Source organism: Mytilus californianus, unplaced genomic scaffold (assembly GCF_021869535.1).
Source record: "Mytilus californianus isolate M0D057914Y unplaced genomic scaffold, xbMytCali1.0.p SCAF_5, whole genome shotgun sequence".
NCBI classification, from domain to species: Eukaryota; Metazoa; Mollusca; class Bivalvia; order Mytilida; family Mytilidae; genus Mytilus; species Mytilus californianus.
This window is the reverse complement of record NW_026262701.1, coordinates 103,792,117-103,936,295: the sequence shown is the minus strand read 5'-3', so window position 1 is coordinate 103,936,295 and position 144,179 is coordinate 103,792,117. Positions and strand designations below refer to the sequence as shown.

Here is a 144,179-nt window from a genome sequence, read left to right as displayed (position 1 = left end):
AATTGGACCCAATCGGTAAAATAAAATATTGGACGTCTATTCTGGTATCTGAAGATCGAATTCTGCGAAAGCGTGTCGCGGGTGGGTTGAGACACAAACGTATTGTCAACCCATCAGTGATGGTGACGGTAAAGCTTATATAAGTTCAAGGTGACCACGAACGACCGTAACCAATCAATTGAGATATATAAACGCCAAGTGATGAGGCAGAAGTTATGCTACTGATTGAAATGAGAAGTTAAAATCAGCACGATGCATAGAATCTAATCTTATGTCGTCCATGTCTATCGATATCGAGAGAGAAAAAGATATGGAGAAGACCTCCCAGTTTTGGTAGTAACCTTTATTCCAAATTCACTGGGATATATAAGATGATAAGTGGGTTATTGTTATATCAAAATTGGTATGATACTATTTAAAGTGGTTTTAAAATGGAAAATGATAAATTTTTTAAACAGTTACAAAATATTTAAATATATATATATATATATATATATATATATATATATATTAGACAGTAAGTTCCATTGTAATAGTTTGTTTTTAATTATATCACTTACAATTTCCAACAATAATGCGATTATAGGTTTGGTACTCTCATAAGATGTATCTTAACTACGTGTAGTTCGCTTTCTCAGCAAAAACAGACTGGGATATACAAGTGGTCTTCAGTAATAGACAAGTGTATTGAGTACGAGATGGATAGTTAACATTTATTTACATAGTTCCTGGTGTTAATTTTATTAATAATTAGTTAAGCTTTTAGCTTTGACATCTTACGTATCCGTGCAGTTTATAAATTTGAATGCATATCGAGTAATCTTGACCCATATCTGGAGAAGAAATTATTTGTTCTGTTAAATTTATTATTGATTTAATTTTGTCTTCCCTTTCAAACTGAAAAATGTTGTGCCATATTTTAAAACACAAGAAAATGAACTTAAGTCTGAAACGATCATTTTGATCCTGACAGGATCTGACAAGTCTGAATGTCGTTGATGTGTACAGGTGAATAACAACTACTGAACAGTCTTGATATAGACTGAACAGATCTTATTTGGATGGAAGCGAAATGTCTGGACATAACTGAATTTACAGTGGACAAGTCTGAAAATTGACCAAATAATCTATTATTCAGTCTTTTAAGAGCTGTTCAAATCAAAATTACCGTTTCAGATCAAATCGGTTAACTAGTCTAAAAATTAAAATAAATTTGATGGGTTTTTTTCACGTATGATTTTAGGGCATTGCAAGTATATACTTCCGCCCATTTTGGGCAAGGTAATGGATCGATTTTATTAAGCTACCCACAATGTAGTGGAAATGAAGATATTATTGACGACTGTGGATCGAATGGGTGGTACAATACTGGTTCCTGTACACATTACTATGATGCAGGCGTTGTTTGTCAAAGTATGTCTATTTCATATAAAAAGATGTTATACTATTTCTTTGTCATCAAAACTATTATTATAAATATATTGAAGGAGCAAAAAGACAATAAAAATGTCAAGGGAAACAAAAATACATCACCAAAGTAAGTAAAGAGATGAACAGATACCAAAAAGAGTACAATGCAAAGGTCAAGCAATGGCCATGGCGTTTTCAGTTTATTTTCGACATGTGAGTTTGAATGTCCCTTTGGTATCTTTCGCCTCTTTTTTGTGTTGAATGAAGACTATATCTGCCAACATCTTGTCGTGCAGTTCATTATTGCCAGACCAACTTTCTCAATATCCATAATAGTTGTATTAAGACAATACGCAAAAATGAAAAGGAGTACAAATTGTGATTTAGATGCAACAACCTTGATAAGAAGTCAATTGACAATTTCATTCAAAATGAATCGTGTGTAGATCTTGTGTACTGACCATTAGTTTTATTTGTTATTCATCGTTATGGTTAATTTGATATAGGTTTTCAAAATATTCGGCAAAAAACGCAAAAAAGGAAAACAAATTATCATTTAAGGGCATAACCTATATATAACGAGTCGACTGGCGATTTATAGACCTTTTTTCTGATCATTGTGCTATTTACAATTTACCTCTTAATTTTCGATATAAAACAAAAACTGGGTAAAAATTGGCGTTGACAAACTACTATAAGGAGTTTACTGATGATTTTTGTCTTTGCATATTTTGTCTTACTGATTATTTTTGCTGTATTCTTCAGCTAATATAGATCTTAAGGTTGAATTCTTCGTGAATCGTATTTAGCTCATAACTTTTGCTACTTATAATTCCTTTCTTTCTACTATGGTTTCCGCAATGAACGCAATGCGTATATACATAGATACCGTCAATCAAGAGCAATAATTCCTTGTAGGAGTAGACTAAGGATTTCGGTCATGTTGACTTGTTATTAATCTTTTGTGCTTATATTTTTTGCTATTTACAGTTTTGCTCAATTTAATATACTTTCAAAAGAAAGCCTAAAACGTACAGTGTGTTTAATAAAACAAGGAGATATAAAATGATTGCCAATGAGACAACTATTGACCAGAGATCAAATCCTGCAAATGGTTGCAACTATGGGTCATTGTACAGCCTTTAACCATGAGTATAACCCATACCGCATAAAAAGCTAAAAAAAGACCGAGACTTAAAAAATGTAAAATATTTCAACTGAGAAAACCAAGGCCTGATTCATATTCTGCCGTGAAACATATTTACCGTCGCTAAACCCTTCTCTTAACCTCGGAAACTTGTGGTCAGCACAGCATTAGAACAAACTATAAAATCAGTCGAAAAGAGCTTGACTATTCAGAAAATAGAAAAAACAAAACAAACAACTAAGAAATACACTCAGTTATTTTCCCATAACCTTGTTGGAGCAGATATGTGTAGGGAGAACAACACTGTTAACCACGAGCGTAAGGTATTAACTGATATATATATAGACCCTTATTACATTGTAAGAAGAAGAATTATGGTAACTTCAATTGATCTTAATTCTCACTTATAGCTTGATTGTAAACTGAAACATTGTATTATCTGTCATTCTATGCTATGTCTCTGCTTATCAGAGATAATATTAGAAATTTGTATTTCTCTAATTGGCTTCCAGCAACACTGTAGAAAAATGCGCATATACGGTGCATCATCGATTAGATTTAGCGAAGTTTTCGAATATAAATAACATTGTTATATAAAGTTTATATCGTGAACAAAATAATAAAACGGTTAAAAATTATCAAAAGTAGTAAATTCCAAATAAGCACAACTGGTTAATGTTTATGTTTCTGTTGTAGGAAATCGTAGCAAATTCACAACCGAAGGTAAATATATTAAGGTATTTTCTCAGCTAAACAAAACACACTAACAGAAAAGTTTGAATGGATCATTTTCAAATTGATTAAAATTTGAAAACAAAATCGGATTTGATTTGTACTTTTATTTTTAAAAGACAATTTTCGTGAAAGTTAATTGTTAGTTCAGAAATATTTCAGTATATCACTGTAATGAAATCTTTTTCATCTACCGTACATCTTTTTTACATCTATTTGTTTTAATCGAAAATTATATGTAATTAATAGATATATAACGTTTAGCTGTTTAGTGATACTGGATTAAAAAATACTTTTTTGTTTCGGTAGAATGAAACAATTGACCTTATCCTTTTAATTATGTTTTTGTTTAATGTCGAATAGTTTATCGGCTTTTACTATGCCACTTATTCATCCGATTATTTATACATTTTGCTCAAAACAGGATATAAACGGCTTTCAATTTTTTGGAAATATATTTTTACGTTAAAAGCTATTATTATATGACTCTGAAATTTCTCTTTTCTCATTGGCTTAAAGCATACGGAATCTTCTTTGATAATATACAATTACTGTCTTTTGATGAGGTAATTATGTGATTTTATTGATGTGCCGTTGGCCTCAATGAATATCAGTTTTTCAAAAGTCAATTAAACCACATATTTACCAAAACAAAAGACAGTAATTGTTTTATTCCATATTCCGAGAGAGTACAGAGAGAAATGTATGTAATGACAATTATTTACAAAAACCAATTTTACATCAAACGATTTTAACATAATTATACACGTAAAAGCATGCGACGTTTTGCGCGGTGAATATACTTTTCCGCAGGTGAATATGCTTATTTATTCGAAATCCCATTCATATAAAATAGCCTACTAAATTTCTATCAATATGGAATAAAACATTATATTCACCGCGGTAAAAATCATGAGAGGTTAATATAATATTTGGAACAGCTAACGTGTACATAAATATAGTTATTCGTTTTTCGTCTTCTTCTTCTTCTTCCTCATCTTGTTATCGGTGTATTTTTGTTGCGTAAATTACATTGACTATTTCAACTTTAAAAAGTGAGCACCTGCAAAAGCATATGCTGTATTTAGTATAAAAACAAGGATCAGTTTTTAAACATCTTGAGCAAATACTAGAAAATTGTAGTCTAAAAAAGTCATATAATAAATCAGTTGTTAACTTTTGGCCTCGGTGAATGTCATATCTCTGGGTTTGATAAATCATTGTATCAACTTCATCAAAAGTCAGTAATTGTATAATGAAAACCTTATACAATGATTATGCCGGATGTACGGATGTACATGAGGCTACAGTTCTTTAGGTACACATGGAAACAAAAAAATTGAGAGTTATAAGTTGAACCTCTATAATTTTCGTTGATAAAATAAAAAAAAGACAACACATTTAAAATTTGAGGTCATTTGCAAAAACAAAATATAACTAATCAAAATAATTGAAAACGTTTCTTATTTTTCGTCGCTGCTTGTAATTTTGTTGAGGAAAAAAGGATGTCTGTACAGTTACCATGTTAAACTTATTTGGAGAAAAGAGTGTTAAGCCGTGTTGGTAAACCTAGATCAGGAAGTATGATCATAAGTCCTGTTGATAATTATATTTTGTCATTGCACAAGGTCATGCTTTATCAGAACGGTAATTATGTCTTTACAATAAATCAGTTGGATATGTTCTTATTGATATTTAATTTTAGGGTTAAGATGTATGATTTATTGATTGGAATATGCTTTGAACTAGCTTTCAGTAAGTTCAGGTCATGGCTTTATAAATTGCTAGATCCCTTTAATCTTTCCCCTTGGAATATTTTATCATTAAGTTATATAGAAAAATATGGTGGGGATAAAATATTGCACCTGATAAGAGAGGGTTTGTAAACTATTACAAAAAAGTTAAATCCTTTTTGAAGAGACATTTTTCTTAATCTGTCCAAATTGAAGCCAGAAAAGATGAAAAATGAAAACAATGTCATAAACATTCGGATTCAAACAATTTGGCTGAATATTGATATTAAAAGATGTGGAAAGTCATTTATCTATGAAAGTTATTGTAATGAGGGTATATTTGTTATAAACGATCTAAATTCAGATGGAAACAAACATACTCTTTGTCATTTGGTCTCTGGTGGAGAGTTGTCTCATTGGCAATTATACCACATCTTCTTATTTTTATATGACATTTGAACAGTTTCAAAATTAGTATACAGTTAATACCAATTTTGTGGAATATTATGGTTTTGCTAGTGCAATCCCAGGTATCTGGAAAAAAAAACAATTTCAGAGCACGGTAGATTAGATTTTATTGAAAATGATATTGTATAAAAACTCAAAAATAATAAACAAAACATGTAAATATTTTTATCGATTGTTTCTGGAAAATATTAAAGAAAATCCTTCAAGATCACAATACAAATGGTCAGAGGATTTATGTGTTAAAATTGTAAATGGGGTAAATCTACTCCACTGCATTTCAAGCAACAAAAACTACTAAACTTTAAAGTTTTCAGTTCAAGTTTTTTCATAGAATTATAGGTACAAACTCTTTTTTTTTATAAATGTGGTTTAACAGAAACAGAAATGTGTACTTTTTGCACTAAAACAAAAAAAAACTTATTGCATATCTTTTGGGAATGTGCATATAGTAGAAATATTTCGATTGTTCTTCAAAACTTATTATTAAAATGTGGATTTAAACAGATAGATGCAAGGGATGTTATTTTTGGTATTGGGCAAATTTTTGGCCCATATGATACAGTTCAACATATTATGTTGGTTTTAAAATATTACATTTATAGCTGTAAAAATTCAGGAGAAAACCCTTCTGTGAAAAGTACTAGTAATACTGAATATTTGAAATATTGTATAAGAATAGAACAACATAACACGGTTAGTTACTTATCCCCCACACAAAAGAATATAAATATAAATAATGGTTGCCATTACAAAAGAGGGACGAAAGATACCAGAGGGACAGTCAAACTCATAGATCGAAAACAAACTGACAACGCCATGGTCAAAAATAAAAAGACAAACAGACAAATAATAGTACAGATGACACAACATAGAAAACCAAAGACTAAGCAACACGAACCCCACCAAAAACTGGGGGTGGTAATGTGATTTAAATATTGCATAACTGGTACAAAAACTATATGCTATTTAGAGTTAATGTAAAAGAATAGACTTTAAAGGAAATATCATAAAGACCATACTTGAAACTGTACATGTGTAATCAAACTTGATTTATTCTGTCCGTATGTCAAAAATAAACAAATTACAAAAAAACAAACTGCAGGTACTGTTACATTGATACCTTGTACCCGAGGGTATCACCAGCCCAGCAGTCACAACTTCTGTGTTGACATGAATTATCATTGATATGGTCATAATTATAGATTAACTATTTTCAAAATTTGAAATTTTTCGAAATACTTAGGATTTTCTACACCAGGAATATTTTACGATAGCTATATTTGACAAACCTTTCAGAATTTTGTGTCCATAATGCTTTTTTTATTTTGGCCTTTTTGAACTTTTTTTGTCGAGAGTATCAAATGAGTCGTTTGTAGCCGAAACAGGTAAGGGATGATTGAAGTGCTCACACACATGTTGGTTGCAATGAATTTTAAGGAGTTGGGGATTTTAGATTGTTTTGCCTGCTATTCTTCTGAGACTTGACCCCATTTGAATTTTGAAGAATTCCAAAGATCAATTAAAAATATATACTACACTTTACAATTATTGATAAGTTATCAGAGGGGAAATGCAAAATAGATACGAAAGTCGCAACGTTAGAACACTATTAAGGAAAATAAAATAAACAAATGATCAGCTCTTTTTCTTCGTAGGGCATACCAATTTGATACCTAGTTCTCTGAACATCTACTCCAAGAATGGGACCAGCGAGCACAATTTTTGCTTGTTTGAAAATAGGTTTATACTCGCGAGTGCACTGCTAAAAAAACAGGCGATACATTTTTTTTAAATCGTGTGATTTTGTATGAAAGTGGTAGGTTATATATAACTGGGTTACGAACTAGAAAAAAAAACAAGGTAATAATAAAATATTGTGGTAAGGGTTCCCATACCCAAACTATGTCGCTATGCATCAAAATACTAACGCTAGGCTTGTATTAGCTATAATTGTGGTAGTAAATCGTGACAAAATTCGAGTTATTCCAATAAACGCAAAGTAAAAAAAAAATCAAAATACAAAAGAAATTTCTACATACTTACACTATTCTTAAAGCCCTAAACACACATGTTTTTGTGGCCTAAGAATAGTAGAGATAATTGATATTCTGGTGCATACAGTGTATTTGTTGATGCATGTTCCGAATTAGACTTCTTTGTCTCGTTTTGGTTTAGTTTTCTTTTTGTTATCTTCTTCAAGCAAGCGTTTATCTGTAAAACGTTTTATTGAAATTTATAATTTGGTTTAGGTAACATAGCAACCACTGCAACTTCATTTTTTAATAATAGATAAAACATTATGTCGTGCATATCTTTTCAGTCAAAGGTTTTACAAATGAATATTGGTTGTTAGGAAAGTTACACTTGTTTAAAAAAATAATAATATGTGTATGTATTAAAACAACAACGCAGAAATATATTTGATACGAATTGTTTTTATTCTATGGTGTAGATCGTATGATTTTTGTTTTGCGTCCAGGGATTGTTTATACATATTCATGATTAGATTAATGACTGATATGGATATTGCAAGCTTTGTACTGCAACAACACCCCGAGCAAATTATATATCTTGCCAGCTCCCTAGGAATTGCAATTCTCCCTCCAAGGGCATGGCACCCTATTCAGATACATTAGTGTGACACTCAGTGTACCACACTTTCCCCTTACTCATAAAAACAACAAATACTTTTAAAATATTATGCTCGACTAAAAGTGGTAAGACAGATATGTTGATGTCTGCTGAAACAATTGCACGATCTTGGATAATGTTGTTTTTAGATCATGAATGAGGTTTCGAACGTTAAATTGATCCACATAGGATCGCTGTCTGTTAAATAACCGCCTTTAGCAATGAGCTGCTTTCCATATTTCCCCCCAGTTAGTTCACATATCGATTTATAAGATTTGCGTTTGAAACGATTGGAGCAGTCATTATTGATATGCGAGTATAAACCTATAAATCTGTATTATTTAAAGCGGCAGTGTAGAAAATAAAATTCAACGCCAAAATAATGTCGGAGCGCCATCCCTAAAAAATACGGAAAAGTTTGGTTCTCAGCCAAAAAAAAGCGGTGAATCCTCTATCTGATAAAAATTCAATGTGTATCAGTAACATTTGATAGACTATGACGTTCAACTTATGAACGAAGTCAATAAATTATGAAATTCTATATGATTAGTAAAACCGGGGAAGATGTATATGCCCATGGAAATTTGTATGTAAGTGGTAATACAGGAAACTCCAATTACAATAGTTTGAATCAATACAATAACGAGTCACGTTGTAAACATAATACATTGACATGATGTCAGTAATATATACTTTAAAATACGACATCCATACATATACTCAGTCAAATCCTTAATTGAACAGCGCTATTTACTTCCAAACAAAATCAAGTGTGATGAGGATTTGTTTTGAACAGGTATCAGATTCGTAGGTGGTTCAGGACCATATGAAGGAAGAGTAGAGCTTAACATAAATGGACAATGGGGTACAATTTGTGACAGCAATTTCGATTTAGCAGATGCGCAAGTATTATGTCGAATGGCAGGATATCCGAGGTATTTTTATTTTGTATCATTAATTATATATGTAATAATTGAATAAATGCAAATGTCATACAAGAGCGGCGAAAGATACCAAAGGGATATTCAAACGCATAAGTCAAAAACAAACTGACAATGCCATGGCAAAAAACGAAAAAATGACAAACAACAGTACACAGAAAACATCATAGAAAACTAAAAACTGAGCAACACGAACTCTACCAAAACCAGGGGATGATCGCATGTGCTCCGGAAGGGTAAGCATATCCTGCTCCACATATGACACATGTCATGTTGCTCATGTAAGTACAAATACGGTTATAAGTCTAATTCCGTACGTCATATTCGAGGAAAAGAGGACGGGGTTGTAGTAATGACAATTGGAACATACCCGACTTTATAGCATTCGAATTAAAATTAAAAATTTTAGTGCAAGAATATTTCTACTTCATAGTAGTTGCAAGTTAGCTTTTCCAAAAATACCACTTAACCTAAAACTAACGAAAATCCTCGTTAATGACAAAGAACATATTTTGCCTTTTATCTTTTCTACATTCTTTCAAATACTTATTTTATAACCTTTCATAGAGCATTGCAAGCTTTTACGAGGGCTGCATTTGGAAAAGGAACTGGTCCTGTTTTTCTCGACAATTTAGGATGTAGTGGAAATGAAAAAAAATGGATAGCTGTTCATCCAGTGCCTTATTTGCAACTTCCTGTCAACACAGCAATGATATAGGAATATCTTGTCAAAGTAAGTTGTACTTTGGCTTTCTGTTAATCTTCAAATGAGTGATGATTTTAGTTTTCCCATTGTCAACTCTCAAATTCCAAGCAGTAACATACCCTCTGTAAAATCATGTAGCGCTTTCATATCTCAATTGAAAAGTTACGCCGGCTGATGTTAACCTTTAACCGAGTGTTGTTTTCATTTTCATTTTATTTTTTGTTGCAATTTTAGTACACTTCCTGATATAACGTCTGATATGTTATAACCTTAGCAGCCTGGGGAGGCATGTTTAGGGCCCTGTAAGTACACAATTCCCGTTTCCTAGGGAAAAGACAAATGGGAGAGCTTTTATATTTTGAAGCACTTTGGAATTATAATAAGTATATTTGTACATCTTCTAGTTTACTATTGTAATTAAAAATTGAAATAAATAAAAATAGATATAAAAAAGATATCTATTTCTTTTCTTCAGTAAAATTTCGTAGATGTTATCTGTTTCGTGCTAAATGGTTAATGAAAGAGCCAAGCATATCCCTTAATTGTAAGTAAATAAGACGTCCTGGTTATGTGACCTGTATCGTATGCAACTCTTGCTACAAAAAACTTTTGTGGTGTTGTTGTTAAGTTGACAATGTGCAGCAGACTTATGGCGGTAATAATCATGATGTTTACATTGTCTTGAATATTCAGTTCTTGTAAATATAGGAAAATCAGTAACTATTCTATCAGCTTCTATCTGCAAACTTTCAAGTTTAACAGCATATCCTATATCCCACAATTATCCCAAACCTCAGTTGCATATTCAAAAGTGGGTCTTACGAATACTAATTTTTTTCCCACTCCATTAACATCTGTGTGTCCCTGTCACAAAAACTGTTTCAACAGGGTTATATGAAATAATCGACACAATATAACTTTAAATTTGTACAAGAGGCATGTTTTGTGGGCTCAGTTCTTTTTATATCAGTATAGTCGTCTGATCTGTAAATCCACACACAAACACACACACACACATATATATATATATATATATATATATATATATATATATATATATATGCATTGTTGTACTGTCTAGTGCTCTCATGCATCTTGGGACTTGTCAAGACTATTACGTTGGCACGAATACCGACGTTAAGGGAAGACTATTTCTCTCTCTCTCTATATATATATATATATATATATATATATATATAAACTGCCTGAATGATAGCCAACGATAAATCTTACGGGGCGATGGATCATATAATTATGATACAGTACACTACAAAATATAATATATAATAAGCAAGTCTAAAAGGGTACAACATCACAAAAAAAAAGAAGTAAAATCATGAAAAAATATCAAATATTTCGGATAACGAATATCCTTTATCAGTAAGATGTCAAATGATTTTTATCTTGACATGTGGTAGTCAAACTGAAATGATAATCTTGATCGTTATACAAATTATCACGAATCAATACGCTGGTAAATTTTTTCAATATTGATGTTTGGGAGGAAGAATAAATTCCTTAAAACTGCGAGAGTCCTGTACTGAAGCCCGAGTTAACAGAAACAGAATATAAAATGTGTTTTCAGCCGTGTATCACCTTCACTGGTAGTCCAATGGATGGATCTGTCGTAGAGTTGTCACTTGTTTAGACGTACTTATATATATATATATATATATATATATATATATATATATATATATATATATATATATGTAGAATAATTGCATTGTTTTATACCGACTTTATAAGCAAGATTTTCAATTGATATTCGAGCTGATGAAGTCAGTATCAAAAAATAAAATGCCATCATTCTTTTTATCTTCAATTTGTCTTTTGGTTTTTATTGGTTGAGAAGAAAAAGTTAGTAAACATATTTTTATGTTACTAAAATTGAGAATGGAAACGGGGAATGTGTCAAAGAGACAACCAACCATTGAGCAGAAAACAGCCCAAGGTCACCAATGGATTTTCAATACAGCAAGAAAATCCCGCACCCGGAGGCGGGCTTCAACTGGCCCCTAAACAAAAATGTGTACTAGTTTAGCGAAAATTGACGTTACACTATACACCAAAACATATAAATGAACCAAAATTTAAAAACATATAAGACTAACAAAGGCCAGAGGTTCCTGACTTTGGACAGGCGCAAACATGTGGCGGGGTTAAACATGTTTTGTGAGATCTCTACCCTCACCCTATACCTCTGATCTAGCCAATGTAGAATAAACAAACACACAGCAATACGCACAATAAAACTATGTTTAAAAGAAGTCCGAGTCCGATGTTAGAATAGGTAACAAGAGAAACTAAGCAAAATGATAAAGATCAACATAAATTAACAGAGGACTACTAGCAGTTACTGACATGCCAGCACCAGACCTCAATTAAACTGATTGAAAGATTATGTCTTCATCATATGAACATCAAGCACAATCCCTCCCGTTATTGTCTTAGTATTATACCATCATAAAATATACGAGAAGAATATAACCCGTATCATGCCAACAACTGGTTTTAGAATAAATGTGTTTATTTCCGATGCAAAGACCCTATGAGTGAATCAATATTAATTCTAAAAAATGCCATCTTTAATGACCTGACAACAGTATCGTAACTATATCCCTTCTGAATAAATCTGTTTAAAAGTTTGGTTAGCTTGTGAGGTGAATGACAACATGTTTCTGCTTTGTATAGAATATTACCGTAAAAGATTGGATGTGAAATATCTGAACGTATAAGATGTCTGCACGTTTATTTATATTTACGAATGATATCCCTGTACCGATGATAAAATTTAGTATATGTTTTGACATGTTTGTGATATTGAAAACCCTTGTGTAATAATTTTTCAATAATTCAGAGATTTCTTTCGTTAAAATCAAATACGTTGTTACATACACGAGCGAATCGAACAAGTTGATATATATAAACACCATAAGATGGTGACAAGGGAACGTCTGCATCTAAAAATGTATAATTAACAATAGGAAATGAAAAATCATCTCTTTTATCGTAAATTTTGGTATTGGGTCTTTGCTGATTTTAGTCCTAAATTGTAACTCGTAACAATACTGAAAAAGGTCCGCAATAAGTGGTGCGCAGTTAGGCCCCATTGGAATTCCGATAACCTAACGATATACGGAATCTCCATTTCGAACAAAAATCTTATCTAATAAAAATTCAAGTGCAGTTATCGTATCAAAGCAGTTCCAATTGACATAGTTCTTTTGTTTGTTGTTACTAAAAAATGACCTGAAAGAATTTGAACATATATATTCGCATTCTGACTTTTTAAATGCCCATTTAATTAGGTGTGTGAATTTTTTCTTAATGCGATTATGTATAACTTTGTTATAGCTTGAAGTCGCGTGGATTTAATTGATTAATTGACACGGATAGACATAAACACTTTACATCGCTGTACTCATTAGTGATGTCATTGCTTTATATTATTTTAGTTTCAAGTCCTGACCGTAATCTAAAAACATTTAGGCAGTAAAATTAAAGCCGATATTGTGTCTTATTCCTTATGTTGACAGAGTAAGGATTTGCATACTGGTTGCTGCATGCATAGATGGAGAAGCCAGCCTAGTAGATGCATCCGGTCATTTTTGGTTTTATGAAATTCTAACATATGTAAACTATGGTTGCCTCTAATCTAAACTCGGAAGATAATTCTATACAATTTCACAGATGGTTGGTTAAACTAGCACTTCGGACGTTTTAAATCATAAAGTGTTATTTTCATTCACTATATGGTTCTTGTGAATTTTAAGTCATTCTGTTTTGTATTGGAAAGACCTTCGTAATATTTTTTATATTTTCTCTTCTTTCGTCTCTTAAATCATTCGTCCAATAATGTTTTCATGGATGACGAATATATTAGGTACATGTAAATATGATGCTTATAATACGTTTTGGATTTTGATATCATCCAACCAAATTCTTTCATCTCTTGAAGTTTTTTTTCTCCTGTTATCATATTCCTTGGTTTTCCGTCGTAGCAAAAAATATGGGCAAATCGGTTTTATTAAATTTTTCGCTATAATCAAGATGTTCGATCAATTTTGACAGAAGTGATGAAGCGACATTTTATTTTCCCTTCATTATTTGTCTTAGTGGTATGTTTATATTTATGTTGATGCACCTTATTTTAGATACTTGGGAAATTGATTAGATCGAAATCGAGGCCATGATCATTTATTTCTAAATCTTTCATCGGTTTAAAAAAAAATCTCTGGAACAATAGAAGTATAAAAATAGCACTTTATAATTGTATTGTTTTCGAAATATATGTTTTATTTACTGCTATCCGGAACGCTCATATCCCCAAAAATAGATAGCAATACGTGAGCTATATGATCAAAAGTGGACTAAAAGAGTAACTTAATACTTTTAACGTCAACTATGCCTGTAGGAGTTGTAACCTTCGATTTTAATGATTTCTCAATCTATCAACGGAGAATTTAATAGCAAAAGTATATTATAAATCATGCCAGTACCGACGCACCGACTACTGTGATGATACCTCTGGGACTAGCAGTCCACCTACAGGTATATCGACCCATTGGTATAAATGAAAATAACACTTTATAAATGTGTTGATAGCTATAAATATATGTATTGCAATCCATAAAAAAAGATGTAAAAGGACTGATTCAAATTTTTTTATCATTCAGAGGAGGATATGAAAACACTTGGGATTTTACGAGACTGATTTCAAACAAAGTTTGCAATCAACCACATTTTAATTTTTAATCAAGGCAAGTTGATAAACAACATAAACGCATATTTTTTAGCCGTGCTTTTGACATAAGAAGTCGCTTTTTAAAAATTTTATTCTTCCCCCATTTTATTTTACAAGACTTGAACTGCCAAATGAAATGAAATTCTAAAAATATATTTGTAAAAGCTACTAATAAACTGCATTCAAACATTTAATTATGTTCCCCTTTTTCATCTGTTCTTACTTATTTCTTGCTCAGACGCCTTAGACAAAAGTACAGAAACCAACAAGAAAAAATCTACATATTTGACATACAATATTTGTATTTCAATTCTAAAATTCCTTGTTGCTAAATTAAGAAATAATTTACAACTTTCTCAGGCAAAGTTGGCCTTTGATGAACTATGATATTCTTTTTGGTCCCATTTTATCATATAGCTCATAACACTTATGCGTACTTATATATCACTGGCTTTCAAATGTTTCGGTTTGAGTGTTCCTAATTAAGGTAAATCCATAAAATTGCTTCGGACTTGCGAACTGTTCAAAGTGTTATTTTCATTTTCTTGCACTTGTGGAAGAGATGGTACATTCGTTCTAATCTGCAATTATTGATTAAATCCTTTAAACTTGTATTATTTTTTGTAACATTTTCATCGTTTTGCGATCAATAATTCAGCTATATTTTTTCTTCAGAAGTTTATGCCTTCTGATTCCGGATATTCCATTTCGATGCCTGTAAACTTCAGGAAATAAATAGTTTTCGTAGTTTGATTTTTGAAAAGTTAACTACTATATTAATCAATAGTTTGCAATTTATGAGTTTAAAAAAAAGACATTAGACTAGGGAGTAATTGAGTATTAAGTTATAATAATATTTGTCAAATGTAAATAAACATTTCAACAGTATATTGCTTTTTTTGTAGGAAAACCTAGCAAATACACAACCGAAGGTAAATTTTTATATGCATTTCAATAGTCAAACACTTGTTGAGAAATATGTTAAAATGTCTGGACCTGTTTGCTGTGCCCTTGACAATCACAAACATTTTTTTATTTGAAAGGTTTTCCACTACACCGTCCGCCAAAAACCGGGGAACATAATAAGACATGATGATAAGTGTTCTGCTTCGAATATGTTTCGAACGTAAAACCAAAGGCCATCAAATTGTTGTCTGTACAATAATTGGCTTCCCACAGCAATGAACAACAGCTGCTACCATTCCCATATTAAGCCCATATGACCTGAGGAGTCAAGTGATCTTTTTTCATCATTTTGCGTCCATCATTGCCGTCATCAGTGGTCCGCTAACGTTTCCAAACATTTTCTCCTCTGAATTTGAACCAAACTTTGCCACGATCATCATTGGGGTATTTAGTTTATTAACACGTGTGTCCGATGATCTTTCTTGACAGCCAAGATGGCCGCCATGGGTAAAACTAAAACAAAGGGGCAAAATGCAAGTTTTGTCTATTATCATGAAAATCGAACAAGGCTAGAAAGGTTTAGAAAGATAAAATATAAACTTTGAAGAGCACAAGTGAATACCAAGACTAGATCTAATAATAACTCAACGTGGCCGAAATCGCTAGTTGACCCATTCAATCAGTTATTGCCCTTAAATGAGGATTTATGTCAATTGTTTGCGTTGTTGTCTATTATTTTGAAAACTATTATTGAAAGAGAGAAAAATGAGCAACAATTTAAGAACTACAAATGAGTCAATACTGCCTAGATCGTTGGTCGACTCTTAAAAGGAGTTAAACCCCTTAAATAACAATGTTTACCAATAGTTTGCATTTTTATCTATTATCTTGAAAACTATAATAGATAGATCAAAATTTAAATAGAAAAAATTATCAGCAAGACAAGATCTATATATAATTCAAAACGGCCCTGGTTGTCAGTCAATTACTTAGTAATAATTTAAAAAGCTATGACATCTGACTTATTGACGAAATCAATTTATATCATGTATATAACGTAATAATCTATATACTAAGTAAAACCGTGAAAAGATAGATGCACTTGCACATGACAATTTGGTTACACATGATAACTCAGTAATCTTCGAAAGGTTTAAGTTATTAATCAGTGACTCCCATTACAATATTTCTGATAAATACGACCAAATGTCACATTGTAAACATAGTAAATTAACAAAATAAGCACCAACAAATACGGGGTTCCTACATCCTTGTGTTTTTTACTTGAAAACATGAACTGGTAATGGAAATATTTGTTTTCAATAGGTATCAGATTCGTAGATGGTGCAGGCCCATTTGAAGGAAGAGTAGAGCTAAACATAAATGGACAATGGGGTACAATTTGTGGAAACAATTTCGATATAGATGACGCGGAAGTATTATGTCGAATGGCAGGATATTCTCGGTAACAATGATCTTTCTTGATTAAATTTAGCAAAGGATATATCGGCGGTTTATTCAACTTCACCGCGTACAGCATTGTTTAGAAATTTTGCTTTGCAATTGAGTAAAATATACAAAGTAGATTTATATAATATTCTCTTTCATCGCATGGGTTACAATGTCATCCTCTAAATAAATCATATAAGAACATAACTTTAAAAATTAATGACATAAGGAGATGAAACAAATATCGTATTTTAACATATGACCGATAATTGATTCATTAATTTTATTTATTTATGATTGTATTGCTTATTCAGAATCTGAAACTGAATATAAGTATGTACAATTTACCAGTCTTTTTATTTTAAACTAATTCCAGAGCTCTACAGGCATTTGTTGGCGCTTACTTCGGAGAAGGAACTGGTCCAGTTTTCCTAGACAATATAAATTGTAACGGATTTGAAAAACATCTCGACAGTTGTTCATCAAGTGGCTTATTTGCTACTTCTTGTAGACATAGTAAAGATGTAGGTGTGGCTTGTTTGAGTAAGTTTATTGACTTTTTTTTGCGAGTAGTAAATGTGTATTTTTATTAGACGTGTTAGGAAAGTCAATACGATTTTGACGCTGATGTTAAATACCAATACCACTACAGGCTATAGTGGGGACCATCTCAAAAAGCACAGATAATCATTCATTATAGTTACCTGTATGGGTTTGTTTGCTAATGCTGAGATGATTTTTAAACAATAAAATAGTAACAATTTATTCCGCTATGCACGGACGAGGATCGAGCAAAACAACACGAACATTATTCTTGCATTGTGTCATAGTAGGGATCGATTAAGTTTAAGATCGTTGTTCCCCCATTTCTTACTATTTTGTTGAACGACTACAAGGAAAATCTACAAAGTGATCAAAATAAATGAATAGAAAAAAACACAGGAATCAAATCACATCCGAATCCGATTTTTTACTCTACATCAATCTTTGTTCAAAACGCTCATTTATTTGAAATTTATTTTAAAAATAATTGTCATGTCGGGGCCTTTCTTAGCTTTTATTTGCGGGAATGGTTTTGCTCCGTGTTGGGAGTCTGTCATACGGTGATCTATAGTTGCAAACATTTACGTCATTTGGTCTCTGGTAGATAGTTGTCTATTTTGGCAATCATACCGCATCTCCTTATTTTATATCATTTTCTAGAATTGAGAAATGTGTTACAAAGTAGCGTAAAATTCTAAAAAAAACAAACTAGAAATTTGTGTACTTGACAATTAAAAAAAAAGACTGAAACAAAAGCGTTTTCAATTTGATTATCTTTATATTTTTATTTTATCTAGAAATGTCACTGACAATTTTATATAATGTTAAATGAATTAATTCTTATTCACATAAAAAAAATTTGCCCTGACATTTTCCTTCTATCAACTTTTATCAGTTAGTTTTTCGAAAAAGAGAGGTTATCGAATTAATTATTAAAAGATTACAACGTTTGGACATTATCAAGCATGTTAAATTTACGTTTCGGTGAAGGGTCGGAAGTTTTTTTTTTTTTCTTGTTACCACGGCTTCCTCCACCAACAAAACAGAACACCACGATTAAGTTGAGATATTGTTGAAAGTGGCGTTAAACTTTCATATGGAGAAGTTAATGTTAGTATCTTTGGGTCAGGAGGTTATTTTGAAAATGGAATATTCATTTTCACCTCTTTCAAAACAAAGTCTGCTAAATTATATGTCGGGCATTTTTTTTTTTTTTCGATTTGCTTCATTTTGTTTTTCCTTAGATTCACTATACACTCCGCTTTCTAAATTGGACGGTATATAGTGATGGGTGAATCGGTCCTCCCGTCCGTTCTTTCGTCCCTCTGTCCATTCATTGCATTCAGACCCAGAAAGTAGTAGACAACACGAATCACATATACTCATGGAAAGTGTTTTTCTTGAACATTAAAACGATGCACAGCAAGACAACCTTCTACTGTAGCCCCCTGCTTCTTAAAGTTTTATATAGAAATAGCACTGTATCCACTTGTGTCCACTTTTTGTTTTCTTTTTTATATATAGATATAACGATGAGTTCAGATTAGTACTGATTTGTTTAAGCCACACACATATATATACGCGTCTCTGTATCCCTGGACACACAATGCATGCTAACTATATTTTGCAACGGAAATAAGACATATCTATTGTGGAGAGACAAACTGAGTTATTTAACTATTAAACATATTCTAATCATATCGCTTAATATATATATTTGGACTTGTGGCCGTAAAATCCGTCATTCCAATTCTTGACTCTTACATATATTTTTGTTAAGTTTTGTTTTGCACTCTTAAATCAAACAAATACAAATTAATGTATGAATGTATGAAGATCTACGTAAGGCCAATGCACGTCTTCAAATTTGGAGTCGACGTTAACTGTTCGCTTCATGTTGTATAAAACACACCACAAAGGTAAACTATTATACTTCGCCGGGATACTTTTCAGTGCAATTACATTTTGAGAAAGTCCACACTTAAATCTTGTATCGGTATTGGTATTTAACATCAACGCAGTATTTAAACCCCTTTCCTAACACGTCTATTAAGAGTATTACGACGAGAATACGTCATTATCGGTGGAGGTTTTTGTGGCATTTTGTCTATGCTGTCAAAATCTGCTATAATATTCAATAAAAAAAAACTTGATTAAAATTTTTTAAAAGAGTAATAGCACACTATAAAGATATTGGCGAAACGTGATTCTGCGATACCTGAAATTTGGATACAGACAATATGATGATATCTACATGCAATGACATTCAATCCGTATCTTCACTTTTCTCGAAAGTCTGTCAATAGTCCGAACAAAACGCGACGTTTTAGCTGAAGGACAATACGTTATATTCATAAACGAGAAAATATCAGATTGACCTTGTACATATAGTTCACATTTAAATTTGCTACTAAATACATTTTTGTTAAATGAACAATACTTACTTTTCACAAATCTGTTCATGATGCTAGATCAACTTATATACTAGCGAAGAAAATAAACTGTGCATTTTTAAATATATTGCAATTAATATAATTGAATGAAAATTAAGTTTTTTTTGAATATTTGAAGGTGTGCAATTCCTCTTTTATACCTCGTCATGCCACATCGACACTCACTAGCGTACGTTTAGTTGGAATTGAAGTACCATATTAACGCTGGAACAACAGTCCAACAGCTTGTTGCGTTCTTTCCGACAACGGGTTTGATCTATGAAACAAATTCATTGTAATAAAGCCATATTGTGTTTGTCAAACTTTCCCTTAAAGCGCTGTCTTTTCTCTTTCGCTTATATTCTGATATCTGGATTGTGTCATGTCAGTAGAGTACACGATTAGAATTAATCGATATCCGATGTTTTTACCCTATTTAAAAAATACGTGACACAGCAAATTTCTTCCGCTGGAAATTTCGCAAATGAGCATGTACCCAACAATCATGCAAGTATCCGTTGTGTCGAGTTGAGTGTCTCCGGATATCTTTAAAAGCAATATTATCATTATTTTAACTATATTCTGACAAAAAAAAGTTTAACTTCAAACTTTAAGTTCGTAAATTATATGCAGTTCGTTAGGATGCACAGTTTTTCCACTAGTATAGCTTTGTATTAGATATTACATGCTGTATTTTTTGAATAAGTGATCTAATATTTCCAGGTGGTAACAGTACATATGTCGCACAAGGTAATTTTAATCTATTGACTTTTATTGCATGTAAAAAAAAAGTGTTCGTATCACTATGGAACTTTCAGCTAGGTGTCTCTTTCAGTATGAAATGAGTTTGCATACAGAAGTGTCATAACTTTTGGTGAATTGTATGTGTAAATGACACAACTTGTATGTGAAAAGTTTACTACATATCAATGAAATAATCCGACTTAGGTGACCTCCAACGTTTTTTATTCGAGCGCCACAGATGAGTTATATGTAAGCGAAACACGCGTCTGTTGAACCAAATTATCAGCCTTGTATATATCTTTGTTGAATATTATAAGTATATCAAAATTGAGTTTTATTACAAAGTTTACATGTGACTGTTATTCTACAATAACAAACAAGATGTAATTAAGTCATATGTTAAAAATTAAAATTTAAAACCATTTAAACTATTGCAAATATCCAAAAAAAAATCTCAATAAACCCTTTATCAAAATACTAACACAGTCCGCTTAGTAATAAAACGTTATAAGGTTAAATTAATGTATCCTGTACTAATCTTTTAGGTGTCAGGCTTGTCGATGGCTTGAAACCATGGGAAGGTCGTGTAGAATTAAAAGTAAATGGTCAATGGGGTACAATATGTGGATATAACCGTGGTTTTGATAAAGAGGACGCTGCAGTTGTGTGCCGAATGGCAGGTTTTTCAACGTCAGGGTAAGAATGTTCATGTCCGCCTTGCTACTTTTGGTGATTTCACTGCTAAAAGAAGAAATCAAGCTATTATCTATACTATTTATTTAAATTGACTGAATGTGAAATTATATGGCACGTCACTTTGGTCGGAGAAATATGATTTATTTATTAGTTGTAATTGGCTTTGAACTAGCGTTCAGTAACTTCGAATACTGATTCATCGGTTCTTTGCTTCTTTATTATTTTTGCTAAACTATGTTTGACTTCATGTTTGTGCTTTAGGTTGAACTAATTAGTCAAGCTTATTGTATCTGATTTGTACAGCTTGTTTTTAAGTTGTGCGTGTCCCATGTAAGGGGAGATTAAGCATTAGCAAACATGTTTATTTCCGCCATATTCTGTATGTGCCTGTCGAATTATAAACGAAAAACAAATATGACAGACAGCAACAAACGACAACCACTAAATCACAGGCTCCTGTCTTTTGACAGTCAAATACAGAATGTGCCAATATTAAAAAAGGAAACAATAAATATGATTATCTATAATTTTTTCGAATAACAGATATCCTTCATTAGTATGATAATGATAATGTAAAATGAATCGTATCAATCTATTCTGATTTAACTAAAATAATATTCAAGAGATAACTGTATTGTATTTGAAGCTTTGCGGACGTCCATCGGTAGTTTTACTGTCGCAAATTTAGTTTACCTGGCGACGCGTAGCGGAGACAGGTAAACGGGTATTTGCGACATCGGTAGTTTTACTGTCGCAAATTTAGTTTACCTGGCGACGCGTAGCGGAGACAGGTAAACGGGTATTTGCGATAGTAAAACTACCGATGGACGTCCGCAAAGCTTCAAATACAATACAGTTATCTCTATTCTAATGCAAAACAAGTACATAATTCAATTTCAATCATTATTTCAGTGTAAAATTCTCACTAAAGAAAATTCCGCGAAAAGATATTATCTTCTTTGGCCCCTAAACTAGGTGACGTCATAGGTATGCTTCCGGCGTCAAACGTAAACACCGGGCGTTTTCTGGCTTCTTGGCCGCTTCAGAATGTAATTAAATTTGATAAAAAGAAGATTTCTAGGTGCAACATGTGAGTTTTTTTTGCTTATTATTGTAAAAATTGCATGTCAATACATTCCGCAATTCAAAATGTCGGCTTCCTTAGTTACAGACAAGGAGATAGAGAATTGTACGCTTACTGTCATCCAATCAGAACCATTGATATAACATAATTGCATTAGAATTAAGAGATAACTGTATTGTATTTGAAGCTTTGCGGACGTCCATCGGTAGTTTTACTGTCGCAAATTTAGTTTACCTGGCGACGCGTAGCGGAGACAGGTAAACGGGTATTTGCGACAGTAAAACTACCGATGGACGTCCGCAAACCTTCAAGTACAATACAGTTATCTCTATTCTAATGCAAAACAAGTACATAATTCAATTTCAATCATTATTTCAGTGTAAAATTCTCATTAAAGAAAATTCCGCGAAAAGATATTATCTTCTTTGGCCCCTAAACTAGGTGACGTCATAGGTATGCTTCCGGCGTCAAACGTAAACACCGGGCGTTTTCTGGCTTCTTGGCCGCTTCAGAATGTAATTAAATTTGATAAAAAGAAGATTTCTAGGTGCAACATGTGAGTTTTTTTGCTTATTATTGTAAAAATTGCATGTCAATACATTCCGCAATTCAAAATGTCGGCTTCCTTAGTTACAGACAAGGAGATAGAGAATTGTACGCTTACTGTCATCCAATCAGAACCACTGATACAAAATAATTGCATTAGAATTAATGTTGTACAAATTTAAAACCGAACCTAGCTTGTATAATTCTAAAATTTCAAAGTTGACGCAGGTTAATTATTTAGATATGCATACAAAAGAATAGTAATGTGCGAAATACATGATATGAGCTGGTACAATTAAAAAATTTCACAGGTGACGAAAGTTAAGTAAATTAAAAAAACAGAGGCTGCGTATTTATACATCCAAATATAATAGATGTTTCACTCGTGCTAAGAACATCAGCCGAGATGAACTTTTACAATATAAAGAGAAAAGGGTCAACAAAATAGTTCCGTTTGTGCGGACTAACCATCCTTAATTTGACAAATTATCACAACTTTTCCGCAATGTTCCTTGCAAAACTACAAATACTTTGTATCTCCTACAGTGTAAATTTGGTCAACAGTATGTTTGTGAGTCAGAACACCCATTTCACAAACGTATGAACGGCCATCGTAGTGACTATGAATGTAAGCCAAACTTTCCTCTCAGTCGACATTTGAGATCTCCTGGCCACACTAAGACAGATCTCAATCGACTGACTATTATCATCATTGACCACAATACTGCTTAGTCTTTGGATAAGAAAATTAAAAACGTCGGCACCACATGGAATTAATCAAAAGGTGAAGTTCAAAACGCGCAGTGCTAACCACTGAAACTTGGTTTGTTAGTTTCATTTGAGATACATAAATACGCAGCCTATTTTGTAAATATTTATTATGTGTAAACTTTGAAATTTACGAATTACATTAGCGTGGTTCGGTTTTTAATTTGTATTACGTTTAAGATTGTTTCATTGATGATGTATGTCGATGCAGACTCTGTTGTAATAACTTAACTTTCATTCCCTGTGATATTTTAGAATTGTACCAGCTCATACCGCACATTATTATTCTTTTGTAATGCATATCTATGACGTCTCTGTTGTAAATACTTAACCTGCGTCAACTTCGAAATTTTTTAATTATACTAGGGTTTTTAATTTGTATTATTTTCAAGATTGTCTTTAGTAATATCAGAATAAATTGACAAGATTGTTTTGCATCATACTAATGAAGGATATCTGTTATCCGAAATATTTATCGATACTTGTATTTAATGTTTTCTTTTTTAATATTGGTGTTGTTTTGTACACTTTTTTATGAGTATATATTATTTTTCTATTGTGTACAGTATCGTTTTGTTTTTCACAACAATCCAACGCCTTCGTAAGAAATTTGTTGACTTATATCAAGACGTTTTATATATATATATATATATATACGTCTAAATATGTGACAACTTAACGAAAGACGTTCTCCATCGGATAACCTGTGGTTATACAGGGCTAACATCATAATCTATATATACTTCGTCTCAAATTTAGCTCAAGAATCTTAGATCTGCAAAATTGCGTTAGCAAATTTTTGTTCTTCTCTCAGCGGAATTCGAACCCCGGCATATGAGACATCGTGACAACCCCGCCTGCACTGTGTCCAGCGCCCTAGATCACTCGACCAGGTGTGTTACCTCATTGGCATTCATTCCACATCTTCTTATTTTTTTTATAGCAGGTGACGCTTACCCTGTAAACACATCCAGTCCCGATTGATTCGTTTAGGGTTTTAAATTATATCCTTGGTTTTGATTTATCTGATCTAACAGGATTTACGATATTTGAACATCAGTTAACTGCAGTTACCATTAATTAATGCTTTTCAAATTTACACGTGCCTTTGGGTTGGCCATTGTGTAATGGCTTATGCTAAATATATTTCGTCGACAGATTGTGAAGGGTAACATTAAAATTGTTACTTAATGAGCACTTAGTACTTTCTTTTTCGGAGCATCTTTATATCCGGATTTTTGCCGTAATGAAAGTACTTTTATTCGTAGGTATCAATATTCGTGGTTTGAGCAAAAGATACATTTTCATGGGTTCTTGAATTCGTGGATTTTTGTTTTCAAAAAAAAAATCGAGTGAAGAATTTGAAGCCATCAGAAACGAAGATTTTTGAAAATAATCATATGTTGTTTTATAATGATTTGTGGGACATGGCAAAATAAGGTGTACTTCTTTTATTTTTTACTGACAACAATAATCAATTTTTTAATAAAATAATTGCCTTCAGAAATAAGTTGATTCAAGTATACTTACAAATTGTTTCGATGGAAGGAAATTGCAACGTTAACATTTTAATTGTTGCACACTGATTAACCCGAGATCGATTGATCATGTCACTTAAAAAAAAACGGTTACAAAAAAAATGCTACAAAAGTACTTAGAATTGCAGAATTAATTCTTATGAAATAAAAATAGCAAACCCCATATGAATTTTTTGTTTTGTTTTCGTATGAGAATTATGAGGAGATAAAATGAAAACTTCATCGGAAGACTGACTTTCATCAATCAAAACTCATTTTTCAGGAGAATTAAAAGGTTAAAAGTCGTACAGTTTAGGTTTCTTAAAGATTAAATGGGTAAAATCCTGTCTGAAGTTGTATATATAGTTTATGGTGCGTTTGTTGATATTCTGCATATTCTCTAGATTATATGCCCGTATCCATGTAGTCAAACATGTAGTCAAACCTACATGGTGATTTTTCCAAAGATCAAAGATAAAGCCATCCACGAAAACCACGAAAATTGGTACCCCAGGAGTTTTGTTTTTGGGCTATTGTTTGTTTTTTCTTCTTCATGTTTTTTGCCTTGGTTCCTGATACTCCTATCGGTATCTGAATTATTTTAAGACGATGGGCTGGACTTATATTATTAAGCGATACATAGTGTTTTGGACATGAAGATCACCATGGTAGTTGAATATCAAGCAACTGGTACAATATCTTTGGTTATTATGGGCATCAATTTGGTGAATTATATTTTATTCATTGCTATAAAAGCACTTAAAGTCAGACATTATATATATATATATCCAATGGATGGATCTGTCGTAGAGTTGTCACTTGTTTAGACGTACTTATATATATATATTCTATGCATTCATAATTATTCCAAATATTATTCTTTAAAGTGTTTAATTAATATCAATTACATTTATTTTTGAGCGCATGATAGTTTGAATTAAAGTTACACTCCAAACAAAACCTCCAACAAAATAAATGAGTTTTTAAGCCAAGCTAGCTAGCGCTTGTGTTCATTTGCATGGTAATAATTGGTAATATCAATGTTTCTTCCAAAGAAAAGTGGAAGTATATCAAAACGCCTACTTTGGACGAGGGACTGGACCTATACTATTAAGCAGTTTAGATTGTGTTGGACATGAAGATCATCTTGATAGTTGTATATCAGGCGGCTGGTACAATATCAACAGTGGTTACTGTGGGCACCAGTATGATGTGGGCGTGTCCTGTCCAGGTAAGAATCAGATACGCATATATTATTGTTAAGAAGTCACATGTTTTTATTAATTAAAATACAAAATCCAGGCTCTGACGGTTACACTGAGGAATTTTTTGTAATTCTTTTGGATTGATATTGGTAAATTTGTTCTAAAAAGATCTATTAATTTTGATATTGGAAAGGTCAAATGTCTGTCACCCTGAGGCTGTATAGCAGAGAAAATAAAATCTGTTTTGTCACAATTAATTAATTATACCAGGTAGATATATAAGAGAAAATTGTCGATTAAATACGATATTTTTGTCCCCCGCGTAACGCGTTGCGGGGAACATGGAAATACCGGGTGTCCGTCCGTCCGTCCATCCGGTCTTGTTAGCGCTCTCACAGATACAATTCTTGCCAGATTTTTCTAAAACTTATACTATAGGTTAATATCAGCAATATCTCGGACAAGTTTTATAATGGTGGCCGATCGACTTTTTTAAAAAGAGTTATGCCCCTTGGAAATATTAAATTTATGGAAAATGGCCTCGTTAGCGCTTTCACGGGTACAATTCTTGCATGATTTTCATAAAACTTATACTATAGGTTAATATCAGCAATATCTCGGACAAGTTCTATAATGGTGGACGATCGACATTTTTTAAAAGAGTTATGCCCTTGTAAATATTAAATTTATGGAAAATGGCCTCGTTAGCGCTTTCACGGGTACAATTCTTGCCAGATTTTTATAAAACTTATACTATAGGTTAATATCAGCAATATCTCGGACAAGTTCTATAATGGTGGACGATCGACTATTTTTAAAAGAGTTATGACCCTTGGAAATATTAAATCTATGGAAAATGGCCTCGTTAGCGCTCTCACGGGTACAATTCTTGCCAGATATTTATAAAACTTATACTATATATGTTAATATCAGCAATATCTCGGACAACTTCTATAATGGTGGACGATCATCTTTTTTTAAAAGAGTTATGACCCTTGGAAATATTAAATTTATGGAAAATGCCCTCGTTAGCGCTCTCACGGGTACATTTTTTATAAAACTTACAGTATACTATAAATAATGCCCTTGAAGGTCTGTTTGAAATATTTAGTTTACAATAAAAAAAAAAAAAAATGTTTGTCCCCCGCGCACCCTTTTTATTTATAAATTGTTTAAAAGAACATAAAAAAAGTGGTTTTTTTAGTCATTGTGCCTGGATAGATGAAATATGTGCAACGCGGGGGACACTGGAACTCTGTTCTTTTATTCATTTTCAAACTGAAGAAAATAATATTGCAGGAATTCTCTTGTTGATAGATTTCGTGAAGGTATTTGATTCCATATCTTGGTCTTTTCTTTATGATTCATTGAGACATTTTAATTTCGGCGATTAGGTTATATCCTCGGTTAAACTTTCTATTATAATATAAAAGTTGCAGTGACACAAAACTGTTTTCTGTTAGAATCTTTCATTGTAGAGAGAGGTCGTAGATAGGGGGATCCTTTATCCACCTATATTGTCTTGATAGGTGCAGAAATATAACTATAGACATTTTAGCAAGAAATAACAAGGAGATAAATGCATTACAATAGATGATACGGAATTTGATTTATCTCAAATTTAATACTAGAAGGATCGCCAGAATCACTCAACACATCTCTTCGTCTTCTCCAATTTTATGCTGAAATCTCGGGACTTAAGATTAATATAAAAAATCGTATTTGGATCGGTATCAAAAACACAGCCAAGATCAAATGTGTGTTAAGTGGGGATTGAAATGGGGCTCCAGTACATTTAAGCTCCTTGGAATTACTTTTTCTGTTGATCTTGATAGATTTTTTTTTAAATTATAGGCCAGTGTTAAATGTTGTAGACAACACTTTGAAAAAATGGTCAAAACAGTATCTCACCCCCTTTGGAAAGACTACCATTTTAATATCTTTTGTTATATTTAGATCAAACCATTTCTTTCTATCTATCCCTAGTCCTGATGAAAATATGTTGTGTAGTTTAACAAATAGCGAATAGTAAACCAGATAAGGCCAAGCGATATTTTTTATGTCAAGATTATTATATTGGTGTTTTAAAAATGTTTGATTCAAAAGCATTTATACAGATATTGAAACTAACATGGATAAGAAGGCTGTCTAAATCAAATTCAAAGTGGGTGAGATTAGTCTCTATTGTAGAGCAAATAAATTTATACTAAGTTACGAAAGCTATGAAAAGGTCAACTAATACACTTTGGCAAGAGATTTTTTATGCTAGGAAAACCCTTTATCAAATTAGAAAGCAAAGATGTATGAGAGTCTGGATGGGGGTCCTTAATTTCTATATTCTTTAAATTTTAAGGGCGTATTTCTTTATCTTTAGAAATAACGCTTAATATTCTATATCAGTATTTTATTACCTAATTCTTATTTTCGACAGTTATTCTCTATTCTTTAGATTTTTGCTCTTTTCTCTATTCATTATTTATTTGGGCCATTATTCTCTATTCTGCAAAGCCCATCCAGACCCTCTTGTATTGATGAAGTTCTATCTTGCACGTTATGGGAGAGAGAGAAAACATTAACATTTGCGTATCAAGTGTTGACGATAATAAACTGTTGACACCGAGATATGTCTCGCCTATCGTCATAAAATTCAGAAAAAGACAATCTGAAAGAAAAGCAACATTGCTTATTAATTCAGTCACTGGACCATGATCTAGTGGGCAGGGCCTAAAAATGGTCGACAAACTGATATGTACAGACAGTAATGTAACTTTATAGAAAATATCGTTGTTTATCGTAAGTAGTTCCTATTAAAATAACTTAAGCAGAAAAACTTAACATTGAAAATTGCTAATTAATTCAAACTCACTGGACCATGTCATAGTGGGCAGGGCCTTAAAATAGTTGTCAAACTGGTATGTTCTGATAGTAATGGAACTTCATACAAAATATCATTGATCTATCACAAGTAGTTCTTATCAAATTGACTTAAGCAGAAAAACTTAATATTGAAAATGGCTTATTAAATCAAAGTCACTGGACCATGGCCTAGGGCGCAAGGCCTCGAAATTGTCATCAAACTGATATGAACTGATAGCAATGCAACTTCATACAAAATATCATTGATCTATCACAAGTAGTTCTTATCAAACTGACTTAAGCAGAAAAACTTAACATTGAAAATTGCTAATTAATTCAAAGTCACTGGACCATGTCCTAGGGGGCAGGGCCTCAAAATAGTCGACAAACTGATGTGTACTTATAGTAATGCAACTTCATACAAAATATCATTGCTCTATCACAAGTAGATCCTATAAAAATAACTTAAGCAGAAAAACTTAACATTGAAAATTGCTAATTAATTCAAAGTCACTGGACTATGTTCTAGGGGGCAGGGCCTCAAAATATTCGTTCAACTGATATGTACTGATAGTAAAGCAACTTTATATCAAATACCAATGATCTATCACATGTAGTTCCTATCAAACTAACTTAAGCAGAAAACTTAATAATTGTTGACGCCGGAGCCGTCATCGCCGGAAAAGCAATCCCTATGTCTCGCTTTCCGCAACTTTCGTCGCAGGCGAGACAAAAACTGTACTCAAGCTTTAGTACGACTAGTTAGACAATCGAAGCAAAATTATGTTATTTCAGAATTTTCAATAATTAAATCAATTTGGATCTAATTTTTTCCTTAAGTATCGAATAGCACACTCGCTTAGTGAGTGGTTAAAATGTATCAATATCGATGTATAGGAGAAATTAAAGAATTCCAGCAATAATATCGTTCAATATAAGTATTTTCTTCGAATCAAAGAAAGGTTCAAAGGACATGTACAGGGTATTGAATGAGAAAAATATGACTTTTGCTAAAAGGAAAAAAGGTAAAACCATCTTAATATGACTGGCATTAACTGGAAAAAATACACACTTCACGTCCATAATATAACAGAAGCGCAAAAGCTTAATTTGCTGGTTCCAATAAATAGTTATCCATGGAATTTTGGGAACTAATACACTATTTTAGAAGATGAAGATAAACAAAAGTAATATATGTAAATTCTGCAAAACAGAACCAAGAGACCACAGAAAATTTATTTGTGGAGTTGTCATATGATTTCTAGTCTTGGGCATGTACTAGACAATTTGATTTTTGAAATGACAAATATTGAACTGCCTTTGAAAGTCAAAATTATTTTTTTTGGTAATTTCGAAAATTTTAATTGAATTTTGTTAAAAATAAGATCATTTTGCATACAAAATACTATATTTACCGACCAAATTATTGTACTATCAATTTGAAATGCTTTAAAAAATATTCAAAGGAGCACCTGAACTTAGAACAGTACATTTCACTGGAAAACCTCTCTGAAGATGAATATAACAAATACTGAAATACCTGGTTTACATTATAGACTAAATAACAAAAAAATAATGGTATTATTGTTTGTTTTGCTTTTTTAAATTGAATTCAATTTAATTCAATTTAAACACGACAAATATATATCAAAGAACGAAATAAGAGTCCCTCTTTCGTTATTAGATAATTATTTATGTTTAACCTAATGTTATGCCATTATATAGTCCATTGTTGTTTTGATTTAAAATTTCCTTGCTGTGAATATGCCATTTTGCTATTTGTTACAATAAAGCACATTCATAATAAAAAAAATACACAATTGAATATGACAAAAATTGTACCGTGTACATCTATATACTAGTATAATGATTGCCAAGGCTGTAGAATTAGTGTAAAACTTACAAACATTTGGATCTGAATCGCCATTTAAATTATTCTGTTGTCCACGGGAATTTACTTTGCCGATAAGAAGATAGTGCGGCAGTGATATTTTTGAAGATAGTTTTCATTACATTTGAATAACAAGAAATGTATGGTACTAGTAAATGTCAATGAGATTACAAAATTAACCTGAAGACATTTACAGGTTACAGGCCAATATACAGTCTTCGACAATAAACATGTGTTTATATATAAATATATATATTAAATATATATTGTCAAGTACGTCTAAACAAGTAACAACTCTACAACAGATCCATGCCAGTGAAGGTGATACACGGCTGAAAACACATATTATATTCATAATTACTCTAAATATCAGCACAACAATGTTAAATCTGCAAATTTACGGAAGCAAATTTTGTTCTTCCCTCGACTGGATTCGAACTCATGCTACTGAGATATCGAGACAACACCGCCTTGCACTGTGTCCAGCGCTCTAGACCACTCGGCCACCTTAATTGATTATATTGTCTGTCTATATATATATATATCAAATTTCAAAATCTAAATCGTCAAAAGTCAATAAAAGTAAATAAATTTATCAGAAGCAATCCACGATCTAGCATCAACACCAAACACGCCAAAAATGTAAACCAGTAAGATACGACATACAACAAAAATTGATGAATTAAAACATGCACATGAAAGTGTGACGGTGTTAAACTCTATTTTTGCCTTATCTACTTCAAATTAAAGGGCCAATTGATATACTGCCCTGAACTGACGTCCGTTATCTGTCGTCTCTTTTCATAGTAGTTCTGTTTGGTTTGGAAATTTTAAGATCCGTCTCAAAAAAACAGTTTGATAGTTGTTCGGCCAAACACGAATTTAATAAACAAATAGTTTGCATACAGTTCTGCAATTCTATGGATTAGCCTACCAACGAACATATAAACATCAAAATCCTTATGTCTAATAAAATCTAAATATTCAAATATCTCCGTCAAGCCACGCAGGGATGGATTGTTAATTAACATATAAACACTTTGAATGATATTAATCTTAGGTCTATATATTGCTTGTTTGTTTTATTGTTTATTTGTATGCACTATATTATGTTGTACTTACTTATGTAGACCCCAAGTAAGTTTAGTGAAAACTAATTAGGGTACACTCTTTAAATAAAGAATATTGTTATTATTATTATCATTAGTCTTTTGTCTATTTGTCAATTGACATTTTATAAGAATTTTTTATTTTTCACATTGTTTGTTTTCATGTTGAGAACGATATTGGACAGACACAAACCCTGTCGATCATAAAGTATCAGTTAGCAACACAAGATTTTAGTTCCTTTTCTAGACGGGCGGTATAGGATACATAGATACACATGTTCATATCTCTTTCTTTTTGAGATATTTTTCTTATTTTTGGATTAAGGAAGTGTCAATTTTAATTACAGATGGTCCTGCATTTGGTTGAAGTAATCAAGAAAAAAAAAAACAAGAAGAACTATAATGAATATATTCAATTCATTAACATTAGAAATAGCTATTGTACTTGAATTTATATGTATTACATATTTATAAAAATGTCTGTAAAAAAACAAGGGCAAACGGATATCTGTGACGTTACTTTAACAGTATCTCGTTTAGAATATGTGTAAACTAATTCAAAATATAAAAAAAAGATGTGGTATGATTGCCAATGAGACAACTCTCCACAAGAGACCAAATGACACAGAAATTAACAACTATAGGTCACCGTACGGCCTTCAACAATGAGCCCATACCGCACAGTCAGCTATAAAAGGCCCCGAAATGACAATGTAAAACAATTCAAACGAGAAAACTAAAGGCCTAATTTATGTACAAGAAATGAACGAAAAACAAATATGTAACACATAAACAAACGACAACCACTGAATTACAGGCTCCTGACTTGGGACAGGCACATACATACAGAATGTGGCGGGGTTAAACATGTTAGCGGGATCCCAACCCTCCCCCTAACCTGGGACAGTGGTGTAACAGTACAACATAAGAACGAACTATAAAAAGCAGTTGAAAGAGGCTTAACTCATCAGATGGATAAGTCGACATGCATAATATATCTACTACATTGTAAGGGACGATAAACCTTGATGTCGACAACAACAGTACACAGTGCATTACAAATAATATATTTGTTTTGACGAGTCAATTTTGAAAACAGATACTTCTAATTCTATATCAAAGGATTAACATTTTCATATAACTTTTTGTACGCGTTCTGTATGTTATTGTATTGAATTGAAGTATCCGAGACGGAGATAGATAACTCGATTTTACGGTTCCTCATCATATGCGTTAAACCGTTAATCAATTACAAAATGCATATGGCAAATTGGAATGCCCGAAAAAAACGTTTGATAAAATTTCTATGATACCACTAAAATCAAACCGAAATCACTCCAATATGATACTTATTGTTTTCTATTTCAATTTATATATATCGGCCGCATGCAACGTATTCGAGTTTAACTCTTTTCTTCTTAACTAAAAAGGAACACAATTATGATGTCTTACCTAAGACTTTCGATGTGATGACTTACAACTCTTAATGTAAAAGTTTTTTGTAAGAAAAAACGCTTTATCCAGGAAATCATGATAGAAAAATACGACCTGGAATAACGTATCAACTAGGTAATAGATATTCCATATGCCGATGCTGCAGGAATGCAGTTACACAGAAATTGAAAGTTTCCATTTGGAAAATATATATCATCTCATTTGTCGAAAAAAGTTAGTTCTAAACCGAACCTCATTGTCAATATTTAGTAAGAATAAGTCGTCAGGAAAAAAGGAATAGTAAATTGTATATATGGTATAAGGATAGATGCTATAAACATAGTCACCAAACGTTGAGATGTGTAGTGAGAGGACATCATACATATAACAGCATGTGAAGTTCATTGTTCATGCTAGCTGCTATTAATGTTTCTTGCGATGCTCCTGTATGAATATAATTACGAAGATGTGGTTTGAGTGCCAATGAGACAACTCTCCATCCAAGTCACAATGTATAAAAAGTAAAGAATTATAGGTCAAAGAACGGCCTTCAACACGGGGCCTTGGCTCACACCGAACAGCAAGTTATAAAGAGCCCCAAAATGACTAGTGTAAAACCATTCAAACAGGAAGTCTTCCTCCTAGAATATTTAATGTCGGCAAAAAGAGGTTCAAAGTTGATTCCCATAAAAATGAAGATTCTTGGTCGACAAAACGCCGTTCAAACGTAACAAATATACTGTATATAATTCAGTACGTATATTAATAGAGTGCATTATGCAAAGTAAGATTCCTCTTAAAACAAGATTTATACTGCATTTACCATTATGTTTATAAAACAGTTTGACCTTTTCCTTTCAGCTGTTTAACGTTTTATTTCATATCTTTTACAAATCATAAATATGTTTTGTTTGGTTCAATATTTTCTAAAATTAGCTATATAACGGGATATAACTCTGATAACCGTACTTTAATATACAGTAAATTAATCTATTTTGTTTTGTAGAAACAAAACGAATCGTGTGACCTCAACTTTTCTTATAAAAAAAGAAGATGTGATATGTTTGCCAATGAGACAACTATCCACCAAATTCAAATGAAGTGGATTTAAGCAATTATAGGCAACTGTACAGCCTTCAACAATGAGAAAAAAAAATCATACCGTATAGTCGGCTTTAAAGGCCCTGACATGAAAATTGAGACACAATTCAATACAGAAAACTAACGGCCTAATTTATAACAAACCAATTTACGAAAAACAAATATGACAGACATGAATCAACGACTACAGGCTCCTGACTTTGGACAGGACCATAAAGAATGTGGCGGGGTTAACCATGTTTATGAGCGCTCAAACCTCCAAAAACTGGGACAGGGTGTACAGTACAACATAAGAACAAACTATCTTTTTCCTAAATAGTATTTAGTAACTATATTTAAGAATTTAAACATATGAAAAAAATACGACACAAATAAACGTGTGTTTTTGTATAAAGCTCTTCGGAGGCACCAACATTTTATAACGATATTTTTATTTTGTAGAACATCCATACTCTAGATGGATTTTAGTATAAGCAATATTTTATTCGGAAATCAAAATTTATAAACACATACTGCATAACTGGGACATATCATATTGATATTCCCAAATCTCCAATTCTAAACTTTCACTTTGAAAGTTATGTTTTCATGATGAAAATAATTTAACTAGAAGCTTTAAAGGGCCTGTGACGCTCAACTAGGTCTATATGCATTTTCATCAATGGGCGCTCTCCAAAAACGTTTAAAGTTTCTATCTATATATTATAGTTTTCAAGATAATAGTAAACTAGAGGCTCTAAAAAGCCTGTGTAGCTAACCTTGGTCTATGTGCATATCAAACAAAGGACACTCTCCAACATTGTAGACGACAATAGACTTCATGACAAAAATCTCTATTTTGTTGATCTTTTAGTCTGTTTAGTTTCTCTCTATCTTCTTTAGTTTTTGCTCAAAACACAAAAGAGGGTAAAAAATCCTCATTTAAGGGCAATCACTTCTATGAAGAGTGACAGTCTACTAACTATATCGGCAAAATTTGACTTTTTAATAGATTTTGATTGCTGATTATTTTTGTGATTTAAAGTGTCTATTTATCTTTTATAATTTAAATCATATAAGGCATAACGGGAAAAAAATGTTTCTAAATAAATATCATAGTTTTCATGATAATAGGCAAAAATGAAAAAAATTGGTGAAATTTGTCATTTATGGGCAATAACTCCTTTTTTTGTTTTTTTAATTTGTCTAACAGTTTTGACGTATATGGACAATTGGTAGAGCTCATTATTCTGAACATTTTTGCTCCTTGACTATGCAGTAAAGGGCAATAACTCCTTAAGGGGTCATTTTGGTGATGTTGACTTATTTGTAGATCTTACTATGCTGAACATTATTGCTGTTTACAGTTTATCTCTATCTATATATAATAATATTCAAGTTAATAACCAAAAACTGCAAAATTTCCTTAAATTACCAATTCAAAGGCAGCAACCCAACTACGGCTTGTCTGATTTGTCTGAAAATTGCAGGGCAGATAGATCTTGACCTGATGAACATTTTTACCCCGTCAGATTTGCTCTAAATGCTTTGGTTTCAGAGATATAAGCCAAAATCTACATTTTACCCCTATGTTCTATTTTTAGCCATGGCGGCCATCTTGGTTGGCAAAAATGGTAAAAATTGTCATTTAAGGGCAATAAATCATGTTGAAGTTGACCAACGAGTTCAGAAATATCAACTTATTTGCAGATCTTGCTTTGTGGATCATCTTTCACTCTTATATTCTATATCTTTATATTCATGATATTATAGATTCAAAATAGGCAAAAACACAAACAAATGGGGGTAAAACCAAACGTTTAAGAGCGATAACTCATATAAGGAGTCACCTGCAATTTCCATGCATTGTGTATTTTAACTTATTTTTCGATCTTATCTTACTGATCATTTTTGCTTATTAAAGTTTCTATCTATCTAGCAGTTTTCGGGATAAAAGTAAAAAACGCAAAAAATATATTATAAAACGTCATTAAAGGGCAATAAAGGAGCCGACTGACGATTTCGGCCATGTTGACTTATTTGTAGATCTTGTATTGCTGACAATTATAACCCACTGATTTTGTTATTCTCTTTTTGACTTATGATAGATATAGGAAGATGTGGTATGAGTGCCAATGAGACAACTCTCCATCCAAGTTACAATTTATAAAAGTAAACCATTATAGGTCAAGGTACGGCCTTCAACACGGAGCATTGTCTCACACCGAACAGCAAGCTATAAAGGGCCCCAAAAAATTACTAGTGTAAAACCATTCAAACGGAAGAACCAACGGTCTAATCTATATAAAAACGAGAAACGAGAAACACGTATGAACTACATAAACAGACGACAACTACTGTAATCAGATTCCTGACTTAGGACAGGTGCAAACATTTGCAGCGGGATTAAACGTTTTTATGGTACCAAACCTTCTCCCTTTTCTGAAACAATAGTATAACATCACAACATAGAAAAACACACTATAAAATATCAATTGGAAGGCTTAAATCAATCAAAAAACGTAAATTAACACACAATGAACGAATAAATTTGACCTTTGACACCTGAATGCAAATACAGAGTTAATAGAAAATTACAAGGGATAAATAATTAAAGTCAAAAGTAAATAAACAGGTTTAAACAAAGTTAAAAGTATGATATCACTGTGAAATTTCAAACAATTTATAGAAAATCATCACTTTTGAAGAAACCTGCGTCATATTATACACAGGTAAATGAAAATAATTTTGTTGTTAAGTATACTTCTTCTTCTGTGTGTATAAAATCTTCCGTTTAGGAATACCAAGAAATTTCTTTAATATCAATAAAACTAATCTAACACTTGGTACATATGGGGTGAATATCAACAATAAAAATATACAATTAGTGCTAGATAAAAGTTTCTGTACAGATCCAAGAACAGCATCTAAGGAAAAATGAAATAATTTTGATGTTCATAGTACGAAGAAGTGAAAATTTGTAGTAATCAAATACCAAATAATCAAAGCTGGTATATAGACAAGATCCATGTTAACATTAAATAACAAAAAAGCATTACAAATAGTATCAACAAGTCAAATTAAAAGAAAGTACGATTTGAGAGTACTCGCAGTTATGAGTTTTGATTCTCCCTTTGGTATCTTCAACTTTTGTTTAATTTTGTATAAGGGGACTTTAACACATCATTTGAGACAGAGAGGTTATACACTTTTTTAATCACGGACCAATACATCGTCCTCCATCGAAAATAAATTTAAAAAAGCGTTATCTGGTAATTAAAGACTTTCTTCCATCATATTGTATAAACTGGTGTGAACATAAGTTTAATATAAAAAACCAACTGATACTTATTTGAATAAATGCATAAATGTTGTGGATATTCGCACATTTTGAAAATAATTTAGAAATCAATAAAAGGGTTACTAATTCACCCATTTTAAAGAAATACAAACGAACATCAAGAACGTCTACTTGAATACCGGTTTGTGTTCGTACTGGCCGACGAAGCAGCCAATACTTTTGTGTTGGTACAATGTATGACATAAATTTCACACGGAAGTTCTTATGAATAAAAAATTCAGGGCACTGCGCTAAACACTTAACAGAGTAAAATAGTAGATAATCATATAACCACATCACAGCTTACAGCCTCCTCTAAGCATTTAATGGTCTATACTGAGTGTGTTTTACCTAAACTACACAAAATCAAGGCTTACTCCAATTAAAGAATAACTTCTGTAATAAAGGTTGACATCAAAGCACAAAAGATGATTATCAAAACTTGTAATTTCTTAAACAAAAAGTAAGTTTTTCCAAACAATAATTGACCTATTTTTACCAAAAAAATAATATGCAAGATTTTCAAGATTTTATAAAAAAAAAACCCAACCCTTAGACACATGTATGTGTATTTAGTGGTAGATATACAATAATAAGCATGAAATATAATAAATCAAATAGTTACAAAATGGTGCAAAGCAAGGTATATATCAAATAAGTTATTTAGTTTTCTAATAGAAAATGACACCTATCTATATATACAGAGATTAACATTGAAATAAGATAGCTGGTCTGCTAACTGTTTTTACTTGGATACATGTCCTTCGTACTATAAACTATAACTAGGAATCATTTTTTCTATGATATTTGTCAGTTGAGACGAAAATATAAATAGATAGTGAAATCCGTCGCCTACACTTCCGTTCTATTCGTTCCTGTACTTTAGCTGTATAAATTACATAGTCGTTCCTCCGCAGGAATATTATGCCAATGTCCAGTTTTAATATGAATCTCCAAGTTAGAGTTTCTTAATTTTGGTATCCAGATTCTTGTGTTATCCAAAAAAAAAAATTTTAAATTAATTTCAAAACAAAAATATTCTATTTCGTGTCTTAAATATTCTTTAAGAATATAATTGAACATCTTGATGTCATTTGGAATATACTGGTCTAAAAAAACAGTTAAGTTTACCAATAAATTTATAATCATAATCATATGTATTGCCATACACATTGATATTGATTCTATAAAATTAACCATTTGTAGATATGAACACTATTTTACTTTAAACAAAACACTTACATACATACATATATAACTACTTAATTTCTCGTAATGTAATATACTATCCAGAATAATGCCATTCTAATCTTAACTGTTATTTCTAAAGGAAATCTAACAAATTATCCATATAACATATAATTTTCGTAAGAAAACTTAAATTAACTTGTTCTAAAATTTACAGATTTTCGAACCCCTAAATAATACATCGGTACAATAAAATATGCTCTACCATAGCATGGCATTAAAAATTGAGCTGCAAGTCTAATGAAATGGCTTGCATTGCTTTCTAATATTTCTATACAAGCTGTTTAAGGTGGATCATTGGTATATATATCCTTAGATAGAATTTTCTTATACTTTGCCAGAATGTAGATTTTTCCACGCTTTTTTGAAAAATATAATAAAACGTATGGGTCACCGTGCTATTTCTTAAGCTAAAAGACGTGCAAAATTGCCCAAATTTGCATAGATTGTTCATGAAAAAAAAAAAACTTTTTTGTAAATAAAAAAAAATCTATGAAATAGAATTTTGAAATAAAATATGAGAAGATAGGTTTTCAAATATGCTTTACGAAAATTAAAAAAAAAATGATGTCACTGACCTTGTTTTCTTGCTACAGGTAAATATTGAAAATTTCTCTATCATTCCTTTTAAAAAGTTTTACTATTTGAGGGATTTCCCCTTAAATGGCTAAGATGACAACTTCATTCGAACAAACACAAATATTTGGTATTTGATAAATCAGTCTCAATAATACAATATATCACGTATTTTTATTTATTCCAATAAACAGTCTAACCTATTAATTGCCAATCTGTCACAAAAATTGCAAATTTTGACAAAGAACTAGATCTTTTGTGAACTGCTATTTTACAATCCAAGATGGCGGTATACAGTTAATCTACCTTAATTCTGCTTTTGCTTGGTTAACTAGTTTTCTATTCCCTTTTAAAATATTCCCATTACATTTATTTATTAAACCAAGATATGATTAAGGACTGAATACTTCTACATGTTTACCCTAGAAAAATGGAAATCAAAGTTCCGTCGCACTTTGCGTTATCTAATTACCATATCTTTTGTTTTTGTACATTTAGATCTAGTTTCCATACATTTCTGTAATTCACAGTATGCTTGAAAAAAATTAACGATTTCTTTGCAAACACCATTTGTTTAACTGTTGCAAAATATAGCTTAGTTATAATTAATAGTCAATTTCCTGAACTGGCAATTGGTATATGGAATAACGTTTCGCCTGTGATTAATTTTTTTGTCATATATATACAAAAATATTGAACCCTGATGAGTGGCTATACACAGTAATAAATGGTAAAATATGACTTTAGAAGTAGTGCTTGATTGTTATTTTGCAGCTCTAAAATTAATTTATGATTGTCAACATCGTACAGATATACTAATCCCTCGATAGTACTTTTGCAGAAATATTGAATGTTTCAATCAGGGGATTTGAAGACCTCAACTTTACCACAATCATTAATGTGTTAAATGTAAACAAATACAATTTAATTTTGCATGTAGCTGTTTCTATCAATGATGAGCACACGGAAAAAATAATTTTCATATATGACTGTTTGTAATTGATGACATGGGCTGATATTCAAAACTTACCCAAAACAGGTTGAAAACTGAAGGAACTTAGGAAATGGATTATCCCTTCCCTAAGTTGTGTCAGGGGTAAGTTTCCCTTGTGAAACAATACGGCACCATAAAACATTCAATTTAAATATATCACTAACATTTATTTGTAATCATCACTAACATTTATGTGTAATCATCACTAACAATTCCCAGTACCCCTCCTACTAGATGCATACCACCTGTTACTAATATCTGTACATGCTCTGCACCCTGGATCTGAACTGGAAAATTACAAGCATCCTTCAAATTTTGGTCCCTGCCGTGCGATGCCCATCTAAGGGCATCATAAATACATGGAAAGTCTACGACAAGGTTATCACAATCAGAAGCAAGTTGCCTCTGTATGCAGTCATGCATTGAATCTGTATGAATTAAAGATGAAGATGAAGCAGTGTAAATAATCTGTTTTGATTGGTCCACATTGTCATGTGACTGACTATTGACATGACCCGATGATAAGTTACTAAGGTTACAATCTGCTGTCAATCTTGATTTTTTCATAGCACTAGTACCATTCAGAACTTCTATAACTTCTTCAATCTCACCATGCTTTCTTTTTGAAAGAGAAAGTTGCTTCCATGTTTCCATAATATGCTGACATTTTTGTAATTGGGTTTCCACAGAGAAGTTCATATTAGTGATGTCTAAAAAAGTGAACATTCAATCATTGAGCAGAAATAATATGTCCGAAAGAGAAAAGCCTTTTAACTACTAAATCAAACATTCTGAAATTAATTGTCATAGCTTGTATACTAAATGGATAAATATAAACTGCAAAATAAGCAATGCAATTAAAAGTCTGATTTGTAAATATTAATTTTTTTAAGATTTATATATCTTAATTGGACTATACTACTAACGGATTTAATATATAGCTGACTTTGTTTTAATCTTTCACATCTATTGTTATCAGACTAGAGTCTCTAGTGAGCATATAGTGTTCACCTGTATCCATGCCTAATGTAAATGATGGCCATCCCAATCTCCTTAAGTTTAAAAGCAGTTAGTCTGCTTTTCACTAGCTTTTCATCATTTCTTATGAACATTTTAGAATCAATCAGAATTAAGACACAGTATCCTGGTTTTATAACAGAATGTACTTAAATGAGGATGATATATTTTTTTTTGTCAAAGTTCAGTTCTGATTGGTTCTTCACAAATTATTTTAGACCCTTTAAACATGATGCATGCAAGGTTTGGTTTTAATAATAATTTTGCAAATGACTGATTTGATGCACACTTTTAGCATAGGTTGTTTCCATTTGCCAGTTGTAGACTAGTTCTTTACCGGACAAAATGGGCTGCTGTCCATGCAAAGCATGACAAGTTGTTAGAGATATATAGGCGTTTTAACCATTTTTATAATACAACATAACTATTGATATCAAAAATTTTGAGCATAAAAAAAGGATAAAATGGAATGAAAAAAAATAGCAAATACGTCAGGTTTACACACATTACAAATAAATTTGGTATTTCATTGCTCTTCAATAGCAATAAAATTTTACTTTCTTCCAAAGGAGAGTAATTACTCAAAAAATGGATCTCTAATTACAGGAACAATTGCGGAACTACCAAATATACTATTGGCTAAGCCTTTAAAAAAAGCAGACACACAAAAGATATAAAATGGTGTGGAAGGTGAGCTAGATAATTGCAAATGGCATAAAAGTAGCTTACTCTTAGTCACCATCCTTTCTTCATTTAAAGAATGTCCAAGATAATTCCTGTAAGTCATATCTTAAATGACAGGTCTGCCATTTGTGAATAAAAGGAATCAACTATACTGTGGATAATGAAATGTCTGACTATTAAGTGTAGGAAAATGGATATATAAGAGGAAACAGAACTGTTCAATTAAGATATAAAGATATTATGAAATGCCTGTAATCCATGCATCTTATCTTTTAAACATAGAGTATGTATTACAACATAAACTTGATAAAACTTAACTTACAAACATAATAATAATTTCACGTGTATGCTACTTTATTATAAATCTGCTATTATACAGTGATTTTTTGTTTAGGCTGTACACTCCTCCATTAGTTATGATTAAATATTTATGCATCCACCTATTATTATTTTTGTCAATTTAAATCAGTAGCCAGAAAGAACAAAAGTTATATTCTGAAATGTGATCCCTTGACCTGGACACTGGATGATATACATTTTATCAATATTGTTGTTTTGTGCAATCTGATAGACTGTTTAGTGCTAGTCAATGGTGCAAAATGTACCTGCTATTGATGATGTTGTGTATGATATGTTCGGACAGAATACCGCTGCATCAAACCCACATGACTAAAAATTACAGAATTATATACAATTGTGGAACTATCAAAATTATTTCAAATAAAATATATTTACACATCCATTTAGAATGTTGCTGAGACATGACTTATTTTCACCATTTATAAAAACAATAAAAATTCTTCAATTGTAAACACAAAGTTAGATGCACTTATTTAAATAAACATTCTAGAAAGTTTTACCATATCTGGGTGGAAATTATTGGATTAATTAGCCAACACGGCCAATAAGTTACCTTTTGATTGTTTGGAACATGCTTTTGAGGGATTTTGGAAGTAACATCTGACAGTTGTTCAATCAGTCCGAATAGTGCTACAAAACCACAATGAGACAACTATCCACTCGAGTTCAAATGAAGAAGATATAAATAATCATAGGTCACAGTACGGTTTATAGAACATTTGTTTTGTGATGAATTATTGATTAGACAAAACAAAATATGTTTTAGAGTTTCCTTCCTTATAGTTTTAAGGTCAATATATGGGGTATGTTTAATGCTAGTCAGAGTCAGGAATATATCACGTTTTCACCGAGTCAGTTCCGGTACAACACAGAAAGCTTACCATAACTTCCGGCATTAACAATTAATCAATGAACAAAGTGACTATGTTTTAATGTGTGTTTTTTGTCAAATCTTCCGTGTATTTTGATTAGATCAGTTAGCGTTTCCGAATCTAGGTAGAGATTTACAACATGTGGTACAATTCAAATGTTATTAAAGCAGCATCCTGATTAAAGCTTACAACATTAAAACCAATACAATTATTGTAGATGGCTACCGTCAACAACCACTAGACTATACAGGATCCTGGTACGGAATTGACACATTAAGAATGTGGATGGTTAAACTTGTTAGCACTCAAACATGTTTTAATAATAGATGAATGTTCTACTTAAATGATATAATTTTGACTAGGGATTAAATTTAAAATCATTTGTGAAACACAACAAACAACATGACTACTTCAACAGTAAGGCAATAATATTGACGGTACAAATTTTACTGCAATAGATGCGCATTTCGACAATTAATGTCTCTTCAGTGATGCTCGAGGCCAAATTTTGAAAAGCCAAATTGTATTCAAAAATTGAAGAGCTGATAAAACCAATAAGGACAAAACGTATAGCCAAGCCCGAACAAGGAATCAGAGTTTTGCACGAGGGAGACAATTTAAAATAATTTTCAAAATAATGTAACAGCAAATTTCAATAACATAATATCTGTATTGCCATGCCATTACCGAAGTACTGGCTACTGGGCTGGTCATTTTCTCGAGGACTAACAGTTCACCAGCAGAGATATCGACCCAGTGCAAATGTTTAACAGACTTCAGGACCATTTAGTGTACCTGTTTGCTGCATGCTGTTTATACCTTTTTTTCTTTTATAGAACGACGCTAAAACATTTCTCTCTTTTCCAAGAACATAACTTGACCAAGCTAGATATCTATAAACTGTTAGTTGCTGTGTTAACTGCTAATGTATACTGATAATTATCATACTTTACCATGAGTGGTCTAAGAAGACGTGTTACATCTCTATCTCCTTTTGTGTTATACAGCAGAATTTTAACCACTTTACCACTACAAATGAAATAGAAGTTAAAAAAAAATAAAAACATGTATCTTTGTTATATATATATTAATCTTGGAGAGTTTATCATTAGCTGGAGCAATGCACAATATTTTCATATGTTTGACCAGTGTAAACAAATTTAAGTACATTTTGTTGTTTTGTTTTTGTGTGTTTTATTTGTACTGTTGTTGTTGTTTTTTTTTTTGTTCATGAAAAAGGTTTCTCATTTTGTCAAAAGTAGCCACGTGTTACCAGTCACTAATGCAGAAGTTGAGAGGATATTTTCTGTAACAATGATATAATTTGCTGATTAGTTTGTTGAAAACGAAACACTATGCCTTTGAACGGTCTGAAAGCTTGTTAAAAGCTGCTTAATCAGCTGATGTTGTGTACAACAATCGAAAATTTAGCTAAGTGTAAAATGTAAAATAAAATATGTAAAAGAGAGTCGAAAGATACCAAACGGATACTCGAATGTATAAATGTCATATATTGGTATAAATAATGATGAACAGACTCAAGCATATATGCTGAAAGTAGTAAAGGATAAAACAAGCTTATATGACTTGTCAATGTGATATGCGAGTATTAAAACTTTACACTGGAAAAATGGAGATATATGATAAAGTTATTATAACAACCTCTACTACACACATGTCTAGATAGTATTCTTTAATAACATAACAACCCTGCTTATCCTAGGACTATCCCAGAAATAATTGTAATGGGGGTTGGGAGGCACCTATATCAATAATAAAGCAGGATTCATAACAACTTTTTCACACAGTCGTGCCTTAAATTTCTACTTAAAAATATATGGGGTGGGTCTTGGCGGGAAAATGTCTTCCAACCCCTCATACATTTAATTTTGGAATAGCCCTTACTACTAGTATTCTCTTTCACTGTTCTGTCTATTCTCATACAAATTATAGTACTGCGTGTTAATTATTTATGAGAATTTTATTACCTGATGTTTTTTGCTTCTCTTTCGGAATGTTTTTGGAACCAATCAACACACTGCTGCAATATTAAGAAGATTGTCAAAATATCTTTCCATAGTTGACACTTTACAGGAATTAACCCGAAAAAAATCATTTCATATAGTTTTAAATTTAAATGAAAAAAATCATGAAATCTTTATGACTTAAACGATAGAAAATTATCATTAACTAGACATGGTCAAGCTAGTTTATTTATAAATCATTAATAACTAACAGTACCAATTTAACTGCAACAGATGAGCATTTCGACAACAAGTGTCTCCTAGGTGATACACTATGCAAACATAAATGAAAATCCAAAGCCTAATACAAAGTTTAAAGAGCTAATATAACAGAAAAGGACCATCATATATAGCTCAGGAATGATTTTAACCTTTTTTATCAAATTGGGCCCCCATCCATTAGATTAGGAAATTTGTATTGCAATAAACCAGTTTTGGGAAATTTGCTCCAGCAATACAAATCCTGTTACCATCATGTTGTATGGAATATATGCTCATTGATTATTTTATAATGATTTAGCAGTTGACAACAACAATAGAAATATGCGAGTGGCAATTGACCAACGTTTATGACACAAAATGTGAAATGAAATATGTGATATATACAATGAAATAAAAAAAAATAATAATGAGTATCAAGTAGACTTCTGCTCTTTGGTCGGGTTGTTTTCTCTTTGACACATTCCCTGTTTCCATTCTCATTTTTATTTTATTGTTATGTTTAATCAGTTCCATCATTGTTTCCAAAAATTATGAGAATCCGTTACAGCAAACTAGAGTAACTGTTATAATATCACCCAAAATGGGGAATTTAGGACCAATTTTGGAATATCAAAACAACCGAAATTTGCCAAAAATTAAAGAGAAGCTTCTAGTATATATAATAATAAGAAGATGTGGTATAATTGTCATTGAGACAACAATCCACCAGAGACCAAATGTCATAGAAGTTAACAACTATAGGTCACCATAAGGCCTTCAGCAATGAGCAAAACCAATACCGCATAGTCAGCTATAAAAGACCCCGAAATGACAAATGTAAAACAATTCAAACGACAAAACTAACGGCCTGAAGTATGTACAAAACAATGAACGAAAAACAAATATGATATACAGCAACAAACGACAACCACTGAATTACAGGCTCCTGACTTGGGACATGCACATACGGCGGTGTTAAACATGTTTGCGGTTCCCGAACCCTCCCCTAACCTGTGACAGTGGTGTAACAGCACAACATATGAAAAAACTATAAAAATTAGTTGAAAAGGACTTAACTTATCAGATCGATGCAAAGCAGAAATACAAGTAACACAAACACAGACAGGACGTGGCAGGGTATATATTATACATCCCCACAACAAAAAAGACACAAAGTACAGATCTGGGAGTACTCGCAGTGACTGACAGCTAGTTCAAAGCCAATAACAACTAATAAAGAAATCATGTATCCAAGACTCTTCATGACCATATGTAAGTATTCTTTTAAAAATGGAAAACAACACGTTAAATAATTTTATGCGTCCGAAGCGCTTTTCTGGATTTACCTTCACCAGGAACGCTCAAAGCCAAACATTTGAAATCCGAGGGATGTATAAGTACCGAAACAGTTGAAGAGCTATATGACAAAAACACCTAAAATAAATAGCCAAATTCATCTAAGGTCAACTTTGCCTGAGGGAGTTAAAACCTTTCTTTCTTTATAATTTCAAAATTTATTATTTAATTTGCATTAACAAGTCAAACAGTTCATCAGCAGATCACGCAGAACACAGACAATTAAACATAACTTTTACTAACAACCGCCACTTCCAGAAGTAATATAAACAATAGGAAATAATTTCAAAATAATAAATCTATGCAAAATTTTCTTGACCGTCGACATGCTAGATTTGAATCAGGGGGAGTAGACCTCTTAAATACAAACTAATTGATCAAAGTAATACATCATATAAACAAGAAATAGTTAAAATTGTTGTATTTATTCATCTTATATTCGCTCTGCTTTTCATATAATAACAACTGTAAACATAAAGAAAACCAACAGTGCTAAATAAGACAATGCCAAACATTGTGCAGCGAGTGTCTTCGATGGTTCTGATTTAAGAAGAGAAAGAGGCGGATTAGGGCATTTTCCCAGAAACGGACTCGAAAAAAATCCAACCTTCAAAATTGCATATGCTACGATTTGTGATTTTTTTTCGTATGGGAATGCAGCCACTAGAATGGGAATAGGGCTGCCAGGCATCCCCAAATACTATAGTACCGTCAGTCCTGTAGCTAAACTAAGACCAGAAATGAGAGCTATGCTTCAAGTGACTTGCACCATGGCTGTAAACAGTGAATTGAAGGCTTTCGTCAATTTACAAATTAACATAGACGAAAAGGAGGGGATAGATAATTTAATTTAAGAATGCACTTCCAGCCATTTGGTCTTATATGTTTAAACTTGGTTACAATTCATGTTGCAATTCAAGTCACTGAAAAAAGTACTGTTTGCAAATGTTTCATCAGAAGACTAATTTTGAATGAATAAACGTACATGATTTAAAATCTTTTACCTTCTACCAAGACCAGTTGGTTAAATTTATAGAATTCAGGTGTTCCCTTACCTGAATACTTTCAAGGGTATGTGCACCATCTAGATAGTATGTTAACTTGTTTTTCTTAATGGTCTGATTTCTACAAAGCCATTTACATTCAACTAAACCTAAAATTACATAAAAGAAGAAATAATAAAATAGAAGAAGAAATAACAAGAGAAAGTTCCATGGTGTTATGGCTAGTATTTATTCTGATGAAAAAGATTGCCATGGGTGTCTATTTAATTTTAATGAAAACTTACTCCTTTAATAATTACTTGATGAAGACGTTGAATAATTTCACCTCATGTAAATTAGTGGATACTTTTTAAAAAGTTGCGTTTAGTCCTTTCTAGCCTTTTTTCGCAGCGGTTTATATTTTCCTAATTTTCCAAATTTGTTTGTGTTTTTGTATAAGAACAATTAGTTGATTTACAGTACATTTGTGTAATTAGTCTGTGTAATTGCAAAGAAACTGATCATAATAAGAATTATTTACAAAATGGTGGCTATTTTAGTGGATAGCCAATTCACTACATTACAGAAAATGTGATATCACTAATTTAATAACTTATCCAAATGTTTCAGGAAATAAGTGAGGAGGAATACATGTGAACATACATGTACCAGTGTTTATTTCTGAATGTTGACAGAATGTTATTTCGAACATGATAACGATGATATGTATGAAGATAAATCTTGCATTTACAAATAAAAAAATATGGTTAAACTATTTAAAATGGCATCTATAGGGATAGTAATTATTATTGGTTGATGATGTTAAATTACCCGGAGAGAACAACCCAATATGGAGTACTTCTACTTTAGCGGACCCCATAAAAAGTACGGGAAACTATAGTAAATACTAGTATATAGGGATTGGTCGCGCCAAAAAGTTAAAAACGAAAATAGCCCAAAAATCAAAAAAATGAGGTCAAAATCGAATGCCCCAGGTGAAGTTTTGTTTAAAAAACTGTTGTTTTAAACAGTTTTTTAAATTAGAATTACAATATCTAACAGAAAGACGTCTTGGTAAGTGTACAAAATGTCCACGCTTCCGTTACTCAGGTAGGTATATCACGTGCTAAATATTCCATTATCGGTGACCTCTACGTCATGAATATTCATGAAATAAGTTACGTCATTGTCAACCGTAACGTAAAATCAGCTGTGTTTGTTTACAAACATTACAATGTAAATACGGAAATGCCGATCAAGTTAAAAGATTTGTTTATTATTTGTGAAAGTGTTGAGAAAATTATTCAGTGGTGTTTTTCTATAGGATTAATTCTAGATTTAACTGGAGAGGTATGTAAAAAGTGTAGCCATGGACATTTTGGATTAAGAAAAGACAGTTCTTTTTCAAACGACATTTTTTTATTGGAAGTGCAGCAACAAAAAATGCAGTAAAAAAGTTTCTATCAGAAACGGATCCTGGTTTCAAGGACATAATTTAAGTTTGGAAAAAAATATTATTTATTACGCATTTCTGGATTTACAAAATAGACCAAGAATTTGTAAAGCATGAACTTTCCATTTGTAACCAAACAATCGTAGATTGGTACAACTATTGCCGTGAAGTCTTTATAGAAATTTTGAAAATAGACAGTAAAAAAATAGGAGGAGATAGCGTAATTGTTGAAATAGATGAAAGTAAATTTAGGAAAAGAAAATACAACAAAGGGCGTCAAGTAGAAGGTCAGTGGGTGTTTGGAGGTATTGAAAGAGACAGCAAAAAAAGTTTTTTTGCCACAGTGGAAAATCGAACAAAAGAAACATTACTAAAATTAATAAAAGACAATATAAAACCAGGAACAACAATAATTAGTGACTGTTGGAAAGCATATGATTGTCTAGGTTCAGAGGGATTTGAACATTTGAAAGTCAATCATTCCGTAAATTTTGTAGACCCAGAAACAGGAGCGCATACAAACACCATTGAAAGTACCTGGCGTGCACTTAAAAAATCACTACCAAAATACGGCACTGTAAAATCACTTTATGATACTTATTTCAGTCAATATTGTGTACGAAAGAAATATATAATCGGCTCTGAAGACCCTTTCATAGCATTTATAACCCTCATTAAAAAAGTGTATTATCCAGAAAAACAAAAACAAACATTGTCGATTACGACAGAAATTATCACCATCAGTGAACCGCAACCTGCAACTAAAAAACCCAGAGTACTACACGAAATAACAAACACATTAAATTCTAGTCTGGATGATTTTCAAGCTTAAATGGGTAAGTGCTTTAGATTTATTTTAAATTGTTCAGTTACACCAGTTAAAAAAAAATCATTTGCATCTTCGTCTTTTGAAGCGGTAACAAAAATGGCCGCTGTTTATATTCTAGCATAGCAACGTAAATTGGGGTTATCGGTCATGCGCATAAATTGTGCATCTTCCAACTTCCGGGGTCCGCTAAAACAGATTCTACCCCCCCCCCCCCCCCATTTGGTCAGGAAACTGGCAATCCTATGCAATTTAAATGATTTATGTCGAATGCACCTTGCCATGGGAGGGTTAAAACCCACAACTTCAGTATCAACAGGCTAATGATCAATGTAGACTAACTACTAAGAGCAAACACCTAGGCCCCCTAATATAAAATATTTTGTGTGAAATTGTGAAGTAAATTGTAGTAACTGACCGTCTGTTACAGATTGGTTCAAAGGGAAAGACTTTGCTACTCCTATATCAACCTGTCCTTTAACAGCATCTGCATTCACACCATTCAATTCATCCTCTGAAATTATTTTGATAGTACAAAACTGTATTAACAATTCATATTCAAGTGTTTTCTGTTTTTAGTCTATCGATATAACATACATATGTTCAACCACAACAAATTCAATATAATTTATTTCGATTTGTATTACTAATTCATGAGCATGAAAAAGAAATAAATGCATTTTCTACTTATTTCCATTAAAATAAATAAAGGTCAATGGGATAAACAGAATAGCTAAATCCAAGAATTTAAATACAAAATTATACAAAAATGTATTCAACTCAGTATGAAACAACACTGATAACTAATACATGCGCTACCTGCATTCGTGTCTGAATTAATGTGTTGCTCGGTGACTCTTTGAATTTTTTTTTCCATATTTGAATTCTTGGATAAGTTGATCTATATATGTGATAAATACCAACATTGTTATCAAATAATCACTAACAGATAACACTATAAGCTGATCGTTTTCTTTTTAAGACAGGTACCTTTATAACTTTCTTATAAACTTTTCATACATAAAGGATTTTTCAACTTACAAGCTTAAGTGTCATAATCTCCATTTAACATGATATAAGTAACTCTGCTAGGTAATTAACTTTACTATAAATTTATCATCACCTTCTAGAATTCCGCGAGTTTCCATCCATGCCCTTGTTAGCTGTAAAGCAAGTGAAGCATTGACCTTCTGCATATGTCCAGCAATACCTAGCTTGAACTTCTCACCTGGTCTTTGGTAGGAAGCAAAGTCTGGAACAACTCTAAGATGGCACTGAAAAAACAAATAGTTAATTTTTTAAGGTGTTTAAAAGTTTTAAACAATTTACTCTGACAGTACAAATATTCACAGATGACAATAACTAGAAATATTTATGAGGGTAGAAATGATCTTTAATGTATAGAGTAAAACGCGCTCTTTAAACTACCGTTAGCGTCAGATGAGCCTTAATTTTTTTATTGTCAGTCGTCAAATCGTATTTTGAGCTACCGTTAGCGTCAAACGGAGTAATATGTTTATCGTTAACGTTATTTAAACCAAAATTTCTTACTTTCATTCTTCCTCAGGTGTAACCCATTCCTAATTATATATAACATTTTTAAATGGTGTACAGTTTTTTACTACCAATGTTACAATTAAATATAACTACTAGTAATTATATTGTGGAGAATTTGAATAGACCACAAAATCCATGAACATTGTTACACATCAAGAACGACCAAGAACATCAGTACTGTCATAGAAGTTATTGTTAAATGTGTTTCGCCTGAACATTCCTTAACTAACAAAACATCCACAATGCTTTCCTCCATAAAATTGGTACCATACGCTACAAATTTATTGATTTGGGGTATAATTCTGCATATTTTGTTAAAAATGAGCCCGAATATAAAACATGTTATACCGAAGAACAAGTGATCAGTATGCAAGAGTTTCTCATTGACAACATATTTTTTTGAATTTGAAGGTAGAATTTTCCAGCGGCATCCCTATGGGGACCAACTGTGCAACTCTCCTGGTCGACCTTTTCATATTTTCATATGAGTCGGACTTCCTTCAGACACTTGTAAAAAAAACAAGAAAATCAAAGAAGCTAGATCATTTAATTCCACATACGACATATTGATGATTTTCTTTCCATTAAAAGAAAGGCGAAAGATACCAAAGGGACATTTAAACTCATAAGTCGAAAATAAACTGACAACGCCATGGCTAAAAAAGAAAAAGACAAACAGACAAACAATAATACACAATACACAACATAGAAAACTAAAAACTGAGCAACACGAACCCCACCAAAAACTGGGGTGATCTCATGTGCTCTGGAAGGGTAAGCAGATCCTGCCCCTCATGTGGCACCCGTCGTGTTGCTCATGTTAGTACAAATAAGTCTAATTCGGTAGGTCACATTCGGGGAAAAGGGGAAGGGATTATAGTTACGACATTTGGAACATATCCGCTATCATCTGTGAAACGGATAATCCATAACGGTCAACCAACTTGTGATGGCGTCCGTAAAATTTACGAAGGGATTATTAACAATCAAAACTTTTCTGATTGGATTCCATTTATATATCCTCCTGAACTACGGTACAGATTAAAGAAACCACAGTTACAGACAAACGTAAAATAACAAAAATACCGAACTCCAAGGAAAATTCAAAACGGAAAGTCCCTTATCAAATGGCAAAATTAAAAGCTCAAACACATCAAGCAAAATTTTAATGGAAAACAACTGTCATATTTCTGACTTAGTACAGGCATTTCCTTATGTAGAAAATGGCGGATTAAACCTGTTTTTATAGTTAGCTAAACCGCTCACTTGTATGACAGTCGCATATACAGCTTTCTCCGTCCCATTTCTAGACATTTACCTAGAATTTGACAAAAGTGGTCATCTCAGTACCAGAATCTATGACAAACGAGACGATTCTAATTTTGAAATTATAAATTTTCCCTCACCTAAGCAGCAATTTATGGCAAGCCGTTCTCGTCAAAACTATGTTTAAACCATTTTTTGAAAAATTTACACACTGAGAATTAAAAAAAAAACACTGAGATTAAAAAACCTAAAAACACACACTGAGAATTAAAATTTACACACTGAGATTTCATAAAAACGCACTGAGGTTACAAAAAATGAAAAACACACACTGAGAATTGAAAATTGCACACTGAGAATTGAAAATTACACAATGAGATTTCAAAAAGACACACTGAGAAGAAATAAACTGAAAAACACACACTGAGAATTTGAAATTACACACTGAGAATTTAAAATTACACACTGAGATTTGTGCGCACATATCTAATTAGCATAATTAATCTGAATCTATTACAAGCTTAAAACAACTAAAAACAACTAGGGGACAGAACTCGTTAGTCCTTCAATATGGCGCTAAATGTTTTATAAAAAACATTAAAAATACAACGTATAGAAAAACTACGTTATTAAAGACCAATAGAACAAGAAAAATACCCACTTACTCTCATTACAAAATATAACCAAATGGTGAAAAACTTTATTCAAATTATAAGAAAACATTGGAACAATCTGCAAAAATACAAACAATGCAGTGAATTTTTTTCCCAAGTGCCTATTATAGCATATATACGTAACAAAATATAAAAGATTACCTTGCGAAATCAGGGTAACAGTTGAAAGACTTTTGAAAAGGGACCATGCTTAAACAGTTTTAAGCAAAAATCTCGATATGCTGTTAGTAATAATCTGAATTATAGGCAAAAAAACTTATGAATACGAGTTAGCAAAAAAATTTGTTAAGTCTTGAAATTTATTACGAATGTTGGTTGTAGGAACCGCATTTCATTATAATGACAAGAGTTCGGGAGACCAAGATATTAATCTGTTGAATTATTCATCTCATGAATATTCATTAGTAATTTGCATATTAATCTCAGTGTGTATTTTTGAAATCTCATTGTGTAATAAACAATTCTCAGTGTGTGTTTTTCAATTTATTTCATCTCAGTGTGTCTTTTTAAAATCTCAGTGTGTAATTTTTTTAAATTCTCAGTGTGTGTTTTTCATATTTTTAAATCTCAGTGTGTAATTATAAAATCTCAGTGTGTAATTTCGATTTCTCAGTGTGTAATTTCAATTTCTCAGTGTGTTATTTAAGGTTCTTAAATCTCAGTTTGATTTTTTAAATTCTCAGTGTGTAATTTTTTCGAAAAAATGGTTTAAACATATTTTTGACAAGAACGGCTTGCCATAGCAATATACCAACTTCACCCGCGTAGGGAGTATACATTTCTCAACTCATACGATATTCAAGAGCTTGCAGCTGCTACTAAGTTTTGTAAAACGTCATCGGTGTCTGGGTGAAAAAATTAATAAGCCAGGGTTTTGTCAAAGAACGTATAGTCCCTTTTCTCAAAAAGTTCATCTGAAAGTAACAAGACCTAATAGATAAATATTTAGTGTCTACTTTACAAATAATACAAGATGGTCTTGAGTTTTCAATTCGAGAAGCTGAAGTTGAGTATGTTTTTATTTACTGTACAGTTTTTCCTTTGTTTGTCTTCGTGCTTTTATGGTTTTTTTTTGGTCAAATGACTTTTGACGTGACTCGGTATTTATGAATCCCGCTTTCGGGTTTTTGACATTGGGCCTTCCTGGTGTAGGTGGGTCCTGAGGTGCAATTCGGGCGCAAGAATTTTTTACAAGGTTTCCATTTTGTTTACCCTTGTATTTATATTATACTTTATTGTTGACGTCTTTGGTTTCAAGCATACTGCTTTACTGAAACTTCTACCATTTAAAATTGGCAAATGAAGCAAATGACAATGTTTCAATTAATTTATCAATTTTGGCCAGTTTATGCTATGGGTGAGTGGTTACAATAAATGAATTGTTAGTGGCCAGTTTATGCTATGGGTGAGTGGTTACAATAAATGACTTGTTGGTGGCCAGTTTATGCTATGGGTGAGTGGTTACAATAAATGACTTGTTGGAGGCCAGTTTATGCTATGGGTGAGTGGTTACAATAAATGACTTGTTGGTGGCCAGTTTTTGCTATGGGTGAGTGGTTACAATAAATGACTTGTTAGTGGCCAGTTAATGCTATGGGTGAGTGGTTACAATAAATGACTTGTTGGTGGACAGTTTATGCTATGGGTGAGTGATTACAATAAATGACTTGTTGGTGGACAGTTTATGCTATGGGTGAGTGGTTACAATAAATGAATTGTTGGTGGACAGTTTTTGCTATCGGTGAATGGTTACAATAAATGATTTGTTGGTGGACAGTTTATGCTATGGGTGAGTGGTTACAATAAATGACTTGTTGGTGGACAGTTTATGCTATGGGTTAATGGTTACAATAAATGACTTGTTGGTGGCCAGTTTATGCTATGGGTGAGTGGTTACAATAAATGACTTGTTGGTGGCCAGTTTATGCTATGGGTTAATGGTTACAATAAATGACTTGTTGGTGGATAGTTTATGCTATGGGTGAGTGGTTACAATAAATGACTTGTTGGTTGATAGTTTATGCTATGGGTGAGTGGTTACAATAAATGACTTGTTGGTGGATAGTTTATGCTATGGGTGAGTGGTTACAATAAATGACTTGTTGGTGGATAGTTTTTGAAGAATTTCTCAAATTTTGTTTATGGTAAGTGCTCAAAATAAGGGTCGGTCTGGAAACCCTTAACAAATATTTTTTGGTTAAACTACACCCTTAAAAGAAACGACAATAGACATAAGCATATTCACAAACAAATTAAATTAAACAGCTCTTCTACCTTCTGGAATGTAAATCTTTATTTCAATTTATAGTTTACTCCTTTGGTGCCCTATGTCTTACATTCAGGGGAGACCTAACTTCACAGATACTTAACACCTTTAACACAAAATCAAAATTTTAGGGATATTATTTTTTTGTTGTTACTAGATGAAATAAAATTATTCAAAACTTTTAACATTGATGATTTCTTTTTTCTTTAGGGCATTTTACATCAGAAACAGGAGAAAGAATTTAAACCAAGACATACTAACCCCCTTTTCCTTTGCTCTTTCATGCAGAACTTTAAGTGCTTCAGGACACTGTGGGGATGTAAATGCTGGGACACCAGGCTACAATGAAGTTAAAAAGAACAAGGATGTCATATATTATTCATTATATATTTATATTATCAAAACAAACATATATTCATAAAAAAACAATAAAACAAAATGTTATTAGGAAGATAATTTCTATCAGCAATATCTTTATTAAGTGTCAATACTCTTAAGATACTGCATACGCAAACAATTGTTTGTTTCTGAAATGACAATTTCAAAACTTTGAACTGTATTAACATGATGTAGAACTTCTTTGGTAATAACTAAATTTCATATTTTGCTTTTTTTTTTATTAACTTGTAATAATGGGAATGCATGTGTTTCGAGCTAAAATAAAATTGGATAAAAAATAATTTTCAATGAAAAAAACTAAAATAGTACTAACTTTGAAAATACCAGCTTTATGCCAAGCAATCTTCTCAAGAGTGTTGCCCAAATTAGAAACATGATCAATTCCAAGGGAAGTAACTCCACACACTACAGGTTTCCTCACCATATTAGTATAATCATACTGGCCTCCAATACCAACTTCTATTATAGCTACATCTGTTTCTTCGTGCAGAAAAGTATAGTATGCCATTATGGTAAGGAAAGCAAAGTATGCTGGCATAGAATCATTATTTTGTACCTGTTAAACATATATATATAGTGCACATATTGGTAGTGGTATGTTGATGCACTGCTTTCATATATGATTTTATATTACTAACTGACTAGACAAGAGTCAAATTATTATATATATATTTTTTTATAAAAAAAGAAGGTGTGGTATGATTGCCAATGAGACAACTCTCCACCAGAGACCAAATGACGTAGTATGTCTTTTATCAATATTCCTATCGCCAGCTGATAAAATAACAAAAGAGTCAAGGATAACACTTTTAAAATGCCCTTGCTACTTAATTGCGGAGACATAAGAAAAGGAGGATTAAAATACCACCTCTTGATTTTATAGTATAAACAACTGGTTATTAGTTCAAAGGTAAATATATGTACATTATGTAAACAACAGGATAACCAACAATCACAGTTCTGTACTACAACATCATAGCTGCGGAACCGTAGCTCGTAGGTCCTTATGATATTTTTTGACAATTTAGGTCCGCATGGTCCGCAAATTGTCAAAAAATATCACAAGGACCTATCATGAGCTACGGTTCCGCAGCTAACAACCTCAATAACCAGTAAATCATTTTATCACTTTTTTATATACTTTTAATAATGGCTTTTATCATACCCCTCCTATAAGGAGTACAATGATCAAATATTTGTCACAATGTAAAACTTTCGTGAATCAGATGTGGATACTAAAAAATTTCAAAGATCTTTTAGAGTACATACAATCTAAGACTCTCTCATCTTGCAATAGTATTAAAACATTTGACTTTTCTACACTTTACACAAGTATTCCCCATTCCAAACTAAAAGACAAATTGAAAGAGTTGGTATTACTTTGTTTCATTAAAGAGAATGACGAACGTAGATACAAGTATCTTGTCTTGGGGAGGGATAAATCCTACTTTGTAAAGAATCACTCTGATTCAAACAAAAATTCTCTGAAACTGACATTATCAAAATGCTTGATTTCTTGATTGACAACATATTTGTTACGTTTGGAGGACGTGTTTTTCAACAGACTGTCGTAATTCCAATGGGAACCAATTGTGCCCCCCTTATTGCCGACTTGTTTCTTTATTATAATGAGGCTGACTTCATACAGAAACTTCTTAGGAAGAAAGATAAGAAGTTAGCAATATCCTGTAACTCTACGTTCCGCTATATAGATGATGTTCTCTCACTAAATAATACAAAATTTGGTGACTATGTTGAACGAATCTATCCCATCGAACTAGAGATAAAGGATACTACAGATACAGTTTAGTCTGTCTCATATCTTGACTTACATCTAGAAATTGACAATGAGGGTCGGTTGAAAACAAAACTTTACGACAAAAGAGATGATTTCAGCTTCCCCAATTATGAACTTCCCATTTCTATGTAGCAACATTCCAGCAGCGCCTGCATATATACGGAGTATATATCTACCAATTGATACGATATTCCCGGGCTCGTGTTTCCTATCATGATTTCCTTTATAGAGGATTGCTGCTCACAAGGAAGCTATTAAACCAAGAGTTCCAAATGGTGAAGTTGAAGTCATCCCTTCGTAAATTTTACGGACGCCATCACGATTTGGTTGACCGTTATGGAATAACCGTTTCACAGATGATATCGGATATGTTCCTTATGTTGTAACTACAATACCCTCCCTTTTCACGAATGTGACTTACCGAATTAGACTATTTACCGGATTTGTAATAACATAAGCAACACGACGGGTGCCACATGTGGAGCAGGATCTGCTTACCCTTCCGGAGCACCTGAGATCACCCCCAGTTTTTGGTGGGGGTTCGTGTTGCTTAGTCTTTGGTTTTCTATGTTGTGTCATCTGTACTATTATTTGTCTGTTTGTCTTTTTATTTTTGGCCATGGCGTTGTCAGTTTGTTTTCGATTTATGAGTTTGACTGTCCCTCTGGTATCTTTCGTCCCTCTTTTATGCAATTTTTGTAGTTACAAAGGAATTGTGAACCAAAGGGCACACATTTGAATTTCATGTAGTCACATTAAAAGTATACATTGTAAAAACGACACCGGTATGAATAAACAAGGGCAACTCTGGTTTTAGTTGGATGACGTCACAGGACACATATTTCAGCCAGGACTTGGATATAGATTTGGCTCCTACATATATCATGTAAATACAAAGTTTAACCTTTGTAGCATCTAGCTTGTTGAACACATCCCAGAAATAAGATACAAATTTTTCACGAGACAGTGGCTGTCCATTTACTTGAATTCGCTCTCTTACTTCGACAAGATGAGGAGAACTGAAAAATGTTTATTTCAAGAAAGCAGTTAAACAGGGTGCAGTTACAGGTGGTAAACGTAAACATACAAGAGGGTCTGGATGGGGGTCTATCATTTCTTTATTCTTTAATTTTTATACCATTTTTCTCTATTCTTTCTTTATTTTGCCATTATTCTCTTTTCTTTTTTTTTTGCCTATTTTTGTCTATTCTTTACATTTATTGACCCTTTGTTTTGTACTTTTTCCTCATTATTCTCTATTCTGTAAATCCCATCCATACCCTTATACAAATGGTACATTGCACAACTATGATATATATATGTAAAAGAATATAATAAAACCAAATGACATTAAAATACAAGTGTTTAGCCTTTATACTTTATTAATACAAAATGTAGTTTTTAAATCATGTATAAGTCAATATGCAATGTAAAGAAACAGACTGCACACTAAATTCTTCTCAATGATGCACTATTATAACAATCCATGTTCCTATTATGTAATGAGTGGTAGGGATAAGACTCTGGAATAGTTAACTATTACAAGCTTTATGGTTTATGCTAAGGTCCAGAAATTGAGATTAAATATAAGTCAAGGTTGCTGATTGAATTATAAGTTCTTGAAACTAATCAAATCTTTTTGCACAGATGCAATTAAAACCACAGTGGTAAATGCATCAAACATTTGTCAAATCTATTTATCTCTGTATGAAAAAGCTCAATTATGATAGGATTATATTAATTATACAGCCATGCAGAGGTTGATTTGCCTTATGATTTAGCCAGACAGAGATACGGTTAGATTACTAATAGAGTCTAGCAAAGAGACTGTAAGCTAAATGATATAGCTAGGCATAGTTAAGGTTATGTTAGAGATGTAGTCAGGTAGGGGAAGGGTAAGGATTTGAAAGAGTCAGACATAGAAAGGGTAATACTGATAGAGCCGTGTAGAGATGGGATTAAGTTATGGATATAGCTTGACAAAGGTGGGGTCAGTTAAAAATATAGCCCGAGAGAGATATGGTTATGTTAAGGGTGTAGCCAGAAAGAAGTAGAGTTGGTTAGGGATGTAGCCAACCAGTGGTATTGTTATGAAACTTATGGTGGTAGGTGTCAAGTATAGAATCAGATTAATATCATCCTGATATTCATATGATGAAGACATAATCTTCCAATCAGTTTAATTAAGGTCTGGAGCTGGAATGTCAGTAACTGCTAGTAGTCTGTTGTTATTTATGTATTATTGTCATTTTGTTTATTTTCTTTTGTTTCCTATTCTGACATCGGACTCGGACTTCTCTTGAATTGAGTTTTACTGTGCGTACTGTTGTACGTTTGTTTTTTCTACATTGGCTAGAGGTATAGGGGGAGGGTTGAGATCTCAAAAAACATGTTTAACCCCGCCGCATTTTTGCGCCTGTCCCAAGTCAGGAGCCTCTGGCCTTTGTTAGTCTTGTATCATTTTTAATTTTAGTTTCTTGTGTATAATTTGGAGTTTAGTATGACGTCCATTATCACTGAATTAGTATACATATTTGTTCAGGGGCCAGCTGAAGGACGCCACCGGGTGCGGGAGTTTCTCGCTGCATTGAAGACCCATTGGTGGCCTTCGGCTGTTGTCTGCTCTATGGTCGGGTTGTTGTCTCTTTGACACATTCCCCATTTCCATTCTCAATTTTAATCCTAAATGAATAAAAGGTGACTGAGGTACCACTATATTTATAGTAATAAACATTATTTTCTTTCACTAAAGGAACAATCTGCTATTATCAAATTTTAACGTGAATAAAATAATGTACCTGTAAAATCCTGTTTTGAACCCCTGATGTCGTAGAATGCTCTCACAGTATGCGCATGTTGACCCTTTACCTTTAGTTCCACTGACATGTATAACCTTTAATCTATCTATGTCATCCATCTGAAATTGAAAGACTAATGTCCTTTTTTGTTTTTTTAGGGATGCTGTCTCTATTGACCCTACATCTAACATGATTTCCCCCTTAATTTAGCCATCAATAGAAGGTCATATTTACTGAGCTATTCAAACTTAAGGGGCGAGCTCGGGATTTATTCCAATAAATCTACATATTTGAGGAACCAATAGAAATTGATCATGTTGATCACTGGGCCTTTGACCAGAATGTTATCTTAACTAAGGAGGGCGTTTCAGAAAATTTGTGTCATTAAGACAATTTGAAAGATAAAAATGTCATTTTAATGAAGACCTACATTAAGCGGATCAAAAATATAACCAATTAATATATCATTTCATTTTCGATTAATTAACAGGGCCAAATAAGCCCTAAATCGTACCTCATCCTTTGTTAAATATATAACTTAACCATCTCTATTGATATTCAGTGAAATTAAACATATACATCATGTTCAGGTGGGGCATATATATTTTTGCAAAGTATATCAGTCTTGTGATGAAACCTTTTCTTTTTCAAATATCCCTTTCGACATGATATATCAGTTAAATATATATTTTTAGACCAGATATATAATGAATATGGGTATATATCATCTGTAATAGTGTAAAATAGAGTTTTAAAGATGACATGACCTTATCGAGAATAACATATTGCCCTTTTCAAATCATGTTTGAAAACTAATTGATTCCTTATGCAACATTTCCAGTCTATGTTTCATCATATTAATGTAAAGATCTCTCCAATTGTAAATCTACGTACGGTCATTCCTACTCTAGATGCCCATTTAATAATGTTGGAAACATACAGAGGTGCATGTTTTTCACGTGCTTGTTGAATCTTTTCTAGAGTCTGTTCATTGCTCTGCAAAGAGTTTAAAGTCTGAACACATTCCTGAAAAAAAAGATCATAAGATATAATGTACACTTACTAGTAAAATAAAATGTGTTCTCTAATTCTTTGGCAATTAAACCCTTTCTGGACCCACTGTTTAAAAACATTTAATCAACGTGTGATTGCCGATGATCTCAGTAAATGATTGGCTAAGTTAAAAAGTCATAACCTTGATCAGCTCTCTGAATGAGTAGAAATATGCTGCATTTTGTAACAAGTGCCAGAGAAATTGGACAACTGATGTAGAAATCAAGAATTAGTTTCACAAAAAAATCTTACCACCAAAGTTGATCGTAAGTCTTACACAATTCAGTATACTTACGATAAATTTTAGTCGTAGTATTTTGAGTGAAACTCATTCCAGGAATGTGGAAGGCGCTCGGACTATAAAATTCGCTAATTTAACTATCTTTATTGGATAAATCCGATAATCGATTTGTACCCATGTGAGAATCCATATATATTTGTCATATATTACATATCTCTGTACATACAATAGTAGTTAATGAATATATTATATGTATATATCATTATTGTATGGTCTCATGTTCATTATATTTTTATACTTGAATTTTTAGATTGTTCATTCTTTTTATTGCATTGACATATAAAGGTAGAAATATATCTTTCTCGGTGGCTTTTCTTGGTTTGATGCAATATATTTCTCATTTTTTGGTATAATTGCCAATGAGACAACTTTCCACCAGAGACCAAATGACATATAGAAGTTAACAACAAGGTCATTTACCACACCTTGACATCATCTTTTGTTGTATGACGTCAGACATTACAGAATTGATTTCACAAGTGAAAGTATTGGTTTTTATTTGACCAGGAAATCTCTTTATCTCATGGCAGCTAATGTTAATAAATAGAGAATATCATATGGCTTTTTCAATATCAACCCGAGACACCAATATAATCCAATGTGATCTGCTCGAGTTTACTGGTATCAGCCTTTGCAATCGTGACTGACATCAATATCATCACGGATGGCTGATACAGTACAATTGTCTTTGATTACACAAATAATTAACTTTTTTTACTACTAAATATTTAATAAAAAAAAAATTATTTTCAAATATTTACTGCAATGAACAAAAAATAGTTCATGTTTACCATGCAAAAAGAAGCGACTCTGGTAAAAATAGAAATGATAAATATAGATTCTTACATTGCTACAAGTGGATTATCCATCTATCCAATTGAGATAGTTAAAATGCGATAATTTAACTATCGAGATTGGATAAAGCCGAAAATCCACGTATAACTATGTAATAATTTGTTCATCTAATGATTATCAAATACATTTTCATTTTTGATAATAGAAAATCCCCTTCGAGTGTCTTCCACATTCCGGATTTTTACGTCATACATATTTAAAGATGTAAATTTCTCTAACACTGGTCAGGACATTTCGATTCATCCAGAGAGCTGGCAAAGGCTGTGATCTTTAAACCTAGCCAATCATCTACTGAGGTCATCGGCAACCACACGTTGATTAAATTTTGTTAATCAATGTGTCCAGAAAGGGTAAAATTGCCAAAGAATTAGAGAAATAATTATAAGATCAAATCATGCATGAATAAATAATGTTTTTGGCAAGTAGAGTTAAAAAAGATAATTTAATCGTCTTTAGAGAAAAACGCACACAGAGTCACGTTAGAATTTGGCGCAAATGTTACAAAGCTGTTAACATGTATATCACATTCGATATCTGGACAGTTTTCTATGACAAGATTTGTATGACGCATTATAACGTATTTGTAGATCTTGTCTTGCTGATCATTTTTGCTTTTTAATGTTTTTCTATCTATTATAGTTTTCAAGATAATAGGCAAAAGTGAGAAAAAAATTTGTCAATATTCGTCATTTAAGGGCAATAACTCCTATAAGAAGTTGTCTGACAGTTTTTATATCTCAATGATGATTGTGGCCATATTGGCCATGGAGTTTGGGCAGAGGAGAAGATTGTTTTAAAAGCTTTGGGTCAGGTGAGCCAAAAATGCATGATTTTACCTAAACATATCTAATTTCAAAATAATTGATATATTTATTGTAATTAGATTTCAAAATAATAAATTTACAAAATATCTATTTATTACAAAATTGTGGCAATCATACCACAACTCCTTATTTCTATATTACTAATTTTCTGTGGATTGATATTTTCCAGTAGAAAATGTCAAATTCTGCAATCACTGATGGGTACTGATATTCATATCTAGTGCAGATGAGTTCACTTCAATATGAAATAAGACTGATTTTTTTTCTAGGGAGTTGGAGCAAAATGTGATATTTTTCCAGTTTTCAGAAATTTAGGATAAAAAACATGGCTTTACCCTGAAATATCAATTTTCTGCAATTATATACATGTATTATATTATTGACAACAGACAATGGACAGTATCTATATTAGCACAAACGCAATTATATATAACAATCGGCAAAGGCCCATACACAGTACATTGCCTTATAATACATACTTATGTGACTGGCAATTAAAATCTCAAAATAATGTTTACACATTTTAAAAAGGCATGTCAATTAGTATTTTTGTAATACATCATTTTTAACATTAGACAATTCAGAAATATAAAAAGAACACATTCAGTCAGGGATTTCGTTACCACAAATTACTTAAAACCTTTACTAAATTCTTCCATAGATACAAAGATTTGGTTTGCAAGTTTGGCTGTACCTATAAAAAACTTATTTCAGACGGAATAGCACATCCTAAATTTTACGATGATGTTGTTTACCGGACCCGGAAATTTATATACGATCCGGGTAAACTTATCAATCCTTTTAAATAAACTTATTCTAAAAGGTTACCAATTCAACACTGTAATTAGATCTTTGAATACTGTTGTAAATATTGATTTGGTTATTAGTAAATCATACTAGATAGTTTTGTTATACACATATGCACTTTAACGGTACTACAATCTGTCGATACCTTAAGTTTGGCATTGCACAAGGTAATGTTTTTCTCTGACTGCTAATTACGTCTTTACACTAAATCCATTTGATGTTGGATGTGTACTGATTGATATTTTAGCCTAAGATACATGATTATTAGTTGTTATGGCTTTGAACTAGTGCCCTTTTTTGTTGTTAGGGATGAGGGATGGATAAATACCCTGCCTGTGTGATTTTGTTTGATTGTTTTGCTTTGTATCGATCTGATGAGTTAAGCCTTTTTCAACTCATTTTTATAATTTGTTCTTATGTTGTGCTGTTTCACCACTGTCCCAGGTTAGGGGAAGGGTGAGCGCTCACAAACATGTTTAACCCCGCCACATTCTTGATGTGCTTGTCCCAAGTCTAGAGCCTGTAGTTCAGTGGTTGGCGTTGGTTCATGTCGGTCATATTTGTTTTTCGTAAATTGGTTTGTTATATAAATTTGGCCGTTAGTTTTCTCCATTGAATTGTTTCATATTTTTTATGTCGGGGCTTTTTATAGCCGACTATACGGTATGGGTTTTGTTGAAGGCCGTGCGGTTGCCAATCATTGCTTACATCCATTTCATTTGAATTTTGGTGGATAGTTGTCTCATTAGCAATCATACCTCATCTCCTTATTTTTATACATATTTAGAATTTATAAAGAACCCACAGCTGAATAATAATTTATCTATTTATAATAATTAATATATTATTATACATACAGGTTCACCTCAATAGACCTGAATTAATATTTATCAGCAATTTAACATTTTCTGCGATCATGTAGTGTATTGATATTTATTCAATTCAATTTTATTTTTGTTACTGTGTATGAATTGTGTTTGTCAAATGTGAATTTGCATTTTGTGACTTGGTCATGGATGAATCACCCGTAAAACTGTTTTTAACGCGACAACTGAATACACAGATTGATCTATACATATATATATATAAATACTTTTTATTTACCTCATATTTTTTGTTAACATCTATTTTCTTTGTCGGTTCTCTAGAAAATGGAACCCATGTATTAACTAAAGACGACATTTCTGATTGCTTCTTTTATAGTGTTTCTTCTTGCATATAATTATAAATATACACTGTATATCAACAAATTGTATAGTTGTAGTCAATTTGGCCTCAGGTAAATTCGCACCTGGAAAAATCGGGATCCAGTATAGTAAATTCGATACCCAGTCAATTCGACACCTGCTTGAATCAGCTAGTTGTTTCGGAATCATAATTTAACATGATATTCTACATGTAAGTAACAGTTATTGAACAATCAAGTCAGTACCCTACTTGACCAGAACGACTTGAGGAGTTCGGATTAACGGGTCACCGAGCTGTGCAAAATAACGGTTCATTCCTCCTATTCCCACTTTTTATAAATTTGGTAAGAAAAGTTAAAATTTCATGTGGGAATAGGGGGAAAACTTGTGCAAACAAAGGATTATACTGTATACACATTGTTAAATCAACTTTCAATTGACAAGTGTTTTTTTGATAGGTTAAAGGTTATTTTTGTATGTGTTAAATTCTGTGTTTTTAATTCAAATTAATATGAAAGAAATGGAAACAAATATAAGTAAATTTATTTTATTTCTTTTATAACACAAATTCAACAGTAGATTCAAGCAAGCATTATAATATGAAACACACAATACAAGTTAACAGCACTAAAACAAACCACACATTGTAGCACACACATTAGAAATTCACTGTATATAAGTCTATTAATGTTTAATAATCTATTCAACGCGAATAAGGTGGGAGGCTGCATCACCAAACTGTACTGTTGTAACTTCCTAGTTGCAATATCTATCCATAAGCTCTTCTAATCTGTTGTTGATTTCGACATACTTTCGTTTTTGGGCCACTCTCTTCCCATCGGCTGCATACTGGATCATGGTCAGGGATTAGCTTCCTCATGTTTCAGTACTTTTATGAGTTTAAAGATGTTTGGATGTGGGTGCTGGACATGTTTTATCAGCTTGCTTTGCCATCCCTCTAGATGATGTGTAGTCCTCAGTCCCTGTGTTGTGTAATGGTCTCATCAGTATTTTGTTACATAGTCTGTAAAGGGCGTGTAGTTGCTGTTAGTATCAATCTGATCTATGTCGATTAGGGCATTGAACCACACATCTTCGACCTCAGCAGTAGGTAAAAGTGGAAGGACAGCGGCACGGCGTTCTATTTGATGAATGTTGTTGTCTTTCTTGTATGGAACCCGAATCCCCGCTCCTTGTGCTTTTCTCCAGATGCATTGTGTATAATGGAAAAAACAAACATCTTTGAGTAAAGTCAGGAACCTTGTGTATACATTTTTTTTGTACTAGTTCGCTCTTGGCTGCAATTAAACTGTGTACCAGTGGATACATTGCACCTTCAACCATTGTGTGAAATGTATAAAGTCTGTGAAATTTTCTTTTCGTCGAAAGTAACCGATAGGGGAGAATCTGATATTAATAAATTTTCGTCAATATTTATTATTAGGTTTTTAACTTCTTTTTCAAGTTCACCATTTTCATTTTGAAAGGAACCTATGGAGCTAAAATGGTGGGAAAGGGCATTATTTCTCTCATCCGTAGCCGTTTATATTTTATCAAAATCATGTGGATCATTAATCTCTATATGTCCTATATCGGTTCGTTTTATTTTAAGGAAATTCCAAAACCCTTTCATTTTATTTTTTGCGTTTATACATTTTTCATTAAACTTTCGGATTTTAGCTGACCGTTCTTTTTTTTTATGGCCTCTTGTACTTGTGCTTTCCGATTAAAATAGAAATTTAGGTTTACAAATTCAAAGATTTTTTAATCGTACTTTTGTTTATCTGATTTATTCTTTATTTTAAGGTAATTCTTTGAATAAGAAAAAAAAAACATGCTACAAATAAACAGTGGATTAATTTTTTTTTTCAAAATATACTTAAACAGTGAAAGAAATATGTGTTCTTTTAAAAAAATACAGGTAAATCTTAGGTCAATTATTAATTAACCTTGATTGTTATAAAAACAAATTATTTATCAAAACATCTATTGTTATTTTCATGTGGGAATAGAAGGAATAGTGATTTTAAAAAGTGGGAATAGGAGGAAGACACCAAAATAACAAACATTTATCAATTTGATTGTTCTATAACCGTCTAAACAAATGACTTTATCAATTTACGTGAACGTTTTGGAGATACTATTTTGAAGCAAACATAATTTTATATGCAAACGACATTGTCAGTCCACGGCCCCGAAAACGTTCTCTTATATATAAAAAGGAAAATACGCCACCAGGACGGTGACCAGGTGGATTGATTGAGTGCTGGTTGCTTAACGTCCAGTGGCAAATATTTCATGCATGTTCAGGACGAGCCAGGTGGAAAAAGGTCAGTTACTTTTAAATTATATATTTTTCATTTGTAATATTTTTTCTCATTGTCACTGTCACTTTCTTTTATAATTGAGTTTTAATGGCAGATCTTTTATTGATTATGTTGAATTTGTTGAGAATGTTTATATAAATGCAGGAAGATTTAGAGCTACAAATATTTTTCAGACACCTGTCTATTGTTGAAAACTGTATGTTGTCCTCTAGATGTCCTTTGTTTATTTTCATCGTTTGGTTGCCGTCTAAATTACGAGTCAATGTTTATTGGAAAAAGCAAATAAAGGCGACAGTACTTTATCGATGTTCAAATCTCGTAAATTGATTAAGAATAGACAAATCAAACTGAAAACGTACAATTCTTCATTATTTTCATTTTACATCCTCTATTTTTCAACTGTATTCCACGCATCTAAACAAGGTCTATAATTGATATGCATCTTATTTATTTTCTTTGCGTTAGAACATACATTCGCATTCGATTCGGTCCTTAAATATTCACTAAACAGGACTTCATATTTAAAAAGGAGTAATAGATTCCATGGAGCACAAAAAAAATTCTAAATCGATTCTTAAATTTCTAGATGTTCTTATCCTTTTTTTCTGAAATTGGAAGAAAAAATGATTAACTTCTTAATTGGATTTAGCTAAGGGACTGATCCAGGATAAAAAAAAAAAACTGAAAAAAATAGAAAAAAAATCCCCACTTTTATTAAGGAGCCTTTCTACCGTCTTAACACTTTTAAGGTATTTATTTTATTTTTTATTTCGAAACAATGAACTTTGTACAATAGATCAACTATGTCGTAATTGTAAGTCAAGAGTGCAGCATAATTGAGGTCACCTTTGTCGTACATTATCCAGATTATAGATGTAGAAGAGTAAGAACAGAGAGATTTTGTCTATGTCATATACAGTCCGCCAAAAGTTAAGCACCACCTATTTTAATTGCATCGATTTTTTTTTTCATTTAAAAAAATCAGTTAATCCTCGAAAAAGAGAAAATATTCATGTAGCAATTTTGCTAACATATACCATAAACAAACCGTAGACTTAAGTTTGTTCACGTATGCAGGTTCTATGCATTTGAAATTTGCGTTCATAGAAATAGTGAAAATTACACAAATCAGAAACGGAATTTAAGTTTCACTGTGATTTTATTTTTTTACAACAATTAATCACCCATTATCATTAAAAGTCTCTACAATTAATCTTTGGTATGTTCGGCAAATTTGATGTCAATATTTGAGTCAATAGGATGTGTAACACCCTCTCTTCCGGTACAGTTCCATAACACGAAGTCTCATACTCTGTACAAGCCTTCTGAACTTTAGTTGAGCAAATTTATTCCATTCAGCAACAATTGCGCTTCTTAAATCGCTAAGATTTTGCAAAGGTGGATCTCTGCGATTGAGATTTCTGCCAATGGCATCCCAGTCATGTTCGATAGGGTTCATGTCTGGAGACATGGAAGGCCAAAATATAGTGTCAATGGATTCTTGCTATTTGTACTCTTTGTACTCGGTTACAATCCTTGCCCTGTGTGGTCTAGCATTGTCGTACATGCACAAGGGTCTTGAAGCAAGTGGAGGATTATCAAAATGAGGGACTTCAATGTTTCTAAGCACCAAATCCGTTTATGTCTGTCCGTTCATGTTACCCTGCAGAATATGCATACCCACCTTACAACAGTATGAGAAGAAACCCCATACTGTAACACCACCAGCAACGTATGCAGTCGTTGGGCAAATGTTGTTTTGGTCATTAGCAGTTTTATTTCCACGGCAAACTCGTATTCAGCCGTCTTTTGGTCGTAACAGTAACTGACTCTCATTTGACCAATGAACATTTTGCCAGCTCCTCAAGTTCCAGCGTCGATGGTAATTAGCCCTTTGAAACCTGATTATACGGTGCCTGGCTGTTAGGGCAGGTCTCTTGACAACACGACGTGCTCTTAGGTAGCCTCTATGAAGTCGACGGACCTATGTTCGAGCACTAACATGACCACCTTGCGAGTTTACGAGCGGTTTTGTCATTCGTCTATTATTAACCCTGAATCTTTTATTTCTTTCCTAATATATGAGACTGTTTTATTTTAAAACCTTGCTGTCTACCAATTTGGATATATTTCAATACTCTTTGACACAAGCAGTCTTGATAGGAGATAGAATTCTACTCGTACGTCACTAAAATAAGTTATGAAAACAATTAATTTGGGTTTTAAATCCATTCGGTACGTTTGAGTAAATGGCAATGACATTTTCATCAGTAACAAATTTAAAAAAAAAAAAACGAAATGTAAAATGTTTTTGCTTACATCCACATTATTTGATCTCTGGTTGGTAGTGGTCTCATTGGCAATCATACATCCTTATGTTTATGTATTCCGACATCTTGTCATTTTGTCTGCCACGCGACTCGTTGCGGGAAACATAGAACTACCGGTTGTGTGTCCGGTATTGTTAGTACCCTCACGTGTACAATTCTCGTCAGATTTTTATAAAACTTGTATCATAAGTTAATATCAGTAATCTCTCAGACAAGTTCAAAAATCAGTGCCGATCAACTATTTTTAAAAGAGTTATGCCCTTTGAAATATTAATTATATGGAAAAATATAATTGCAGGATTTTTATGAAACTTATCAGGTTTTTATCACCAATGTCTAACAACTTCGAAAATCAGTGCTGATCAATTATTCTTAAGAGAAAAATACCCTTGGAAATATTGATTTTATGAAAAATTGCATTTTCAGCGCTCTCGCGAGTACAATTTTAGCCAGATTTTTATCAAATTTGTATCAAAGGTTTAAATCAGCAATGTCTCTCGACTTAAACTTAACTGGAACAAACTGAAAAACGATGAATTCAAACTGGGGAAATTTCAAAAAAACTGTCAACGTGCAGGACTTCAGGCGTGATAAGACGATGTGCCGTTTTTTTTTGTTTATTTCTTTTTCAATTTAACGGTCCTCTTGTAGCTGCACGGTGCAGACTTGAGTGCGCGATTTAGTTTTCAATATTTGGTCTTGGTAGGCAGAGGAAGTTTAGTTTGCGTGTAAAACTAGTTTATCCTCGACACATTTTGTCCATGTACCAAGTCAAAATATCTAAACCACGAACGTGGTCTTTGTATGTTTTTTGGAGAGTCGGGTGTTGGGTGGTTAATGTTGTCGGTTATAATTTGCAGTAAATTTTGGCGAACCCCGTTCTCATCTTTTGTATCACACAGAGACGATGGCTACTGGACAACTTTTATTATTGTACATAATTCTAAGCAATCCCAACAAATGAAATTAAAAAAATATAATTGATGTGGATAAAAAAAATCAACACTTGTCATTTGAGGGACTAAATTAAGGAATAATCGTGTTTAGTTGTAACTTTTTTATTTGTATAACAAAGAAAGAATAACAGAAGTTAACAACTGATGAGGTGAGATGATCCGACTTTATTACAACTGATGAGGTGTTCTGGCTTGGCAGTAAAACATTCAGTTATCTTTGAGCATCTTGCATTGCCATTCTCATCTACAAAAGAAAATATTCATCAGCAATTCGCAGTCTCGTGCAGATTAAGCTAGTTCATTGCTTGTGGTACATGGTTTGTACAAAAATCAGATGGTTCGTTTGAACTTTCTCATTTCAACACTAAGGATCTCTTCAAAGTGTATTATTGAGCTTGTATAGAAAGTCTAAATATGAAGAATCTGACAGTAATTTAAATTGAATCTTAAATGCGATACAGTGGCAATGAAAATCAATAAGTCTAGGAAGTCCTTGGGAGTTCTGCATCCTATGGTTGAAGGGACAGGTTGAAGTGACAAGTCGAAGAGCAGCTAAACAGATAGTCCCCAAAGTAATACCGACTTATTTAAAACACGTCTAAACGGTATGGGGTCAATAAAAAAACTAGGACTTCGCATGCATTCATACAGTTTTGATTCGTGCGCCAATGACAAGTCTTGTGAAGACTGGCATCTTTACCGAGTTTTAACAACCAGTATAGTGGGTCGATGATATTACCAACCCGACAGTTAGCAAGTTTGTGTTGACATAAAATACAACTGAAAAGTTATTTTCTGGAAATTTACTGCTTATCAAATTTGAATTATTCGAATAACAAGGTTTTCCTATTCCCTAATGAAGAATACCTTAGCCGTATACGACATAACTTTTCTGGTAATTAATGCTCGCATTTGATTGTGCCTTCTGTTTTGTGTTTTGATTCGAGCGCCATTAGTATGCCGTATGTAGACTAAATGCGAGTCCGGTGTACTTAACTATAACCCTTATATATTCGAGTTTTTGATGTGCGGTCCTGAAAGCTTTGTATCAACGTATTTTTCAGAGTATGATTTGTCCCTTCCATAAAAAAAATATATGTAGATGTTTCTACAAAAAGGTAATCTATTTGGAGGTGGACTTGTGTTTTCCCATGATAGGTGATGCCTTCAAACGCTAGAAAAAAGTACAATGAAATTATCTGTATTCAAGATAAATACATCAACACATTGAAAAATTGAAATGGGTTTCCGGAAGTATAGTGTCAATTTCTGCAAAAATAAGTAGTTTCGAATATAATTTTTTCGTTTTTGAATCTTTTACCTTAATTGCAACCAGTACATTCGCATGTGTGCTTAAACCAGCCCCCGGTACACCGTCCACTACCACAGTCCTTTCTCAAGTGTTTACAACACAGGTGACAGGATAAATTCCACGGACAACCTCCCCAACTACATCTGTATGACTTTCCTTCTGTTTGATCAATCATCAAACCTGAAATAATATACATGAACATTGACAATAAATCAGCACTAAAGAAATAAGGTCCATATAAAAGCAAGACATACATTTCAAAACTGTAATATCCATGAGTGAATCTTCACCATTGCTTACTTGGCCGCTTTCCAATGTAAGGTTATAAATAGCGCGTCATGTGATTTGGTTATTCCATGTGTTTTAGGCAAATGTGTTGAAACAAATATCTATATAATCCACATAATAAGCGTACTGTGGAATAAACAAAACCCCCACCCCCCAACCCCGTGTCCGCGCGGCCGGTGGTATTGCGCATTAACCGATTTCGTCATAATTGTCCGCAATGCAACACAAATAGAATCGTTCTTGTAATTGTTTTAGTCTTCCGAAGGGACAAAAAAGATTAAAATTGATAAGTTCAAGCATAAATTTATAACTGCAATCCCATAATTAGCCATTTCCATAAAAAAAAATTACAGATAAAATTGGTTTCATTTGAAGTCAAATTTTTATCAAAATCCAATATATTTTGCTCCCTTCGTTGGCAGTCTGTTTGGTTCAAACTGAACAATAATCATTCCTGTATTCAAAATTAGCTATTTGCAGAAGGCATGCGCGAAATCACCGGACATTTGAAGAACTATCAAAAAAGGAATGGTACTGTAGGCGTAAACGGCAGCGGTTCGAGGTGAGGTAGTTGGGAAAACATTTTCCCGAATAGACTTAATAGGGCTTGATAAGGAATCAGAAAATCTCTCCGGACACAGATTCCAAACGGGATTATGTTAAAACTTGCTACTCCACGTCACGTCTTTTCTTGCTGATTGTTGACAATCATAACGATGAATCAAAGATTATTTGGCTTTAACATAAACGAGACAGCAACACAACAACACAGCATAATACACATCTAGATATCACCGTGTGGGTTCTCTGATAGACAATAATTGTCAAGAGTTATTGTAATCTCTAAATCGCTCTTGGTATAGACAGGTCGTGGATGAATTTCAAAGAAACTGCCAATTATTTGACACCAAATATTTATTAACAAAAAGCATAAAATATCTTACCGGAAAGGCAAACAAGCAAAAGGAGAGCAGCAACACCAGTTTTCATATTGTAAATCTGAAATAAAAAAAATCCACAGCATTAGCAAACAAATTAAAACAAAATACAAAACACAATAAGCAGATCTTAACTCTCATATATTTAAAAAAAAAAGCAAACAGAAAAAGATTTATGCATATATTGCTTATTCAAAACATTGAGGGTAATCGACCAGTAAAGCCAATTCAGAATACAAAACAGAGGGTATCGCATTCGGGCAAGGTATTTCGTCGTGCGAGTCCTGTATAATGTTCTGTCCAATTTTGATAAAAATGTAGAATTTTTGCAGTAAAATATTTATTAAAATTGTCTTGGTACTATGCTTAAATTGATTGCATGGTTTGAACTCTCAGCAAAATAAGCATTACAGAATTGGGGGTTTCAAAATTGAAAAATTCACGATCTATATATCTCCAATAGAAATATAGAGATTAATTTCCAAAACATTATTTGTCGTGTAGTGTTCTATTTCCAGGAAAACATGTGCTTTATTTGAAGTATTGGTCCATTAAAAAACAATTGAACAAAGAATTACTGTCCATGAATTCGATTCCTATAGAACTTTCTACATCTCAGTCAAATATTTATGACATTGCGTTTTTAAACTTCATGTTCAATTTCCCAGCATTTAAAATAAAGAGCGCGCATGATACGCCCGTCTCTTTTTCAACGAATAAAGTTCCATAACTCCTCAATGTCATATCAGAAATTTATAAAAAAAAATAAAGGGAGGTTATTTTAATAGATATAAATCAGTCACCAAAGTTTCACGAAAACTGCTCAAAGCACTTTTGAGTTATTGTCCGAAAACTGGAAAAACCCCCTTTTTAAAACCCCCCTTTTTATGAATAAAATCCCATAACTCGGAAACGTAAAATCTAAAATTTATAAAAATCGAAAGGGAGCTAAGTCATAAATAAACAATTCACCAAAGTTTCATGCAAATTGGTTAAAGCGTTTTTGAGTTATTGTCCCGACATGTTTACGACGGACGGACGGACGGACGGACAGACGGAATACCATAATACGTCCCGTAAACGGACGTATACAATGGGACTTACAGATCATTATAATACTCACACGACGATATGTCTATAATAATTACTAGAGAATTATTGATATCCCTTGTATTTCATTGTGACTTTATGAAAGTATTTCACATTTCCTTTTGTTAAATTGATTAATTTTGATTATTTAGTGTTTAACACCACTTCAAGCACTATTGGCTATTTCGTGGCGGCCAGTTTTTATTGGTAGAGGAAGCCGTCGTTTCCGGAGAGAACCACCGACCTTCGGCAGGAAAACTGGCAATTCTAGTCAATTGAGATTGGAGTCGAACGCACCGGCCACGTCCAAAGTTACAACTCAAAACTTCAGTGTTGACAGGCTATTGATACCAGTAGATGAACTACTTTAGACCAGTGGGCCACCGATACCCCTCTTTTTGTAATAAATATTACTCGAATGTTTTTTCAGTATAATTTAATAGATATTGACAAGTTTGACTTCTTTATATGAATAATATTCGTGTATTTTATAACAACTTTGATTCACCTTACTTATATTCATTTTCATCGTAATATGCATGAATGACTTATCTCGCCTATTCTAACAAAGTTAAATTAACCGTACAATTTTACATACTTAACAAGTTTATATAAATAATCATTGTAATGATCAAAGTTAAACCGATGTAGTTATATATTTTGATATATCTTACGCTTAATTTATTATTTGACAAGTTACTTAGTATCCTCTGTTATATCATGACTTGTACATAACTAAACCATTACATTACACAAAATTCTCATTTACACAGAAAACATGCTTTTTAAATTTTAAATAGTAAAATGAACTTCAAGTTGACGGGATCTTATTTTTGTATTAAGTGGTAGGTTGTTAAAAAAATTATTATTATTTGAGAACAGGACCATTGTTTCGATTTAAATAGTGTTAGATTATAATGGCTTTAAACAAATTATTTGGGAATACTAGCTTGAAAACAAATCTGTATTTTTAAGGAAAAAGCGACAGGTGTTTTTTGAACAGATATATCATGTTAAGGAGGGGTATTTGCGAAAAATACCAGTCGGGAGAATGTTAAATTTCGCGAGCCGTAAGTCGAGGGAAATACATTCTCAAGACTGGTATTTTTCGCAAATACCCCTCAAGAACATGCTATATCTGTTTAATTACACCGAATGTTAAAGTTCAAAAACGCATTGATGATCGTGACGTTACAAGCGTCCAGTCGGATAGAGTATTTTTTGGCAAATACCATGGCAGAGAGGGTAAAAAAGGCATAACCTTTTTGCATATACCCCGGCGGCGTTAAAAAATGAACGATATTCATTTGATAACAGTAAATTGGTGAAAAATACACTGGCTATCAACCAATCAAAACCCAGGATTCTTACATAAGGTGTAATTAAAAATGATATGGCACACATATTGTATACTGCGTATTTGTACTATAATTTGTTGTACATGTTATCTTAAATCAAGCTGCAGTTTGATATGAAATATCTACCGATCAATCAGTCTATATGTTGACACACACAGTATACTCCTGAAGCACACACATGAATTGTACTCCTCTAAAGAATTAAGAATGCGATATGAAATATAAATTTTTAATTTGTGTTTTATTGTGAATACAAGTATAAAAGTTAATTTTCCGAGTATATGGTTCGTCAGTGAAACTTTTTTCGCAATTCACAAACCATTTAATAAATGAAATGGTCTTGGGTTTTTTCATGAACAAAATCTGCTTATAAAAAAAATCTTACCTAAAAATTCCGGTACAAATATTTTCAGCAACAAACAAGTGTCATACCTTACATATATGGAACTCTAAATCGCACCTTGTTTATGTAATTTACGAATGTATTTTTTCAGACGGACTATCTTAAGATTTACCATCAACGACAAATTCTAATTATACATTAAATGCTAGATGTTATGGATGTCTAAAATATGTTTTATTTTACATTTTCTTTTCAGTTTGGCAGATAAATTGTCTACCATTTGAAAATGAAATATACATAAAATCCAAACGACTTCCGTATGAAAGACATATCAAATCCTTCCTTAAGGATACATTTCAAAGGGTTTTTGATTTTGTCCCGTCATATTTGAAGAGAGGATGTACGATTCTCAGAAAGACTGATACACAAACGGAACATTCTAGTAATTTGAAGAAATATATATCAACACCGCGAGTCACTCAATCGACAATAGTAGACAAAACCAAATATGTTCTACATCCAACAGTAAAACCCACAGAACCAACAGTAAACCCCACAGAACTAACAGTTAAACCTACAGAGCCAACAGTAAAACCAACAGAACCAACAGTAAAACCCACAGAGCCAACAGTAAAACCCACAGAACCAACAGTAAAACCCACAGAACCAATATTTAGAGTAGAGAAACCGATTTTGCCTTTATTCTAAACTTGAAATTTAAAAAGGTAAAAACATTAGAGAAATTAATGTTGCCCAATCGTATGACGATCAATCCTGTGAGTGGGACAATGACGAACATTCATTTGATGCCCGACGAACAGTCATCTGATGCCCGGACGAACAGTCATCTGATGCCCGGACAAACAGTCATTTGATGCAGATAATTCTTATGTACATTGTATAGTTTCATTTAGATGTACTGGAATAAAAAGAGTTTACACTTTTATGTTAGTCGATTCTCTCTCGAAATCCTCCAATTGTTAGGAGAGGAGCTATTTACAAATGTCATAATAGACCAAACACGTCGCCAACTTGAATTGAGATAGATAAGATATTTTACTGGTTTAAAATCCAAAATTACAGGATTGATACCAAATTTGACAATACAAATTGGCTTTACATAAACATACAAACACATATTTGTCAACATTTATATAATTGAGCGATTGAGTAAACAAAACAACATTTTGGGTTGCGACTATGTTGATTTGTTATTTTTTACCACATTACTTGAATAGAAATGATATGGTTCAGTTTGATCTGTATTAAAAAAAGTCATATTTATCATTTACAAAATTCTATGATCGTAATCACCTAACTTGACGACCATTTGTTTTTCGAGGGTGGGGTGGGACGGGGGGTGAGGGGATTTCAAGTTGAAAATAAATATCCTGGCCTGGTAAGAGCTGAAAATGAATAGTTGTGCCCAGATATGATGAAAATGAATATTATGCAACACTAAATGCAGGAAATAAAAAAGTCATATTTTTGCGCGACAAAGCAGCAGAAAATAAAAAGCATGCTTAAGTGATGAAAATGAAGACCATCCGCAAAAAATCCTCCTGGCGTCCCCCAATATATCAAATGGTCGTCCCCTAAGAACTGCAGTATAGCAATAGATGTATATTCTATTCTTTAATTAACTTTAATGAAACCAAAGGGATGAATAGGATATAGAAATATGGTCAAGTGGGAAGTAAAACTCATAATGAAGAGGGGCGTACGTCCGGGTGTAAAAATTTAACAAAATGGAATAGGAAAGCAAATTCATGTGTTATAGGAAAATAGCTGAATACGATGCATCATACATGGAAAGAGTCGCACATTCAGTTTACAATAGTTGCGCTCAGACCCATATATATATAGCCAGAATGTCTTCTGTCCGAACCCCTCGAACCCTCACACCATGACACTGGTTTTTCCAACCCATATTGAACTCTTGTTTGTTCTGTCACCACATCACAATCATATTGATAGGAAAAAAACAATCTCGAATGAAAAAAGTGGACAGCAAAATCCAGTCAAGTTTTTGATCTGGGGCATGCTATGCCTTCAAATTTTTCCAGATGCACAGGTTTTTCTGCTCTCAGTCAATTTTGTGGTGTAAACACAGACATTTTTGCCATAGGGTCCACATTAACCGTAAGAGTTCAGGAACGAAAAATCTGAGCATTGTGCAAGCATTGTACGAGTTGTATAAACTTTAAATGAGGCAAATTTAAGTAAGAGTGCGGAAACGAAAAAAATAGTAATTTTTAATGTTATAAAGGGGCATACTCTAGAACAGTAAGTGACTCACTGTCCAAATCGAATTCTGTCTGCGTGTTTCGGTTCTTCGCATGGTGTATGAGTTATAAAATTTGCACGAGGCAAACTTAAGGTTGACGTGGACCCTTTGGCTAAAATTTACTCCGACTCTGATAAACCTGTGTATCTAGAATTTTAAATTCAAATGCATTTTATGTTTTAGAAAACTAAAAAATTAAGGTTAATGGCCTCTTTTGTTTGCCCGTGTATTACGAATTATTCAAAGTGTTACAATACCAAAAACAGTAAAAATACAGAATAAAAGTAACCTGCCATTTTGTACATAAACCAATGGGAAACATTGTTCAAAGCAATACTCATAAATATTTCATTGCATTTAGTAGAAAATGGGGACTTGGTGTCCAATAACGTCATGATTTTTGAAAAAAAAAATCACTTTCATTCTGAGATTTTCATTTATTGTATACAAAAAATCCTTAAGGGTGTACTTATGTCAGGTTTAGGAATTTTTGTCAGATGTTCGGACTCCTTGGTTTTTTTCCTACGATACAGGGTAAAATATTTTGCCCAAAAAAACCAATTTTTCTTTTCATATAAGACTTCAATAGCTCATAAAAGGCCATTTACCAAAATTTAAGCAGATTCTAGATTTCTTTTCTTTCGATTTGAGACCAAATAATACCAATGCAAATATAAGGTAAAAGTCCGAGTCAGCCTTTTCCCGCAATTTAAAAAAAAATTAAATACCTCGAAAAGGAGCTCCATAACCTATGGCATGGTATTGGTTGCAAAAATTTGATATTTTTCATTTAAATGCAATATTTCTTATTTAATTTGTATATTTCTTCATTTAAATGCAATATTTTTTTTTATTTGAATGGTATATTTTTTCATTTAAATGCAATATTTTTTATTCAAATGGTACAATTTTTCATTCAAATGGTATAATTTTTCATTCAAATGGTATAATTTTTCATTCAAATGGTATAATTTTCATTCAAATGCAATAGTTTTTATTCAATTGGTATTAAATGTCATTTGAATGCAATATTTTTTATTCAATATGTGTAGTATTTTTTTTTATTTATATGCAATAATTGCATTATGGGAAATTCTTTGACGTCATAAGGTCAAATTTGCAACAACGTTTGTGATTGGTCGGAAATTGTTTGGATTTCTCCTCTTTTTTTTCGAAACATGGGTGACCAAGAATTAAAAAACGCGTCAGAATGTCGCCCCTCTAACTAAATCTAACGTTCGTGCGAGTCCTGCACTGGCTGTTAATATCTTGTGGTCATAACTAGTATTTCTATTGCAAAATTTCGATGGTCAAAACGTTCGGTCCACTTTTCAAAAACCGTTTCATTGTATATGGATTTATATGCAAGTATATCGTTTATTTTAAATAGATTAGACACCGTTGGTTTTCCCGTTTGAATGGTTTTTACACTACTAATTTTTTGGGGCCCTTTATAATATAGCTTGCTGTTCGGTTTGAGCTAAGGGTCCGTGTTGAAGACCGTACGTTGACCTTTAATGGTTTACATTTACAAGTTCTGACTTGGATGGAGAGTTGTCTCATCGGCACTTATACCACATCTTCTTATATCTATATACAACGTAAACCAGACGTTTCTCAGACGGTTTTCTTTTTTTAATAAATCCTTTGCCGCGCGTTGAGTACTGATTGATAACTCAGTCTGGGAGAACAAGATTTATTTCAGTACCAGTTGTAATTAGGTTTGAGCAAACTTCCAGTAATTGCAAATACTCTTATGTCGGTGCTTTGTGTCTATTGTCTTAATGTTAGTTTTTTTGCGTCTCGTACCGATCTTTTGAGTTAATTTGCTGATTTGTGCAGGTTGTTATTGTATTGTACTGTTACACCACTGTCCCAGCTTCGGGATGGGTTGCTCAAAAACATGTTGTTGTACTGTTACACCGCTGTCCCAGATTAGGGGGAGGATTGGGATCCCGCTAACATGTTTAACCCCGCCACATTCTGTATGTATGTGCTTGTCCCAAGTCAGGAGCTTGTAATTCAGTGGTTGTCGTTTGTTGGTTTGTTATACATATTTGTGTTTCGTTCATTTTTTTGTACATTAATTCGGCCGCAAGTTTTCTCGATTGAATTGTTTTACATTTTTGATTTCGGGGCCTTTTATAGCTGATTATCCGGTGTAGGCTTTGCTTATTGTCGAAGGCCGTACGGTGACTTATAGCTGTTGATTTCTGTGTCATTTGATATCTTGTGGGGAGTTGTCTCATTTGCAATCATACCACATCTTCATTTTTATATCCACCCTGCCATATTCTTTATTTGCCTGTCCCAGGGATGGAGCCTGTAGTTTAGTGGTTGTCGTTGGTTGCTGTCTCGACTCATATTTGATATTTTGTAAATTGTTATGTATAATTAGGTTGTTAGTTTTTCGTTTGAATTGTTCACACTTTTCATGTCGGGCCTTTTATAGACGACTTTACAGTATCAGGTTTTTGTCATTGTTGAAGGCCTTACTATTGGCTACAAAAAGCATTTGTCTACATGACGGCAAAAAGCTCTACAGAGCTTATGTTTGTAGTATTTCATGTAACCCGACTTAAAATAAATTTTTCTTATCTTATCTATAATTGCTTACATCCACTTCATATTTGAACTCCGGTTGATAGTTGCCTTATTAGCAATCATATTCCATCTCTTCATTTTTATATTATATACGTGACTTCTAAACTCGTGTTTTTCCTGAACAAGCATGAAATAATTTTCACTGGGCGTTAAAATTAGCAACAAACTATCAATCAATTTAAACTTGTGTTAAATAAGAGGAAAACCATTTGATATTTATTTATTTGTTGGGGTGGGGGACAGAAGGATTTCATATATGAATATGGTTGCCTGTTAAGAGCTGGAAAATAGGCATGATTAGCGACAGATTGAAATGAATAATAATACCCTCTCTTCCCTTCCCCATCCTTCATCTATAAATTTAAACTAACCACCACGGAATAGCCCAATAGTGTTGAAAGTAGCGTTAAACACCAATCAATCAAAATCCCTTCCCTAGAATATCAAATAATCGTCCCTTAACTGTTATTGTCCGTGTAGTTCTTATATTTATCCAGCTTACAGGGATGTCCTACTAAGGCTGTCATACCATAAAAACGTTTATAAAACAGCTCACATTCTAATATACAAATGTATCTGCATTCATAAATTTATTAATTTCATTTAGACTAAACGACGCCATGTTTGTTATGTGCCTCTGCCGTCAACCTATCAAAAAAGAAGGTGGAAGAGAGCCAAAAGATCTTCCCAATGCGAAAAAAAACACGGAAATGGACTTCTTCTGGCTCACTTCCGAAGAACAAAAAAAAAAAAAACGCGCTCCATTGATATGTTTTAAAAACGCCTTGCCCTTACCCTTTTTTCCAAAAAAAATGGCATTATTAAATATATAAACATATATATAATCATCAAAATTAAAATGTTATTGTATTTTTATAAGACCTACTTTATTACATGACCTGGGACTAATGACATCTATCTACAAGTCCTAGCATACATTAATTATTATAATATGAATATGTAATAACCACATGTGATGCTATGCATGAGTCGCCATTTATCAGGACATGAATTGGGTTTACATAGAGAGGATAAGGGACGACATCAGAAAATCAATGAAGGATAAAAAACTTAATTCAAATAGTTTTTTTTTTTTTTTGGGGGGGGGGGGGGGGGGTCAAAATTGCTGCAAGTTTTGTTTAATTAACATCGATTTTATATATATTCTTATTGGTCAATCAATTTTCCCAAATTAAGTTAAGAGGGGGGGAGGGGTAGGGGGTCAGTGAAAAAAACTATATGAATTAAGTTTTTTTTTATCCTACATTGAACTTTTGATGTCGTCCCTAATGTGCCAAAAAATAGATAAGGGGCGGGACCAAACCTATAGATAACATAATAAAGAAATGATGAAATATACATAATACGTTGATTGACTTTTTGTTGCCTTATGTCCAGTGGCAAATATGTCACGCATGTTTAGGACAAATATAATAGAGATCAAAGGATAAAGAATAGAGTGAAATGGTAAAAACTAAAAGATATAGAATTATAGAAACGATCTTTGATCTGAAACCCCTACCCTCACACACACACACCATAACCATTACTGCCAATACTCGCATATATACATCTCTATACAAATATCTAAATGATCCGCCCCTGTTAAATGGGTCTAATTATATACATTTTGTACGGGTCTAGATAATAGCTAAACGTACAATCATATAATTTGTTGGATACCTAATTATATTATATAATGTGTCACAAAATAAACTTGTATACCCCCCTTCCCAATGCAGTATTGAAAAGTAAATCATTTAAAAGTCCTGAAGATAAAATGTTTTGAAATATGCCCTGCATACTTATTTATGCAAAGACATATAGTAATTATTGAACTACTGTGGGGCTTGAAAAAAAATCTATTTAAGGGATTCGGAGACGAGAACAGTAAAAAAAGCTCAGCAACGAATCCTAAATGTAAAATGATTTGCAGCATAAGACATGAGAGCACATATTATAGATAGTATTAAATATGAAGTTCATATGGGTTTCTGGTTCTGCTGTCGTAATTAGGCGATTTTTTTTCTACATGTAGTAAAAAAGAGAGGGCTTAGTCCAAATAATTGTAAACGGTCCTGGGTGCTTTTTATTCTTTTTTCATGTGTGCCTTCCTGCAACGTCTCTGAGGATCAAGAAAAGTAAAAAATGATATAGCACTAAAGAACGTCATGATAACATGTATCTGGACTTAGAAGGGGGAGGGGGCTAGCTATGTATATTTTTTATTTCAATGTGTAGACTGTAGGAGAGTTTCTTCATAAAAGGTTTTCATTGGAGGTGTTTTTGCCATGCACGCAGGCATCTGTTTCTATCCATGAACAAGTTGTGTGTCAAATTAATTATTATTACTTGTCACTCGCATTTTTTGCTCGTCCTGGCCATTATTGGCATTAACAGCCAGTGCACGAACTCGCACGAACGCCAAATTTAGTTAGAGGGGCGATATTCTGACGCGTTTTTTAATTCTTGGTCACTCAAGTTTAGAAAGAAAGGGGAGAAATCCAAACAATTACCGACCAATCACAAACGTTGTTGCAAATTTGACCTTATGACGTCAAAGAATTTCCCATAATGCAATTATTGCATATAAATAAAAAAACTCCTATACCCATTGAATAAAAAATATTGCATTCAAATGACATTTTATACAAATTGAATAAAAAATATTGCATTTGAACGAAAATTATACCATTTGAATGAAAATTTATACCATTTGAATGAAAAATTATACCATCTGAATAAAAAATATTGCATTTAAATGAAAAAATATACCATTCAAATAAAAAATATTGCATTTAAATGAAGAAATATACCAATTAAATAAGAAATATTTCATTTAAATGAAAAATATCAAATTTTTGCAACCAATACCATGCCATAATAACCTGTCAATAGTTTTAGCTTATGTTGTTCCTTAACTAATGTTCTTCTGACTTATATTATCAATTTTAAATTCTAGATTTTTTTAATTTCACCTAAGTAAATCCTTAACAACCTTTAGAATCCAAAAAACCTCGTGATGAGACCCTAAAATCAAGCGCACCCTAGGTGTACTTGAATAAGTCAATTTTTATACATGTTTTAACCAATTTCTTTATGTAATTGTTATAGGGAAATCATTGCTAGCACTGTATGTAATAATCCTCTATCTATTAAGCACCGAATTGTCAAGTATAGGAGTACAATGGGAAAGGCTGGATTTTTTTTTATAAAATTTCCATGTTTAGCATTGACATAACAATAGGGTACAGTGACCTTAACTTTATTTTGAAGTGCACATTTTTCGTCCCTGCAGAAGATGATAAAATTAACAAACAGTTGAGTTTCATTTGTGACAGTTTCGATCATCAATTATTGTCAGGTATCTATTGTCCCTCTGTTTCCATGTTACAAAATCAATACAGTTCACTTCAATTATTACCTGTGGGGAAGTTTATAAACCTCTTTCCCAACTTTTAGATTATTTTGGCACCTTCTGTAGGAACGTAAAAAAGTACACTACAAAATGCAGTTAAGTTTTTTAATTTTCTAAAACATAAAATGAATTTGAATTTTATTTATCTAGGGCATGCCATTCATTAATACTTTTACAGATAAACAGGTTTTTCTGTACTCGGAGAGTAGATTTTGAGGTAAATTTTATGAACCTTAAGCTAAAGAGTGCGGAAACAAAAATTGGACGGAAGGACGGACGGTCAAGGGTAACACTAATACAAAAGAGCAAAAGCTGAGACAACACAAAACTCATTCAGGACTTATAACATTTTAAACAAGGTAATATTGATCCATCATAAATGCAGTTACAATCATTCTGTATAATACAAAATGAAATCCAATCTACAATTTCTTCCGTAAATATTAACTGAAATATATACATGCAACAAATAGAGCTATAAACTGACAATTACCAATTATATAGATGTTCAAAATGGAAAGAAGAACAAAAAATACGGCTATCAACTTAAACAGAAAACTTTATTTTGAACTACTAAAATCATTTTACTTAAACAGAAGCAATTGAACAATATAAAAGAATATTTTTACACATACCTGTACCGGCGACTGACACAATTCTCACTCCTTATATCAAATAATAACACATCTTTATATAGTCTACATAGTGTTCCCGCGCTTTTGAGTTCATGCATAGCACATGCAATTTTTAAAAATACTAAAATACTTATGCTATAGTCAGTATATAGCCAAACAATAGTCTGTTTCTAAATAAGTAGCAAAAACTAATTGTCGTCAATCGTCAAATGAATTATGATTTTTAATGAATAGGAAAAATACCATTAATATAAGATAACACCTGCTAAACCACAATTTCTTCCAAACTAATAATTTTACATTGTACTACATGTATGATCATTTGCCGAAATTGGATTTTTACATTTTGTAGATACATGATTAGGGTTTAAGAAAAAACAAATGGCCTTCAAATAATTTTTCCACTTTAGAAAATACACACTTTTAAAAATTTGCAAATTTCACCATTTTGGCAGTTTTGTAAAACTGTAAATATTTAGACCAGAATAAGCAAATATAGGGAAATTTTTAACCTCAGGTATTAACATATTTTGACAGTAGAAATACAGTATTACAATATATTCTTACCAATAAAACAGTAGCATGATGATAAACACTTATATTTGTCAGCTCAAAACTGCTGAAATTGGCTAATTTTCAGCCTTATTTTGACAATAAATGATTATTATAGGATTTAACACATTTTTTGTAGAGGTTATTGATGTGTAAACCGGGGCGATTAACTCACAAACTGAATAAAAGTCCTTTTATGTTAAGTTTGTGAGTAAGCGCCCCGGTTTACACATCAATAACCTCTAGAAAAAAATGTGTTTAATCCTTATAAATCTTGAGGCAAACATTCGCGATTTTTAATTAACAATTTTTTTTGTTTAATGGCTACTATTTACTATCAAATGCACAATTGACATGTCGTAACTAAGGAGTTAGCCGCCATATTGACTTTCTAAAATTCGTAAATGTTCGATAAATGCAACAGAATCTAAAATGAAATAGCAACTACCTCAAAAACTTCATTTTATTGAAATATTATCCGAATTTGAAACGTACAAGTAACGGAGATTGGATCCCTGCATGCATGTGTATCGCGCATGAATAGATCACAGTGAAGGTTATGAAAGTAGTTTCGGAAACATGGTTTATCAAAGTGTAAACCAAGGGAAAAAATTCTAACTGACCAATCCGTTTCAAGTATTTATAAATATGCAAATCATTTAAGAATTATATATAGATGGCGCTCCATAAAGAGACTACTATTGAATATTTTCAAAAAATGTTTTGCATTTGCACAGAGAGTAGTTGCCATGAAGGTATCATTATGCAAAATTCCAGGTTAATATGAACACATTGCATCTAGAGCCTATTGTATGGTTTTCTGACTGACTGGCTCTTAAAAAACGACTGGTATAAATGTGGAACATGATATATTACTGAAAACACATTAAAAACAACATGAAATGCTGAACAACTAATAACAAAACATACTTAAAATATATGTATAAAATAAATTGAGAATGGAAACGGGGATGCGTCAAAGAGACAACAACCCGACCAAAGAGCTGAAAACAGCACAAGGCCACCAATATGTCTTCAACACAGCGAGAAAATCCCGCATCCGGAGGTGGGCTTGTATATTGATATATAGATATAATTAAATAATAATGAGAAAAAGATTCCATGTATTTGATTTCTTTTATCCATTTCACTCATGCAGTAAGACAGCTTGATCTACATGTATAAACTTTTTGACAGAGATATGTCAATAATGTCTAAACCAAGATCCTGACTGATTTTCTAAAAACAGACGATACACAAAATTTGAAAATAGTTATGAATACATGCATGCAAGAAGCTCTGAAATCATGATTCTCTTTAAGATTTTAATATTTACTATTAAAATCTGTGCTCTCGTATATCATAGTTGATCATATAAAAATAAGAAGATGTGGTATGATTGCCAATGAGACAACTCTCCACCAGAGACCAAATGACATAGATGTTTAGAACTGGTCACCGTACGGCCTTTAACCATGAGCAAAACCCATGTCTATAACATATCCAGTTTTATAAACAGGGATATCTCTGGCATATTTAAACCACGTTCACTAAGCAAAGGCTCTGGTAGAATATATGAGTAATAGTTTAAGACAAAAGTATACACGCTGAGATTTCTCGCCTGTTTTACTGATCAGGATTGAACATAATGTAAAAAGTCTTTAAATCAAGGTCATACTACATCAAATAAACCTTGCATTATCAAGATCATTGAAAATAAGGTAAATTAAAGGGTCATATAAAACCTGCCGGACGGATGTATGCACTTCCCAATACCTCAATACACCAAATATAGTTGACCTATAATTAATTGCTTACGGTATCTCAGAAACAGACGTAACTTCACAAACAGCATGTTGACCAATGAACCATGAACATAAGATCAAGGTCAGATGAACCCTGCAAGGCAATCATTCAATAAATCAAATGAAATGGACCTATTTCTTAAATTTACAGTATCTGAGAAACGGTGGTAACCACAAACACTTCATGTTGACTAATGTACCATGAAAATGAGGTCAAAGACAGATTATTCCTGCCAGACAAACATGTACACCTTGCAATTATTCCATACACTAAATTTTATAGTTGCCCTTTTGCTTAGAGAAAGGAATGGAATAAATCACGAAAACTTAAAACATTACCCAATGAACCATGCAGTTGAGGTCATGGTCAGATGAATCCTACCAGACGGACATGTACTCCTCACAATCATTCCATACATCTGATATAGTTTACCTACTGCTTACAGAATCTGAGAACATACCTAATCACAAAAACTTATAACAATGACCAATAATTGACCATGAAAATGATTACAAGGTCAGATGAACCTGACATACGAACATATACAACAAACAATCATTCCAGGATACACCAAATATAGTTGACCTACTGCTTATTGTAACAACAAGACGAACCTTATCACTTAAAACTTAACACTAATCACTGATTAGCAAAGTAAGATGAACCATATCTGACGGACATGGACACCTTGTAAAAATCACATATACCAAATTAAGTCATTTAAAGACCAGTGCACTCATTTTTAGAATATTTTGACCAACATTGAAAAGACCAGTGGATTATTTTAACTTTAAATAGCCCGGTATAAACATCATATGGTGTTACATAGAGGAACAGGTCAATTTTGAAACACCAACAGTGTCATACGCAACAAATTTGCGATTTCCCTGGGTGAATATGCATGTAATTTTCAAGTATTGCCGATTTATCACAAAGTTAACATAGAATACTTATCCCCCTCCCCCCAAAAATTAAAACAAACCGGACGTAACAAATTTAACAACCATTACAAGAAAGTGTCAACACCAAATGATATACATCAGTTGAAAGCAGGACTATAATAAGAAAAAGACACTCCACAAAAATGAAATATGAAAAGCAGATCAATGTCATAACGTATCATACTCTTTTCACGTATTCATCAGAAACATAGAACTCTATTTCAATACAAGTCATCAATTGGCCTTCAACAATAGACAGATATCAATACTAAAAAGATTAAGCTAAAAAAATATGTGTCATTAGACTTTAAGGGTGTTGAAACTTCGAGATGTTAAAGATTTTGACAGCTCCATGTTTTGATATTGGCATTTTTGAAATTGTCAAAAAAATATTTGTAATATGATAGTTATATGTAAAATAGTTTTAAAACATACAAGATAAAAAATCAAAGCAAATTTGTTTGATGAACAGACACCATTATGATAATGACAAGAAGGAATCTACATTGTAAACAACAGTTGACACACCAAAATATCCCCTTTTTATGATTGAACTTTAAAATCACGTGTAAAAGGGGAGATTGCATGGTCAGTTGTTTTCCCTTATATATAATTGAGTTATTGACCTTTCATCGGCACAGTGTGTTGTACATGAGGTGTGTTCGATTTGTATATTTAAAACGTATTAGATTTGAAAAAGCGCGTTAGAGAATACCCATGGGAACATTGTATGCGGAGGAAAACACAGTTATTTGGGGAAAGGACAAATTGTTTTTGCCCTCCCCCCGTTTCCGAAATGTGTTATTTTTTCTTTTTATTTCAATATGTTTGTGTTTTTCTGTATAAGACTAACATATAAATACCACAAATGACATTTGTTATTAGTTTACTGTTAATTGCTAGCTAACCAGATATACAAGTCAGGTTTCTACTTCGTCAAAATTATCTCACCATTACGCCACCTAATTTTTATAATCGTAAAGAATGGAAGCCATTTTAGTGATGAAGCGCTGTCAATTTAGCTCTTAAAAACCGATCAATTTATCCACATAGCATCATTACGATTCTTATATGCCAGTTGTATTTTAAAATACAAATGTATCTACTAGCTATTGAGCATCATTCAATGTACTTTTATGCTTTGGTGACTTAAAACTATAGTCTAATCGATTGTCAGGGGGGGATTTCGAAAGTTCAAAAATATTTTAAAAAATTCTAATTAAATATTTCGTGGAAGGGCTGACTAAAAAAAAAAAAAAAAAGGTTGAAGACTAATTACCCTGATAGCACACAAAAAATGAAGCTTTTTTGAAGTTATGCATTTTTAAGATCCACTTGTAAAGTCTGTCGTCAATTTGTTTTTCGAACACACCTACTCTGTTGTCATGACTCATTATTTCACTTGACCCATATATTTCATTTTTTAGTACTGCACATTTTTAATGTTATATTATCAACCTATAGCCTACATTCATAAAAAAATAATAGAATCTGAAGTGAGATGATGTATCAAATATTTTTCTTTTGTACGTTTTCAATCGTCTACAGAATAGTCAACTCAAACACGCCAGAACATAAAGAGGTGTACTTGACTTTCTCTTTTCGATGAAATTATTACCCGTTTTGGGGATTTTTTCCCAAAAAGCTGTCGCCGGGGGCAGAGATGCAAATTAATGCTTTAAAAATCTTTCTTTGGAATTTTTTTCGGCGGAGTTCATGCTCAAAAAAGATCCACATGTATTTACATACCACAATCGACTGTTTTGTGAAAATTTGTCTATAATTTAAAAGTTTACAAATATTTCGAAGCTCAATGCCATAATTTAAGTAAAAATACATATATAAGATGCATAAACTTCTTAATTATGCACATTCATTAAACTTTTAAAGCCCATAGAAACAGATGTAAACAGTTCAAATATACCAACTAGGCCTTTTTACCTTCTCTAATAAAGAGTTCCATTTCTTTTGTTTAATTTCAACTGGGTTTCCGCCTGTATACTATCCACAGCAGTCTCTGGCATTACTGAGAATTATGCAAACTTGATTTTCGATATTTGAAAATTAGCCATTTTGAAGATTTATAAGTGTAAGTCCTTTATAGGTCAATAGTAAATCTAGTGAACGAGATGATAGAGTCGAGAAAATCAATAATAAAACAATGCCGGTGACGATACTGATCAAAAGTTATTTTAAAATAACAACTGTACATTTTAAAGAAATTAGTTGTTAAACTTTGTTATTAGAATTATACATGCAAATACATGATGTCTTATGTTCAATATTTATAGAGATAATTGCATTTTAAGCTTGTGAAACTGAAATCTAAAACATGTTAACCTTTGCTGCATATTGATAAAAAAACTGAAAAAAAATCATGTACATACAAATTCTATAGATCTTTCGGGTCACTTATTTTCAGAGTGTTCCACAAAGTCCTTAGCATGTTACGATTTCCCAAAATATACTTATTTTTCACATCTATGTTTTCGAGTACACCGGTCTGCTCTTGTCACATTAACATTCAATAAAGAAATATTGTCTTTTCGTGAATATAACAATTTAAAAGTCTGTCTTTGCAGGTTAAAACATTAAAGATAAATATTTTTTTCTAAAATAGGTATCTTTTTACTATTTCTTATACAGTTTTAAGAAAAGGTCGTCTCGATTTTTATACATTTATTTGCGGTCTTCTCGATCTATTCACATTCAATGTTTACATCGGAATAAGGTCCGAACACTGAACTGATACGGGTCATGTAAATAACCAAAATGTGCAGAATAACACGGGATTCATTGAAAAATTTAGCATAATTTATTTTAAATGATCAAATCCCATGTTTTTTAAATTCAAATTACAAAAGAGCTTTATAGTCTAGAGTTTTAAGACTTGGTATTTAATCAATCCATCATATTCTGCACATTTTGGTTATTTACATGACCCCGTATCTTCAAGAAAGTGCGGCGGCGGATTTGCAAATGGGTGTTTTGCAAATTTAAAGTGTTCAGTGTTTCCGTTTAAATTTGCTTAGTAACTTAATTTCAAAAGTGTTAATTTTTGCAGCATATCAATCGATTCCTTTGGAATTTTTTCCCCGACTTTCTCTGATTTAGTTGCATATATATACGAACAATTAGCATGTTCCAGAGAGGTATACAGCCAGTAGAAAAATAAATTGAAGCTAGTACTCCAGGAATTTATTCGCATAGCAACATTTTAAACCAATTTTACAACAAGCTCCTATAGCCTGCTGTACTCGTCGATTGCTATTTAAGGAGGAAAAGATAACATTAAATAGAAGTTTTGTTTTTATTTCAACTTATTTCTATTTTACTATTTACCAGAACGTGTTCCCGTGAATTTATAATATTATTGATAACGTCCTTGCTAAAACGGAACAAACATTGAAAAGATCTAGTTTTCAGTGTTTTCAGGGGAGGTAATATTTTGTCACTGGATTTCCCACGTATGTGAATAGTGTCAAAATGTACACAGACTCCCTGACCGCAATTAAAACATTGATAAATTTTGAAGAGTAACCAACATGACAGGTATAGGGGGAGCAGAACTTACAACCATGTTTAACCCCGATACATTCTTTATGTGCCTTCCAAAGAAGGTATTCTCAATTTAGTGTGTGACATGCGAAAAAAATTGCTAATTTTTCGAAGAGATTAAATTCAAATAACAACTCGTAAAAGTAAATTCGCTAAATTACAAAAATGTATATACTTACCCAAAATCAATACGTATTCTTGATTGTTGCAACCGTCGTTAATGTGCCGAGTGAAATTTACTAAATTTGCAGAATATTCGTCAAGAATATTCTATTAAACTCAATTAAAGGATTGAATTTAAAAGTAATTAATTGTACACAAAATACATGTAACTATCTTAATTGTATATGCAATACTCCGTGACATTGAAACATATCTAACTATAAATATCTCGTTTTGTTACAGAATGAAATAAGAGAAGAGCTGACAGTTAATATTTTATAACAAAGACGTTAGTGCAGAAAGTGCAGGTATATTTTCTGTTCACGGATGGAAACCAATGTTTATGATCAGTTCGTCGTTTAGGCCTCCCATCAATAAGTCTAAGAACAGCAATAACTACTCTATTTATTTGAAATATGACTACTCCCAGTATTTTACGAGATAATTTTGTCCTTTGTGTTCACGTTTTTATTTATTTCATTGTCGTAAAGTTACAAGCGTTTTGGTTTTCATTAAGTTTTGTACTGAATTTCGAATTTTGGTTTTAATTTTATTTCAGTAGGTTCATAAACTGTCTATCTTTTTATTTTAAACTCTTATAGATGGCTTGTTCTGTTTTAATTTCTATATATACTACATGTATGTATACTGATTCACATTTGTAGTAGTAAATCACTGTTTAAAATGATTTAAATTCCAATAGTTCATATTACCTTATCCGAAGCTAGTTTAAAAAAACGTGTGCATTTATCATTTCTTTAAAATTTGAACGTGAAAAGGTATTGAGAATAAATTACGCCACCGGTAAATTTACTATTTTTGGAGATAGTGTTGAAAGGTATCCGGTAATATTAATGACATAATGTAAGAATAGAGTGAACTGGAGGTGTAACCAAAAATAAGAAAATAGATTTAAACTGATGAAACCACAAACTTGAATATGAAAATGTGAACCAAGTTAAATTTGTAAAACGTGATTTTTTTATATCCTTTATCCTTAACAAGAGTCCAGCTGATTCGTGCATATTTTTAGAAGAATTGTGGGGTTTGATGATAAAAGCATGAAACTTTGCACAATTGTAGATATATATTTGGTAGTCAATTTAAGCTATGGACCCACTCTGAGAAATCCAATATGGCGGCCATTTTCAAGATGTTTGCCAATTAGGCCAAATTTCACAACCATGTACAAATAAAAGTAAATAATATTCAAACCAAATCTTTTAAAATCATATAAAATGTAACCCAACTTTTCTAGTAAGTCATGACATTATTTTTGACTTTTCATTTTTTTTTTTTTATAAAATGGCGGAAAATTTCAAAATGGCCGCCAAAAAGTGAAAATGAACAAAACTAAGACAATGCTTTGCTGATATTTATTTCTTCTATCGAATTGCACTCTGCAGTTCATACAATATTCTAGGGATTGCGTTTCCATGATACATGGAAGCTGCTTGCAGGACAATTTAATCAAAGATCCCATAAATGGAAACATTGGAACGTGTTCAGGACGTCTTCAGAATTTGTTTGACCGTTAAGTACCATCTGACTCACAAATGATAATGATAATCCACCTCTCCTTGCTACAATTCTTTCTTTTTCCTCGATTGTGGTAACACCGAGATAATCAATAAATACGAATAATCATTGAATTTCCACTTGCAATGAGTAACATCACGAGTCCTACCAGTTGGCCAGAAACTACACACCCTTCCGGAACACCTGCATTGACCCCTAGTTTTGATGAAAAGGGAATCGTGTTGTTTATGCTTTCAATGTTGTGTTATTTGCTCTTTTTTGAGTGTCTGCGTTGTCAATCATGTAGTGAGCGTCTTGTTAATCCATGATACAGGCATGGAAAACCTTATTTCATTTCAAACGTTCGCATTCGGTCAAGTTTTGGATAACTACATGTACCAATGGTTTTAACATGTTTTGAATTTTGTGATTCTAAGGGTTAGAAAAAAGACATTTATAAATCAACCATTATATGATATATGCCTAATTACTGGATATGACTCATCAATCTATTTACAAAAAAAGAGCACCTATGTAGTTGGGTAGGTGTTGCTCAATTGTAGATTTTTATGTAGCGATTTCTTGACTGCTGTTAGTCCTTTTCTGCGGTTTTTTTTTTCGTGTTCTTATCTGGTCTGATTTACTAATGATTTTTGAGTGCCTAAGTATCTTCTCCGTCTTTTTTATTATCTAAACAGTAACATATTTTCACAGCATTTTTCAAACTTTTTCTTAAGGACAACCCAATTAGTCTTTGCCTCACTGCAAACCTCATATTATTAGCTTTTTCTGTAGTAAAATATATACTAAGTTATAGCAATAATGCGAACAGTTGTACTGGCGCATAATACATTGGTTAAAGTACCACGTAATATAAGGGAAGTGCATATATTTCAAAGCAAAAGGTAACGACGAATTTGCCAAGTTAGACTAAGAAAATGATAAAATATTGAAACTGTCGTACTATGTAACGATTCTTTAGCCGTAGCTGAACTCTTGTTGTTGTCAATATTGTCCAAGGGTGCTGTTGTAAAACCACCAGGTTTCGTGGGAGGAACCACCTATTCAATGTTAAATGTTTCATAAATGGAATCTTCTAGTACTGTAAATAAATGAATAACTGGATCATTCATAAACGACAAACGTGAACTGTACATTTTGTCATTTAGTACCTCCTTTCCTTTTCCTTTTTCAAGTATCGTTGTCATACAATCAGATTGTTGCAGTTGCTTGTTTAATTACAACACCAAACTAATCACTAAACAGAAGAAGCAAGCACATGCCTTGTTAATGGCCTGGTAAGCCTTAGATTACTGCAATTTTTAGATTATTATTATGTCATATTCCAGTTGATCACAGAGAAAGCTGTTCGAAACGAGAAGAATACATTCTAGTTAAGTCAAGCTTACATATTGGGATAACACCAGTGTCTATACGTGGTCCCTCATTGTAGACTAGCTGTTCTGCAAGAATGGTACTGTAGTTACGATTTTCTATACTTTCCTCACAATTGTGTTTGTTTGATAAATGTGGCAGACACTTGGTGTTATAGTGTTCTTAGTTTTACTGAAGGTACGTCAAAACAAAACACTTTGTAACCTTCTATAAGGGAATTTTGTTGATTGTGATATCTTATGGCGGCCATCTTGGAAAAAGCCGTCATCTTGAAAATTCAAGTTGGGTCCATAGCTTATATTGTTCGAAGAACCCAGCTCTACTAACATGACAAATTTAAACTAATGTAAGGGATATTTGTTGATTTTGATATTTTTGGCGGCCATCTTGGAAAAAGCCGCCATATTGAATTTTCAAGGTGGATTTATAGCTAATATTTTTTGAAACACCTATCACTACTTCCATGCCAAATTTGACCTTATATAAGTGATATATGTTGATTTTGATATTTTATGGCGGCCATCTTGGAAAAAGCCGCCATTATGAAATTTTAAGGTGGGTCCATAGCTTATATTGTTTGAAACACCAAGAACTACTACCAAGCCAAATTTGGTGCTTTTATCTTCAAACCACAATTTTATCACCGATCTGCAGGACTACAAGTTGATCATACACCTACATGTGTACAACACTGAGAAAAGACCTTCACAGACTAGTACTCTCATATATAGTCGCTATATTTTGTGTCTTAAGTCTTTTTGTTAATTTTTTTTTATGTGCTTTGTGTCGATCTGATGAGTCAAGCCTTTTTCAACTGATTTTCATAGTTTGTTCTTATGTTGTGCTGTTACACCAAAGTCCCACTGTCGTAGGTAAGAGAGGATTGGAGCGACCGCAAACATGTTTAACCCCGTCACATTCTGTATGCGCCCGCGTCCCAAATTAGAACCTGTAATACAGTGATAGCCGTTTGTTTGCTGTATACCATATTTGTTTTTCTTTTATTGTTTTGTACACACATCTCTTTTGAACTGTTTAACTTTTGTCATGTCGGGGTCTTTTATAGCTTGCTATGCGGTATGGGTTTTTCTAATTGTTGAAGCCGTACGGCGACCTATAGTTGATAACTTCTACGTTATTTGGTCTCTGGTGGAGGGTTGTTTCATTGGCAATGATACCATACTTCTTATACTTATATGTTATTTACCTAGTACGCTTAGAGGAAAGATTTTAAAAGTGTACCAAACACCAGTAGCAAACTACTACAACCTCCCTATTTCCGATTTGTCTGTGGATGCATATGTATGTAAGGTAAATACACTATGTAATTAATTCAAAACCTTAAAAAATGACCTAGTTATTTGTTAATTATTGTTATAATTTTATTTTATTTCAGTAGGTTTGCTAATCACCTATCTTTTTTTTTATCTTTATATCATATTAAAAGAGGGTCTAGTCCTTCGTTTCTTTCCCTTGTTTAAATTTTAGATTTTTTTCTCTATTCCTTATTGTTTTGCCATTATTTTCTATTCTTTATATTTCATCACCCCATTATTCTCTATTCTTTATTTGTTTAGCCTTTTTTTTCTCTATTCTTTATTTTTAGCCCTTTTTTCTGTACCCTTTTGCCAATAATTCTCTATTCTGTCTTCTCAAAACAACTAGATGACACGTTGTTTCGTTCTAATTTTTGATATATTTAAAACACAGGCACTTGTATTTTTTTTTACCTATATACGTCAACACTTCAATATTCGCGGGTTTTTTTTGAGAACGTAAACAAGCCAAGCCACCCATAAAGATATGCAAACGCTACTCGAATAATAGACTAATGTACGGATGGAAAATCTGACATCTAAACATAAATAATAGACTAATGTACGGACGAAAAATCTGACATCTAAACATAAATATTAAGACTAATGTACGGACGGAAAATCTGACATCTACACATAAATAATAGACTAATGTACGGACGGAAAATCTGACATCTACACATAAATAATAGACTAATGTACGGGTGGAAAATCTGACATCTTCACATAAATAATAGACTTATGTACGGACGGAAAATCTGACATCTACACACATATAATAAACTAATGTACGGACAGAAAATGTGACATCTAACACATAAATAATAGACTATTGTACGGTCAGAAAATATGACATCTATATACACATAAATAATATTATAGACTAATGTACGGACGGAAAATCTGACATCTAAACATAAATAATAGACAAATGTACGGACGGAAAATCTGACATCTAAATATAAATAATAGACTAATGAACGGGCGGAAAATCTGACATCTAAACATGAATAATAGACTAAAGTACGGACTGAAAATCTGACATCTACACATAAATAATAGACTAATGTACGGGCGGAAAATCTGACAACTTAACATAAATAATAGACTACAGTATGGACTGAAAATCTGACATCTACACATAAATAATAGACTAATGTACGGGCGGAAAATCTGACATCTAAACATAAATAATAGACTAATGTACGGACGGAAAATCTGACATCTAGACATATTGAAGGCATTGAAATAGCTATTATCACCAATGCGAAATTATTTCCAAACGTGCAGGTTTTCAGTTCACTACGTACCATCACGATTATCGGTCATATATGCCTACTAGTAGAGATTTACAATAAGTGTAGGACTACGACCCGAGTCCGAATACGAGTCAGAGTAACACAGGTTAAACGACGGGGGCGATCTCAAAATAAGAAAATTATTGTAAACATTGTACTTTAATCGTTATAGTATTAATTAAAAAGTTGTTATCGGCGACTGACAAAACAATGACTACCGCAAAATTTAACTATGGCTTTACGTGTGTGTCGAGGAAGCCTCCAACGAGTTCCAATGACTTTATAACATTTCAATTCGCTAATAACATGTTCAACGGAGACTCGGTATTCTGCAATGAGTCTGTTGAGCTTCCTCTCTTTTGTGTTCCGGCTTTCTGGTTATCTGCCGTCTGGTGTATGTCGTGTATGGCTGATGAAAACTTAATATCTATTCCAAAAATAAGTTAACATTTTCTTTGCATGTATGTACAATTCTTGTCAGATTTTTATAAAATTTAAATCAAAGGTGTATATCAGGAGTGTCTCGGACACTTAGATAATCAGTGTTGATCAACTATTTTTAAAAGAGATATGTCTCATGGAAAAACAAATTCTATAGAAAATTGCATTGTAAGTGCTCTCACGTGTTTTCATCAAAATCAACAGGAATTTGCATTACTACGGAGCCCCTTAAGTGCCATGTAAATATAAATATTTTCGTTTGACGGAGATTTAATCTGGTGCGCCCCAGTTTGTAAAATCATGCGAAGGACTTTGAAATTCGTGTGCACGACTTTAAAAACGTGTGCGGACGACCTTTAAACTCGTGCGCATAACTTTCAAACAAAGTTTGGATGACTCTATACGACAAAGCGCACGAGTTTGAAAGTCGTGCGCATGAGTTTGAAAGTCGTGCGCATGAGTTTGAAAGTCGTAGGCACAAGTTTGAAAGTCGTGCACACGATTTATCAGACTGGTCTTTTCCAAGACTATACACAGTGGAAATAAATAGCCCCAAAACAAAACAAAAAAATAAATTAAAAAAACTGAACAATATAGTATCTTTCAATTCCCTTTTAAATAATTCGTCAGTTATGAAAGGACCATTTTTTAAACTTGAAAAGGTTTTTTTTAATGTAGTCGGTAAAAATTATCATATAACTAGAGAAATAAATATGTGTTGTGGAAGTTTTTAAATTCTGAACATACTAGTATATGACAGCGAGCTTAAACGAAAAATCGCACTGTCTACCCTTCAAAAGGCAATTAATTTGATAAATGGTTTGTCCTATCACCACACAAAGATTGAGCACGGTAAAATTATTTAGCGTACACATTATTCTGAGATCACCCCTATAGCTTACCTGCATGACTCGTACTCAAACTCCGAGTCTGACAGTTATTGTAAATCTCTACTACTGTATTTACAGGTAAATCTTGGTTTTATACGATTCTCAGTAAATCTGCAATTGAAACTTTCTTAGCTATATCTGTCACAGGGGCGGATCAAGCCATTTATAAAAAAGGGGGGGGGGGGGGTTCCTAACCCAGGATAAAGAGGGGGGGGGGGGTTCCAACTTCAGTGGATTCATTTATTTTCGTGGGTACCAATATTCGTGGATTAAGGAAAACTTACATGTTCGTAGAAATTAAATTTCGTGGTTTTACCGAAGTCTGCATACAAGCCTATAGAAAATTTGTTTTTCGTTGAACATTTAATTCGTGGTTCACCTGTACCCACGAAAACCACGAAAATTGGTATCCAACGAATAATAATGAATCCACAGTATATGTCCCCATTCAAATGCATTGATCGTCAAAAAAAAGGGGGTTCCAACCCCCCCCCCCCCCCCCTCCCCCGGAACTCCCCCCCCTGGATCCGCCACTGTTTCATTGACTCTTTTCAAGGAAAATTTCAGTCAAAAAGGGGCGGTAGTCATAGTATATATATTTACACCAAGATGTCGTTAAATGAAATTGGATAACCTGCATTTAATCATGCTTATCAATAACATATGATTAAATCGCTGAAAGACCCCCTCCTACATTATTGATAACTACCATTCTGCATTGACAATGATATCATCGTGTATATTAGATACATCCATTCGGGCTAACGCCCTCAAGCTGTATCTAATACAGATAGCAAATTTAATTACCTGTCAAAAGATGTGTTATAGATCATCTCCCTTCGCGGTGTCCATCTGTAATACGCGGCGGATCCAGCCATTTTTAAAAGGAGGGTTCCACCCAGGATGAAGAGGGGAGGTTCCAACCATATGTCCCCTTTCAAAGGCATTGATCGTAAACAAAAGGGCGTTCCAACCCTCGAATCACCCCCCACCCCCACCCCACCCCACCCCACCCCACCGGAAAAGGTTTACGTCGCTAAACTGTTAAATTTATGCTTGTATAGTTATAATTGACACATTCTATATATTATATTTTATTTTATCTTAATTTCATACGCACTTTTCTCTGAGAAAATACTCTACCATACCTTCGCCAGTTTATTAACGATATATATGTATATTTGTAAGAGACAAGTGCGTGTGCAAAATTTCAGTATTGTCAGACTTTTGACATCAAATTAAGGTCATTTAATAAAATATGATCAAAAAGACTTAACAAAATTTGCCACTCGATGATCTTTAAGTCGTCGAAGATCTATTTTTAAAAATGTTGGAGGGTATCCGGTATATTATATCACTGATAACATTTACAATGTTGATATAACTATACTAATTATAGACAGATTTGTGATTGATGCAAATAAAACAGACCATACGCGCATAGTTTAAAGTCACATTTATGAAAACCATCTGCTCTTTTCCCTCATGTAAAGATTTTTGTAATTGTTTAAAAAATTTTGTATAGAGATGGGGTTTTTAAATCACTGCAAAAAGAAAAAAAAATCATTTAATTGTTTAAAAGTTTTTGTATAGAAATGGGGTTTTTAAATCACTGCAAAAAGAAAAGAAAAAAACCATTTCTACGATTATTCAAGTTAGCAATCAAACAACAATTTACTTTTATCAAATATAGCCCACCTGTTTTACTTTTCTTATTAATCATTGGATAGTCAAATTATGAAAATTGAATAAATATTCTTAGGAAACACCCTCTTGCCATTTATGAAAAAAGGACGAAAGATATATGATTAGATATACAGATTTCCACTCATTTCATTGTTACCTTACAATTAACTATTGTGTTGAGCTATTAGTATCATATGTTGTCAATATTACACCTTATTTTCCTTTATGACGTCACGACTGAAAGATGATGATTTCTACATATTTTATTTTTATCTTACATTTAAATGTTGTGTTAAATTGTGAGCATACTAGTATCAACTTAACGTATAACAGACTTTGTGAATGGAAAATGCACGGGAAACAGGTTGACGTGCTTTGCAACATCAAAGAGGATATGGAATGGTCATTTAACGATTTCAGAAAATGGAGGTCCTGTTTTCCTTCGATTTCACAACTTTATTTGACTGTGAGTTGTGCTGCAGGTGCATCCATTGCTCTTCAACGTCCACTTGAAATTCCAGGAATGCATTCTATTAATATTGATAGCTGTTACATTAAGAACTTCTATGAAATAAGTTCAAGAAAGGTCAAGAAAAGCAAAAATAACTTGAAAAGTATGAAAATGAGAAATAGTGTTTTCGAGTTTAAAGACTCTGATATGTGGAAAAATGCAATGAAAAATAGTTATAGTTTAATTCATACATGTGAGCTCTCAGTCGTCTTAAAGGAATTTATCCTGCGTAATATCTCAACAAAATATATTATGGACATGCATGATCTATCTTCTCTTCAAATGGAAGAATTGAAAGAAAGAATAAAAAACGTAAGTTTGCAGAAAAGGGAATGCGCTTATGAACAACTGAAATATTTTGAAATTTCTGAAAGTGCAAATTCTTTTACATATACTCACATTCATGATATATTTTCAAAATCTGTATTTTCTCAACTAAAAACACTTAATTTAAGTAGCAATGGTCTGAAATCGTTCCCAACTGTGCTACGTCTAGAGACATGGTCTACAAAATTCGGAACCTTGAGACAACTTGATTTTTCGAATAACTATATTACTCAACTTGATTTTCTCTCAACAGAGAGGTATTTGCAAAATCTTGATTTTGAGTTGAATTTATCTAATAACAAGATTGGATTATTAACAGAGGCTGATTTGCAATCGTTAAAATATTTGTATTACAAAAATGTAATTGTGAATTTACGTAATAACTCAGGAATGAAATGTTTATGCAAAACGTTTAACGCCGAACAAGTTTTTCGTACAACATGGGGACAAAATTATTCCTACCTCAAGAGCGCGTGTGTTCATAACTGTAACATAGATTCAGATACGGAAAATACTAGTGCAAGTCATCAATTTATTGCATATTCAGTTTTAGTTTTCTTTTTCTCTTTTGGAACATTAGTTTCTACGTCTCTATTATGTTTACGTAGAATTTTCCGTAAAAATAAGAAAAAAGACTCGTATGAGGTGCAGTCTTTTATTTCTGCCGAATCGATATATGACGCTTTTATATCTTACAGTTCCATGGATGAGCATTGGATCTATGATACCTTAGTTCTCAACCTAGAATCAAATATACCCGGCATCAGGTTATGTCTTCATCAACGAGATTTTGTACCGGGAGCTACTATTGCTGAAAACATCATAAGAAGTATTGACGACAGCACACACACGCTGATAATTTTGACTGAAAACTTTACCAAAAGTGAATGGTGTCAAATGGAGTTCCAGAAAGCTTTCCACCAAACTTTAAAACATAAAAAACATCTCATCGTCATACTTCTTGGAGATTTAGATACTTCAACATTAAACCGAGACATTAAGTTTTGTATAAAAACATACACTTTCTTGAAGGTTTCAGAAATATTGTTTTGGACAAAATTATACAATGCGTTGTCAAAGTAAATGATTTCAATTTAATATTACATTTAATGATACCATTTCAACCGTAAGATTAACATTTTGTAACTATCTATACATTTTCTTTCGTAAAAAATCAGAAATAATATAGTTGTGTTTCATGACCCTGTATTTTCCCTACATTTTCGTGTCTACTCTCAACACATTTTATGAATTTATATTAATCTTTTTATATTTTGATTTGGTCTTACACTTAAATTATAGATTATGCTTTATAAAGTTAAGCCTAACAACGCCAGCATTTCTCTCTATAATTCTGAAAGATACATCTTTTGCAAAATGTTTTGCAAGTATTGTTGTTACTTCAAGACTGAATTTTTATAATGAATTCTTTCCAAATATTCCCTATGCCCCCCTATTGAATCCTGAGATACATTTATTTTTACTTGCCTTATATGTTTTCTTATCCTGAAAATATTTTTGTGTTGATGACAACCAAATCTTTGGTAAGTCTAAACCAAAGGCGCTTGATACAGGGATATGCGATTGTTTTTTCCCTTGTTCCATTGAGTATTGAATATTCTATTTTAATACAGTCCACATACTTAACACTACTTAGCTTGTCTTACCTTGTTTTGGGGGTGAATTATCTACTATGTTAAAAATCTATATTTACTATCCATACTTAAAAACGTTATTTTTAACTATAAATAGTAAAACAAAGGATTTTTCAAACAATGAAAAAAAAAACCCAATCATATACGTAAGTGCCTGTGGTCTAAACAATATTCATAATAAATTTGTACATAATATGTCTACATGGAGCATGACGTGTTGTATACACACTTGTCATTTAGTTTAGACCGTATGTTGACATCTAGATGTAATTCAGTTTTTTTTGTGTCGTTGGGTTGTTGATAATCTTTCCTTTATTCAGGATTAATCTTCTTTTATTCACCCAAGATCGAAACAACACAAAAAGATGACTAGACTACCACACAGTTAAAGCACAACGGCAATCATTTGTCAAGAAAAATAAGTATATATGATAAACAAAACTGTTTTAAGGGCTTATCAGTTATTGTCATTCCATAATATCTAATGCATATTATGTTTATCATATAATATGATTATTTGTACAAGTAAACCGAAACGTGAGAATGAAAACAATTTGCCTGAGTAGTCACTATACCTCATCACGATATTTCCACCGACGACCAAAGAACAAAGAGGTACACAACCACAGGTCCCCATACTGCTATCAATAATGAGCAAGACACATACCGTATAGTACCAAAAGCAACACAGCATATATGTATCAGCACAATACATATATAAGGTCCATGGAAAACAAAATGTAAAACAATTTAAAAGATAAAATCAACGACATGAGTTAAGCTCAATAATGTATAAATTCCCTGCTACGTCCGGTCTGTGTTTTTGTTAGCTGTTTTTCTGCTTTGTATCAACTGTTGAGTTAAGCCCTTTTCAACTATTGTTTGTTCTTAAGGTGTACTGTAACACCACTGTTCCAGGTTAAGGGGAGGGTTTAGCGCCAGCACGAATGTTTAACCCCGCCACATTCTGTATGTGCCTGTCCAAAGTCAGGAGCCTGTAATTCAGTGGTTATCGTTTGTTGCTTTATATCATATTTTTGTTTATTATTATTATTTTGTACATAACTCAGACCGTTAGTTTTCTCGTTTGAATTGTTTTACATTTGTCATTTCGTGGCCTTTTATGGCTTACTATGCAGTATGGGTTTTGCTCCAAGTTGAAGGCCGCACGGTGACCTATAGCTATTAACTTTTACGTCATTTGGTCTCTGTTGGAGAGTTGTCTCATTGGCAATCATACCACATCTTCCTTTTTATATAATAACATTTAGAGAAAAATAAATACGACAGACAGCATTCTATCACAACAGCTGGTCTGCACAGTCTTGTTGTATTGACATGTGTTGGCGGTCTATTAAACAACTAAAGAATTGCAAGAGTTATATGACAGAAAGAACTATTGTAATAAAATGGTTGGATCTAACTAGCTTAGGCCGTCGCCTCCAATACATTTAAAATTCATTTAAAAAAAAAACCTAAAAATTTTTAGGTTGTTGTTAAGATCACCAACACTCATAATTATTATCAAATTGCATCATAAGAACTTATTACCTTTTTCGTTTTAAATAAACAAAGGAATTTGAATATCATCTACTAACTCATTATGTATAAATATCATTTTCGTTTTGTTACAATCAATTTCATTATATGCATATTATGGCAATCATAGACGTATATTATACAAGTCAGCTGCTTCAATTATTATACGATGCAGAATGGAAAGAACTCGAGAGGATCAATTAAAAAACCAGACAGATGTTACTGTATAAACAAAATAATATTGCATTTTTTATATGACAATATTTTGTTACGAAGGTGAATGCACACTAGTTAATTGGTCGTAATTTGTTTCAATTTACCTTTTTGTGTTTTATCTCGACACAATCAATCTCTTCAAACCTACCATTTTATTTAATAAGTGACTTTTATGAAAGCTAGACAAACATGAACTAGTTATTACAGTGATTGACCCCGTCGGAACTGTAACAGAATCTGTATTACTATAATATTTGCCAAAATGCTAGAGATAGTATTTCCAGTTTCTTTGTATTAGAATTATGTAATATGTGTTGTATATCATACATAGAATAGCGAATGGAAACGGAGAATGTGTCAAAGAGACAAAAGACCAAAGAGCAGAAAACAGCACAATGCCACCAACGCAACGAGAAAATCCCGGTCTCCAGCTGGCCCCTTAACAATAATGTACATTAGTTCAACGAAATAAACACCACACTAAACTCCGGAACATACAAATCAACCAAAATTAAAAAAAAAAAAACCACACAAGACAAACAAAAGCTTAAGGTTATTGACTTGAGGCAGGCGCAAAAATGCAGCAAGGTTATACATGTTTTGTGAGATCTCAACCCTCCCCCATATACATGTACTTCTAGCAAATATGGAATAAACAAACACACAGCAAAACGCACAGTAAAATTCAGTTAAAAAAAGTCCGAGTCCAATGTTAGAATAGGTAACAGAAGAAACTAAGCAAAATGACAACGATAAACATAAATTAAAAAAGGACTATTAGCAGCTACTGATATGCCTCTCCAGACTTCAATTAAACTGATTGAAAAATTATTTCTTCATCATATGAAAATCAACCACAATCCCTCCCGTTAGGGGTTTACGAGAAGAGTATAACCCGTATCATGCCAACAACTGGTTTTAGAATAAATGTGTTTATAATGTATGATTTCCCATACAAATTAAATGACTTAAGTATAACATTTACTTTCAATGTGGCTTGGTGAGAGAAGTGAAAATTAGGCGTGCTAGTACGACTTTTAGAACTAACAGTTTATTGTTTTTTCGTCAGACAATAAAATACTAAAATGCATTAAACAGATTTTTGTATTGTTTTATGGGGTTCGCGTTTCCTAATCTTTATTTTGTAGTTTGTATTTTGTTAATTCTAAAATGTTTGAATTTCTGTGACTTTAATGAACGAATAAATATCAAAAACTGACTTCACTTACATGAAGTAATCAATAAAGCAAAATCAAGAAACGTGTTTTGATTGCTGTTCTCCATCTCAAAGTCATAGTGAGGCCTTTGGCATAGACCAATATATCTCACATCATTGCAAGTTCAAGCCGGCCCCTACCAACGATTTAAGCATATTTTATTTGCTAGCTGTTGATCACGTTACATATAGCTGAATGGTAATATCAACAGATGATTCTATATTATAAATTATATCTGGCAACGAAATCAAAACAAATACTGTCATAAATTGTTTACAATCTAACCGGCGGTTAATTTTGCCATGGCATTGTCAGATTTTTTTTTTCGACTTATGAGTTTTAATATCCCTTAAGTATCTTTCACCTCTCTTTTAAATACAGAAACGATGTAAAACTTTAGGCTACAACGGAAAACCTCAATATATATAACCAAAGGGTTGACTGAGTATAGAAATATGATAGTTCCTGGACTTCTCTTATCCTGCAGTAAAACCATGGCTAAAGTGGGCCGTTCGTTTTGCCGTCCGACGGTCCGGGATGTATAAATATGCAGCAACGTCCGGTCGGAATGGGGACGTTCATTCCGAAGCCTCATGCAGTAGAGTGCAAAGCTCTCTGCACATTAAATGTACCTTAGGCCTAAAATTACTGTCCCTATGCAACATATACCCTCAGTTTCCATAGACAGTTCAATTTTCTCGACCTTAATCCCATCGACCTATACTACTGTATTCGATTATGTTAATGTGTTCTCTTTCTAAAGATACATGAAATATTTGCAACTTGACGTTAAGCAAGCTACAGTCAATCAATCAATCGAGATCACTTACTAGGAAATTATGTATGAATAGGGAAAGCTTATTCCTGGACTGAATTCAATTTCAATAAACAAACTGACCAAAAGCAATGTTTGACATCTTCATTTTCACAATACAACCGTATTGTTAAGAAGCTTGGAATAGTGTTTTGAAATTTCGTTTAAAGTATTTAAAAAAAAATAAACAAATAAAATGTTGAAAAACAATCTGTACATTTTTTAAAGTCAGATTGTGATGACAAACTAAATATAATCAAGATGTCCTTATATTTTAAAAATAATGTTCTTATTTCAAGAAATAACTAATTCACCTCATCTATTTTATAAAATTGCTAGATTTCCGTTGTAATCAAACTAAAACAATTACGAAGATATATTATAGTTGACAATTTGCAACACACTTTTATTAATTTCAAAATAGATGCATAAGTATTCATATATGATATGAATAAAAGGAGTCGTAAGATGTTCGTTAATTAAACGGATTCTGAACGACAACATACCCACCCTCAACAAAAAAGAAAAGATAAAAGACACACAAAAAAGGGAGAGAAAAACAATATAAACTGGCGTCAACATTAGACGAATGTCTATACAAGCTCTTCTTTGACCCTATTCTAGAAGACTGTGAGTAAATTTATGGGTTTTATTACTTTTTATTATTAAACACAATAAGAAATTATCCATTAACATCAAATTTTACGAGGATAACAACAAAAAGATAAAACCATGGACCGGTGCCGATGCTCTTTCCTCGGAACAGCCACATGAACAAGTGGGCGTTTTGAGATCTCAACCCTTCCGTTTGAATCTCTGTCAGAAGAATAATAAAGGACATATACAGCAACAAAACAAAACAGAGGAAAAGGTCTTTTACGGTATGATCGACACGAAAAACAAAAGTATAACCAATCAATAAGTATAATAAATACATATGCTATTTCTTTCGCAGGACTATATGCCAAGTTTGTAATTAGTTAGGTCCCCGTCGATTAAAAATGCAGAAGGACTCTGATGATCAACTTGTTTGTTCGTCTGTATGCGCGTACGTGGGTGCGTCCATGCGTGGGTCCGTCAGTCAAAATTGGTTTCCATTCTTTTAAATTGAAACACGTTGGAGATGGATGATGGCATGATTATTCACCACTACCAAAACTAATCTCTGGTACAAGGAAGAAAACCTTACATTGAAAGTCATGGTAAAAACTTTATCATTCCTGTGTATATGTACACACATTGTTTCAGTTATATAGATACAATGGATAAGCGTGGATTCTTGAAAAAGAAACCATGAGCCCGGAGGGCGAATGGTTTGTTTTTCATGAATCTACGCTTATCCATTGTATCTATAACTTAAACTATTGTGTTAATTTCTTTTCAAAATTAAAGCCCTTTCTTAATTAGGAGGTATTGTAAGTGAGTTAAAAATAACCATTTCATCGTGTCCAACGATGCATTGATAAATCTCAGATCACAATTAATTGGTTAACAAAATACAAATATAACACTTCTACCTTTAAAGATCTTTATATTATCAGGCATCTGAATATTATCTGTTTTTACAAAATAAGACATATTCGAACTTATTTCTATTAAAATTGAGAATGGAAATGGGGAATGTGTCAAAAAGACAACAACCCGACCAAAGAGCATATATAAAGTATATATGATAAGTATGTTACCGAAATTTCTAGCACTCTAGGCACATCACGATTTTCTCGCATAGGAATTGCGAACAAACGTTTGTAAAATTATGTAGTAAAACAGATGAAATCATAATATATTTATACAACAAAAATTGACAAATAGAATGTAATCATTTTTGTTTCAAACATGTGAAATAGCCAATAATAATTTTAAAAAAAACGGTAAAACTCGCTAATATTACAAAAATATCCACTTTAACATGCAAAAAAAAACAGAATTGGGACAACAGAGATAATACAGGGATTCGAACCTAAACCGACAAATCCCTATCTTTTAACTCGTTGATTTTAAGCATGCTAACCTCGCGGCTACCATCTTATACTATACGACTGCCCATTGTGTACATATAAAGGTACAACCCTTGTGTGATCGATGTTCATTTATATATATAAAATAGACATCTAAGTTGTAACCCATTGGTAGCCGAGAGGTTTCGTCGATGTGTTTATGTCAGTCATTCATAACAGATTTCAATGAAGGGTTCGATTCCCAGTGAAGGCATATATAAATTACAAAAATTAAAGGTAAGTTTTTAAATTAATTCCATTAGTGAACAGAAATCAGTAATTAGCCAATTCAAACTTAATGAAATTAGACACACAAAGGAAACAATTGAATATAATTTGGTGAGTCCATTTCAGCGGCAGATTTAGGAAGCGTTGATTCTAGAAAAAGAATCCACGGTAAATGAATAGGCTGACGTCACCACAATGGTTTAAGTTCTTTAACTTTAAAACACATTGGGGTTTGGGGGTGAACTAGTGGGCATCATAAAATGTCTGCCTTCGATGGGTATAAGCTATATTTAAATCGAATAACACTTGACTGGTAACTTCTTCAAAGATCTCTAATTTACATCGTAATTTACTTATTTACTCGAGCGGGGTCTTTAGTGAGGGCTCCAATCACTCTTATCTAGTTGATTCCGCTAATACACGTACACGAGTGGAATACTGAGTCTTAAAATTATTTTTTTTATTTCAATAGGCCACAACTTCAGCAAAAATAACTCAACCAGAACAAAAGTCAAAGTTGATTTTTTATTTATTATAATATTACATAATACCAAATAGAAAATCAACTGCTGGTATAACAAAAACCATACAATTGAGATTTTTAATTTATATAATATTTAATAATTCTGAACAACACTGTATTGTTTTTAAAGGTAAAACCCAAAATTGCAAAACCTGTATAATTTTGATAAAGATGCTCAATTTACAAGAAATTTTACAACAAAATATGACTTTACCATGATTTACGATGATCTGAACTTTAAACCAACAAATCTTGTATATGGATTTGTGGATAACCTTGCGAATTGGAATATATTGGGGAAACAAAGAGAAGGATTAATAATCAAATGAGCGATCAGAGATTAGAAATGTTAAACATGCCATTGTTTATCAACATTATATTCAGTCTGATATTTGACATCCTTTCGAAGGTTTGACGAGCGCAATCATTAGTTGACCGTTATGGAATATCTGTGTCATATATGTTTACGTCATAGATGTTTACGGATATGTAAATATTGCCGTTATTATTCTCCTGTCCACTTTTCTTTGATTGTAAAAGATTGTGCAGGACATGCTTACCTTTCCGAAGCATCTGGTACCACACCCGGTCTTTTGGTGGGATTCGTTTTACTCAGCCTTTATTTTGTGATGTCGTGTTTTGTATGTAGACAGTCGTTTGTCTTTTCGTCGTTTTTCGTTTTTTGTCATGATTTTGTCGGTCTCTCTTAGACTTATGAGTTTTGATTCCCCCTTTTGGTAGGTTTCGCCTTTTTTCAAGAAAATTTGTATGTTCAAGGCGCACAACTTCGACAAAAAACTCGGCACTGGTCTGACTGTACTACAAATATCTAATGAAATTGTATCAGACACTACAGAAAAAGTTCGGGAAACTGAAACTTCAAAGCATTTTTTTTTCATTAGTCAAAACTTAAACAAAAGTAGCTCAAACGGAACTAAACTCAACCTCGACTTTCTATGAATTAAAGTTCTATATACCGAATATCTAATCAAATGGTTCCGGCATTACATAAAAAAAAGTGTTAAACACTGAGCATTTCAATCAATTTTCTATTAACAAGGGCCACAACCTCGGCAAACATCGCTTCATTGGATCGAAACTCAAACTAAATCTGTAACTTCTTATACGACAATATAAAACTATTTTATACTTGGTTTGTTTTAAAAATGATAATACCGTAATAAAGTTTAGTGTTATCAATTTTATTTTTATCTTTGAAGATGGTTTAATACTTACACGTGCCTATTTTTTTGATGAAATTCAGTACACGTTTTGACTTATTTATTACTTTTAAGTCAAGATAGGATATGTTTTTCATCAAAAAGATCACATTAGTATTATGTATACACGTATGAAATTATGTGTTGTCAATGGCAACAGGCGCATGTTAAATCAACTTAGAAATGTATACACTTTAAGAAAAAGCCAACAAAAAGTCAATATGAAGGAAAGGAAAACTGACAATAGGTAATAAATGGTCGTCCCGTTTGTTGTAGATTATAGCATGAACATTACTATGAGAAATAGTAATATTAAAAGTCTAACTAAGTTTGACGTAAAATTAAGATAAGTGAAGTAAGGGATTTTTTTTTTAATTTGAATATTTAGAAATACCTTTGATTGTCATGTTGATAAATTAATCAAATAGTAAAAATCCCTATAAAACACAAGATTACATTCTATCGTGCTTTTAAGGATTAAATGTATTAATAAATTTAAATGTATATCCTGAAAGATAAGTTGGGTATATGTTTTAATTTACACGCAGTTTCTATTTACTTGCACCCTCGCTATTTAAAAAGTAAAATAACAAAAATACTTAACTTCAAGGAAAATTCAGAATGGAAATTCTTTTATCAAATTGCAACATCAATAGCTCAAACACATCAAACGAATGGAAAACAACGGTCTCATTCTTGATGTGGTTCAGGGGCCTGTTCATCGAAGCTGTCCTAGGATCTGTCCTAAGACCTATCTTAGGAATAAATAAGGATAATTTTCGGACCGACTTACGACATAGGTAAGCATCACATCGAAGCTATCTTAGAACTATCTTAGCTAGGATGTTCTAACCGCTGTCTAAAGTGTTAAAGAAACAAATTTTTTTAAATTACAATGTTTAAGAATGAATCGAATTTTCACCAGCAGTAAATAATTATAAGATTAAAAATTAGAAATATTATTATTATTTTTATAAGGATAATAAATAATATTTATCTGAAAATTGTACGTTCAAACTTTATAAAACAAAAACAAAAATACAAAAATGTAACAATGTATAATAATTGAACACAATTAATTATTTGTAAATAGTGAAAACTAATTTCATAAAATTTTGACAAAATATTTACTTTGACCCTTTGACAAAAATATAAAGATTTCAAAAAACTTGAACCACACACTTTATCGGAAAAATTTCATTGGATATATAGCAGTTTGAAAAACACTTATTTTGATCATTGAGAAGCTTAATATTTCCTTAACAATATAACGTGATTAAAACGTTTAGTCGATTTTTACATAGTTATCTCCCTGTAGTGTTATGTACCACATTAATGTGAATTATTATTATTACACTATATGATGCCCCTCTATTCTTATTTTTTACGTGAAAAAGTATGAATAGAGAGGCATCATATTTATACTACTGTTTTTGTTTTTGTGTAATATCTTTTGGATAAGAACAAGAACACTTTAAATCAGTGAAAATAGGTAAAAATATTATTAAGAATATTTACTAAGTAAAAACTAAAATACAAAAAAAGAAATATTTAGAAAAAGGGGAATCCATTCCATCAGCGCCTGTGTTACGGATGTAATAATCTATACTTGCTTATAGCATCAATGTTATAAAAAAAGTTCAATGTATTGTTTCAGTCCCTAAGCGGTCTATTGCTACACAAATTATTAATACTGCTCCCTAGATAAACATATATAGGTGGCGGTCGTATTTATTTACAAGTTAACCATCATAAAATATATCCTTAAGTTCGGACAATCCTAAGATCATCTTATGACACCTAATTTGGTGTCCTAAAGTTATGACGATTACTATGACTTTTTTTAAGTGACGACAGGTTTGACAAACCCACGTAGGACACAGATACGTCCTAAGATGATCTAAGGAACGTCCTAAGATGATCTTAGGACATGTCCTAGTTAAGAGCGCTTCGATAAACAGGCCCCTAGTATTTAACGGACAGGTACTTAAACCTTGCATATCATTATGTATGTATATGTTTATGATAGATATAATAGAATTCGTCATAATGAAACTGTTATGCTAACCAACCCTTCTAAGAAAAGAAAGAAAAAGAAAAATCCAAAAAACATCCCACATAACTCCCCAAAATAAAGATAAAAATAATAACTACAAGTTGGATTTCAAAGGATTTCAGTTATCAAAAAGATGAGACTGAATTCGTAGGAGTAATGAAAAGTCGTTTGCTATGCCAATGTCGAGGGATTTGTAAACCAACTGAAGAATGAACCCATTGTTAGAAACCACAAACAAGACATTATATTAAAACATAGACAAGGAAAACGGATGATAGGAAAATAAAATCGTCCCATTTGCCAAAGTTATAGCAGCATGATGATAACCAGAAGAAATTTTAATATAAAGTGCTAACAATCATAATAGACAATGAAAATTATACTATCAATGTCGTTTATTCGAAGTGATTTTCTCGATTTACCTTCACCAGGAACGCTCAAGGCAAACTATTTGAAAGCTTAGGAGGTATAAGAACTACACAGGTGAAGAACTATATGATCAAAAGGGACCTGAAAGTTTCCTATAAATCATGTCAATACCGAAGCACTGACTCTTGAGTTGATGATACCGTCGGGGAAGGCAATCACATTTATGTTTTATAAGAGTAGAATTTGAATTTAATATTCAGTAATAACCTTATTTCTTACTTTTACAAAAAGTAAAAATCCCTCTAATAACGAAGAAAACATTCAATCATACTATTTATCACTAAATGTTTTTAACATATAACTTACAACTTATAATATTTCAGGATACGCATTTAACAATTTGAATGCGCATCCTGAAATATTATAAGTTGTAAGTTATATATACTTATGTACATGCGCCCTAATATCCCCTCAAAATAACCATTAAGTTTTATTCCTGAGGTTTCTACTCATCAAGAAATAATGAGACATATCATTTTAGTATTGGTTGTTAGTAAATTAAAAAGTTGTTTTCAAATGTACACAAAAACGTCCATATATGCTCGACATTGGTACACAACAATTAAATGTAATATATATTATTTTTTAAACCAGAAAAATAGTAAATTGCAGGCAACACCAGCTTAACTACTAGTATATTCAAATGTAGCAAAGCTGTATTCACTTTGCAAACAATTAAAGATAAAAAAACGTTTCCGAGAATTGACATTGAAAATATTTAAAAACGGACGCTCCACAAAAATAAGAAAAAAAAAATCAGGAGTGATGTCATATCTCCAGGAAGGGGTAAACTATTCTTTGTGTTACGGTTCAAGTGTACATTCAAATAACAGTTGATGGATGTGGACGTTAATGACATGGTTTTTAACTATTTTGAGCAAAACTACCGATGTAACTAGTGCAGCAAGAAATTGCTTACCTATTGGAAGCATCTAAGCCTGTCTGTTTTTAACAGGTTGTGATATATCTGTGGTATATTTTGTGAGCTATTAAAAAACTTTTCCCCCTGTTTGTCTTCCACGAATGAATCGATGTCCCTTTCGGTATCTCACTTTTTTGTTACGACGTGAAATCGTACAACGGCAAGTGTTTAAACTGATATGACAATCCCGATAAATTAAATAATCAAAACAGCTTGATATTAATAGAATACATTTTCACATGCATGTGAACAGACCAAGGGTCAGACAGAGACATTAAATCAAAAGTAAAATATCACTGCAAAAACAAATATTGATATTTCAGAAAAATACAATTATTAAACCCTTAAGATTAATAAAATGCTTATTTTATTGATGAATGCATAGAATATGTCTGTTACAGTGACGACAGAGAAAAACCATCATAAAAATACCAGCGACTCTTACAAAACATCTTACGATTAAAATTGATCGTAAGTTATACTGAAATGTTCATGACTTACGAGTTTTTTTTCTCGTAAGATTTTTTGTGAAAAGAGCCCCAAGCCGTAGGTGACCTTGTGTAAACCTCTATGTCATTTGGTCTGTGGTTGAGAGTTGTCTCATCATTGGCAATCATACCACATCTTCTTATTTTCATATATACAGGCTTATAATTTGATACGCCAGACGCGCGTTCCTTCTACACAAGCCACATTAGTGGCGATCGACTCTTACCCTTCCGGAGCACCAGAGATCACCCCCAGTTTTTGGTGGGGTTCGTATTGCTCAGTCTTTAGTTTTCTATGTTGTGTTTTTTGTACTATTGTTTGTCTGTTGGTCTTTATCTTTTTTAGCCTTGGCGTTGTAAGTTTATTTTCGACTCATGAGTTTGAATGTCCCTTTGGTGTCTTTTGCCTCTCTTTAACAGCTTCAATGCCATATCAAATTCGAATTTGAAGAACACTAAAAAACCCAAAACAACAAAACAAATGTGACAAATACGGCTACAGCAATATATGACTTGGGTCGAAAACCAAGATCCTTTCGAGGAATTCAACATTTTATAAACAGTAAATTGTGAAAATAAATTAGACCGTTATTTTGTTCGTTTTTCGCTTTAAATCGTTTTACATTTTGTCATGGTGGTGCCTTTAATAGCATGTATTCGGTATATGTTTTGTTCATTGTTGAAAATCGGTGTCCTTTAGCTGCTTATATCATGCATATCGACATCATTTGAACCCTGGTGGATAGTTGTCTCATTGACAATCATACCGAAACTCATTTTAACATCATTTGAACCCTGGTGGATAGTTGTCTCATTGACAATCCTACCTAAACTCATGTTAACGTCAACTTATATATTTTGTATTGTCTATAAAAACTTATGAACGGTTCGCATGTGCATATTGTGTGAGAAAAAAACGACAAATATTAAAGCCCAGTTCATTTATAACAGTCACCAAATATAATTTGTGTTCATCATTATTACAGTACCATAAATGCAAACGATGTAAACTTTTATTTAGTTTGACTAGAAGTTCAACATGATTTGCTAAGCAGTGATCGTAAACATGACTGCAGATAACCACGAGACAATAAAAAGGTATTCATATATTTTTTTATGATAACTTTTAAAGGATTTACACCAGAGAATCAACAGTTTTGATGAATAAAGACTTTTTAATCTTTGATCTTTTTAACGATATCAAATATTATACTAAACTAATTCTTTTCAATTTAGATCACACCTGCCGCTTTTCAGATGCAAACATGATAATTTTAATTGCAATAACTATTATAATATGATTCATGCACATCTGTTATGTCCCAGTGAATATCACCTAGATGCCTTTGTGATTATTAAAGTACATTTGTACTTGCATTTAAAAAAATGACATCCTAATATTTAGGAACAGAAATCTGAATTTTTTTCTTAAAAAGGATCATGCGGACCTGTTATGTTGTGTCATAAGAACTACATTGCAGTGTAATAACATAAACGGTACCAATCTTGCTCAAAACTGTTATTCATATTAACTCAAATATTTTGTAACTAAACGAGTAGATAGGTTATTGGTTTGTTTTACTAGTGTATATATTTTTTTTATATAATTGTAAATGTATTATTTGAATTTTTGTAAATTGGAAGTCAAGTTTACACCTACTCAATGGACTGTACATTTAAATTAAGAAATAAATATAACTCATGTGCACGTTCAGTATTTGTTTGTTTGTTTGTTTGTTTGATTTCAAATATTAGATGTTGTAATCTGATAAAAAAAAATCTATTTTTACTTCCTATAAAGGGATCATAAATGTTTTGCCAAATTCTAATCAAATATGACCAACAAAGAAAACAGTGTGCATAATTTACTTCTTAATTACAAAATAATGTTTCAACTCATTAAAAGCTTTTTTGGAATAATATCTTGTAATAATTTCCATCTTAATATTACTAATTTATTTTCAGTCAGATATTCAAAAAAAAAATAAAATTGGTACAGTGAATTCATATTCAGGGTTTCTTGTATTTATAGTATTCCAAGCTATCTGTTTTTGCTTAATCGAATTATGACTATTGAACAGCGGTAAACTGGTGCTACTGTTGCCTTTATTTACCATGTATGTCGACACACCCGGTCTCGCTCCTTTTGGAGTTTATTCAGTATTTGCTTGTTACCTTGTTTGTTTTCTAATCGATTTATGATATTTTAATATCGGCAAACTACTGTTTCCTTAATAAATATGATATCATTATTTTCCCTAAATATCGTACATGTTTGGCACATTGTGATATTCCAATTTTGATCAATATGTACAGCATAATAATTATAACAAGTGTTAATGATCACATTTCAATGGGGTAGTTGACAGCAATGTGATAACGAGGCACTAACGAATAATACTCAAAGATCGCTGCGATATATTAACGGTACCAATTTTTCTGCACCAGATGCGCATTGTGAGGCCAAAATAATTGAAATCCAACTCCTAATACAAACGTTAAAGAGCTGATACACCAAAAAGCACCCAAGGTATAGCCAAATCCGTACAAGGAATCAGGGCTTTACATGCGAGAGATATAATAATTCTTTAGTTTAAAATAAGTTATCAAACATGATAAAAAGAGTTTTATAAAGTAAACAATATCCGCATTTTCATGCCATACCTTAGTATATGCTACCGGGATGGTGATATCCTCAGGGATATCTATCTAGTGAAAGGTATAACGTTAACGATACTATTGTACCACACAAGATGCGCCTCTTGACAAATAAGGTCTTTTTGATGATGCTCGCTGCCAAAATATTATTACAAGAAACTTTACAAGTAACACTTACATACATGTGCTTGTTTTCACTGCAGCATATTACATCATATACATGGTTGTTTAAAAAATCTGCATCACAGTTGAAAAGACCATTTATTTTTTACACATCGAAATGTGTTAATAAAGATTTCCAATAAAATGACATTACTCGACTTAACCGACCTATCTCACCATATCTCGGCCTGTTGCAGTGAAGGACGACAGAGGGGAGCATAGACTGCACGAATTGTCGGCTCGTTGAATACACATACTTTGTTGGAATAAATGTTATTTAAAAATTAGCACAAACCACTATTTTAATTCTTTACATATTTTGTTTTTAAATTTGGGGTGATTTCATTGACAACAACCTTAAAGGGAATAATTAGTTCAGTTACCGGTAATCAAAAACAACGATCATTACTTTGTCATTTCACTTGACCCATATATTTTTCTCTCAAACGATGAATTCTTAAAGCTCATAAATCAAAATTAAGTTTGAACAAATAAAAATAATGGAATATGAAGCGTGATCATATTCTCATTTTTAAGTAATAAGATTAAAATAAGAGTTTCAAACACGCCGGAATGTAAAAGGTGTACACGACTTGACTCTTCTTCTTTTTTAGCATACTTCTATAATTTATTTCAAGATACTTTGGTCGAAGGTAAAAATTCAGATCACTAATGCATCTTATTGATAGTACTATGTCACCTTTCCGTAGTATTTTATCAAATGGAAGTTATGAGGACGCATCTGCAGGAAAAAATATGATTACACTTTACTGAATCAGTTAATTTGTTTATATCTTGTCTTTAATTATTATGATCCATGGATTCTAGGAAGAGCCCGTACAAACGTGGGTGTAATTTAACGTCAAGGTTCTTAAACTGTTTTTTCTAAAATATTTGGCGTTTAATTATACAAGTACGTATGAAAAACGGACATGTACGGACTTTTTAATTGAATTTTTGTTAAGTAAGATGATCTTTTTTTCAGTTTTATGACCAACTTATGAAAGCATGGGAATATTATATTTACTGGTCTGTGCATCCTTCCGTTCTCCGTTCTGTTCAAAATATAAAACCTTTAAAATTATATACCAACTATAAGTTTGAACCAGATTAAGTGGTGCACTGAACATGGAAATATTATCATGTGAAGGGGCACGGTGTCTTAAGGCCACACATTCGTGTTGCAAATATTCTGATGAATAAACGTTCATGTAAATATATCTTCCAGACTCATAACTGTCTCTTTGGTCGCGCGCTCGTCTCGACAGTAACCTCTCAAAGTTGATCAAGGGAATAGAAATATGGTCACTATTGGTCTTGTTCAGTTAAACCATTGCTAAAGTGGAGAGTCCGTTTAGATGAGCGGGATGTACAAGTATGCAATCCCGTCCGTTCAGAGTGGGGACGTTAAATCCGATGCATCTTTTAGATACAATGTCACGCTCTCTACATGTTAATTATGCATGAAATATTTGCCACTGGACGATAAGCAACCAACTGTCAATCAATCGACAGTAGCGTAACTTGAATTTTATATCTGGTGAGGCAATGATTTGAATCTTGGCAGTTAATGTCTGACCTTGGTTTAAAGACGTCAATGCTAGTAGGGAGTGAACGGTTAATTGAAAAAAATGAATCGCAAAAAAGGTGTAGGTGATCATACTCTTGATAGGTAACACAATGGTAAAAAGATACTGTCTATGAAAAATCCAGATTTGTGGAATTCTATTATGAAATAATATTTCTAGTGCGCATTTAATCAATATGTTTTAATGAAACTTTTGATTAAAGGCTTAATTCTCGGTATTCGGTTAGATGTTAGAATTCAGATAGGTTCCTGATAAAAAAAAATGACAGAATTATATGTATGACCTCTCCTAAAATGCTTTGGTACAGATTTGGGGATACTAAGTTTAAGATCCACTATGTCTCTTAACTTATACGTTTAGCTTTTTTCAACATGTATGGATGATAATAACTGGGAGAACTATTAAGTATTGCTTATATTATACAAGGTAGAAGAGTACTACATAAAATGTAGGAATGCCGTCTGTTGAAAACTTTGCCCACCAAAAGTAACAAGTTCGTTGTCAAAAAAAAACCCAAGCATCATATCAGTTTCACGGGTATGACCTCTTGTTGGGATCAGTTTTTTGCGAGTTATACTTTGTCTGTTACTTAAAAAAGATATTTGTATCTACCTTGTTCATTTTAAATTGCATCTTGGATCCGCATCTGGCAACAAAATCTTATTATATTATGTTGTTCAATGTTACTTACCTTACACATTTACGTTAATGATTTACTCATTAAAATGAATTCGGTGACCCCCTTTTAGTTGTTTATCAATAAAATGGATAAAATACTCTAAGTTAGTTCACTTCGACAAGGGATATCAAATATATTCCCTGGAAATATCTTTTGTATTTGGACTCCGATAGCATTCCCGTTAAACAAATTAATACAGAACAATCCTTAATCGAACACACCTTAATTCTAATAAAAAAAAAAACATATATAGGGATTTCTATATCAATACATTTTATAATAAATGAAAAATACTTTTGTTTATAAATTAAATGGAAGCGATAGTTTTATCTGAATTTTTAACCTTTATAAAGAGACAGATTCTGACAAATTCTGCTTTCGATATTTCTGAAATTGTCAGAAACATATCCTTCTAAATATTTTCCCCGCAACAAATATAATAAAAAGATAGATAAACTATAAGGAAAGACAGAAAAAAGTATATGGGGCGTTCAACTGCAAAGTATATTGAAAAATAATTGTCATAATCAAAACCATGAAAGATAACTCGAATCGTACATATGATAGGTATGCATGGATACGTGTGTTAATACGTGATCTTATGTCAGTAAAATAAAGGCGGGAATCTGGAAAACCACGTGATAAATGAAAATGCAATATTTCTATCAGTTGTCGTCATGATATTTTTGTTTATATGGTCGAAAATTTCAGTGTGTGATTTTGAAAGTCTTAGAATACTTTGTTTAAACTCAAGCGACGTATTTAATCAAATTCGATGGTTGGCAATAACCCGTCCCATTAGGTCCGTACGTCGAGTTACGTACGTATGTCATTTTATTGGAAATCTCTAATAAGTCTCAGGTGCAGTCAGATTCAGGAACATAGATTGTCAATGATATGGTCGTGCCAACTATCATGATTCAGAATCAAGATAAGGCTCAGATTGTTTTTTGGACGTATATCTACCGGCTTTTAAATTACATAATTTTCTGTGATTCACAACTTTAGAAATGCACATTTAAACCACCTACAAACAAATCTAATTTCAATAAAGAACACGAAAATGTAAACCACCTCAAGCACTTAGATGATTATCCATCTTCTTTTATGATTTGAGATATACAAAACTTACAAAACCCTGCACTTCCAAACATTAGAGACTGATTTTAATTCCTCTTCTTTGGGGAAAAAATACTTGTCCAATATAAATACAGACAAAAACACTAATCTTTATTTTGATTTAGTACTTAAAAAAAGTAGTTCATTTTATACATGTGTACATATTTGTTTCAAAATACTCAATCCGCGTAATCGTAAATTATACAAGTTTGATAGATGTAACATGACTTGGTCGTCCTTTCATTCTATTGCAAGTTAAATGCTAGGTTTACGTAGTTGACCTAGAGGTTTTTGTCACTTTAACTTGATAATTAGTACACATGTTCATTTTGATGTGTTTTTTAAAAACTTCTTAATGCATTATTTGATATTTTGTAAAGTAGAAGTCACGTTTACACCTACTCAATGAAATGCATATTTAAATTCAGAATTAATAAAAGTTATATCATAAAATATGATATAGAAGCGTGGGCGCGTTCAGTATTTTTTGTTTGTTAAACTAATTCTGTCGAATATTTATACATATAAATATTTACATGTTTCCTTTTTAGTAGCACATTTAGAAACTTTTAATAGAGTGCAATTTATCCTTCAAATATTCACTATGCTCGAAATAAGATTTTTTGGTTGTTGCCATGTATTTTCGTACGAATTTAAAATATGTTTGATGAAAATGACGACGAGGGTTTTTTAACGACCTTGAATACCCATGATTGTCTTGCACAGTCGGATGGAAAGAGGAATGGTCACATGATGTGTTACACCAACATCCATATCAGATATTTGAAGAAAGGAGGAAGAAGATACAAAGGGGTAAATAAAGGTAAATAAAATAGTACATTGATAAGTTGTTTTTTTTTCTTTTTATTAGTTGTTGTTGGCCTTAAACTAGCTGTCAGTAGCTGCGAGTTCTTTTAGATCTGTACGTTGTGTCTTTTTTGTTGCTAGGGATGTATAAAGTCCCTACCACGTCCGTTCTGTGTTTTTGTTCGATGTGTTTTCTGATTTGTATCGATCTAATGAGTTAAGTTTATTTAGACTGATTTTGATAATTTGTTTTTGTGTTGTGTCGTTACACCACTGTCCAAGGTTAGGGGAAGGTTGTCGCCTTCAAACATGTTTAACCCCGCGACATTCTATATGTGCCTATCTCAAGTGAAGAGCCTATAGTTCAGTGGTTGTCGTTGGTTCATGTCTGTCATATTTGTTTTTCGTAAATTATTTTTGTTACAAATTAAGCCTTTAGTTTTCTCATTTGAATTGTTTCATATTTTTCATGTCGGGACCATTTGTAGTCGACTATCTCATTGTTGAAGGCCGTATGGGTGCCCATAATTGCTTACATCCACTTTATTTAAACTTTGGTGGATAGTTGTCTCGTTGGCAATCATACTATATCTCCTCTTTTATATTAATAATTACGTTCATAATGTTTCTGTGTACATTTCATAATTTAATGATGTTATAACACTTCTTTGTAAGCATACCAAACGCAATGGTAGATAAGATCGCAGGAGTTCTATTTCATTTCCGAAGAGTGTAACACTTATGTGGCAGGATTGAAATATGACTTCTACACCACTTTTATGAAACCATTCCTTTCAATATGATTTAAAATATTGGAAATGTAATTTTCAACCATAGAAAACATTCTAAATGTCAAAACACACTGTCATGGATAAAATGTAATTGGCCATTTATGATAAGGTGATCAAAAACTTTGTTGAATGGAAACAAAGTCTTATCTAAGGAAATGTTTACTCAAAATTTTGAACTATTGCTTACCTTTTTTTAGATTGTACTTATTTTAAATTAACATGATAAACATAATGTTTTATATTCAATGCCATTTCATTTAAGGTGCTGTGTACTGCTTTTTGATAAAGAATATAGTTTATTTATGATAACAAAATGAATTAGATTACAGTTTTACATGTATATACACATGTATATCCGTATACTAGTATATTTTTTCAATAAATTATTAAATTTATAGACCTTATATTTGAGGAAAGAGGACTTTCGCTATAGTGCCATTTTTTAATTCGGTTAACGCGTTGAGTGTCCTTTTTCATGGAGTTTTACGTGCTTAAGTGTCTGTTTTCAAATGGGCATCCTGTCCATTCAAATCCTGACACAGACAATACCAGGGCCAAAAAGAAAAACTAAGTTGTCTTTCTTTGATCGAACAATATCTATAAACTAAAATAAATGAACTCGCCATTGATATATGTTTAGATTCGTTTCATTAGTATATTAGAAAAGAAAGAATACGGGGTATCCATACATGACACAAAATAAGTACATGCATATAAAAAAAAAACAACAAAAGCAAAGGAACAGCGCTTTTACTGCTATTCTTCATCTCAAATTAACAACGAGGCCTTCAACACGGAGCAAAAGCTTTCACCTCACTGCAAGTTTAAGACAGCCCCAAGCACCGGTTTGATTGGAATTATTTGCAAACTGACGATCTCGCCACAACTTTGAATTAAAGAACAAAGCCATGGAGTATTATCAATAACATAAATCTGGCAAAGAAATTAAACATTTATTGTCATAATTCATTTAGTAATTTGTTAAATATGCATTGTATATGTAAACTTTTTTTCAAACAAAAATGAACAATCATGTTAGTGTTCATCAATTTTGAAATTGTTGTTACTTGGTGGTCAGATTCATGAACAAAGTTTTTCAATTGTCGTAACTACAATCCCGTCCCCTATTCCCCAAATGTGACCTACCGAATTATACTTACCACCGGGGTTGTACTAACATGAGCAACACGACGGGAGCTTAATGAGTATCAAGATCTGCTTATTCCAGAGCACCTGAGATTACCCTCAGTTTTTGGTGGGGTTCGTGTTGCTCAGTCTTTGTTGTGTTTTGTGTACAGTTGTTTGTCTGTTATCATTTTCTTTTTTAGGCATGGCGTTGTCAGTTAATTTTCAACTTATGAGTTTGAATGTCCCTTTGGTATCTTTCGCTTCTCTTCTAGTACCAGTTTTCATGATTCAGAATTTAGATCGGGATCAGATTTTTGTTCGGAGGTATATATTCCATCTTCATGCCTTATATATCATGTACTGTGTTACAACGCTAGATAAAAACTGACGAAGAAAGGTAACACCTGGCCACCGAAAGCTTGATTTTTGTCGAGCCTCGGTGTTCGAGTGGTCTAGCGCGTCGGGCATAGTGCAAGGCGATTTGGTGCCTCGATATCTCAGTAGCATGAGTTCGATTCCCGGGAAGAGAAGAACAAAACATTTGCTTCCGCAAATTTACAGATCTAACATTGTTTGTCTGTTATTTAGACGAATTATATATATATATACCAAGTCTAAAAGGGTACAACATCACCAAAAAATTATAATAAAATGAACAAATGTTAAATATTTTGGATAACAGATATCCTTCATCAGTATGATCACGATGTAAAATGAATCATATCAATCTAGTCTGATTATAAAACAATCCTGAAATTTATACAATAAAACAGTCAAAACTGAACATTATAAAGACGCTTGTACAATTCTAAAATTTTTAAACATGACGTAGGTTATGTAGCTATTTACAACAGAGACTGCAAAGATGTGCTTCAAATAAAAATAGTAATGTGCGATTTGAACTGGTACAACTCTAAAATTTAAAAGGTGGCGACAGTTAAGATGTTACAACAACGATTACGTGGAGATACATTCCCAATAAACAGCACTGACCGATCCGACTCTTACAGTTTTAGGGAATATTTTAATTATACCAGTTTAAATTACAGGGTTCTATTCATTTGGGAGGGATGTATAAGTACGCAGTCACGTTCAATTATTTAACCTTAGTCAAAATTTATTATTATTTTTTTAATCATTATCAAACTGCTATCTATTTGGGATGTTTAAATACGCAGCCTCTGTTTTAATTACTCTACCGGTGTCAAATTTGAAATATTATACTAACTTGGATCGGTCAGTGCTGTTTATTGGGAATATATATATATATATAAACATTAACTCATCATAGATACCAGGATTGAAATTTTGTTTTTGCGCCAGACGCGCGTTTCGTCTACAAAAGACTCACCAGTGACGCTCGAATAAAAAAAGTTAAAAAGGCCAAATAAAGTACGAAGGTGAAGAGCATTGAGGACCAAAAATTCCTAAAAGTTTTGCCAATCTAATATTATCTATTCCTGAGGTAGAAAAGCCTTAGTATTCAAAAATTCAAAGATTTGTAAACAGTTAATTTATAATTATGACCATTTCAATGATAATTCATGTCATTACAGAAGTGCTGACTACTGGGCTGGTGATACATGTTTCACTGTGATGGCATTTCGAAATTTTTGGATCGCAGAAAAGTATGTTATCCGGAATCTCTCTCTCTCTCTCTCTCTCTCTCTCTCTCTCTCTCTCTCTCTCTCTCTCTCTCTCTCTCTCTCTTTCTATATATATATATATATACCAGATTCCGGATTACATACTTTTCTGCGATCCCAAAATTCCGCAATGCAATCACAGTGAAACACCGACATATACAAACTTAGTTTAATGATTTAAAAGACCGCGAGAAACTTTAAGCATATATCTATCTGTTTTTATATTTAAAGATAAACAAAACGAAAAATAAAACGTTGCCCTTCCAACCACAAGGAACTGATTTAAATTCCCCTTGAATTGGAAATAATACTTCCCTTATTTAAAGAAAGACGTGCAATTAACACCTATCATTGAATGCTGCAAGGATCGATGTATAGCTTTTTAGAAAAGCAATGTAAGGTTCAGGTCAAGTCGAAGAAAAAAAAAATGATTTAGTACTATATGCAGTTCATTCTTTACATTTGTACATTTTTCTGGCTGATGCGGCGTAAAGCAATCATTAATCAATTAATCAATCAATCAAGATATTCAATTTGCTTTATTGTAAATTATAAAATCAAATTGATTTCACGTGAATTGTTCGTCTTTTCGTTTGTCCGTCCTATAGCAGGGTACTCAATTGAATTGTTTCATATTTTTCATGTCGGGGCCTTTTATAGCCGACTATACGGTATGGGTTTTTCTCATTGATGAAGGCCGTGATTGCCTATAATTGCTTACATCCCCTTTATTTGAACTTTGGTGGATAGTTGTCTCATTGGCAATCATACCACATCTGTTTATTTTTATATAAATATTCGGTTGAAGTTGACCATGAAGTTGTTGTCAACTTAACTACAACTTAAGTACACATGTTAATTTATGATGCGAACTTATTATGTCATAACTATGCCAGATTATAAGGGTTTTAATCCCAACATTCCTATTATCCCAACTTTCCTGTTATTATTATCCCAACTTTCCTGTTAACTAATCATGAAAATATAGTTTTACAGACACTAAAGTTCCCTTGTCACCATCTTATGGTGTTTATATATCTCAACTTGTTCGATTCGCTCGTGTATGTAACAACGCATTTGATTTTAACGAAAGAAATCTCTGTATTAATGAAAAATTATTACACCAGAGTTTTCGATATCACAAACTAGTCAAAACATTTACTAAATTTTATCATCGGTACATGGACATCATTCGTAAATATAAATCAACATTCAGACATCTTATACGTTCAGGTATTTCACATTCAATCTTTTATGGTAATATTCTATACAAATCACAAAAATGTCGTCATTCACCTCAAAACCTAACCAAACCTATAAACAGACTTATTCAGAAGGGATATTGTTACGATGCAGTTGTATGGTCATTAAAGATGGCATATTTTGGAATTAATATTGATGCAGTCATAGGGTCTTTGCATCGGAAATAAACACATTTATTCTAAAACCAGTTGTTGGCATGATACGGGTTATGTTCTTCTCGTATATTTTATGATGGTATGATACTAAACCCCTAACGTGAGGGATTGTGCTTGATTTTCATATGATGAAGACATAATCTTTCAATCAGTTTAATTGAGGTTGGTCATGAGCTGTCATGTCAGTAACTGCTAGTAGACCTTTATTAATTTATGTATCTTGGTCATTTTGGTTAGTTTCTTCTGTTACCTTTTCTGACATCGGACTCGGACTTCTTTTGAACTAAGTTTTACTGTGCGTATTGCTGTGTGTTTGTTTATTCTACATTGGCTAGAGGTATAGGGGGAGGGTTGAGATCTCACAAAACATGTTTAACCCCGCAGCATTTTTGCGTCTATCCCAAGTCAGGAACCTCTAGCCTTTGTTAGTCTTGTATGATTTTTTAATTTTAGTTCATTTATATGTTTCGGAGTTTAGTGTGACGTCCATTTTCACTGAACTAGTACACATTTTTGTTTAGGGCCAGCTGAAGCCCGCCTCCGGGTGCGGGATTTTCCCACTGTGTTGAAGACCCATTGGTTGCCTTGGGCAGTTTTCTGCTCTTTGGTCGGGTTGTTGTCTCTTTGACGCATTCCACATTTCCATTCTCAATTTTACATATTCGTTTGTTTTAATGTTGTTATTTTAATGATATGATTGAGTTCTGATATAAAATAAGTGTAGGTAAAAGAAAGAAAAAAGCAATCCCTACAAGATTACAAAGTAGAATGTTTTTCGATGACTATAAAAAGTCGCATTTACAAAATATAAAAATAAAGAAACGTTGAAGAAATGCAGAGAAAACGTCATGCGACATCAACTTAACAAACCAAAACCAGCATATAGAAGAGAAAAGAAGATTTAAAGTAATCCATAATTCACCTGTACACTCCTGTCTTCCTTCTGCGAAAATCCCTTCCTTCACAAACGTAATTCATAAATCGACATGTTCTGGTTTTAAGGTACACATTTAACGCGACGAACCAATAGATCATTATAAGTTTATGGGATGTAAAATTCAAAACTGAAAATGTATTATCTGTATACACAATAAAACATCTTATCGGCTATGTTACAGCTTATGCAATGACAATCCCCTATCTCCTACTAACCATTTAACTGTCTGCAGACTAATGTAAAACATTAACCCAACAAATAACTATAAAGAATATTTAAAATGATATTAAAAGTTGCATATATGTGTCTATAGAAAGGCTTAAAATAGAAGTATCCTTATAACTTTACATTGATAAGTTTTTCTTTTTATTAGTTGTTTTTTGGCCTTAAACTAGCTGTCAGTAACTGCGAGTACTCTCAGATCTGTACTTTGTGTCTTTTCTATTATGAGGGGTATATGAATTCCCTGCCACGTCTGCTCTGTGTTTTAGGTAGATGTGTTTTCTGCTTTGTATCGATATGGTATGGGTTTTTCTTATTGTTGAAGGCCGTTTGGTTGCCTAAAATTGCTTACATCCACTTTATTTAAACTTTGGTGGATAGTTGTCTCGTTGGCAATCGTACCACATCTCCTTAATAATTACGTTCATGATGTTTCTGTGAACATTTCATAATTTAATGAAGTTATAACACTTCTTTGTAAGCATACCAGACGCAATGGTGGATAAGATCACAGAAGTTCTAATTCATTTTCAAATAGTATAACACTTATGTGGCAGCATTGAAATTTGACTTCTTCACCACGTTTATAAAGCCATTCCTTTCAACATGATTAAAAAATCGGGAAATAAAAAATTTACTTTAGGAAAACATCCTAATGTCAAAATAAACTGTCATGGAAAAATGTATTTGGCTATTTAAGATACGGTGATTAAAAACCTTGTTTAATACAAACAAAGGATTTTACTATATTGTCTTATTTACATTGTAAGAAAATGTTTGAGGAGAATTTTGCAAGAACATGTTTTTTCGTTGACTATAACGTTCTGTATTTAAGGTACACATTTGACGCAACGAACCAATAAATCATTATAAGTTGATGGGATGTAAAATTCAATACTGAAAATTTATTTTCTGCATACACAGCAAAACATCTTATCAGATATGTTACAGCTTAAGCAATGACTATTCCTTTTCTCCTACTTACCATTTAACTGTCTGCAGGCTAATGTAAACCATTAAACCAACAAATAACTATAAAGAATATGTTTTAAAAATTTAAAAGTGGCATATATGTGTCTATAGAAAGGTTCAAAATAGAAGTCTCCTTATAACTTTACAATTTTCTTTCACGTTGCGTAGTGACAATTAAATCAGTTAATGTATCTGATATAAAAATAAGAAGGTGTGGTTTGATTGCCAATGAGACAATCATCTACCAGAAATCAAATGACGTAGAAGTAAGCAACTATAGGTAGCCGTACGGCCTTTAACAATGAGCAAACGCTATACCGCACAACAAGCTGTAAAATGCCCCGAAATGACAAATGTAAAATAATTCAAACGATCTAATTTATGCACAAAACAGTAATGAGACTACTTTTGGGTACGGTTCATATTTTCTCTCTAGTGGACTGTTGCTGTTCGTATTTTATCGTATGACTGTGTTATTGTCTGTCCTTCAACTTCACGCTTCGATGTCATTCTCTAAATTGTATTCACTTAAAGTTTTTGGTTACAGTTCACCATGAACTTCAGTTAGTAACTTGTGGTTTTACATGTATATACTCAAAATTTAGTACTTTAAAATGTTCATGTATTTTTGTCGAGCCTGCAACTTTTGTCGCAGAAAGCTCGACATAGGGATAGTGATCCGGTGGCGGCTACGGCGGTGGCGTTAGCTAACTTCCTAAAAGCTTTATATTTTAGAAGGTGGAAGACCTGGATGCTACATACTTAGTATATAGATGCCTCATGATACGAATTCTGTCTGAAACATGTCCATTGTCCTTGACCTCATTTTCATGGTTCAGTGACTACTTGAAAAAAAAGTTCAGATTTTTTGTAATGTTAATTTCTCTCATATTATGAGTAATAGGATAACTATATTTGGTATGTGCGTACCTTGCAAGGTCCTCATGCTCGTCAGAGAGTTTTCACTTGACCTAGACCTTATTTCATGGATCAGTGAACAAGAACTTAGTCTTAAATGCATGATTTGTTTTATTAGTTGTTAGTGGCTTTGTACTAGCTGTCAGTAACTGCGCGTACTCTCAGATCTGTACTTAGTGTCTTTTTGTTGTTTGGATGTACAAGTACCCGGCCACGTCCACTTGTATTTGTAGTATTTGTATTTTTATTCATCTGATGAGTTAAGCCTCTTTCAACTGATTTTTATAGTTCCTTCTTATGTTGTACCGTTACACTACTGTCCCAGGTTAGGGGGAGGGTTGGGATCCCGCTAACATGTTTAACCCCGCTACATTCTGTATGTATGTGCCTGTCCCAAGTCAGGAGCCTGAAATCAGTGGTTGTCGTTTGTTTATGTGTTACATATTTGTTTTTCGTTCATTTTTTGTACATAAATTAGGCCGTTAGTTTTTTCGTTTGAATTGTTTTACATTGTCATTTCGGGGCCTTTTATAGCTGACTGTGCGGTATGGGCTTTGCTCATTGTTGAAGGCCGTACGGTGACCTATAGTTGTTAATTTCTGTGTCATTTGGTCACTTGTGGAGAGTTGTTGTCTCATTGGCAATCATACCACATCTTCTTTTTTATATTTAAGGTGAAATTTTGGTGGTCAAGTCCATATCTCAGATACTATAAGCAATAGGTCTAGTATATTCGGTGTATGGAAGGACTGTAAGGTGTACATGACCAACTGGCAGGTGTCATCTGACCTTGACCTCATTTTCATGGTTCAGTGGTGATAGTTAAGTTTTTGTGTTTTGGTCTGTTTTTAGACGACCGCAAAAACATTTTGTGGTCGTCTATTGGTATGACGTTGGCGTGGTCGTGGTCGTCGTCATAGTCGTCGTCCGAAGACACATTGGTTTTCGCACTCTAACTTTTGATTAAGTCAATGGATCTCTATGAAATTTTACCATAAGGTTCAATACCACAAAAAGAAGGTGGGGATTGATTTTGGGGGTTATGGTACCAACAGTTAAGGAATTAGGGGCCAAAAAGGGGCCAAAAATAAGCATTTTTGTAACTTCCAGACATAACTTGTGTGTTAGTGTATGGATCTCTCTGACCTTGTACCACAAGTTTCCATATCACAATGAGAATGCTGGGATTGATTTTGGGGGTAATTGCCTCCAAATCTTAGGAATTAGGGGCCAAAAAGGGGCAAAAAACAAGCATTTTTCTAGTTTCATGACAATAACTTGTGTGTAAGTGTATGGATCTTTATGAAATTGTACTACAAGGTCCCATATCACAAAGGGAAAGCTGGAATTGAGTTTTGGGGTAATTGCCCAAACGTTTAGGAATAAGGGGCCAAAAAGGGGCCAAAAATAAGCATTTTTCTAGTTTCCAGACAATTACTTGTGTTCAAGTGTATGGATCTCTCTGAAATTGTACTGCAAGGTACCATACCACAAAGGGAAGGCTGGGATTGATTTTGGGGGTAATTGCCTCAAAATTTTAGGAATAAGGCACCAAAAAGGGGCAAAAAAACAAGCAGTTTTCTAGTTTCAGGACAATAACTTGTGTGTAAGTGTATGGATCTTTATGAAATTGTACTACAAGGTTCCATATCACAAAGGGAAAGCTGGGTTTGAGTTTGGGGGTAATTGCCTTAAACTTTGAGGAATTTGGGGCCAAAAAGGGGCCAAAAAACAAGCATTTTTCTAGTTTCCAGACAATAACTTGTGTTCAAGTTTTTGGATCTCTCTGAAATTGTACTGCAAGGTACCATACCACAAAGGGAAGGCTGGGATTGAGTTTGGGGATGATGAATCATAAGGGGGTTCAAAAAAATTGGGAGTGGATTTTTTTTCCTTTTTTTTCTTTAAAATTTTCCATTTTAAATTGGTTATTTCTGATTTATATAAAAGCAAATAATAATGATATGGTTTGAATAGGTAAATTAAAATTTTTTAAGTTCTTAGACCACATTCATTCTGTGTCAGAAACCTGTGCTGTGTCAAATATTTAATTACAATCCAAATTCAGTGCTGTATCAAGCTTAAATGTTGTGTCCATACTTGCCCCAACTGTTCAGGGATCGACCTCTGCGGTCGTATCAAGCTGCGGCCAGCGGAGCATTTTTATTCTTATACTGTATGCAATAGGTCTACTATATTTGGTGTATGGAATGATTGTAAGGTGTACATGTCTAGCGGGCAGGTGTCATCTGACCTTGACCTCATTTTCATGGTTCAGTAGTCAAAGTTAAATTTTTGAGTTTTGGTCTTTTTTTCTAATACTAAATGCAATAGGTCAACTATATTTGGTGTATGGAAACATTTTATGATGTACATGTCAGTCTCGCAGGTTTTATTTGACCTTGACCTAATTTTCACGGTTCATTGCTCAGTGTTAAGTTTTTGTGTTTTGGTCTGTTTTTCTTAATCTATAAGCAATAGGTCAACTATATGTGTTGTATGGAAGGATTGTAAGCTGTACATGTCTGCCTGGCATGGTTCATCTGACTTTCACCTCATTTCCATATGGTTCATTGGTCAATGTTTAGTTTTCTTGGTTAAGTCTGCTTCTTAGACAATGTTAGAAACTATAAGCAATAGGTCAACTGTATTTAGTATATTGAATGATTGTAAGGTGTACATATATTTCTTGTCAGGTTTATATGACCTTGAATTCATTTTCTTGGATCATGTTAAGTTTATGTGATAGTTGTAGTAAAGCTTTATATTTAGGACTATCAACATGATATCAATGATTAGTAAAGAAAGCGCAACATTTCAGCGTGTGCACTCTTGTTTATACATTATACACCACATTTACTGTTTTTACCCTGATTTTATGGATCACTGAACATAGAAATGTCATAATGTGAAATTATAGTACATTCTTAGGTTAAAGTTTTAGGTTATGGTACATATAGCTTACCATGAAGTTGAATTTCATACACATGTTCATTATGTGTTGAATTTTTAAATTCAGTGCCAAACTAAGATTTTGCGCCTGATTACATGATTGACTAGACATTGACACATGCTAGTTTTTGCCAGGCATGGTGTCCTGTACTAGGAATTTGTTCTGCACTATAAAGAACTTTAATAGTACTCGCTGAGTATGGAGTTTTTGTGAAAGTTTAATATTAGTGAGATTTTTGCATGACATCCTGTCAACTGCTTGTTGATCATGTTTATACATGTCTTAAATTTAATATCTGACACATTGGTGTTTTGTGAACTTGGAAATAAGTTATTTGATAGAATAATAAAGTTTTGAGATTATCAAAATAAAAAATATCCCATTTTTACTATTAATGATTAAGTTTTAAAAAAAAGAAGATTTAGTATATATGTATAACCATATATAAAAAAGAGATAGCAACCGAACAACACAAAAATAAGAAAAAAACCCAATATAATATTTTGTATCAATGTTATAATTTCCAACATGTCCAAAGAGTTCAATGTATTTTCTAATTGAAATAAAACACAAGTGGAACTCTTTCAGAACTTCAGAAGCTTAAAGAAGTGTTGTTTCTATTGTTGGCTTTCTGGATAATATATATTGCAAATTCTTGTGAAAAATGGAATTTTATTGTAATTGCCTAAAGTTTATACATTGATCTATATATATATATATATATATATATATATATAACTGGGGAAAATACCCAAATGTTATAAAGAAGAATACATAAATTGATTGTTATATAATATTAGAATAGGAAGATGTGGTATGTTGCTGATTTGACAACTCTCCATCAGAGACCAAAGGATGTAGGAGGTTAGCAACTGATGACACTGGACAACCTTCAACAATCAGTAAAATCCATACCGCATAGCTATTTTTATTGAAAATCATATGTTATTGCACCATGTATGCAAACATTTTTTTATTATCCATAACTTCGGATTTTATTGGTTCTTTTTCATCAGGATTGAAAATCATCACTTAGAATAAAAGGAGAAAACACAGAAACAAGACCAAAATAAATTCAAAGACAAAAGTCAGATCAGTTATTATTTTCATCACTCAGTCAATGAATTGAAGTTCTATTAAATATCTAAAGATATTAAAACCACAATAATGACAATGTTCTGTGCTGAATGGCCAAAAAGTGGACTATACATTACGATCACACAATGCTGGATGATAAAAAACTATTAATTTTTTGGGTGGAGGGATATCCTGAAAAAAAAATAGATTTATGTAAGAAGCTACTAGTATGTTAAGCCTATTAATAGAGTTTTCATTGATTTCAAATGGGAAAAATTGTGATTCAAAAAAGTATTCTAGAATTCATAAATAAACATATATTGATACTTACATTATCTGCTTTGTTGTTTAAAAGTTTAGTTTTGAACAGTTATAGAACAATATAATTGCATTAACATTTCCAAGGAAAAAAAGATATTCAACTAAAAAGATTCATCTTAAAACTTTTTACTACCAAACAGAATTCATTGTAACATACACATTACTGTATATTTATAATTTGAATTCCATAGGATTTTATTTTGTCCCATGGGATACTTAAACATCTATATTTGTTCGTTCCTGTTGACTGCTCACATGTTTTAATCATACTGCAGTTTTCTTTAGTTCGAAGATGACAATCATTCCATTTCTACCATTGAATTTGTCAATTGTATATTAACACTGGACACTTTTAATTTGCAAAACACTCATTTGCAAATCCGCCGCCGCCTCTCCTTAGAGCTACAGTGTCGTGTATATAACCAAAATGTGCGGAATTACATGGGATTCAATAAATTCATTGCTTTTCAGCTGTTATTATTATATATATTTTGTAATTTGATTTAGAAAAACATGGGATTTTCATCCCATGGGATTTTGGTTAAATCCCATAGAATTTTTTTGGGTCCCATGGGATAATTATAGTCCCATGGGATTTGTTTTTGTCCCATGGGACAACTAATATCTCATGGGACTACATGTTTTTCTAAATCAAATTACAAAATATATATAATAATAACAGCTGAAAAGCAATGAATTTATTGAATCCCATGTAATTCCGCACATTTTGGTTATGTACACGACACTGTAGCTCTAAGGAGAGGCGGCGGCGGATTTGCAAATGAGTGTTTTGCAAATTAAAAGTGTCCAGTGTTAATATACAATTGACAAATTCAATGGTAGAAATGGAATGATTGTCATCTTCGAACTAAAGAAAACTGCAGTATGATTAAAACATGTGAGCAGTCAACAGGAACGAACAAATATAGATGTTTAAGTCAGGTAAAATTGTTCAGACTAATCGAATTATAGATTTATATTTTATGTGAGTTTTTTGTATTGATCTTAGTTTGTCAGATAACTCGTATCTAATCCATATCAAAATAATCAATTTTTATTTGTGTTGTAGGCTCTACGTTTCGTATTTGAATATATCTGTGTCTGACTGTATAGTCTTTGCATTATTGTCACCGTCATACACATGCTTATGTTGGATTGCCTTTTTCTAAATTGCCTTATATTCTCCTTTCCATCTTTTGTTTTGTTCCATCTTTTGTTTTGAAATGTAAAGTCCACTTTTTACTTTTAATGCTTTCTAATATGACATCTATTTAGAATAAAACACCAATTCTTTCTTTTATGTCCATTACTTTCGATTATCAAATAAAAACAGTTAAGGCGAATTTGTATGCCCCGCCTCCGAGGAAAGATTGACATTATGGTTTCCAGTCTGTTCGTCCGTCCGTCCCGGTCCAAGGTAGATTGTTACTACATCAACATGATGATATGCCAAACTAGGGTTTTGACCAATACTTCATGGCAATGTAAGTGATAGCGGCACATGATGTGATTTGGACCCATTTTCTTGTTTTTGAATATATTTAACATACAGGATCAGAATCAAAAAGTTAAGAAACTTTGTGGAACTTTTAAAATATAAAGGAGTCTGATGCTGCGTTCACACGTAATTCGAGTTCGATTCGCGTTAACTAATTCGAATAAGTTTAATTCGCATTCGAAACGTTTAACGTCCAAACGTAAATTCTAATTCGAATTGCAATGCGCATCAAATTCGCTTTACTGTCCTAACGACGTTAACTTTTAATTCGTATTAACAAAAACGCATTTCTAATGCGAATTGGATAATGCGATTAAGCCAATTCGAATCAATTCGAATTAAAAAAGAAGAGTGTGTGAACGCGATTAGCGAATTCGATTCGCATTCGATTCGAATTCAATTCGAATTAAATGTACGTGTGAACGAGGCATTACAAATAGACAGATTTTTCAACAATTTTACACACAGAACATCTAAAAATGATAATTATGTTATTCAACTTGATAACTTTCTTTTGAAGACAATCTTAATAAAATACCACAAATAATATACATCGTAGAGAAAAATGAGAACCAAAAAAAGAGTACGGATAAAAATTATGATGAAAGATTACTGTTCATTTGAATGTTCAAATTAGCCCAATGAACAATGCATGCTAAATCCGATTGAGTATGATTGTAAACACACTACAAAACTACACGTATGCAATCATACCACATCTCCATATCATTTTATTTTGTCATTAAATATTCACCTAAAAAGGGGAACAAAGTAGTATCAGTTTTTATTCAGACATTCAAAGAATGGGAAATAAAAACAGTTAACATTTTTATCCGTGATTACATGCATTAATGCACCAGGCTAGACCATCTGTACACCTGATTTGGCAGTGGCTCAGGTGTAGCTTGTCATGGTATAGCGTTGTACAGTTGGTTTCGCACTGGTTAAAGGTATCGTCACATGGGCAGTAACATTTACTATGATGACTTTGTGCGTAATTGTCACGGCATGTCAACACATACGAAATACAAACAGCTGATACAACCAGTAGAAGAACTTTTAAATTTGTCATCTGAAAAAAAAAATACAGAAGTAAAATATATTGTCATCAGAAACAGTTTATAAATCAATTTTTTGTCATAGAATTAATATTTTTTAATCAATGCTCTCATGCATGAATCATACCGTCGATCATTAACTTTAGTAACTATTAATATGAATAAAGGGAGATGATGGTATGTGTTCATGGATCAGAAACATAATAGACACAAATGACAAAAAAAAACATATATAAATAATAAAGGGCATTTTACAGTCTTTAATAATAGATACGAGTCTATACAACATGTGTTTTATAGATTTTCTTTGGTAATTTCCATTGTATTAATTAAATACCCTGGTAGTTTGTAGCTTTGTTTATCGTTTTCTTTATATTCTATGGTAAGACAAAATTAGAGTTTGAAAACAAACAATGACAGAAAAAGATCATTTGATAGCTCAATTTCATTCATATTTAAGAAATACTTGTGCAGCCCTTACAAAGCAGTGCAAAGTGCACAGAGAGGAAATGAGCGAGGGGGTGGGGGTGAATCTGAAGTTTTTGGAAGTGATCGAAAATTTTATTTTACACCTTTGTCCTGCAGTATAAATGGATGGTTGTGCCCTTCCAATTTGATTTTATATCCCAGAAATAGATAATCTAAGCTAACGTTTTGGTTCTCAATGCTCTTCAACTTCGTTTTTTATTTTTCCTATTAATTTTTTTTTTATTTGACCGTCACTGATGTGTCTTTTGAAGACGAAACGCGCATCTGGCTGATAGAACTTTAATCCTGGTATCTATAATACGTTTATTGAAATCTGTTTTTTTTTCTGAATGGATTGTATTGCAAGTTTGCAGTATGTTTAAGCACCAGTATGAAAAGTCTTACTGCGGGAAACATATGTTCTATCTTTTATTGAATGTGGTTCCACATTGTTCATGGTATTCAGTAAGTGCAAATGTGATTAATGTTTGAATTAGAAAATTGTATTCATCAAGAACGCCCTAAGTTTGTAAGAATTGAAGATGACTATTCTTCATATCATATTGAATTGACAACTAACATGCACAACTGTCTTACCTTCTCAATATGTATGATATAAACTAAGAATCCTAATGTAAGGAATATGTGTGATTGAACAAGGTTGTAGCAGGTGGTATCGAATTAGACTACGAAATTTAAATTTAAATGATAAGAACCCGTTATGTATTGACAAGCATGACCGTTTAGTACACTACTTATCAATTTGACAATACGTACAAAGATTACAAACGTAGCAAGGGTCATCATTTAATTTAGATAAGAATTTAAATGTTACTCGCTGTCATCTTAATTTAGTATGAACATAAGAAGATATGGTATGATTGCCAATGAGACAACTACTCATTAAAGACCAAAAGATAAGGATGCAAAATAACATTTATATAAAATTGTTAGTATTACATCTTTTCATTTCTTCGCAAGCTGCTTTCATGCTATACAGTTTTACAAAAGCATATGTACTTTATATACTGATCGGATTTGACAGATACAAATCAAGTATAATGCATTTTGTATAGAAAATTGTTTGGAATGTATGGTGACTATGTTGATGACATCACTCGGATCACACTGAAGGTATAATGAGGTGTGCTTCCTATCTTGACTTTTATACACTTGTCTTTTTGGGGCCCTTTATAGCTTGCTATTCGGTGTGAACCAAGGCTCCGTGTTGAAGGCCGTACTTTGACCTATCATTGTTTACTTTTTATACATTGTGACTTGGATGGATAGTTGTCTCATTGGCACTCATACGACATCTTCTTATTTATATTTTATGCAGAAATTAACAGGTATGATCGGTTGAGAACTTAACATTACGGGTACAACACGATCAAATACGCATTATGCGTTATGAACTTAACAAACAAAGAGTTTGTAAGATAAGAGTTCGTCATAAAAATATACACCTATATTCCAAACCACTGTTTTTTTAAGATTTTTTTTTTGGTTTCAGCGCAAGGAGACAGATATTTTTAAGACTGGGTGAACATACGGTGGTTGGCTGATCCAACACTAGTCAAACCACGCCAAAATCTATGTTACAACCTGCATAAGGATATCGTGATTTTCTTGTTAGAGGGTTACTGCATACAAGGAACTATTGAACCAACAGTACAGTACACACACTTGTGTATGTTTTGGTATAACAAAAAGAATGACTTAAAATTTTGATTTGCTATTATTGAATTTTTGGACCTATAAAGCAGCTTGAATCAAATTACAGTCACACTAACATTAGCAAATAGAAAACTAGAAGACACACCACAATTAAGTGCTCATATTAAAGTGTGCTTTCAAAAATATAAAAATCTATTTCAAAAATATTTTTTTTATTTAGATTATATAACTTTAAATTCAATAAGTCAACTACCACATACTATTTCAATTGCAACATTATAATTTCATAAATGGGGACAGATCTACTTTAGTTCTGAGGAAGGATCGGCTAAGGGGACATGTTGGCTGTTGTCGGATGGACTGGGATGGATTGAGGCGGGCGAGAGCTACATGATAACGTCTTTAGTAGTAATTTTCTACAAAGAACCATGTTTGTGTGACAACATAACGTTTATTTGATGAAAGGGAGCCCCATTTAATCGAAACAGTGCACGTAGAATCATGTGCAAAACAGTGTAGCCGAGACCATTGATTGGCGCGCTAAAATATCCCATTGACTGGGTCAGATTAGGTGAACGTTCGCCTGTAACGCCCACAACTCACGACGTATTTATTATAGACATTTAAACTGTGGGGTCACCAAAGGGTCTCAATGCCTAAATAAAATAATTCGAAAAACTAATCAGGAATAACCTTTGTGTTTTGATTTATATTGAATACTTAAACGTTCTTTACTTGTGTTTTTGTTATGTTTTGATAATGAATTTTTATGATATCGGATGTTCTTTCAGCAAAAAAGGATTTAACTGGCTTTTAAAGTTACAATGGAAGTGTTGATTATTATCTTTTTTTCGGACGTCAAAGCGATTTAACAATTGCGGTTGTCCAATTATATCATCTTTTAACTTTTATCTCGTCAAAATTTTATTTAAGAACGAATATATTAATGCATGATCAACTTTAAAAAGTGTGCAAACACAAAACATATAGACAAAATATACTTCTTTCCTGTCTTTTTCGTACTTGCAAGTTATTAGACAGTAAAAAGGCTTTTTGGATCAAGCCTTGTGAAATTTGCATTTACGTTTTTGAATAGGTACAGTCAAGTTTAGCGATTGATAATTCATTGATAACATTCTGGCGTATCACAAACAAACAACTTGTCACGTCTCATTTCATTGGCAGAAAGATTTAAATACAACAACAATTGTAGTGTGCACGTGAATTGACACAGGTGACCGACAATGGAATGTACTACGTTACTACGAACGTAAAAAACAATGATTTCTGGTCGAAATAATTAAATAAGTATTTTGTGAATTTCAAAAAGTGGGGTCGAAATATTATACTAATAATTTGTGTTAAGTAATATTCTTTATGCATGCAGCACTTGTACCGCACTATGAAAAATATAAGGATAAAATAAAATACATGTGCCGCTTTTATACGGATGAATGTATGAACCACTTTAATTGCTAGGTTATTATCCTGACAATGTCGTAGTTACTTATAATAAGGATCTCATAATACTGATCCATTTCAAATTTATGATGGGTTGCACATTCCTCTTTCATTGTTTTCATGCTATAAAACGAAAATAAAGTAGCTAAGCGTTTGGTCATTCAGAAATGACGTGTCATAAACGAGCAAATTGTCCCCGAAAGATCGTATCATGTGTGCACGTGAATATAGATGTACTATGCAATGTACTATCATGGTCACCACGAAATTCAAATGAATTCAGTGAAGGCATGTTGGTGTAAAAGGTTTGAAATGTTTCATCGGCGAAGATTTTATTTTTGCATGTGTGGAACTAAAAAATAAATAAATACTTGTGAGAAATTTCGTAGTTTATAAGGAACTATATAAATGTACTGTTTTCGATTTTAATTGGTTGAAAATTTATCCTTTAATTTCATACCGTAAGAATAGAGCTTTGCATAACATTGTTTAACTATCCGCCAAAGTAACGTGTGGCATGCGTGCGTATTAAAATGAATACAAAATAATCATGACATGTATGATAAACTTATAAACGAAATATTAAGAAATTAAGGATGACTACTGTAAAAGTATGTACAAAAATGGAGTCACCTTTTATCAATACATTTAGTGAATAACCACACTGCTTAAAACTGATTGTTTTCTATGCAACTATTTAAATATTTACAATATATAATTTTCAACCGAGGATAGCAAAACAGTTAATTATAAATTAAGAAAGTATATCGCTGGAGTTTATAAAGTACATTTCCTTCTACTGTGCCATGGTTTGCCATCTCCATTTTTTTCTCTAAACAAAGCATGGCTGGTTACATATTCTGAATTTACTTAGAATTTCGGGATTTTTTTTTTCAAAATCAAGTAAACTAAATAAGAAAAAAAATCACACTATCCTAAAACTTATGAAAGAATATGAATAATGAACATGACAGTTTATAACACAAACCCATTTACTATAAAAATCGAGCAATATCTTTAGTATGTAATTTGGTTATTTTTGTAGTTAAGTACGGTTTCATTTCAAGTACAACGTTAATTCATCAAGTCCATTGAATAAAAGATAAGGCAGGGTGAGCAACTTGACAAAAAAAAAAGGCAGGATGACGATTTATGTAAAAACATCAGGATAAACTAATAAATATAGTCAAAACCTAACAGACTGAAAATAGAAAGACAGGACAGAGATAACAACTAAAAAAAATGCAGGACAAAATGTTTCATCCAAGTCCCCCACCCCCAATCAAAATAAAATGGTAGCTCCCTTAATCCAGAACCAATTGAGAGGAGACAGTTGAATTAAATATTTCGACGTGACTGTTAAGATTAAAGTTTAAAAATTTACATGCACATGTATAAAAGCTAGAATTGCCATGGGATAATCAAGAACACAATCATGTACGTGAATACGACGATGGAAGTTTTTAACGACCTTGACCGGCTACGTGAATACTGATCAGTCCATTCAGCTTTATAGTACGCGTGTTCTATTTTCGCCGGTGTGAGGTCGAAGGTTTGAATTGACCAATGAAAACGATCATTCCTTAACGAGTTAATCTAATAAAGTTTGTTTGACTGATTATGTTGCACGACCTTTCGCTAAGCTTGGCCGCAGTTCAGTATACAATGTATAGTTTGATGATCTTTTCTGCTAACTACTATACTTGTGAAAAACCCTTGGCACAGAAACATATTCAGCTTTTTTTTTAATCGACCCAATTTACATAGTAATGGACGACTTCGTACATTTTATGATCGCAAATAAAATATGTATATAATATACTGTGCACTGTAGTTCGTATATATACTAAGACCCTTTGGCAACCCCACAGTTTAAATGTTTATAATAAATACGTCGTGAGTTGTGGGCGTTACAGACGAACGTTCACCTAATCTGACCCAGTCAATGGGATATTTTAGCGCGCCAATCAATGGTCTCGGCTACACTGTTTTGCACATGATTCTATCTATTAGTAAACTGTCTAGATATGGACAGAAAATTAGGACACTTACATATTTTGTTTTCAATTTTACAAGTCGTGGTGAGTAGCATGTCTACATTGTTTATGCCATATCTTCAATTAATCCAACAGAACAGCACAATATTATTTTATAATAATATTGAATATATATGATGGATCAATGGTTTCCTGTAACGATAATAGCTCATTGGTACCTACACTCTTTAAATACACTGTAAAAGGTTTTACAAAGATGCAGTATCTGAAATACCGATAGTGACAAATTTATACCTGTCTTATAACAGGGTGCGCCGAAGTCAACGGAGGAAATTACCAGCAACAATAACAAAAGCGCCCTCGTGCGGAACATTGTGGAACCTATTTCATTCTTGATTTGTAACTAGTTGAATTGTAACTTCTTGTAGTCTTTCTTGAGACACAGAACTTCTCATTGGCTGGCAGCGGTAACAATTACACTGACACATTCTCCCAAAAAGTGACTCAAACAAAGAAATTATATTTCGAAAATTAAAAAA

At 32.5% G+C, this 144,179-nt stretch overlaps 2 protein-coding genes and 2 long non-coding RNA genes across 4 annotated transcripts; 1 reads left to right on the top strand and 3 right to left on the bottom strand.

Annotated features, from left to right (window-relative positions):
- Positions 1 to 43,216: 43,216 nt before the first annotated feature.
- Positions 43,217 to 66,541, bottom strand: LOC127702845 (folylpolyglutamate synthase, mitochondrial-like). The gene is made up of 12 exons (XM_052207149.1): positions 66,412 to 66,541; positions 62,362 to 62,493; positions 61,468 to 61,586; positions 59,574 to 59,688; positions 57,185 to 57,427; positions 56,734 to 56,811; positions 51,833 to 51,983; positions 51,128 to 51,223; positions 48,503 to 48,600; positions 45,855 to 45,907; positions 44,820 to 44,895; positions 43,217 to 43,303 (listed from the first exon to the last, which is right to left on the bottom strand). The coding sequence occupies exons 1-12, from the start codon at positions 66,487 to 66,489 to the stop codon at positions 43,217 to 43,219; spliced, it is 1,326 nt and encodes a 441-aa protein (XP_052063109.1). The 5' UTR covers positions 66,490 to 66,541.
- Positions 66,542 to 72,193: 5,652 nt separating this feature from the next.
- Positions 72,194 to 86,481, bottom strand: LOC127700416 (uncharacterized). Its single transcript, XR_007981572.1, has 4 exons — positions 86,380 to 86,481; positions 74,652 to 74,706; positions 73,429 to 73,599; positions 72,194 to 72,351 (listed from the first exon to the last, which is right to left on the bottom strand). It is a non-coding gene; the product is annotated as an uncharacterized LOC127700416 (long non-coding RNA).
- A 15,555-nt stretch (positions 86,482 to 102,036) lies between these two features.
- Positions 102,037 to 103,963, top strand: LOC127702556 (toll-like receptor Tollo). Its single transcript, XM_052206811.1, has one exon. The coding sequence runs from the start codon at positions 102,187 to 102,189 to the stop codon at positions 103,861 to 103,863; it is 1,677 nt and encodes a 558-aa protein (XP_052062771.1). The 5' UTR covers positions 102,037 to 102,186; the 3' UTR covers positions 103,864 to 103,963.
- Positions 103,964 to 137,680: 33,717 nt separating this feature from the next.
- Positions 137,681 to 139,298, bottom strand: LOC127700415 (uncharacterized). Its single transcript, XR_007981571.1, has 2 exons — positions 139,103 to 139,298; positions 137,681 to 138,051 (listed from the first exon to the last, which is right to left on the bottom strand). It is a non-coding gene; the product is annotated as an uncharacterized LOC127700415 (long non-coding RNA).
- Between the last annotated feature and the right edge of the window lie 4,881 nt (positions 139,299 to 144,179).

What these genes read in the sequence shown, in the direction of transcription:
- LOC127702556 (XM_052206811.1), top strand. Translation starts at nt 102,187, where the DNA reads ATGATGATTTCTACATATTTTATTTTTATCTTACATTTAAATGTTGTG.
- LOC127702845 (XM_052207149.1), bottom strand. Translation starts at nt 66,489, where the DNA reads ATGTCGTCTTTAGTTAATACATGGGTTCCATTTTCTAGAGAACCGACA. An exon ending in TTCAAAACAGGATTTTACAG is followed by an intron (nt 59,689 to 61,467) that starts GTACATTATTTT and finishes AACATTTTTCAG; the next exon opens with TTCTCCTCATCTTGTCGAAG. An exon ending in AGAGAAGCAAAAAACATCAG is followed by an intron (nt 44,896 to 45,854) that starts GTAATAAAATTC and finishes TTTCATTTGTAG; the next exon opens with TGGTAAAGTGGTTAAAATTC.